A 144,179-nucleotide genomic window follows, 5' to 3' on the forward strand; every position below is an offset into this window, starting at 1 on the left:
GCAAGATGTCAGCGGGGAGCCCCAACATCCCCAGCCCCAGGAGACCCTGAGGGTTCTGATGAGTCCTGCAGGAAAGGAACCTTGGCAATCATCTAAGGTAGGTGTCCTGAACTTACATGACCATGTAACTCAAGCTGCTCGTGACATCTCTCTGAACATGGACCTTTGAGGAAAGCAGGATAGGACCTGTCTCTGTACAGTGCTATCTTGTTTTGCATTATTTGAAAAGCGCTTTGTCAGAGTGTGGAGGTGAGAACTCCTTGATCCATCTCTGAAAGTGTTGTAGGGGGGTCCTGCCAGTCTCTTCCTCCCTGGCCTGGGAACCACCCCCTGCCTCCTGCCGGCATCAGAGCTGCCCGTCCTTACCAGTCCCCACAGAGAAGAGGCACACAAGGGGAGTGACATGTTCTTTTATTGATGCAAGTACGTCCAGTCACACCAACAGCTGACATCCTGCATTATAGTACAGCTTTATCCTCAGAGTTCATCTTGAGGTACCAAAACGCCACAGTTAGGGTGTGTATCAAATTGGGAAGATAAAGTAGCAAATGTGGACACTGTGTCAGGTAGGGACTAGAACTGATGACCCAGCAAAGTGCACACTGATGGGAAAACTCCTGAACACGTGGACAGAAAAGGATCTAACATCGTATTCCAAATATATATTCTCAAGTTTTAAACCTTTCTTTATCTCAAATACATAAACAAAGCAGTATGTACTATCAATATACAATATGTACTATCTAGAACATCTGAAAAGTGCAAAAACACTGTGACAATACAGTGTAAAGAATATCCTTGCTCCACCCAGGGCCGAGGGTGACATCAGCAGCGATCACAAAGCCACCTCCCTCCTAAGGCTTCGCCTTCACGTCCCCAGCTCTCCTCGGAGGTTTGGGAATTAGCAACTTGCTGCCCCGGCCTCAGCCAGGACTCCCAGCTGGCAGAAGACGGGTGTGCGGAGAGAAACAAGGGTGAGTAATTCCAAATCTGTACGGAATGAGAGCCCTGCCACGAGGGGGAGCGCATCGCGTGGACTGCCCGCTTCTGGCCTCTTAGGGGCCAGGGCGTCAGAAAGAAAACGGAGTGTACCCCTCGCGTTTGGGTGTGGAAAAAACCTCCAAATGTTGGGCAGTGTTAGGTGAGAGGGCTCCAGCGGATACTGGCTAATGTTTCTGTCTCCGATTCTAGCAGGGGCGCTCCCCTGCGCAGAAGGAGGGAGGAGCCTGATTGGTGAGGTGCTTCTTTTCACTTTGAAGTGGGGACATTGAAAGCCAGCTTGAACCCCATCCTTAACTGTACTTTGTATTCGCCTTATTACAGCTAAGTCTCTTTCAGTCACAGCCTGGAAAACCGACAATTCCACGACTCCCCTCCTTACGTTATTTTAGATTTCCTCTTTTCCCAAAACGTAGTTGAAGAATAACTTGCCGGACGTAATTCCAACAGAAAATATGCTGCCAGGTATCCCCCTGCCCTCCCCCCTGACCCCCATAAATCCCTGATAAAGGAACATGAAAATGTAAACTTTGGAAAGCCCGCGTTCAAGGTTCGCTTCCAGAAGTACGCAAATGAGACCTCCTGGCCACCCTAGTCCTTCATGCCGGGACCTCACTGGCCTAGGCTTTGAGGGCAGGCGCCTTTGTGGCCCAGGGCAGAGCTGGCTGCAGGCCACGACAGAGCGGGAGACCGGCCCTCCAGGACCCTCTAAGGCACTAACCCCGACATCAGAGACACTGGCTGGAAGGTAGGCAGGGCTCACGTTGGTTTTGGTTGGGTTTTTTAAATATTTTTTTTTGTAAGATGTTAATAATCAAAAGTAGAAAATAAAAATCTACATTTCATTAGAATAAGATGTTATCATGGATGCCATCCCCCATGATACTCTTTCCCCACCCCTCCCCAAAGCAGGGCCCTGCCCTGTTATTTAAAATAAACCAAAAAAAAAACAAACAAAAACTTTTAAGTGCCAAAGGTTGATGCATGAAATAATTCCTTTTTTCTTTTTTTCATAAAAGGTATGTACAAAATGGACCCCAACCAGTGAGGCCTCCTCATCTCAACCCATATCGATCAGGATTAAAACTCGGTACATAGGTGTGCTTCATCCAGGTCTGCAGGCTGCATCCGTGCCTTCAGGCTCTGTTAAGGAGCGTGGTCCTAAAGGTGAGCAGGGAACGAGGAAATGGTCAGGGGGCTGGCAGGCCCTTCCCCTGAGCAAGCAGAGGGCAGGCCTGTGCTCTCAGGGGAGGGCCGGGCTGCCCAGAACTGGCCAGTGAGGGGAGGAATCAGGGACACTCAAATCCTAGGTTCTCACCCCGCCGCGGGGAGGCCTTCTAATGCCTGATCAGGGTGGGGGTGCCCTCGGCCACCGTTCAGAGGGGCAGACCCGTCAGGGGTGGGGCTGGTCTTGGGGGCTCACCGACTGCTCCTGGACTTCTCCTACCTGAGGGTCTTCCAGCTGTCCTTTTCCATGTGGTTCTCGGGACCTTCACTTTCAAAGGAGGCGATGAAGAGAGCTGAGGGACAGGAAGGCCTTCAGAACCCATGTCCACATGCAGCCAGTCTGCCCACCACACCAGTTATCCCTTCTTGCCCGGAAAGGAACTCCCGGACCAAGATGGCTATGATTTTCTTTTCTTTTCTTTCTTTTTTTTTTTTTTTTTTCCTTCACTTTTTAGGGCCGGACCCGCAGCATGTGGAAGTTCCCAGGCTAGGGATGGAATCGGAGCTATAGCTGCCGGCCTATGCCATAGCTACAACAACGGCAGATCTGAGCCAAGTCTATGACCTACACCACAGCTCACGGCAACGCCAGATCCCCAACCCACTGAGCGGGGCCAGCGATCAACCAGCATCCTCATGGACACACCCAGTTGGCTTTATTTCCACTGAGCCACAGTGGGAACTCCTAGGAGGGCTGTGACTTCTGCTGTGAGGGTTTCCTGGCCCCACAAAGCCTAGAGCTCCTGGCTGCCTGCCTGGGACGCTGAGAAGCTTCCTGGTTCTGCAGTGCTGGCTCTCAAGTGGCCTCAGGAGCCTTTTTTTTTGTCCTTATCCTTCCTGTGTCGTCCGCCCACAATCTGCCCTCAGGTGCTCACCCCTGGGAGTGAGCCTCTCCAGCGTAGCATGAGAATAACAACCCTGAGAGGGCAGCCTGGGGGGGGGGGCTCTGTGACCTTGCCAGTGTGGGAAGGTGACCCTCACCTTCCTCGCTGTAGATGGGAGCCGTCAGCAGGTAGCTTTGAATCTTCTTGTCCTTCTCGAAGGGACACTCTACCTGTGTCCATGTCATGAACTCATGGATCTGTCTGGAGATCTCCCAAAATTTCTGAAGGGATGGAAGACCAAATGGAATTCATTTCTTACCTTAAGCTTGAAAACCTTGGTTAGGGCAGGGGACTCAGGCTCTGGTTTCAGTCTGCTGCTCACCTCCCCAGTCCCAGTGAGCTGGGACACTGGCCCTAGAGAGGTGACTCTCATGGAAGCACTAGGTGCAACATCAGAGCCAGCAGGTGCCCCAAGGCCACTCCATCCTGCCCTGCGCCTGAGCCACCAGGCTGCAGCAGGGTCTGTACTCCCCCTGTGCAGGGACCCCAAGAGGGCCCCATCTGGGACTCCAGGCTGAGGCAGGCATCCCAGCCACACCCAGCACAGCACCACCAACTGGCACACGTCATGATCTCACTCTGGGGCCCTGTGGCTCCTAGTCCTGCAACCAGATCGTCCACCCAGAAGAACTGGGACCATCCTCAACACCTTGAGGTCAAATGGCACCCAGAACCCGCCCTGTAGCTTTCAGTCCTAACAGGCCCTTCTGCCACAGGGCCACAGCCCTGCACAGATGGATTCTGCCCCTCCTGTCCATCCCTGCGCTGGCACAGCCTGGCCCCCTCCCCTAGGACCACTAGGGGGCAGAGCTGACCTTGAAGTTAATGTGCCCATTGGGCAGGTGGTTGGTGTGGATTTTGTGCAGGAAGTAGATGTCCTTAACGAAGAGGTTGAACACAGGGATGACGATCTTCTCACGGCTGCTGTTGGCCATCTGGGACCTCTGCGTGGCCCCCTGCAGGGCTGTGCGGTAGTTGCAGAAGTTGCTGGATGGGTCCATGTGGTGCTGCAGGCAGATGGGAGGATATGGTGGGCAGGGCTCCCCTTGCACCTCTCAGACCTGCTCAGGACCCCCCTCTGCAGGAAACAGCTCTGGGCAGCCCCATACTGTGACCCCCAAGAGGCCTTCTCTCCAGGAGTGGGCACAGGGGAGGGAAGCCCAGAGGCACCTGGCTGAGCACGGGGCCAGGGCCTTCTGGGTTTGGGTCCAGGCGTCATCGGGAAAACTGGAGAGCAGTCTGGCAGTTCACACATGCCTCCTCCCTCCCCTGCTGAGTCTGGGCCTCACCTCCTTCCTTTGCCCATCTGCTCAGGCTGCCACCTCCCAAAGCTGACCAGCTCCACAAGACACACATTTGCTAAAAATGGGTTCTGTGATCAAATACACGTAGGCAAGGCTGCAAGTGGACCCACCTGTCGGCCCCTGGGCCGCCTAGCGGATCCAGGACCATGGGAAGCTGAGCCAGGAAAAGGCCCGGTTGCTTACTCGGCATTGCCCAACCTGCGGCTGGGGGCCTGCCCAGCTCTACGACCCACTCCCCAGAACGTTGCTTTAGGTGATGCCCATTCTGACTGAAGTCCCAAGGGCCAAGAAGAGCACGGGGTTCCTGCCTCCGGGGGGCAGCAAGTCCTCTGCAAGGGGGCAGAGCGGGATGGGCAGCCCACCTCTCCTAGGGCCGACGCAGGACAAGGCTGGGGTGCCTACCTCTAGGACGTCGAACTTGGCCGTCTTGACTTTGGACCACGTTTTCTTCAGCCTTGCCACAGGACTGAGGTTCATGCCAGCTGCAGGGGACGACAGGTAGGGTCAGAGCTGGGGGAGGGGGCCACGCTGAGCTGGATGGGGAGCCCCGGGGCCCCACCCACTCACAGATGATGGCCATCATGGAGTTGAAGTTCCCGATGTTGAAGCACTCTCGGGCCACATCGATGAAGAACTCCAGCATGCGGGTCCGGTGCTTCTTTTTCACCACCTGGAAGGCGGCCAGAGGGCTCAGCAGGGGCCCCTCCCAGGTCGTCCCCTCCAGCATCAGACCCTGAAGCAGGGCCTGGACTGGAGCTGCCCTGGGCTGCAGCAGAGCTGTCAGGCCTGGGGTTGGAGGGGTGCTCGCAGGCTGCAGGGGTAGGAAATGCAGCCATGGCATTTTCCATGCTGGGCAGAGGAGCTTCCGGGCAGGCTGAGAAGACCGAGAGAGCCCCAAAGGTGCTCACAGACTATGCTGAGCACAGGGTGCCCTCCGTGGATAGGTCCGTTGTAACTTGAGGCACCTCTGCTGGAAGTGGGGGCAGGGAGGGTTGGCACTTCCAAGGCCCTGGCAAGAAGCGCCTCCTGCCTCCACTTGGGAAGTTTCATCATCTGAGAGGTGCAGGAGTTGGAGCCTCAGGCAGCAACTGTGGGGTCAGCAGGAGACAGTGCCACCCCACCCCTGTCCCAGGCAGCACTTACCCGGCACACCTCAGTGGCCACTAGCATGCTGAGGCAGTTGAACCAGTTGTCATAGGCCTCCAGGCTGTAGGTCTTCGTCAGGTCTCCTCGGCACTAGGAGGACATGGTGGGTCACAGGGAGCCTGAGGACCCTGCCAGTGGGTGCTGCCCCGTCCCACCCCAGAACCAAGGAGCAGGAGCCGTGGCCAGAGGAGGAAACTGTGGAAGCAGTGGTGGGGTCCAGACCTTGGCAGGTCCAGGTCCAGGTCTCCCAGGTTGTGCGTCCCCCCGCCCCCCTGCCCACCAAGGCCTCCCAGCGTGCATCACCCTGCGTGGCCATCTGCCAGTGCCCTGGAGGAGGTGCTAGGAGGCCAGACCCATGCCTATCAGGTTGTGAGGTTTCCAGCCACCCAGGCGGAAGTGCCAGGCCGCCCCAGAGCACACCGCAGCCCCTCACCCTGTGCTTGTCCCGAGAGTCCATGTGGCTGACAATCTGCATCAGGTCCTCCGGGTGAATGCTGCTGACCCTCTCCTGGATAGAGGTGGGGAGAGAGCACAGGAGGGGTGACAAGTCTGCCCGAGGATGGCCCCACTCTTGGGGTGTGGGGGCGCTTTCAGAGCAGCAGTCAAGATCTCCCCTCAGGTGTGCCCCACAGCCACAGCCCCTCCTCCATCAGAACACCCAGCCCATGGGCAGGTGCTCTGGGTGTACCCTAGGGGTCTAGAAGGCCCTCCTCTGGGAGGAGATGGGGCAGGATGATGGGAGTGTGGCGGAAGCCTCAGGGCAGTGGCTGCAGGGTACCTGCCCAGCCAAAGGCACAGGCAGGATGTGGTGGTGGGTGGGGTGGGGATGGACCTGGCTCTTTCTCTTGAAGCCCTTCACCTCTTCTCTGCTGGTCCTCCATCCTGTGGCCACTGCAGTCCCCATCACCCCAGCCCTTCCCATTAACACAGGTCTGCCACGATCCTGGGGAGCCCACTGCTCATATGGGCACAGACCCACCAAAGACAGTGGACAGAGCTGGCAAGCGGGCATCACCTGACACCCCAGTCTGGCAGGCGGGGAGGCCCTGCAGCTCCAGGGGTCTAGTGGCTCTGGGTAAGCACCAGTGACCACGCCCAGCCCCGTCTTGGGAAGGGTACACTGCAGCACTGACCAGTTCGATGTGAGTCAGCTGCTGGGCCAGCACCAGGGGGTCACAGCACACGCCCAGGATGTCCTTCTGAGCAGCTGGCGGCTTGGCCTTGAGGACGGGCCCTTTGTCCATGGCCGGCGAACGGAGCTTCTCACGCAGTTCCTGAAGCTGGCTCCGGGCAGCCAGGGACAGCAGCAGGCTCTGTGTCATCTGGGCAATGGCCTTCTTCACTGTGCCGTTCTCCTGTGAGGGGCGGGGGCGCAGGAGGTGCTGGTGCGGGCTGGCAGCAAGACCAGCCCGCTCTCAGGGACCCATCTCACCTCCAGAGACATGCCTAGCTTGGAGCCTCCCTCCCTTCCCCAGACCTCCTGTGGCACTTGGGCCTCTGATGCCAGAGCTGGGTACAGAGTGGGGAACTGCTGGGGAGGGTGACTCGGCTGGCTGTCCTATGGGGAAGGGAGCTGATGGCCAGGGCTGGGCTTCTGGGTCTGAAAAGCATGGCTTTCCTGGGGTGGCAGCTGAGCTACTCCTTATGGGATTCCCACAGCAGGAGGGGCCCATAGTAGGGAGACGGGGATCCAGAAGGTCTTCCTCCAGGAACCAGGAGACTGCCTTCCCCTGGCCCCTCTCCAACTCTCCCTGGGCTGTGAGCCTTCCAGGAAGGCAGAAGGTGCTGAGCACACGGGGCACTTCTGCCCTGGAGGCCCGGTGCCCAGGCTCCCTCCGCATGGGCTGGGGTCAAGACTGCCACCCCTCAGGTCTCATCACAAGACCAAGAGTGAGCTGGGAGCAGGGAAGGCAGACAGGCTCTGACAACCTCTCCCAAGGCCCCCACTCCACCCGCGGGACAGAAGGTCATTCCCGTTCAGGCCTCAAGGTCTCCCACACCTAGAGAATGCTGAGGGCGCGTCTGGCCTGTTGCTGGCCAGCTGAGCTGTCACCATGGGGTGGGGGGAGGGACCAGGAGGAGTCCTCTGGGGAGAGTGACAGTGAAGGGGACCACATACAGAGCTGTCCCTGAAGACCCACCCCTCCCCAGACCAGAAGCTCTGCAGGGTCCAAGGAGGACCTCACCTCGTCACACTGCGTGACCCGGTGGGTGATGGCCTTCAGTTCGGCCATGGCCTTCTCGTCCTGGAAGTCATAGGGGAAGGCCTCCGTCCACTCCTTCAGCAGCTGCACGATCTTGGCTGAGAAGGACTTCAGCTTGGCCTGGGCGGGTGGGGGATAGAACAAAGACTGACCCTTCAGAATGAGCGACAAAATGTCAAGTTGTACCGGCACCCCCCTCATCCCCTAGTTTGGTGGCACCTTCCCACCATCCCCTGCAGGATTTGTGTTTCCCCTGATGGCGGGGAGCGGGGGTACTGCTGGGGAGGGAGGTCCCCCGCCCTGTCCACCTGCAGTCTTGTCATGCCTGCTTTGTTTCATATTCCCCTTAAGCCAGCTCTCTTTTTCACCTAAATTCATTTTCAAAAAGCCCATCCTATCGCTACCATGATGTACAAAGCTAGTTTAATTTGCTGTAATTAAAAGATAGCCATTAAAAAAAAAAAAAAAACAACAACAACAACGAAGAAAACCAAGCAAAATCATGAATGTTAAAGCAAGAGACTCTAGCCTGCCCCCTCTCAGTGAAAAGCAGGGCGAGGGCGGCAAGTACTGAGAAGGGGCACAAACACACCAGGCCTCCTCTTCCTGATTCCCTGTTGGCCCAGGTCCATGCGCACATGCAGCCCAAGGAGGGGGTGCGAATGCTCGGCGGCATCTCTTTGTGCCCAGCCCTGCACGGGCTCACCCCTCCTGTGCCCGTATTGGCTCCTGCCTGGCCCTGACCAGCCCCCTGTGCCCACCTGCCCAGCATGGACTGTTCCAGCCTCGTGCCCTCAGGGCCTGGCTCCTTCACAACCCAACTCCCCACCCCTGTATCTACTAGCCCACATCAGCCAGTCCACCCATGCACCTAGCCAGTCCCCGAGCGATGGCTTCCCTGAGCCTTACGAAGCCTCCCCCACTGGCCCTGCAGCCACTCCTGGCCAAAGTCCAGTGCACACGGCATCCCAGGAGGCCTTGCTGACACTTCCCCCAGATGCCCCGCTGCACCCCACGCTCAGCAGGGACTAGAACCCTGCATGGCTCCACAGACAAAGGCTGGCTGGCTCACCCCAGGCTCCTCTCAGGCTTCTGCTGTCCCCAGGCTGACCCTCAGCTTAGAATTTCACCTCCCACAAACTCTGTTCTGGTCTTTTTCCGCCCAGGCCTGATCCCCAGCATGTAGGGGGTGCCTGTCTGTGTCCCTGCCCAGCACACCCTGAGACCGGCCCCCCTCTGGAGAGGCGACTCTGACGAGGGCACAATGTGCACAGGCCTTTGCTGCAAACCTCCAGGAGCAGGAGGCCCAGCCTGGAGGGGACAGTCATCAGTGAACAGGAACGGGCCTTGCTCTGCCGAAACCCAGACTAGGCCCCTCCAGCACTTTGACAGTACGCCTGCCACCCCTTTGTCTGCACCAGCCCCTGGCCCTGGGGCCTCAGGGAGGAGCCATGGTTTCTGGACCACCCTGACTGCCCAAAGCCTGACTCAATCAGAAGAAATGACCATGGCAAACAGCCATACCTGAGGCACTAAAAACTCCAGCCTGAGGGTGCTGCCCCTGCCCCTCCTTAGCAGGGGGCAGGGACCCAGGCCTCACTGACTTTTCACCAGCTATAGCTGGACCCTTCGTTTTGGGGGTCCTGGCACTGACCAGGAGAGCTGGCAGAGCTGTCTACTGTGACCCTTCCCTTGGAGGGGGTGCGACCCCCCACCAATGGCAATCACATCCAGCATCCTGGGAGGTGGGCTCAGCTCTGCGTGTGTCCCTGTAGACCCCCGAGAGCCCCGCCCCAGGGACGCCAGAGACAAGCAGACCTGTCCCCCATGCAGAAGGCCTCAGCCAGACTGTGTTCTGCCCCCTTACTCCAAGCAGGCTTCTCTCTCAAGGCTGAGTGAGAGCGGAAGCCAGGGGGATGCAGACAGGCAGTGGCCCATGAGCACACCTTTACCTTCTCAGAGCCGGCCTCCAGCTGCTGCCGCTGCTCCAGGCAGATCTGCCCCACGCGGGCCAGCAGGTCATGAGGGGGGATGAAGACCCGGGAGCTCAAGAGAAACGTGAAGATGTACGTCCTCTGAGGAAGAGAGACAGAGAGAGGCTGAGGAGTGGGTCAGGCCTGGCGTGGTCCCCAGGTGTGGTCACCGCCTGCTCCTCCACCCGCTCCTGCCGCCTCCCAGGCCCAACCTCACCTTCTGCGGGGCCCCTCTCCCCTTGACTTTCCTTGTCTCTCACTGCAAAGCACAGGCAAACCCCAGCTCGCAGCCGCTCTCACAGCCCACCCCCCACAAGTTGGGCTCCCAGCCAGCTCACTCTGCCAGCATTCCCCCCAACCCACTGCTCCACCCCACACTGCAGCTAAACTGGGAATGGAACGTTGGAGGGACTCTGAAGGCCTGTGTGGGCCTGCTGCCCAGCCCACGGTGCTCCCCGGGCCAGGTGCCAAGCATACTTGGGTCCAGATCCTCACTGGCCAATGCGGCAGGGCCTGGTTGGTGGGGGGTAGGGTCTTCCCCATAGGGCGGGGCCTCCTTGGCACCAGGATCTCACCTCAGGGACAGCTGCAAGGCCCTGTGCGGTCAACTAACCAGCTGTGGGCCTTGTCCCCACCTGCCACACCAGGTCCCCCCATTTCCAAGTCCACACGTCCTCGTCACCGGGTTGTGGCGCAGGCTCTGAGGGCACTGAGGATCAGGACTGAAAAGTGGCAGGGAGCAGGGCCCAGGATTCTTGGAAGCTTTCTGTCTGATGGGGGTGGATGCCCGGGGGTCTGCATCCTGGCCCGGGCCTGCAGACTGGGTGGGATTGGGGGAGGGGGAGGCTGCTCAGGGCTCTCCCGGGTCCCAGTACTCCATCTGCACATGGCTGCCACGGGCTGGGGACCCAGGACCCTCCAACCCAACTCCAGGCCCAAAGGAGCAGGCCTTCCTTGTTCCACCCAAAGCAGGTTGGGCCGTGTTTGCTGGGAGTGTAGCTTCCTGGAACAAAACTCAGGCCCTCAGGCCCTCACTGCCGCCATGCAGCCTTTAGAGGTCACACGTGGGGGCTGCTCTCCCTGGAGCAGCATAGGATCCTCTTCCCCCAAAACGTCCCACATCCTGTCCTGGGCCGTGCAGCAGGGGTGCTTGGGGAGCCCAGCAGGTCAGATCTCAACAGGTCAGGGGATCCTCAGGGACCCCTTCCAAGCAGATGGCTCAGAGTGTGAAGGCACCCAGGTGTCACACCTTGGAGCTCTTAGCCAAGGGCAGAGCTGGGTGTCCATGGGGACTAATGAAGCAGTGTGTCCCCAGCGGCCCAGTTTGCAGGGCTGGGCAGTGAGGGAAGGGCGGGGGAACCCAGCTGCTCAGTGGAGGAGCTGATGCCTAGCTTGACCCTTGTTCTGTCCCCACCACCCCTGTGCTCTCTCTGGGGAGTGGGCTAGGCCCCCAGGGCACAGTGTTTTGGGGACAAGACCGAGTGAGCTGAGGAGGCCCCTCTGGGACAGGCTGAGAGGGGAGGCTCCTCCCCTGGCTACACAAGGCTACTGCCCCGCTGACCTGCACTGGGGTGGAGGTCCCAGCCCTGGGGGGCCGCAGCTGCTACGTCTGCACCACTCACACCAGCATCACCCAGGCTCTGAGAGGATTTACAGGCTGGATGGAAGGACAGACAATGGAGTGGACACAGTCCCAGGAGGGAGGGAGGAAGCCAAGAACCCCCAAAAGTGGTTAATTCCAGTGTCAGCTGGAAGCTGGGGGGCAGAGGCAGCAATCCCCTCCACCGCCCCCCACCGCCCCTTGCAGTCCTGTCTGTCAATCAGAGGCCAACAGGCAGGGCTCTGCCCTCAGGAGGAAGGGGGCACCGGGAGAGGCAGCTGGGCCCCCAAAGGGGAACACGCAACAACCCCACTGCTACTAAAAGATGCCACCTACTGGAGCGGAAGGGAAGCCACACGTGACAAGGTAACTCTCTCCCTCTTCCAAGAATGTGCCAGTGTCCCCTAGGTGGAGAGGCAGGATCTGGGTTGTTGGTGAAGGCCAGTCCTGCCTGCATAGGCATGTGCCCTGGGGTCTGCATGTCAGTGGGCATGGAGGAGCTGAGTCCTCTTATTTCTGGACCGTGGCAGTTCATGCACAAAACAAACATCCCGGCTCGGACAGAACATGTGCTGGGTAGACCCTCGCCAGGACCCTGAAGCACTGATCTTTGCCCTTCAGATTCCTCTTCTGCCCCCAAGGCCATCTCCCACCTGCCAGGGGATAGCAGGGAAGTCACTGCAGGTTCCCCTGCCCAGGCTGGGGGGTGGGGGGGAGGTGGTCGGAGCAGGTGGAGGAAAGCATGGAGGTGGGGCTGGGGCTCCCTGCTGTTGGTCCCTCCCCCGCTGCTCCATCCTGCTCTGACTGGTCCTCCCTCCCCAGCCCGAAGCAGCCTTCTCGGGAGCTGAGGTCACCCCCACCAGTCACTCACATCAGGGTAATAGTCCACTGTGGGGACCAGGTGCTCCATCAAGGCCTCCAGTGACCCGGAGATGAGGCGTCCTTCTTGGAAGATGAGGTCCCCGGAGCCACCGGCCCCACCTCCTCGCTCCCCCATGCCAGGCTGCCCCTGTCCACTACAGCTGGGCCCGAGTATGCTGGCAAAGACCACGGACGTCTGGGGCATAGTTTCCTGGGAAGAAAGAATGAGGCTGTGAGGCATCAAAGGCGCCTCCGCCAGGCCCTCCTCCCAGGCCGCCCACAGCTTGCATGCAGGTACACAGCAAAGGCCCCGGCAGGGCAGGGAGAGGAGTCATTAGACGTCGGCATGGGCAGAAGGGCAGGCTCCCCAGTGGCCCCGAAGCCGCTGATAAATGTGTCTGATAAATGTTTCTTCAGCACCTGCTCTGAGCATACCAAGCCTCATTCCAGGGACCTGCACACGGAGATCCCTGCCTCCTGGGGTTCCATCCCAGTGGGAAAGAGAAAAACACCACCGGGAAGAGGACACCAAGCATGTGGGGGTTGGTCAAGGCAGCTTCGGGGCAGTGGCACTGAGACAGATTGACAGTGTTAGCTTCGCAGCTTCCTGGGACAAAAGGGATGTTTTAGGCCAAAAGGACAGCAGGTGCCAAGGTCCTGAGGCCTGTGTATGGGAAGCAGATGAGTAGGAGAGTGGTCTGTGACAGGCCAGACCATGCACAGCTGGGGGCCCAGGCTGCAGCATATGAGACGGGAGTGACCTGACTCAGTATGAAGGTCACTGTGGCTGCCGTGGGGAGACCCAGCACAGGAAGGAGCTGCAAAACAGCTGGTGGGTTTTGCCCTAACAAAACCCCAAGAGAGGTTTCTCAGGCCAGAAGAGAAGGGGAGCAGGGTGGACTCTGGACGCTGTGAAGAATGATCTTCAGCCTGAGCGACGGACCAGCTTGGGGAAGGGCTCAGAGGGTGAGGTGTGGGGAGACGTGGATTGCTTCTGGACATGCCAGACTTGAAATACCTACTAGACGCAGATGTTGGGTGGCGGTCAGGGGGCTCCATGTGACAGGGGCTTAGGGTCCGTGCCTCACATTGCAGCAGGGCTCTGCTGGCAGCTCTCAGGAGGCCTGAAGAGGCTGCAGTCCTCTGGGCCTAGGTTTCCACTCTCAGAGGCAGCTGGCTGCACCTGGAGGGACTCTGGGGGGATGGGGTGACTCACGATCGCCACCTTGAGGCCTCAGAAGCTAGTGCCCCTGGGCGCTCCCTCCCTCCTGCTGGCCGGGTTGTGACCTACCCAGCTCGCGGCCCTATCTAGCTTGGAGGGCAGGAGTGGAAGAGCTGGCCCTTCCTGCCTAGGTTGGGACAGTGGCCAGGCTGCACACTCATTGGTCACTGGCAGGCAGGTGCCACCGCCCCACACCAAGCCCCTTGAACTATGCTGCCTGCCCTACTCAGGCTCCCACGGCCCTCAGGGCGGGCCTCGCCCGTGATGACTGATGACACTTCCTACTAGCCCCAGCCTGTTCTCTTACCCGAACCAGGGCTGACCTCAGAGCCGTTCTGGCCTCAGTTTCCCCACTGTGCAGAGCAAACAGTAGCCATGATTATTTTACTGCCACGAGGGGTCTCAGGCTTTACAAGTAGAGCCGGTTCCAACCCACAGCACATCAACTCAGCCTCATACCAGGGCCAAGGCCCCAAACTACGCTGGCCTCTCTGACAGACACCTGGAGGTCGCCTTAGAATTCTCAGAAAATCCTTTGCAGAGCAGGCAAGAGCTCAAGGGAAGTCCTGGGGACAAGGCCAGGATTGCAGTATCTGTGCTTCTCACTCCACGACGGGGGTTCAGACTCACAGAACACTTCCCTCAACATGTTAGAAAGCACGTTCTCAGGACCCCCTGCGTCAGAAACCTAGGGTGGGACCTCTGATGACGCTCAAGTCAAAGCACTGCTTGAGAAACACCTTCATTTTTCAGATGGTGAAACAGAAGCTCGGCAAGGAGCTCAACTGAGGAAATCCTAGGATTTCCAAGCCCAGCCTGGGTGTCACCCCCTCTAGGAAGTCTCCCTGGGTTTACCTGACCCACGAGGCCAGAAGTAGCTGATGACTTGCCTTTATGTCTTCCTGTCTAGCTGGAGTCTGGCCTGTGGCTGTGCTCAGTCAACCGCTTGTGAGAGCAGATAACAGAGGTGGGCTTCTGGCACCTCGGCACTGGCAGCTGCTCGACTGTGCTGTCACCGGCCCCCCAGGGGACCCGAAGCCCAGCATTTCAGCTGATGGCCATGTGTTGTGGGGCGACTTCCCCAAGAGCATACAGTGCTGGGTTCAAAAGGTGACCCAAGGGTGGTCACCTTCATCACCTGGACCTCCTGACTCCAAGCTTCTCGGTCACTAGAGTTGGCCTCTCCCACTGCGGGGGCGGCGGGCTGCTCTGTTAGGGAGGTGCCACAGGGGGAGCACACTCACACCCCACTAACTCACACAGTCCCTGCTGGATCCTCCACAGGGCAAGGCCACTGCAGGAACGCCTGCCCCAGGACTAGGGAGGCGGGGAGCCAGCCTGAGGACTCAGTCACCCAGCTCTGCTGCCCATGAGGGCACAGGCAAGCGGAGCAGACCAGGGGGCTGAGCTCTAGGCTGGGGAGCCGCTGTGTTCTCGGTCTCCATTGACAGGTGGGGACAGACACTCAGGATGGAGTCACCATCCCTGTGGAGCGGGGGTGGGGGCCCAGTCCGTGTGTCTTGGGCAGCCACTGGGAAGCACTTCCCATGGGCCCTGGTCAGCCCAGGACACGTCACACTGCTCCTCCCTCAAGCCTCCCCACCTATGTGGGGGCCTTGGTCCCACCAACACACTGCCCCCGCCCAGCCCAGGAGGCCACGGGAAGGAGCATCCAGGCGAGGCCCATCCCTTCAGCTTGGGACAGAGACCCCTCTTGCAGCAGCTGGGCCAGGGGCCCCACAGCTGGACTTCCCCTCTGCACAAAATCCCACATTGGTCACTTTAAAATGACATAACAGATGTGTCATGACATCTCGTAAATGCACAGAAAACATCTGGCCACCCATGGCCCCACTAACTGAAGGGTTTACTGTGAGGGAGCAGCAGGAGGGAGAAGATTTTTGTTTCCATTCTACACATTTGGCAACTATTTGGTAACTTTTCTAAATGGCACGGCTAGTTTATCCTTTTTTTTTTCTTTTTTCTTTTTAGGGCTGTACCTCAGGCATATGGAAGTTTCCAGGCAAGGGGTCAAATCAGAGCTGCAGCTGCCAGCCACAGCCATGCCATATCTGAGCCATGTCTGTGACCTACACCACAGCTCACGGCAACACCAGATCCTTAACCCACTGAACGAGGCCAGGGATCAAGCCCTCATCCTCATGGATACTAGTCAGGTTTGTAACCCGCTAAGCCACAACAGGAACTCCTAGTTTGTCATTTTTAAAATAAATTTTTTTTCTTTTTTTTTTTAGTGCACAGAAGCGGCATTTTGAAATCAGCACTTTTTATAAAGGCATGATTGGACAGGGTTGGGCCTGTGGACAGAAGCGTGGCCATCATCTAGCGGGTCACCTGTGAGGGTGCCATTTGAGACAGAGGCCCGGAATGCCCCTGAGAGGTAGGCAGAGCCCACAGGGCTGTGTGGGGGCCAGGCTCCCTGGCCGTGTATCTCCCCCTCCTCTGTACACTGAGCCCCATGGATCCTGGGTGCCCCCTAGAGTCCCTTCCTTACCCACCCAGTCCCTAGCAGAGCCCACCCCTACCATGAACACCTTCCTTGAGGAGGGTCTCCAGGCCTGGTGCCAAGTGGGAAAAGGCAGGTTTCCCAAGTGCATCCTCCTTGGCAGGAATTTAGAGCATCCTTGGGTTCGAATCTCAGCTCTGCAATGGGCCAGCTCCTTGTTCCTAGACAAGCCTAACCAGCCTTGATTTCCCCAGCTGCCAAATGGGGATGACAGCAGGACTGCTGCTGGGACCTCTGCTTGGCATCTCTGCCAGCCAACCCACCTGGCGCAGTGGTCCCTTCTGCTCTTCGTGTCCTCCTCTTCTGTCCAGCAAGGACAGGAACTGAGGCTCCTAGCCACACACCTGTGTGTCCATCACCCCAACTGGCCCCCAACTCAGGGACGAGCCGCTCAGAGCAGAGCACCCAGGAAATCTGGGCTCCTGACTTGGCAGGGAACACAAAGCAAGAGTAATCATAATCAGAACCACAATAGCTCAGACTCTGAGGACTTCGTGCCATCAGTGACATTAGTGCCAGAGCCGAATCTTGTCATTAATCCTCACAATAACCCCACAAGAGGAACCACTAGTCTCCGTATGCTGCAGAGGAGGACAAGGCACAGAGGGGCCAAGGGACTGACCCAAGTCATGCAGCAGATCGTCAGAGGAAGGAAAGCAATGAGGGCTTCAGAGCTGCCACTGACAAGTCTTATGATAAACCTTCAGTAGATGACAGTGATGAAGACAGGGAAATGGAAGAAGATACAGAAGAAAGTTCGAGATCGGGGAGATCGCTGCAGGGCCAGGATGGCATTAAAGGCAATCAGGCCTGAGGCTGAGCCTGGCTTAGCCACTTGTGGCTTTATCAGGATCCTCAAACGCTTGCTGCCTTAATTTCCTCATCTGTCAAATGGGCGCAGGGAGCACTCCTTCAGAGATTTGCTGGGAGGGCTGAATGAGCTCACCTGGGTAAAACCTTGCATGCTAGACATGGTATTACCTCCTGCCTGAGGAGCCGACTCCCACATACGTGCCTGCTGAGCCCCCACCCTTACACAGGCTATTCTAGAAACACAGGTCCCCAGGGAGCCAGGCTCTGCGTGGCTGCTCCAGAGCAAGTGTGGTGCTGGAGCACCGTGTCAGCATCACTAGGAACCTGTCGACAGTGGCAGTGCACCTCCCCCATCCCCACCCAATCAGAACTCACCCTTCTTTGGAGTTTCAAGATCCTCTCCTTTAGAAAGCTTTGCTGCTTCCAGTGGGGCCCAACAAGCAGCGCCACCACCTGGTCGATCCCTAAAAGTGCAGGACCTCGAGTCCCAGGCCAGGCCTGCTGGGTCACGCCCACACCTTCCTTGGACGTGCTGGTCCCTGGGAGAGTTTTGGCCTCCGGGTGAAGAGAGCAGCTTCACCTAGGTCAGTGCCTCTGGCTGTATCTGCACAACACAATCACCTGGGGAGTTTAAAAAATTCCTTTGCCCAGATCCCACTCCAATCATTCTGATCTAACTGGCAGGGGTACAGCCCGGGCACTGGCATTTTTTAAGAGTTTCCAGGTGAAAATGGGAGCAGGAAACACAGGGAACTTCTCTCCTATCTCTGCTGTTCCTGCTGCAGCCAGACCCACTTGGAGGCGGCAGACTGGGACGGACATATGGTAGAGAGTTCTGGAGGCCTCCGGAGGCCCGCCCCGAGGAGAAGGAGGATGGGGCTGGGCCGGGCCTTAGGATGGAAGGCCTGAGGACCTCCATCTCTGCCTCAAGTCAGCTGGTGCTGGTCTGGACAAGGCAAGAGCCTTTCTGGAGGGAGTGGGGGGCCGACCTGCCCCCAGTCTGCCTCCTCTGACTCCTTACAGCCCTTCCTCTGCTCAGGCAGGAAGGCAGGCACCTTCTAATTATAGATGCAATCGGTTCACAGCCGGGCAGGTGAGAGTGATTCAGCGGCTCCTAGAAGCCAGGCCCCGCCAGCTTCCCACCTCCCACGTGGGTCCAGGTGCCTGGGTGCCCAGGTGAGGGGGGTTAGGTGAGAAGTGGGCCCTCCTGCCAGCTCAGGAAAGAGCTGGCTCTGAGCTCAGAGGCAGTTGCCCTGTGACGGCCACTTGCCAGTCTCAGACTTGAGTCTACTTGGCTCTCTTGGGACCCCATGGAGGAAGACTGTCCTCCCTGTATCTGGGTCCAGAGTCTCAAAGGGTGCAGGGGTGCCAGGTGAGAAGGCCACACCCACTGCCCAGGTGGAGCAGCACTGCTGGGCCAGGGTGGGCTGGGAGCTGGTAGGGCAAACTGGCCACACAAAGGCTGAGCCGGAGGGGACATTTTGCTACCTGCCTGGATGAGCTGCGGCCAGCAGTGTCCAGGAGGCTGGCCATAGGGCAGGTGGGCCAGGTGGGCAAAAAGGAGGTGCAAGGGCTTCTTGTGGTGGCACTGTTGCCCTCTCCTCCCTCTTCCCACCCCTTTCTGGGGCTCCCTGCACCTCTCTCCTGGCCACAGGCTGCCCTGGCCCCAGGCTCAGCCGAGGTGCTCCACCTGGCGTGGCTCTTGCCCATGCCCAGAGCATGAGTGATGACGCTCTGGCTATCCCAGCTCACAGTATAGCCCAGCCCCCAGTCTCCTGAAAGTCCATTCCTTTCTTGCTCCCTCTGCACCCTCATCCATGACCCTTGAAAGCACATCTTGCAATCCTATGCAAAGCCAAATCCTTTCCTGTAGTTTCAGGTTCGTGTCTGGGACCTGCTGAGAGAGCCCAGCTTGGAGGGGAAACCTTTGAGCTGCTCCGTGCCTCCCTTTCCTCAGCTTGCAAATTGGGTGTAGAGTTTCTCACCCCTCCTCCCTCGCAAGGTTGTGTTGAGGGTTAGATGAGAAAATGTGACCCTGGGGGCCGTACCGGTGCCATTATGTGCCATGACATCTGTGCCTGGCCTCAATGGCACCCGAGTGGCCCAGTGTGGGCTGCCACCACTTCTAACCTATGACCTCACAGCCATCAGCAGGCCACAGGTCGTGGGTTCTCACTCAGGTGTGAGACCCTGTGGATCCATCGCAGCCCAGCCCATGCAACCCAGCAGGTGGGGCCAGGTAACACCTTGGGGCAAACTTGGACCAGTGGTGATCGGGAGCTAGAAGGTAGGTTCCCCTTCCTCACTGCAGATGCAAAAAGCTTCACGGAGCCGCAGAAGACATCCAGTAAGACTGACCTCCAAATCTATTAATTCTCCCTCCCTCCTGCTCCCCAGGGACCAGCAGCCTCAGGCTGCCACCTCTGAGGAAGCTGGGCTCAGAGAAGGGCAGCCACTCCTCTGCCTTCTACAGCCCCGCCCATGTCTAGACAGGCACAGCTGACAGCTCCCAAGTGCCCCGATGGCCAAGCCCCGGGCCCAGCCTCCCCTCTGCTGTTGGTCTGGATCAACTTACTCCATCTACATAAGCCCAGTCACATTTGTCAGACAGGACACTGCACCCCGAACCTCCCAGTGAGGTGTGAGGTACAGGAGGGAAGAAAGCATGGAGTGTAGCTTCAGCCCAGAACACGTGCTCACACACCAGGCTCGACACAGTTGAGAAAGTAAACCATCTCTGGGTTGTGCTGAGCCCGGCCAGGGACTGCGAGAACATGGTCCTCGATCCTGGGATCCTTTCCATGGGTGTGGCCCAGGGCTCTGCATCCACACAGCTTAGGGTGGAAGCCACTTTTAGGGACTCAGCCTAAAACTTTAGCTTCTGAGTATGTGTAGCTGCCCTACATGCCCAGGATGTGCGCGCGCGCGCGCGCACACACACACACACACACACACGTGCACACCTTCTAAGGAACACAGTGCACCAAAGCATCAAGGGCATGGAAGCAGCTGGACTGAGGGCCCAGGAGGAGAGGGAAGCACAGCAGGGAAGTAAGAGACCTCAGATGGCTGCAGTGCTGTGAGACAGGCTGGCAAAGGCAGGGAGTGGGGGTTTTTAGGACCTTTCCACAGAAGACTATGACATTCCCTCTTGTAGACTCTTCGAGAGACTTCACCTAGAGTCTGGCTGCTGCTCACCGCTACAGTGCTTTCCAATGTGGCCCCAGCAGAGGGGAGCCCACGCCCCTCCACCAGGAGGCAACATCGGGAGGAGGGGATCTGCTCCCGGCCACACGCAAGCAAAAGCCACACGCCCGCAGGGAGGGGCATCCGCGCACGCATGTACAGCATCTGTGCCGTGGGGCTCGGGCCCTCCACTCACAGACTCCAGCTGTTCCAAGCCAGCCTTCAGAGACCCTGCACCCCAGTCCCATTACCTAGGGGCCCTCTGGACCCCCAGGAGCTGCACCTGTGACAGAGGCGCAGAGCCTTCCGAGCCAGGGCTGCTCACACACTATGACGGTCAGCACTGGGTGTGTGCACCCAGGCGGGCCCCTTATTACGCCTTCACATGTCTTCACATCCTCCACTCCCACACTAATCCCAGCCTTTCCCAAGTGCCTTCCCTGCTTTCTGTACTGAGAGAACCAACAAGGCCTGGGGGAGGCCTGACACTGCCCAATGGCCTTGTAAGACTCACAGCTGAAGCTGTCACAGACAATTAAGCACACTTGCTTGGGTAAGAAATCAAGTGACATTGACCCTAGACAAACATCCCATTACTGCAGCATCGGTGTGCAATGTGACCTGTGCTCCCAACTGTCCAGGGAGGCCCTGCACACCTTCCTGGAGCTGCTCCCATGCCCGGAAGCTACTCCTGGGTCTCCTGCTTCCCAGCCCTTGAGAGCAAGGGTCCCTGCCCAGCAGTAAGGCCTGTGGGCCCTCAGCTTGATGCCTCAGCTCCTAACTGGAAGGGACTTGGGGTGGAAGGTGGGGCAAGGACCTCATCCTTCAGGAGCCATGTGGGAGGGATCCCACCTCTGGGCTCTCCAGGGGCCTCAGGCCTCCTGGCCTCTGATGCCCAGTGATCGGCTCCTACCTGCAGGGCACATCCTGGGAAAGGTGGGATAGCGCCCAAAGAGGATGCACTCCCCCCACCCTGGGGAGTCTGCCCCAGAGGGACTAAGAGAGGAGGCAGAAGGTGACACCAGGGATAACTGGCTGGCCTCAGACACAGCCAGTCTTGCCCCAGCTGACAATTAGGACAACAGCCCAGGGAAGGAACAGTCTCCTGCACAGCTGGACGGAACAGTGTCAGGCCTCTTTCGTCTATGAAGAAGAGCTGTCTGGAGCAGGTTCCCATGGCAAGGTCAGAATTCAGGAGCCCTTCCAGATCCTGGAGTCCAAAATTCTGGAAATTTCTAAGAAATGTAGAAGCAGGGAAGAGCGAGCTTTGACTACCTTTTGTACCTTAGATGTTTACCATCATGAGTTGGGTGCCTGGCCACATAATGGCCATTAAGTATCTCATCTCAGTGCAATGCCCCCAACCCACAAGGGGGTGGGGTAGGGGGGTGACACGGAGATGCCCATTTCTCAGATGAGGACCCCATTTCACAGGACTTGCACAAGGAGGTACAGGCAGGCAGCAGTAAGTAGGTCTTGCCCACGCCTGCCTGCCCCACTGCCCTGCCCCTTCTGAGGACTGTCATTTCTCCTTATCATGGTGCCAGGCCAGGGCATGACCCACTGAGCATCAGATGAAGGCTGGGGCCCTCACCTTAGATACATGGGTATGTGCACATTCCTGCAGCCCTCTACATTTGGTGCCAGGGATTGACAGGCTCCCAGAAGCTCATCCATGCTGCTGAGTTAAGTGTCCCAACTTCCTGGAAAACTGGGACAAAAATGGCCCTGAGGGCCCATCCTGCATGAGCCCCCAGGGATCTGCTGGGAGGTGAAGGAGGGGCACCAGTCAGCCCCCTGCCTCTGCCAGGCTTTGCAAGGGGTGCTTCTTTCGGAGGCAGCACATGGGCTTCTATTTTTCAACCTACTCAACAAAACGGAGACTATTTTTAGCTCAGCAAGCTGCAGGGCATCATAATTAGCAACTGAAAATTACACGTCTTGCCAGTCTCCCCTCTGTTGGCTGGAGGAGAGAGAGGGGGAAAGTGCTCCTGGGGGGAGCTGGGTGCCAGGCCTGTGGTGGGCCGCTTAAACCAAGAGGGCAGCCTTTGGCAGAAATTTCAGAACGAGTGCATTCGTGGGGCTGTCTCTGATTTTATTTGAGTCCCAGAAAAATCCGGCCTTGGTGGGAGCAGGGTAGGAGCCCCATCAACACTCACAGGCACAATTAGGGAGAGACTCGTGCTGGCTCTTCTGGACCAGGGCCGGCAACACTGAAGCCCAGCTCTGCTGGGGACCTTGGGGTAGCTGAGGTTGGGTCTCCTGCCCTGTCTGCAAAATGAACCCGCTCACCCTTCAGGACCAACTGCCTTGTTCTCTGCTATCATCTGCACCGGGGTGGGGCTGGAGGTGCTGTGTTCCACAGAGCCCTTACTCCTTTACTGACCCATGACCATTCATTCATTCATTCATTCCAAATGTTGCCAAGGACCTGCCTGCACACTGGAGATCTACCAATGAGAAAAACAGGGTCTCTGTCCCTACTGACCCCCCTGGAGGAGGCTGGAGCTGGCCTGCATGATGACCACACAGATAAGAATATGATATGATGGGTTAGATGGAGGTCAGTGCTCCAGAGGAGGAGGAGGAGGAGGAGGAGGAAGAGGAGGAGGAGGAGGAAGAGGAGGAGGAAGAGAGGGTCAGGAGAGCAGCTGCTGCCTGAACTCTGACACGCCTAAAGCAGAATGCTCCCCCCGGGGCTGTTCTTGCCCTCCCCAAACCCCAGCCTTCAGATCTTCCTAACTTGAGGCTAAAATGCTTCTCTCCTAAGCTCCAGAGAGCTCTAGTCCTCTCTGCTGGGGCCACACGCTAAAGATAGGCTCTGGCTGCAAACATGGGCTGGGGGGATCCAGCAGGCTGGGAGTGAGGCCTGGTCGCCCCATGAGCTAAGTCGGAAGCCTCCTCTGTAAAATGGCACTACCAGGTAGTAGTGAGCATAGCGTGAGGCCACCATGCTCAGGACATGCTTAATGCCTGCTGGGTTTGGCAGAGTCAGAACTGCAGGCCACTGGAAGGCACGTGGGACACCTGTTCACCAGGTGACCCACTGCTTTCCCAGACACAGATTATGGGGGCTGGTGCTGGCCCTCTCCTAGTCCCACCTCTGGGGCCCTCTTCCCTCCCCACACCCTAGACAGCCCTGGGCCCCTGCTACAGACAGGGAAAAAGTGCAGAGAAGCTGCCTCCTCCTTGCAGGCAGGCAGATTCACTGGCCTCCTGGCTGTACTGCCCTGACCTGGCACACGGGGCTCAGAGGGGGCTCTGTCTTAGGGGCAGCTGCTCGGCCCCTGCCCAGGGGAGGGAGGGAACGGCAGGGGTGACAAGTTTCTGTGGAGGGGCCTCTTTAGTCCTCACTCTTGTACCCCTGGTGGCCTGGCCAGCAGAGAAGTCCTTGGAAGGGCATGGCTGGCTCCATCCTTACAAGTGGAGCCATGGGACCACCCTTCAGCTCCCATCCTCCCAGCCCAGTAGGCACTGGGGGCTGGAGGGTGAGGGGTGACATTTTTCATATAAACCAAGCTTCAAGAAATCATATTCACAAATGCCAGAAGGAAGAGCCATCTTGACCTTCATATGCCCTCTGGGCCATCGGGGCGGTCCTGGGGCCTGGCAGGGGGTTGGTGGGGGCTGTAGGCCGGTCTCCAGCCAGGAGGCGGCTGCCATGGGAACCAGAGCCACACAGCACCTCGGGCGCCTTCTCCACAAAGGCTTGGCCTCCAAGAGAGGCTGACAATTAAAGCTTTGTTACAGATGCATGATTCATTTTTTTTTCTTCCCCTTCTGAATTCCTCCCTATTACCAAATCCTATTTGAATTGACTAAAGGAATCTCGCCATCTCCTCTTCACACTCCTAAGCACAGATTCTGCCGAGTCTGGGTTTTCTCCTCCTTCTTTTCTCCCTTTCTGTCCAGTCAGCTTCCTCTGGTGGCTGCTCAAGGGACAAAATGTCATTGTCCACCAATAACCATCCCATTATTGAGTCTTGAGAGGCCCAAGGAGGAGCAGGTAGGATTTTAGAAAATCCCTGCCCTTTCCCTGCAGGGGTGGGCTGCTGGCACTCTGGCTTCCCACACAGGGCCCTCAGGGCAGGGGATGGTGCCAGGGCCTCCCCTGGGCCCTGCTGTGCCTACCCTTTCCCGCCCTTCCCCTTTGGGTTCGGATTCCACAGGGATCATCGTACGTTCTTGCACGTGGGTGGGTGACTCTCAATTCCTGGAGGCTGCACTAGGCACAGCTTCAGACAGGCGAGAGTGTAAATTGAGATAAACTTGAAAGCCAATCTCATCACTTCTGGTAACCCTTCTGCAACATGCCACAGAGAAGGGTGGGCTCAGGGGGGAAGGGCAGGGGGCAGACCCCTACCTCAACTGGAACTGCGCCTCTGGGACCCCTTTCTGTACTGGGCATCCACTTAAGACCACTGCTGCTGAGTGTATGCAGCGGAATCGGGGGCAGTGGCCAGAGCTCTTGCCCATCAAGATCCCAGGTTCCAGAAGGAAGCATCTGACCCAGGTTCCCCCCGCACTGGCCACGAGCCAGGCAGGACCCCAAAGAGTGGCAGGGCATGGCAGTGGGTGAGCAGGACCACAAGGGACTGGGTCAGAGCTGAGCGTCCTTGGAAGGCTGGGAGGCTGGGCCCCTAAGGATGGAGTAGGGGGTGGGGGGTGGGTGGTACAAGCACACTTAGGCCTTTCCAGGAGTGAGAGGCAGCCTCTAGTCCGCCCCCCAGGCTGCCTGGGGTGCCAGGGTACAGGAAAAAGAATGTACAGTTCTTTTATTTTTAAATGACATCTAATTAGGCTGAGCAATGATTTTCCTTTGTGTTTAAAAACAAATAAAAATCAATTTCCTTCGCTTGAATTGTCATCTTCCTGGCAGATGCCCAGAGCTGCGCCCTTGGGATCCCGCTGCACGGTGGGAGCTGGAGGTTTCTGTGTGTCAACCCCTGGGTGGAGGGCAGCGGGCACCCAGCTCCCTGCTGGGCCCAGACAGCCACAGCCTTGTCCAGTGGCCACAGCCTCTCAGAAACAGGACCAAGGACACGTGTCTTGACCCTCCAACAAAAACATCTCCCGCTCCCTGTGCACACTGTCTTTGCACAAGCAGCTTTCCTGCTATGTGTGTTGTGTCCCCTGGCCCTGGGGACTGGTAATCAGGTGGTAGAACCTGGCCAGCCCCCAGGAGTACCAGCAACACTGCTGCCTCCAAGCCCACACTCCCATCCCCCGGGCCAGGCACTCACTTCCCCAGACCCCGCCCTGCACACGCTGCTGGCATGGCAGCTGTCATCCCATTTTCCAGAAAAGGTACAAAGGCCCAAGGGTCTAAGTTAGCAGCCCTAGGCCTTATAGCTGCAAAGTGGGGGAGCCAGAATTTGAACCCTGTTGAGTGTGACCGCCATGATCTGACATGAAACCCAGGACCATCAGCGCAGGCTCAGGAGAAGGCGGGCAAGTGCAAGGTGAAGGCAAGTGGAGCTGGCCAGGGCCCCTTGTGAGATGGACAAGGTGTGGCCCAGAAGGAGCCACCTGCCCACAGTGTGCAAGGTGGGGCCCATGGGTGCAGCACTGTGGGGGGGTCGGGGCAGGGTTGCAGGGCCAGCTGTGCATATGCTTCCAAGGGCCCTGGTTCTGGGCAGTCAGATCTGGGCCCTCCCTGCAAGAGCCCAGCAGTGTCACTGCCAATAGATGATAGTCACAGGAGGTTTCCACCTACTGGGCCATCCTATGTCCCCAGAGTGCCCTTCAAGACATTATTGTCCACTTCCAGATGCAATGTAGCTCAGAAGGCTAAGGACAGCCTGAGACCACACAGTCTGGTAGGGCAGAGCCAGGAACAACGTGGGCCCTGGTCTGCAGGCTGGTTCTTTCTGCTAAGAGTTGAAAGTGAAAAGCGCGCGCGCGTGTGCACACGCATGCGCGCGCACACACACACACACACGAAAAAAAATAAAAAGCAGTTCCTGTCGTGGCGCAGTGGAAACAAATCTGACCAGAAACTATGAGGTTGCAGGTTCAATCCCTGGCCTTGCTCAGTGGGTTAGAGATCCAGTGTTGCCATCAGCTGTAGTGTAGGTTGCAGACGCGGCTCAGATCCCGCGTTGCTGTGGCTGCAGTGTAGGCCGGCGGTTATAGCTTTGATTAGACTCCTAGCCTGGGAACCTCCATATGCTGTGGGTTTGGCCCTAGAAAAGATAAAAAAAAAAAAAAAAAAAAAAAAAAAAGCAAACCACCAAGAACATGCCTGCCCCACAGTGACCAGGAAATGGGTCTGGTGCCCCAGTGCAGGGAGCTCCTCTTCATGGACCAGAGACAGGCAGAAAAACTAGAACTTTCTATAATTCCTAACAAGTGGTTGAGACCCACAGAAAGGAGTGGGAGAAAGGAATGAAAATGTTGTAGTGCATTCTCTCGGAGACCGTGGAAATGGAAACCTAAAGAGAAACCTATGTGAAATACCATAAACTAAAACCAGCAAGGCCTATTCTCTCTGAGAGCACTCATCCATATTGTTCATACATCATATCAGCCACAAACCCCCAACAAGACCCCAAATGGAAATGTACAGGTGGCAGAATGATGTGCCTGGATATTAATAAACACATGATGAACCAAAAAAATTCACCCACTTGATAAAGAAAAACTTCCCTAAATCATGTCTGTGTCCAAGATGCAATCAAAACTCCAATTACAGACATTGCAGCAAAACAAGCCTTATAAGGAAACTTCTTGTGAAATTCAACACGGCCAAAGCTGTACCCAGAGAAAAATTCATAGACTTTAATATATTTTTAATAAGCAGAACACAAACACAAACTAAGCACTTGACTCAAAAAGCTAAAAAGAGCAGATGCAAAGCAAAGTAGAGGAAGGAATTACTAAAGCAAAGTGCAGAAAGGAATTACTAAAAGATAAATTAGTGGATATAAGGAAAGAAAGGCAGTAGAAGTTGCTGATAACATTCAAGAGCTGATTTTCTTTTAAAAAGAAAAATTTCAAAGACAAACCTCTGGCAATTCTAATCAACAAAAGGATGGAAGGAATGAAAGAAGCTGGCATAGAGGGAAAGGAGGAATGGAAGCAGGGAGGGAGGAAAGGAATGACGAGGAGGAGGGAGAAATGCAAAAAGAGAGCTGTTAGAAATGAAAAAGGGACTCTAAACACAGATGTAGAGAAGAAACTTTAAAAGAATAGAGAATACAAATCTGTGCTAAAAGGTCTGAAAGCACTTTGAATTGGGATATTATCTAGAAAAATATAAATAACCAAAATAGACTAAAAATGTTTAGAACCCAAAAAGACCAATAACTATAGTACAAATTAAGTAAGGTGACAGCCAACTAAACCTCAGGGAAAAATAAAAGCAAGCTGTGGCTGAGCTGGTTTCTAAAATGAATTATTTCAAGCCTTGGAGAGTAAGATAATTTTATATGATATTTAAACTATTTCAACTATACAATTCGTGTTGAAAAGCTTTCCTATTCATTTTATGAAGCTAACATAGCCATGATTTATAAATGTGACAAATACCTCCCCTAATAGAAAAGTATGTATAAATTCTTACCTATGAATATAGATGAAAATACCCCAAGCACCATATCAGCAGAATGAACCCAGCAGCATTTCAAACCACAATCGAGCCTGACCCAGTGGGATTTATTCCAGGAACAGGATGATTTAGCTCAGAAAAGCTAATAAGTCAACACATTAATAGGTCCAAGGAGGAAAGGAATTTGATGATGTTGCTAGATAAAGGAAAGCCTTGGGTGAAACTGAATATTCTTGGTGTATACTCTCAGCAATTAATGTAGGAATGGAGGGTCCTTCATGATGAAAAATGTCTATCTGAAATTTAGGGCCAATTTCAGACTTAACAGGAAGACATTGGAGTCCTCCTCATTAAAATGAAGATCAAGCCAAGGACAACTGCTATTATTTAAAGCTGCTTTATACCTTTTAGAAAACACAATAAGATAAGAAAATGTTTTAAAAAGACATTAGAAATGAATTAAATTCACTCGGGTTTTCCAGGGAGTCCAATTGAATATTTGTTCAAACCAATATGAGAGTTTAATTACCACTTCCCTAACAGACATTTTTATAAGATCAATAACTTACCTATCTATCTTCCCCGGGTATAGGTGTCCCCACCGCCAAAGACAGCCTGACTCAGTCCACCTGGAGTGCTGCCTTTACGCTCATTTGGTGGCGAAGGGGGGACGGGTGTGTGTGCGAGCAGGTGCCTGGGGCCTCTCAGTTCTGTAGGTCTCCTAGCCACTGTTCAGGGACACGCTGTCCCCCGTAAGGCTGCCCTGCCACCCAGGTCAGCCACGTGGCCCACAACCTCCTTTCCTGGCCACACACCCACGACATCACACCATTCTGCCCTCTGGGTTGGGCAGGCACCTCTAGGAACCTCCCATCCTTCTTCTAAGGATGTTGCCCAGGGCCCTGGTGCTTGCGGTCGGCCAGCCCCAGAATGAAGGTCGGCTCCTCCTGCTCTGCTCGGGGTGCTGCTTTAGACCTCAGCGTCTCAGCTTCCACTTGTGTCACTGGAACAGTGACTGCATGAGGGTTAAAGAAGACCCAGGTCCTCTGACTCACTCTCACCACGGGCAGGTGGCGGCTCATGTGACAGCCACACTGACCTTTGGGAAATGCCGTGGGCTGGACCCCAGGCAGGCAGGCGGTGTGAGTGGGACAGTGAGGGTGGGGTTATTCCACTGGAGGCTGAGACGCAGGGCACTGGGTTTGCCAGAGAAACCCCACTGGTCGGCCAGTGACCGTGAGGCTACAGCCAGAGCCCTTGGGGGCTGCAGAGCTCCAGAGAGGAGAGAAGTGAAGAGACAAGGTGGAGGCCCCAGGCTGCTTTCCTCCGGAAACCCCAGGCCATTGTCCACATGCTCTCATCTGGCCAATCACCTGTCACCTCCAATCTGTCTGCCTCTGGGATCCCTTAGTTCTGGAACCCACAGGGTTCCAGGCAGCCCAGAACCTAGCATAGCAGAGGTATCCTGCTCTGACCCCTGACGCACTGGCTGAACTTCAGCAAACCACAGCCCCAGTGGGCCTCACTTTCCCCAGGTGTAAAATAAGAAAACAGAACCAGGTAGTCTCCATAGGCCATTCCAGCCCTCATGTCTGTTTCTTCCTTCTCTCACTTATTCAGTCAACAAACATCCCTGAGGTCTTGCTGACCTGTGCGGCACACTTGGAAACAGGAGAACCTGTGGACAGCAACGTCTGCCAGTAGAGGCAGAAGTAACATCACAGTGCAGTGTGAGAAACTCAGTATTAGGGGTCTATGCTGGGTGCTGAGGGGGCAGGAGGGTAGGGGAACTAACTGTAGGGAGAAGTCAGAGAGGGCATCCTGGAAGAGGTGATTCTAAGATGGGCTTTCAAGGATGAGCTGGAGTTTTCCAACAGATTAGGAGATGAAAGAGCAGGGAGATAAAACAGGTCTCCTGGCTGAAACCACAGTCCCATCAGACCCAGTTCTCTTTTGGTCACTGACCAGCAGCTCCCTAAAGGGCAAGGCCCAAGGAGCCTAGAGGTGTAGAGGTTGCAGGCAGCTTCCACGGGTAGCTCAACTCCATCTCTCAGGTCAAACCCTACCCATCCCAAAGCCAATGTGTGACTCTCTCCCCTAAATAGCTCTCCCAGACAGCCCAGCCCTAGAATCCCTTGCACCACTGTAGTCCCTGTACTTGGTGGGTATGAGACCCACAGGTGGTACTGTCCCCAGTGCTCCTGAACCTCAGACAGTAGCCAGGCCAACACACAATGCTGTGGCTCCCTCAACTCACCTTGCCTCCCCTGGTGGAGCTCACACGAAGCTCCCCCTGACCCCAGCAGCAGGGGGACCCAGCAAGATGGAGGCGTGGGGCCTGGGGCAGCCTCTCCTGAGCCAGCAGGTACAGGTGTAGGTTGTGTGACCAGGAGGTGGCAGGGGCCCGCAGGAGGGAGAAAGCTGGGGCTCCAAATTAGCACCCCTAGCCAGACCTTCCCCAAACTCCATATTGCCCACCCACTATCAGGTGATGTCACCTCAGTTCTGGCAAACCCTGCCTCCTGCCCACCCCCTCCTGCTCCAGCTGCATTTTTCCTGCCTCTCCTTCCTGGAATCGGCCTGCCTCCTCTCCATCACTGGCACCCCATCTCCACCATGGTGAGGCCTCTTGGTTTACCTTCAGAGTGGGTCCAATCAGCCCTTCTCTCCTCCCCCACTGCTCCCTCCCTGGTCTGAGCCCCTGGGCTATTGTGCTAGCCAGACTGTCCTCTTACCCTCACCAGCTCTGCTCTTGACACCAGCCTCCAGGTTGGTCTCTGAACACATAGGCGGCTGCCTTTTCAAAGCCCTGCGTGACCTTTTCCAGCTGTGCCCCTCCATTCCCACTGCCACTAATCTTCCTCTCTCTCCTCCATCAGATGAGGGAGGCTGAGGCCTTCCCCGACCGCCCTACCCGAGGTACAAACAGCAGCCCCACACTGGTAGTCATAATGCTTGGCACCATACAAGCTGGACCCCCACTTGCCAGGCTGAGCAGAATTGTCATCACTGGTCCTAGTGAGAGTGAGTGGAGCCATGTGACTCATCTAGCTCAAGAGCAGTGAGTATAAGCGACGCCTGGCACTCGGAACTGGAGCATTAAAATGTGAGTGCAGGAGTTCCCATCAAGGTGCAGTGGTTAACGAATCCGACCAGGAACCATGAGGTTGCGGGTTCGATCTCTGGCCTTGCTCAGTGGGTTAAAGATCTGGCGTTGCCGTGAGCTGTGGTATAGGTTGCAGACGCGGCTTGGATCCCGCGTTGCTGTGACTCTGGCGTAGGCCAGCAGCTACAGCTCCGATTAGACCCCTAGCCTGGGAACCTCCATATGCTGCGGGAGCGGCCCAAGAAATGGCAAAAAGACAAAAAAAAAAAAAAAAAAAAAAAAAAATGTGAGTGCAGGCGTTCCCACCATGACTCAGTACGTGAGAACCTGACATAGTGTCCCTGAGGATGCCAGTTCAATCCCTGGCCTTGCTCAGTGGGTTAAGGATTGGGCATTGCTGCAAGCTGAGGCATAGGGTGCAGATGGGGCTTGGATCTGGTGTTGCTGCACCTGTGGTGTTGGCCAGCAGCTGCAGCTCCGATTCAACCCCTAGCCGGGAACTTCCATATGCTGTGGTTGCAGCCGTTTAAAAAAAAAAAGAAAGTAAGTATATATACATACACATGCTTATATGTATATATATATGATTGAGTCACTGATGTACAGTAAAAATTGACAGAACACTGTAAATCAACTATAATGGGAAAAATCATTAAAAATTTTTTAAAAAGAAAAAAAAAATGTGAGTGGAAGAGCCTCTCTCCCTCTCTGCCATGGGACCTGTCAGCCCAGGTCCCTGAGTGAGAAAGGCTTGGATCAGGGCCCTGCCAGCTCATGATGGACATGCAGATAAGTGAAAATTACACCATGCTGTTCTAAGCCCTTGGCTTTGGGGGTTGTTTGGTTACTGCTGATAACCTAAACGATCCCACCTGATGCACCTTTGATACATTCTACTCCTCTTTCCTGCTTTACTTTTTCTCTTTAGCACTTACCACCATGTAACATCCCACATTTCACTTACTGATTGTGATTTTTCCCTCCCGGTCTCTCTTGCTAGAAAGTAAGTTCCAGGAGGACAGAGACTGTGGTGTATCTACAATGCCAGCACACAGCAGGTGCTCAATAAATGTGCGCTGAATAAGTGAATGAACAAGAAACAAATGAGTCCTGCTTCTTGGGCACAGCCTGGTGGCCCCCATCTACACTGAACCTGAGGTCCCAAGTCCCTGCTGAGACAGCTTAGAGCCTCAACACCTGAATTAAACTGCCCGCTTGTTTCAAAGGGAGGGTTATAATAAACAGCTGTGGAAATGCAACACTGCCTCGTACTCAGGATTAATTCCAGGATGGGTTCTCAGCTTCTCCTGTAGAAAGCAAGCTGCCCCTCGCCTTGGGGTCTCTACCCCTCAAAGCCCCAACCTAGAGCTCACGCTCCTTAAATATACAGACATCTATCTGTGGGCTCACACAGGCACAGCCCTGCCCCCTATATGCCTATGCTTTTCCCTCTCCCTCACACACACCATATATAAACATGCCCACATTTTCACATACTCTCACTCTCGCCCACACATCATACATACACACCTCCCACCTGCCCACAGACCTCCTCTCCCCGCACCTCCTCCAGGGCAAACAGGTGTCCTCAAGTCCAGAAAAGGATCCACTGTCTTCTTGGCTCTTACAAGCGTGACTGTGCCAGTCCCAGGGCAGCCACCCACCTGCCCACCCTGCTGCTGGAGCTGCTGTCTTTTGCTGTTCACCCCACACTGTCCCTCCCAGATTTGCAGGTGCCCGTTCAGCCATAGAGGATCGTTGGCGTCAGCAGGCCACTCCAGGAAAGACAGTGGCAGCCTGAGCTGCCCATCCATTCTGAGCCCTGGGCACAGCCCACCTGGCAGCAGGTGCCCCGGTGGGAACACACAGAGGGAGTGGCCTGACAGAAGATGTTCTGGTCGGGATGGCCGGGAGGTCAGCACCCTTTCCAGAGCTCGGCGGCGCAAGAACGCTTTGCCCCGCGGTTCTACCGACACCAAAGGGTTGCCCTGCGAGCTCGTCCACGTCACCGTCTCCACGACGCGCCGCCCCTCACCTGCCACGAGAGACAGCCCTACCTGGGGCTCCAGAAACATCCTGGCTGCCTCCTCCCCGCGCTGTCCCCCGGCGCCCAGGGCGACCCGCGTGCCGTTGCTCCTCTCCCCGCGCGCCAAGGCAGCTTCAACTCCCGGGCCCAGCCCGCGGACTTCCCCACGCCCGCCTCCACCCGCTTGCAGCCTCCCGCGGGGCGGGGCGGGGCCAGGGCGGGGCCGAGGAGAGGCGGGTCCAGGGAGAGGGAACACTAGGGGTCTGGGTGGGGCGTGGCACAGGGGGCGGAGAAAGTGCGGAGGGGAGGGCGGGGAAAGGATGGGGGCGGGGTGCTGCTTGGAGGGTCCCGGGGAATAAGGGGTTTGGGTGCGGGAAGGGGCGCAGCGCGGGCAGGGCGCTCAGATCTAACGCTGGGCTTGGGGGCGCCAAGAGTACAGGGGACGCGGACCGTAGAGTCAGTTGGGACGCCTTGACACAGTGTCGGTGCTGGGTGCGCCACTAGACGAAGGGGCGCCTTAAGGGTCGGTGCTTAGCGCGGGATGGCCGCGGTCGTATTGGTGAGAGCCAGCTCACCCTGCGATACGAGCCCCCTGAGACCATATCCTCCCTCGAGCCTCTCTTCCCCCTCCCCGACCTCACCTCAAAGTAGGTGTCCACTATAGAGCTATGGCAGGTGCTTAGCCAGCATATGCCTCCACTTACCGGGCTCTCGCTCCACACAGCTCTGGCCTCGAACGTCCCACGGAACTCTCTGTCCGTCCATTCTCTTGAGTGAAGGGACACAGCAGCTGCTTTTGTGGGAGGACTAATCTAAGACATGGCGTGGGGCGGGCCTGGCCCATGACACTAAGGCTGTCATTTCGCCCCCAAGAGCCCCAAGGCACAGAAAGAATCCTATCAGGTGACTGATGTTCCTCTCCACTGGGTTCCTGCGTTGCCCGAAATCGGGCTCTGAGAATTTGAATGGAAAGGGTGGACTGAGGGAAGAGCGCCCTCTCGAGGAGATCTAGAACCAGAGAGCCCAGAGGCTGCGTTGGGAGAGGGAGCAGGGCAGGATTCTAGGCGAGCTTGAGAGCAAGCCCTGGGGTTGGGATGGAGAGAGGTGACATATCAGTGTCCAGACAGATCGCAGGATGCCTCTGACAACCACCCCACCCTACCTCCAGCAGCCTTGACAGGGCCATCTCTTCTCCCAGTGACTCTCCTTTGCCAGTTCTCTCACCAGTAGCAAGATTGGGCCCTCAGACTGAGTCTTGATTGACAGCTGTTTCTGTCTTGAGGAATTATAGGCTGTGCTAAGTGCATTCACCAGCCTCCCCCAAAGATGATGCAGGAGTTTGGAGACAGGTGTCCTTCTCTTGGAGGTCTGCCCCCCATCCACTTTCTCTACATGGACTAGAACCCAGGTGTCATTGCTTCAGCACTGCACAGACTTGTACAGCTCCTATGGGCAGGCTGGGGTCGGGGGTAGGTGGGTTTATCATCAGCAGAAATGGCCAGGACTGCAGGCTGCTGGCACATTAGCAACCCCCCCACCTTTGTCCCAGGCTTTCACATTGTCCTTCTCCCCCCACTGCTTCTGCATCTCATTTTAGGCCAGAGGATCAAAGCTCATACAGCATCTGCAGGGGATTTATGGCACCAGGACCAGCCTGAGCCCTTGGGACCTGCACCTGCTAGGCCACCCTACCCCTTCAAACAGCTCCAGAGTGCCAAGAGGGGAAGGCCTGCAGTTTTTCCCTGAGGAAGTCTGCCAGGCACCTACCTCTGCAGTCCTCAGTCCTACCCCAGAGTCTGCAGGACATCTGGACCCTGAGGTGACCACAGCATTGTCTCATGAAGTCCATGTGGGAAGTTAAACCCCTCCTGCCACCTACCCCTAGAGCAAGCCCTCCCCTCTGCCTCTCTAGATGCTACAGCCCAGAGGAGGTGACTGAGCCAATGTGCAGCCCCAGGATGCCTTCCTGTCTCTGCTTACTCACAGATTTCACCAGTATCCCCAAAGACCTTGATCAGGAAGGTGCTTCCCCAGGAGGAAGGGGGACCCTCTACCTATTGTCTCTGCAGTAGGAATGTCCTTGCAGGCACAGATTGTGCTCTCTCTGCTTTGCTCACAGGTGTGACCTCAGCATACCTGTGTGTCCCCGGGACTACATCTACATCCTTCCTGGTGCCCAAGGAGGCAGGGAGATGGGTGTGCCAGGGCTGACCCCTGCTTGCTGCTGCGTGCAGAGGACAAGGTGCTGTGGGGAGAGCTTGTGGGGCCCAACACAGGAACCCCATTCCCCTGCCAGCACTGGCTTTAGAAAGTAGAGAAAGAACCAGGTGTGGGATGGCCAGTGGACAAGTGCTGGGGGATTCTGGAAAGAAGAAGCTCCCAGATGACGAGAGCTAGACATGAGGCCAGGAACAGTACACCCATCCCATGACCATGAGAGGATGCTCTGAGCAAAGAACAAAGAAGCCTGATTCTGGGTGACAGTGACCCTGGACATCCTCACAAGTACAGACACCTGGGACAGACAGGAAACTGGGACAGAAGGCTGGACCTACTGCTACAGGCTTCTAATTAGTGTCCCTGCTTCCACCCGTTCTGCCTCAACACAGCAGCTGGACTGTCCCTGTAACAGCAGCTGGATTGTCCCTGTTAAAACCTGGGTGGGGTCCCATCCCTCCTCTGCCCAGAACGCTCAGTGAAATGAAAGCCAGCATCCTGGTGGCCCTGCAGGCCCTGTTGGCCTGCCCCTATTTGAAACCTGTTCCACTGTTCCACTCACCCCTCACTCACCCTCTGCTAGCCTCCCCCACCCACACCCAGCCCTGTGTGCAGCATCTCTCTGGTGTCTGCAAGGCTCTCCCCCTTGTGTCTTTACTGACACGTCTCGTGCTCAGTGACGTATTTATAGTGTTAACCTCCACGACCACACTTCCTGTCCCACGGAACTTTTCTTCCCATGACTACTTCAGTCTGCCGTATCCTTTCCACTTGCTATTTGTTAGTCTCTTCGAGGGAGAATTTGAGCTCCGTGAATGCAATACATTTGTCCGCTTGTTCACTGCTGTACCCCACAGGCTGTGACATGTTTGCATATGGGGGGGCACTTGGCTCCTATCTGTTGAATGAATGTGTGTGTATGTATTTCTATGCATACATGTGAAGATAGAATATCCAGAATATATAAAGAACTCATACAAATAAAAAAACTTAGAAGATCTAACTTTAAAAAAAAATAGGCAGAGAGCTCCTGTCGTGGCTCAGCAATAACAAAATCGACTAGTTTTTGAGGACACGGGTTTGATCCCTGGCCTCACACAGTGGGTTAAGGATCCGGCATTGCCAGGAGCTGTGGTGTAGGTCAGACTCGGCTTAGATCCCGTGTTGCTGTGGCTGTGGTGTAGGCTGGCAGCTACACTCCGATTAGATCCCTAGCCTGAGAACTTCCATATGTTGCGGGTGCGCCCCCCCAAAAAAAAGGGCAAAAATAAATAGGCACAAGATTTGAAGAGGTACTTTATCAAAAAGGTGGTATCCAAAAGGGTTTTAAACATAAGAAAAAAGTGTTTCAACTTCATTTCCATCAGGAGAAGGAAAATTAATGCCACAGTTGACACTGCTGTACACCCACCAGAATGGCTGAAATGAAAAGGCAGAAAATTCCAAGTGCTGACATGGATGTGGCACAAGAGAAACTCCCAGCTGCTTGAGAGGGGAGCTGAACCGGTAAGGCCTCGTGGGAAGACGGTTCAATAGTGCCTATGAAAGCTGAGCACATGCAGGCCCAGAAATCCCTCCCAAGGTGTAGACCAGCAGCAGTGCTTACCTACTCACACTAAAAGGCCCATTCATGAGTGTTCACAGCAGCACTATTCATGATGACTCCAAACTGGGAACCACCCTGCTGCCCTCCACGGCGAGGAGGGGTAGCCACTCAATGGCACACCCCACAGTAATGAGAATGCATGAAGACAACCGCACACAAGGAGCAGACTCACCACCACCCCATAGAGCAAAAAAACCCAAGTGCCAAAGAACATCAGAATCCGAGGGGGCTGCTGGGTCCTGGGCACTCAGGCATTCGCCCCATGAAAATTCACTGAGTGACAACTTTTATGATTCAAGCACTTTTCTGTATGTACATTACACTTCAAAACATTTTGTTTTTCACAAAGTTGGGAGAAAAAAAGAAAAGAAAGGAATAGCATTCCAGGTGGGGTGGGCAAGCTGTCTGAGCCCCAAGGTCCTTCCAGCTCTGCTGTGGGTCATAACTCAGAGAAGCCAAATTGGGGGAAGGAGCATTTTAGGAACACTGGGTGCAGGAGTCTCAGCCTCCCTCTCCTCCTTCCCCCTCAAGACCAAAGGCCCCTCTAGTAAAAATGCCTGCTCCTTCTTTTAAAAAGGTGCAACCTGGGAGTTGCCATTGTGGCGTAGCAGAAATGAATCTGACTAGCAACCATGAGGTTGCAACCAGGTTCAATCCCTGGCCTTGCTCAGTGGGTTAAGAATCCAGCACTGCCGTGAACTGTGGTGTAGGTTGAAGACACAGCTTGGATCCTGCTTTGCTGTGGCTGTGGCATAGACTGGCAGCTGTAGCTCTGATTTGACCCCTAGCCTGGGAACCGATGTACACCGCAGGTGCGGCCCTAAAAAGCTAAATAAATAAATAAATAGGTACAACCTGTAAGGTTTTCGTTTTGGAGGGTAGAAGGTGACCTATTGCAAGGTACTGATTTTACAGAACAGAGGAAGCAGGAACCAAGTGCCCACACTGGGGACCTTGACCGGCATCACGACAAAGATACTGTAGAAGCTAAGACCTCAGAAGCTAGGGTTCCAGTGTGAGGGGACAGGCACAGGTGAAAGTCTGAGGGTGTCCGTGGTGTCCTCAGTGCAGGAGTAAGCACCAAAGGCGAGGGAGCACACTGCCCAGCTGGGACCACCCCCCCATCCCACCAGCCACTTAGCACCCGGGGAAGCCATGCAGGCGGAGCTTTGGCCTCCAGCCCTGAATGTGATAGACAAGGCAGGAGCCTCTCTGAATTCTACGTCCCAGGCATAAAGCAGGGTTCACGACACTCAACTCACAGGGTGGCTGGCAAAACACGAAGCAAAACGAATCGAGCGCTTGGTGAGCCCTAGACACATCTCAGATTCTAGTTCTGAGGGCTTCAGCTGTCCAGGGGCTCTATGCCTGCCCTGGGAGACAGCCCGGGTGCCTACACTCAGCAAGCGTCTACTGAGACCCCCTCCAGTCTCCTCCACGCCCCCGCTAAGAGGACTTAGCAGGAACCTGCTAGGATGCGGTATGGCCCAAGGGCCAGTCAGCACTCTGAGTGGTCACTGGTCACTCTGCGGCGCTCACCCCAACGCAAATCGGTGAGCTTCATGGCCTGATGCCCTGGAGGGGTGTGGGAAGTGCTGATTCTCCTGGGATGACCCTGTCCCCAGGGAACCTGGACCTTGAGCACAAGTTGATGTCCACTGGGAAACCCTTCAGGTCTCTGCGTTTCCCTCACACTGTCCCATTAACACTCCCTTTTGGAGAATAACGTTGGAAGCAATTGAATCACTATGGTTTTAGGCACTGCTGGAGCAAATGTGTGAGGGAGGGAAAATGGGGGCCAGCTGACCATTATGAGGTCCCCTCATATCACAGAGGTTACTTCTCTGCCTAAATAAATCGCTCCCAGCAGGGCAGGATCCTACACAAGACTTTTCCCACAGCTTCTGCTTGCCCTTGACAGTGGCCCTCCCGACAAAACAGATCAGGGCAGAGTTGCCTGCCGGCCCTGGTGTGTAACTAGCCACATGTATGTAACCAAGTGTGTAACTAATTGTGCCTAACAGCACAGACCGCTTGGGCCAATGGCCTCTCATTGCCCCTGGGCCCTGTCATCACTGTCCCATCAACAGACTGGGAAGGGAGCAGGTAGACAAGGAACTTGAGCTGACCACAGGGTTGTCATGGTACCTGCAGCCCTGCTCCACACCCCTGGCCCAACCCTCACACGGCCCCCACTAGGCATGGGGACCAGTGGGTGGCAGGAGTACCAAGGGACCAGGTGGGCTGGGTGGGGACTGTTCCCAGGGGTCTGACCAGACCCAGAGGATCCTGGGGGCTGGGAAAGAGTGCTAATGGACCGCCTTCTGCTTCTGCAGAGGGAGGAAATGCAGAGGGGCCTCCATCATCCAGGTGAGGTCCCTCAGTCGGGGAGAGGGGCCTGGGCGTGAGCACATCTGGGTCCTGTCCTCCCAATGAAGGGGGATCCCGGAAGCGCCCTTCCCTGGCCATGCTCCCCTGCATCCTCTGCCCCTTCACACTGAGTGTCCACCAATCCAGTCTAGCTGTGGGAGGCAAAGCATGGACCAGAGCCCACTGCACGGAGATCACCAGGCAGAGGTGGAGTCACCTGCCCAGGGCGGCCTGCAGGAGCCTCTGGGATGATGCCCTGGAACCTACTGGGGGGTGCGTCAGGATAAGAAGGGGCGAACAAGTACCACCAGTGCTGCCTGATGCCACACTCTGGCCCCTTCCACAGTCCCACACAAAGGCTTCAGAGTGGCCACACTCAGGTTCCTGCTAAGAAGTAAGTTAATTCCTCACAGGCAAGGCTTCCCTTCGGGCAATACTCCCTCGCCGGGCCAGCTTCTGGAGTGAGGCTGTTTTCTCATCTGTGTGTGGGACCAGCAGCCAGAATTCAGTGCCTGGAAACAGAGGAGGGGAGGGAGTCCTCCCCCAGGGGAAGTGGAAACCCCTTCCCTTGAAGAAGCCCAGATGTGCCTCCCTGGCCATTGCCAGCGGCAGGCACTCCATAGCAAACAGATGGCTCACGGTCAGAGTCCCCCTGGGTCAGAGTGGCAAGACCCCACCTGCTGCTGTACCCCAGAAATTTCCTTTCCTCTAACTTGGACATTTGGCTGATGGGCACCCATGGCATTGAAGGGCCTGGTCCATCTCAGTGTCGCTTGTCTTCAGAGAACCTTCCTCTTACCAAGAAAACATGACCTACCCGTTTGGAGGCCCTTCCGTGGGGAACCTGACCTAAAGGGGTCACACAAAGGTCAGGGCTGAGGTGAGCCTTCTGGGTCCTGCAGGGTCTCAAGCTGGGAGGACAAAGATCCCAAGCCTGGGCCCTCCAGAAGGCCTGTGACATCAGGGTGGGCAGCCCTGTGGCCTTGGGACGCCACAGGCCACTCTGTCCAGGAGGGTGGTTGGTCTTTGGGCAGTGGTGAAGTAGGAAGTGCACAGGACTCAGTGATGTCATGAGCCGTGATGCCACCAGCAGACAGCCCTCAGCCAAGTCACAGCTTCTGTGGGCCTCAGTCCTCCACCCCAAAACGGGACTCATGATGTTGTTTCTCTCAAGATGGTGCTGAGAACCGAATATGATCTGGGTAGATGCTGGTTCTCGCACAGTTTCGAGGCAGAGAGGACTGTAAGCATGCCCCCAGGGGAATGGGGAGGGCTGAGGCAGGTACACAGGACGTGTAGGCCACGCAGAAAGTACACAGGATGTGTAGGCAGCACAAGCGGCCCTGGTGGAGAGAGAGAGGTGGGCGTCTGATAATCACCAACTCAGGGACAATGTCGGGGAGGCATGAGGGCAGAGGGAGGGACCCCTGGTCTAGCGCTTCCCCTTCCCCCATTGTACAGGGAAGGAGACTGAGGCTCAGAGATGTGCCTTGTTCCCAGGTGCACAGCCATCCAGGAGCATTAGCACCCAAGGGCCAGAAGAAGGGTGAGTGTAGAGAATGGCCCAGACCACTGTCCTTCCACTCCCATCACAGGGAGTCACTTGGCCCACCTCATCTCTGCCCTCAGCCCAGCTTACTTGCCTCCGCACCTGCCCCATCCTTGTTGGTCACCATGACAACAAACACTGAGCTGATGCCCCACAGCGGAGCTGCTGACTGGGTTTGCACCAACCCATAAACCAAGGGCAGGCTGTCCACGGCCTCCACGTTTCATAAGCAAGGGGACAGAGGCTCAGAGTGGAACTTGGACTTGCTCCAGGCTGCAAAGCAAGGCATTGTAAACACAGGGCTGGCCTGTCGCCTGGTATCGTGTGGCCTCAGGCCAGTGCTTGCCAAGGAAGCCCTAGTCCCCAGGGCTTCAAGAGAGCAGAGTTCTGGGATCCACGCTGGGTGGGCACTGGGCTCTCTACCCCGGGAAGGGCCAGGTGTGCTGGTCCTTATAATGCCTTTGTGAGAATTAGGGAAAAGCACCCCTCACCCTGCATGGCATGACAGACAGCGACCTGGCTGGCAAGCAGACAGCGACCTGGCTCTCTGCTGGTAAGTAGCAGCTCTGCTCCAGAGGGACCACCAGACTGGGCATTTCTCAAAGATATTTTGCCACAGAGCTGCCTTCTTCCAAGGGTTCCAGGAGACCCTGGGGCAGTTGAGGGAAGCCCTTCTAATGTCTCCCCATGCTGGCTGGCCCCCTGGTCCATCTGCTGGCTGTCCTGGTCTAGCTGTGGGTCTGCAGCTCTTGCCCTGATCGTATGTTTGCTGCACCCAAGCCCGGCCTCCTGGGTCAGGGTTTTCCTAGGGGAGGCTCCCACCAGGCAGGAAGCCAGAGCAGAGGCAGCCTTGCTTCCAGGCACAAACACATCATCAGATGGTACAGATGGTACATGTGCGTCTCTTCTCTATAATCCGAGAATTAGAATCTCCATCTGCAGGAAGGTGCTCCTTTGGAAGGTGCGTTAGGGCCCCAGACAATTGGTAATGTCTTTTCACAAGAGGCTTCCTTCTAGGAATCCATCTGTCCACTTCTGCCTCCTGAAACCTAGAGGATAGGCATGTCTCCTGCAGTTCTTCCTGGAATCATGTCCTGGGTGCGCTCAGGTGCTGACTCTGCAGGTCAGATGGTCATGGCTCACCGTCCCCACCTAGACTCAACAGCACCATGGAGCTGTCACAGATGCAGGGGTGGGAAAAAGGGCAAGAACTCTGGGCTGGGAGGCTTCCAGATTCCCCTAGAACTTGCTAAAAGGGCAACAGCCAGGACCCATCCTCAGAGATCCTGCCTCCACTGGTACATGTGGATTCCCCACTCTGGGAGGTGACATCACAATTCTGCTTGGAAAGCAGGGCCACGGGACTGAGGGGCAGCCCATACAAATGCACAGAGAGGAGAGGGCGGTTCAGGGAGAGAAAGGACATGGGGCAGGGCAGGGGCAGGCCCAGGGCAGTAGGACCCAGTGAGGCTCGAGGCAGCTGTGGGGGCCAGAGGATGGAGCCAGATATGGGGAGGTCAGGGAGGAGGCTGCCAGGGCACCAGGCAGACAGGGACCAGGGTAGGTGACTTCCCTGAGATGAGGTGGACCACCATGTAAACCAGGCACCCACAAAGAGCCTAATGGAAGTATCTGTGGGGGCAGCAAAGGCAGGAGGTGTAAAGAGAAAGACCCCTTCCCACATGAAGCTCCCCCCTAAGTGGAAGACTGCCTGGGGAACAGGCCAGCGAGTGGGACAAGGATGAGGTGTGAAGGTCCTTGTGACACCCCACTGAGCCTCCACCTCAGAGCCCGGGGTGTGCAAATGAAGAAGCAGGAAAGGCCCATCAACAAGGAGCAAATTGCTTGGTGGCAACAAAAACCCCAAGTCATCAGTTTTCACCTGTGCCATCTGCAAAAATAACTTGAGAGGTAACACAGGCTGTCAGTGTGAGTGTCAGGGTCACTGGTAGGGAAAGGAGAGACAGAAGACAGAGACGGGTTTCCATAAGGCACCCCACAGGAGCACAGCTCCTCCTTGGCAGCTGATCTGGCAGAAAACATGACACAATGTGATTGTGTGCAAGTGCAAAAAATGCATCTCTGTGTATTTGCACGTGTGCTTTGTGCTCAAGTGTGCATGTGTGTCTTGTGAGCTGGTGCCTGTGTGTGTGCATGTGCCTATAAAACAGACCGGCAAAACTGAAATGTTAATCGGGGTGCCTGCCTCCCTTGGCCTATTCTCTCATGTCCTCTTTTGTCTTCTCCATTTATCCTTGTCAAATGCCACTCAAGTTTTCTCCAAAGAACATGAAGGACTCTGTCATCGGTATAATGCACTGTGTGTTCTTTTGCTAAAACCAGGACAAGAGGCTGTGGTGCCCCTCCCAAGAATTCCTGGGGGGAGGCAAGGCTGGCTGGGCAACAGCCCACCTGGAGATGCTGGCCTCTGAGCACCCTCACCAGCTCCCAGACAAGGTACACCAGTTCCTGCCAGCCAGAGTATGACCAAGGGCAGATGGGTGGTGTGGAGGGTCAGAGAAGCCTGAGGACCCTGCTGGCTGGAGGTCAGGAAAGGCTGCATCAGGCAGCACAGCTGCATGGCGGCAGCCTCCTCCAGACACCTGGGTCCTTGAAGGTTCTGTCTCTCTATGCTCTGCCATAAAGAACCAACTACCAGAGGCCAGGCCCAGCATCTGCCTCCTCCGGTGGTCAGGGGATCCCTTGCAGTGGAGGGCTGATTTTGCAGATCAAGGTTTTCGCTTCTAATTTTAAAGGGGGAAGACGGCTGAGGCCATTATGTGGGCTATGAATTGGGGTTGGGAAGTCTGGCTTCTCTCCATCTCAGAATCCACAGCCACCCTGGGAAGCTTGGGAATACGCATTCCATCTTTCTCTCGGAATCAAGGGACCCAGTGTCACCCCTCACTCCCAGGAAGATGTCCCAAGACTACCTAGACTGCCCATCTCTCTCCTCTGGGCCCAAGCAAGGGCCTGCCTGTCCCCCAGGCCCTTCCCTGGGCCCATAGGTGCTGGCCTCTGCACTGCTGGCATTTTCTTCTTGGGCAGAGTCCAAATACCTACAGTATGATTTGGGAAATGCGAGCAACGGCTTGTGTGGACTTTGGTTATCTCAATATTTCAAAAACACCTTTTCAAGAAGAATAAACAGATGCCAGAATCCATAAATAGTTCCCCTGGAACCAGATGAAAGGAGGCAGGGCCAGCCCAGCGACTGTGGAACAGGCCCCAGCCTGGGCCACTTCCTGGCACAGGCATCCATGTGCTGGTGGTAGACTGGCCCCTCGCTGGGCTGGGGCAGAAGGTTTGTTGTTGGGCCCTGGGCAAGCTGTGTTGCTCTGTGTGTCTCAGTTTCCCCATCTGGACTCACAATCTCTAAGGGTCCTACCTCTGATCCTGGCACCTCCAATCCTGCAAAGTCCAGAGACTGCTGGGCAGAGAAGTAGAGCTGGGAGCACGGCAGGTCGCATGAGCCTGGCAAGAGTGGCTGAGATGCTTGGGGGCCGGCCCGGCCCCCTCCACCTCGCCCTGCTCTCTGCACCAGAGTTCAGCCTGCTCCCTGTGTGCTTGTGGTCCCCATGTAAGAAAGACCCAGATGCTGCCACCCCACCCACCACCCGTCCCATACCCACCGACTATGTGACCTGAGTGTGGGTAGAAAGAAAACTTCCAGGCCCACATGTGCAGGTGGGGCCCGGCTTCCTGCACCTCTGCATCCCCTGCCTCTGGCTCCAAGGGGGCAGCGCTCAAGAAGGAATCCCAGGCTGAATCCTTCTCCTGCCTGCGGGTATCACAGTTCTGGTGTCCCCTGCTGCTCCTACTGTTAGTCGGCTGGTCTGGGCCCTGCAAGGGAAGGTGACAGTGCTACACTCACCCCTCTGTCCTTGGTTTACCAGCCTGGGGCAGGGGCCAGGCCAGGTGGAAGCTGAGGTCACCTGCCTCTGAGGACTCACAGGTCAGCCAGGAAGGACACAGGGGCCACCAGGGGCTTTAGCCCTGGAGAGGCCAGAGTTGCCGTGGGACCATGGGTTCCACCCCGTCCTGCTCTGTGGGGGAGGGCCCGGGAAGTTGGAATGCAGCTGGACAACTGCTTTCAGTTGGACAACAAAGTGCTGTGCACCATTACAAACCTGTCTAGGTGGGGCTTCTCATTTGGCTGTTTTAGGGACAGGGAAGACTCAGGGGGACCTGTGACCTCCTAGAGATGATGCTAGAGAAGGTGGTGGGGCTGGGTCAGGGACAACCACCCACAAGGTCATCTGGCTCCATTTCTCAGAGGAGACTCTGGCAGAGAACTCACATCTGAGACCCCCTGGGGTGTGTGTTTTTGTGTGTGTGTGTGTGTGTGTGTGTTGGAAGGTGGAAATGGATGCATAGGACCAGCTAGTAGGAGTGGGGATGGGAGCAGAGAGTCAGTACCAGCCTAGCTTGGTGGAGTGTAGGGTGGAGAGCGGGATTTGGAGCTGCCAGCAAATGAGGGGAGGGTCCTCCATCTTACTAGGTTCCCCGTATCCTAGGCCAGCTCCCAAACTCCTCCCAACCACCTTCATACTTCTGGAGCTCCTCCTGGCCCTCTCACCAGTCCCTGGGGGTTCCCTGTCTGCTCTCTCCCCTTTGGACAGAGCCCCAGCCATCAAGAGGTCCCTCCTTGGAGCCCCCCGGCGATGGCGTTCTCTGCTCCCTCCCACCCCCTCCACCCCTCCAGCCTCTTCCTCTCCCTCTCAGCTCTGCCAATTCTCCAGAACCGCAGTCTTCCTGACCCTCCCACCCCTGTTCACTGCCTTCCACTCTTTTCTTTCAATCACATTTCTTTCCTTTTGTGTGTGTGTGTCTTTTTGGGCGGGGGGCATATCTGCAGCATATGGAGGTTCCCAGGCTAGGCGCTGAATCGGAGCTGTAGCCACCAGCCTACTCCAGAGCCACAGCAACGTGGGATCCGAGCTACGTCTGCGACCTACACCACAGCTCATGGCAACGCCAGATCCTTAACCCACTGAGCAAGGCCAGGGATCGAACCCACAACCTCATGGTTCCTAGTCAAATTCGTTTCTGCTGAGCCACAACAGGAACTCCTCATCCACATTTCTAGAAAGAGCAGGCTGCATCTGCCACTTTTACTTTGCCTGGTCCCATGCACACTCCCCAGCCCAGGCCTCTTCCTCTTTCTCAACCTTTGGAACAATCTTCTCCCCATTTCCCACACTGTTGCTGCCTGACCCATCCTGGAGCACCTGGCTAACCCAGGCCCTGATTTCGACACTATGTAACTGCTCACAGCCAAGCCTCCGCCTGGGGCCAAGCCCAGGCACCCAATCCCAGGGAGGTCCGCAGGGGCTCCAGCCAGGATGCCCAGGCACCCGCTCATCCGCACAAGCCACCAAGACACAGGTCCCAGGACTGCCAAGTCTCCCTCTGCATGGAGGAAAGTGAAGGCTTGTCCTTCCATCTCCTAGGCACAGGCACCAGGACACCCACTGCTCTCACCTCTTGGGCAGGGACCCAGGCCAGTGAGGCAGATGGAGGTGTGGGGGGCCAGGAGCCACTGGAGGTGTGCCAGGGCCTGATGCAGGTACGTCTGAATTCCACCTTCGGGAAAAGGTTTTAACGGGAGCAGAACATATGGCCTCCTACGCTTGAGCGTCTCTATTTACTTGGCTGACTTCAATGTTTTGGAGAGTTACGTTATGCTTTCTGACAGTTTACTTATATTTTATTCTAGGCTTGAGGGAGAATTTGGGTTCCTCCTCTGATTTCCTTGATTACTGTCCCATCCTCATGCCCACATGAGTCCTGCAGAGATCCTGCAACCCTGAAAAGGCATTCTTGTGAGGGTTCCCGGGCTCTCCCCTGCCCTTGCTCCTTTGGCCGGAAGAGGCCTCTGTGACAATAGACAGGGGGGTGTCTGAGCAGGGGAGGGGTGCTGGGTGACTGCCTGCCTGTCGGTGCAACCACAGCCTGAGCCAGAGAGAACGATGCTCCAGGCTGGTGGGTGGGGACCTGATGCCAAACAGGAGGTGACCTGTATGTGCCTCTGTGCACATGCCTGTCCCTAGAGCAGACACAAATGCTCCTGGGTGGGATCTCTCATGGTTGTTCCCAGAGTCAGGGCTCTTGAAAGATGCTGCCACCATACCCCCTCCTCTCACCCCAGACAGCAGCCCCCTGGCCAGCACCTCCAGGTCCTGGCCCTCACTATCTGAGGCTGTCCTGAGGACACCCATTAAAGTCACAAAGCTGGGAGTAGAGTGCATGTCCTTTGCCCTCCGGGGTTCCAATCCTGTCCCTGGGGACCCTGAAGAGGGAGAGTGGTGGGCACAGCCTGCTGAGAAGGGTTCTTCATTCTCCCAGCCAGAACCAGGGCCTCGGGGGAGGGGAGGAGACCAGAGCTGACCTGCGCAAGGCCTTCCGTATATTCACACGTTTGTGGGCCTAGTTTGCTTGTTTATGTTACCTGTTTTAAAATTGGAAGCATAATATGCTCATCAGAAAACAATCAGCAGTACAGAAGATTATGCGAGGAAAAGTAAATGTCCTCCCACCCAGGCCCCAGCCCCTCCCCAAAGACACCCACAATAAAGCTCCTTATGTACCACCAGTCAGAATCTTCTGTGTTTAATGAAATGATTTACATGTGTATGCAGGGTTCTTTTTCCAAACTGAAGGGCTTACACTTCACACATTGTTTTCCTTGCTTTTCTTTTCTTTTCTTTTTTTAACAATTAAGGAGTTCCTGTATAGGGAACTAGTGGGGATACTAGCTCCTGACTCGTATCCATGAGGATGTGGCTTCAATCTCTGGCCTTGCTCAGTGGGTTAAGGATCCACATTGCCAGGAGCTGTGGTATAGGTCGCAAGCACGGCTCGGATCTGGCATTGCTGTGGCTGTGGTGTAGGCTGGTATCTGCAGCTCCAATTAGACCTCCTCTAGCTTGGAAAATTCCATATGCAGCAGGTGTGGCCCTAAAAAGACAAAAAACGAGATAAAACAAAAAACCCACAAAAAACAAAACCCCAAAACAAAAAACAGTTTGAAAAAAATTTTTTTGGCCATGCCCATAGCATGTGGAATTTCCCAGGCTAGGGACTGCATTCACACCATAGCAGTGACTACTGCTGATCCTTAACTGCTAGGCTACTCTGTACACAGTTTTCAACTCGTTTTTTTCTCTAGGCAACTTCTCTTGTTCTATAATAGATGAAGGACAATCTGCTGGGTGGCTGGGCTGTCCCCTAGAACAAGGCACTCAGGTATGGCATGATGTGATGACCCCAAACATTCCTCAGTGACATCTTGACCAAGATACTCAAATGTATGACCATGCTCAAAGAATAATCTCCTAAAATTAGATGTGTTGGGTCAATGATTATGTGCATTATAAGATTAAAAAGACATCACAGAAGTGCTCTCAAAAGAGGACAGACAGGGAGTTCCTATCATGCTCAGCAATAATGAACCCAACTAGTATCCATGAGGATGCAGGTTCGATCCCTGGCCTCGCTCAGTGGGTTGAGGATTCCGTGTTGCAGTGAGCTGGGGTGTAGGTCTCAGAAGTGGCTCGAATCAAGTGTTGCTATGGCTGTGGTGTAGGCTGGCAGCTGTAGCTCCAAGTCACTCCTTAGCCTGAGAACTTCTATATGCCACCAGTTCGACCTTAAAAGAGAAAGAAAAAAAAAAGAGGACGGACAGATGTCAGCAAAATGGTAGAGTGAGGACCTCTGTAAACCTCTCTTCACAGAAGCAACAAGAAAACTCACAAAAATGATTAGAATCAACTTTTTTAGAACTTTGGAAATTAATTAGTGATGTGGAGCAAATCAGGGAGCATTTATTAACATACATACATACACAAAACAGCTGAATATCAGTAAAAATTGCAAGCTTCGTGATATTTTATCTTGCCTTAGTCCCATCCCCTGCTCATGAGCTTCCAGTGTCTTAAAGAAACAAAACCCCACACTGACAATAAAAACCAGTAGTCTGAAAACCAGTAGGGGAGAGAAGAACAGGGCTAAAACTTTCAAGGTCTTCTTTCCAGAAAATTGTCATTATTTGACTTGTCTGCCAGTTCCCTGAAAGGCTCGTTGGCAAGGATGTCTGTTTTTGACAAGACTCAGGGCTAACCCTATACAAAAAGCCTATTCCTGGAGTTCCCTTTATGGCTCAGTGGTTAACAAACCCAACTAGGATCCATGAGGATTTGGGTTCGATCCCTGGCCTTCCTCAGTGGGTTAAGGATCTGGCGTTGCCATAAGATGTGGTGTAGGTTGAAAATGTGGCTCAGATCCTGTGTTGCTATGGCTGTGGTGCAGGCCAGCAGCTGCAGCTCCAATTCCACCCCTAGCCTGGAAATTTCCATATGCTATGGGTGCAGCTCTAAAAAGAAAAAAAAAAAAAAAAAGCCTATTCCTGAATAGGAAACAATTATAGGTATTTACTTCCCAGCTATCGAGGCAGTGAATAACAGTTGGATTAAACAATTGACTAACCAAAAACGACAAAATTCAGTAATGAGATGGCCATAGGGGCTTTAAAAAGTTGCAGTGTATTTCTGGGTATCCAGAAGGCCACAAGTATGCCAAGGCATGTGCACATGCTTAGGTAAGCCTTGAGAAGGGCCTCAGCTCTCCTTCTGGCTGACTTTGAGGCTCTGTGCAAACAGGAAGTGAAGGCTAGGGCTGAGTTGTCCACTGCCTTGCTGAGAGTTGAAGATGAAGCCCAACATGCACCCAGAGCCCCTGGGCAGAGACTGGGAGACTGGTTCCCAGTTTTTTGTTTGTTTGTTTGTTTGTTTGTTTGTTTTGTCTTTTTGGGGCCATACCCACGGCACATGGAGGTTCCCAGGCTAGGAGTCCAATTGGAGCTGTAGCTGCTGGCCTATGCCATAGCCACAAAAATGCTCGATCCAAGCCATGTCTGGGACTTACACCACAGCTCACAGCAACGCCGGATCCTTAACCCACTGAGCAAGGCCAGGGATCGAATCCGCCACCTCATGGTTCCTAGTTGGATTCATTTCTGCTGCGCCGTGATGGGAATTCCTGGTTCCAGGTATTTAAGGAAATCTCTGTCCAATCATTACGTGACAACTAAGATAATCAAACAGAAACAATGGCTATACACAATAAAAGAACAGACTTTGCAGAATTAATTCAGAAAAGTCACTAAACAACCAAACCACAATGACTTCAACAAACAGCAATAGCAACAAACCCTGAAGAGGAGTGAGATTCTGATTTCCAGAGTTGTCCTGTTAAATTATTCAAAATGTCCATCTAGTTTTCAACAAAAAATTATAATACATGCAGAAAAACAAACAAAAAAAATATGTCCCACAAGGAAAGAAGTAATCACTACCAACTGTCCCTGAGGAAATCTAGACATCTGACTTTATTTTAAACAAAAACTTTAAATTAGCTATTTTAAATATATTCAATAAATTAAGGAAGGCAACTTATAGAATAGGTGAAAATATTTGCAAAGCACACATCTGATAAGGGGTTGCTATCCAAAATATATAAGGAACTCATGTAACTCAGTAGCAAAAAAACCCAAACATGCAATTTTTTAAAATGAGCAAGGGATATAAATAGACATTTTTCCAAAGAAGATATTCAAATGGCCAAAAGGTACATGAAAAGGTGCTCAACATTATTAATCATTAGGGAAATGCAAATCAAATCCACAATGAGGTATACTATTAGAATTACTATCTTCAAAAAGACAACAGAAAACAAATATGGAGAAGATATGGAGATATGGAGAAAGACATGCAAAGATATGGAGGAAAGGTGGAAATATAAACTGGTACAGCCACAGAAAATAGTATGGAGATTCTTCAAAAAATTAAAAAACAGAACTACCATATGATCCAGCAATTCCACTTCTGGGTGTATATTCAAAAAACAAACAAAAAAAAAACCCTCACAAAATCACTATCCTGAAGAAATATCTGCACCCCATATTCACTGCAGCATTATTTAAAATAGCCAAGACATGGAGATATCTTAAATGTTCATCATTGGATGAATGATGGACACACACACACACACACACACACATACACACACACGAATACTATTCAGCCATGAAAAAAGAAGGAAACCCTGACATTTATGATAACATGGATGGTTCTTGAGGGTGTTATGCTAGGTGAAATAGCTAGGTGAAATAAGTCGGGCAAAAAAAATCCTATAGGATATCACTTATATGCGGAATCTGAAAAAACAAAATTCATAGAAACAGAGATCAGATGTGGGGTTGCCAGAGGTGGGAGGCGGGGGATGAGGGAATTAGGCAAAAGTGGTCAAAACATAAAAACTCCCAGTATGATAAATAAATTCTGAGGATGCAATATAAAACACGATGACTACAGTTAATAATACTGTATAGTATATTTAAAAGTGGCTAAGAGAGTAAATCTTAAAAGCTATAATTATAAGGAAAATAAATATATAACTGTGGGGTGATGGAGGTTAAACTTACTGTGCTAATCATTTTGCAAAAGATACATATATCAAATCATTAGGTTGTACACCTTAAAATTATACAATGTTATATGTCAATTATATCTCTAAAGCTGGAAAAAAGAAATTACAGAAACTATGCAATAATGTGGAAACAATGCTTCACTAAATAAAGAATATCAACAAAGGGGCACAAATTATTTTTAAAAACAGAAATTCCAGTGTTGAAAACTACAATAACTGAAATGAAAATTTAACTAGAGGGGCTTAAGAACAGATTTTTATAGGCAGAAAAAAGAATCAGTGAACTTGAAAAGAGGTCAATTAATGTCATCAAGTCTAAGAAACAAAAACTAAAAGAATGAAGGAAAATAAACAGAACCTCAGATACCATCATGTATACCAATAAATGTATAACGTAAGTCCCAGAAAGAGAAGAAAGGAGCAGCAAGAATATATGAAGCATTAATTAATGAAATGTCCCAAATTTGATGAAAAACATTAATATACACATCCAAAACAACTCAACAAACTCCAGATTGTGTCAGAAACCAGAAAGGCAGGGCAGAATGCAGTGGAATAACATATACAAAGTACCAGGAGAAAAGAGATATCTATCAACAATTCTTTATGCATCAAAACCATCCTTTAGAAAATAAAAACAGAACTCTTCATTAGGAGACCTAACTTACCTTACCTTAGTCCACTAAAGAGAGCCCTTCAGACTGAAATTAAAGGACACTAGCCTGGAACTCAAATACCGATGAAAACATCAAAAGCAGCAGTAAAAGTAACTACATAGGTAAATATAAAAGACAATATATAAGTATCTTAAGCTTGCAACTCTTTTTTTCCTCCAGTATGAATTAAAAGACAACTGCATAAAGCAATAATTATAAGTATGTGCTGATGACAATACAATGTATAAAAATGTAAATTTTATGATAATAAGAGCACAAAGGAGAAAAGAGGTAATAGAACTACAGAAAAACAAAGTTTTGTATGCTACCGGAATTAAGTTGGTATTAATTTGAACTATATTGTTATAAGTTAAGATGTTAATATTAATGTACCAAGCAACAACAAAAGAAATAACTCAAGAAGCTCCCATTGTGGCTCAATGGGTTAAAAACCCAATGTAGTGTCTGTGAGGGATGTGGGTTCGATCCCTGGCCTCATCCAGCAGCTTAGATCCAGTGTTTCTGTGGTTGTGCCACAGCTCCAATTTGACCCCTAGCCTGAGAACTTCCATATGCTATTGTCATAAAACAAAGAAATAACTCGAAAATATATAGCAAAACAATAACAAGAAAATTAAAATGGTACTACAAAATATTTATTCAATGCAAGAGAAGGCAATAATGGGGGAATAGAACAGAAATGAAAAACATGAAAATCAAAGAGCAAACCCTATCATACTGGTAAGTGCATTAAATGTAAATGGATTAAATACTTCATTTAAAAGTCAGAGATTAGCAAAATGAATTTAACCATGATCCAACTATATGCTTTTTACAAGAGACACACTTTAGATTCAAAGACAAACAAGATGAAAGTGAGAGAATGGAAAAGATACCCCATATAAACAGTAACCAAAAAAGAGTAGGAATGGCTAGATCAGCCAAAATAGACTTTAATACTAGACAACTAGACTTTATCAGACAAAATAGACTTTAAGAAAAAAATGTTACTAGAGACAAAGAAGGACATTTTATAATGATAAAAGAATCAGTCCATTAAGAGGATATAACAATTATAAATATATGCACCTAACAACAGAGTCACCAAATTTAAGAGCAAAAACTGATGGAATTGAGGGAACTAGACAATTCAACAAAAACAGTTTGAGATTTCAACACCCATTTTCAATAATGGATAAAGTAACTAGACAGTAGATCATTAATGAAATATGAAATAAAATACTTAAACACTATAATAAATTAACTAGATCTAACAGATGAGTAAAGAAAATTTAATAATAGCAGAATACATATTCTCTGCTGGTGCACAAGAAACATTCTCCAAGACACATATGTTAGACCACAAAACACATTTTAACAAATTTAAAAGAACTAAAATCATAGAGAATATGTTCTGTGGCCACAAAGCAATAGCAGAAATCGGTAACAGAAAGAAACCTGGGAAATTCACAACTATGTGGAAATTACACGGCACACTCCTGAATTACCACAGGGAAAAGAAGAAATCACATAGGGAATTTTTAAATGACTTTAGATAAGTGGAAATAAAAACACAATATACCAAACCTTATGGAATTCAGCTAAAACAGAGCTTAGAATGAAATTTATAGCTGTAAACATATGTTATTATTATTATTTTTTTTTTGTCTTTTTGCCATTTCTTGGGCTGCTCCCACAGCATATGGAGGTTCCTAGGCTAGGGGTTGAATTGGAGCTGTAGCTGCCAGCCTACACCAGAGCCATAGCAACACAGGATCCAAGCCGCATCTGCAACCTACAACACAGCTCACAGCAACGCTGGATCCTTAACCCACTGAGTAAGGCCAGGGATCAACCTGCAACCTCATGATTCCTAGTCATATTCGTTAACCACTGAGCCACGACAGGAACTCCTAAACATCTGTATTTTAAAAGAACAAAGATCTCAACTTCTATTCGGTATTGTACTGGAGGTTCTAACCAGAGCAATTAGGAAAGATATGACATAAAAGACATCTCTACAAGAAGGAAGAAGTAAAACAATCTCTGTTTGCAGATATGATCTTGTATGTAGAAAATCCTAAAACACACACACATACTCACACACTTAGAACTAATAAATAAGTTCAGCAAGGTTCCAGGATACAAGATCAATATACAGAAATCAGTTGTAATTCTGTACACCTGTAATGAACAATATGAAAATAAAATAAGAAAACAATTCCAGGAGTTCCCATCATGGCTCAGTGGAAATGAATCTGACTGGTATGCACGAGGACACAGGTTCAATCCCTGGCCTCACTCAGTGGGTTAAAGATCCAGTGTTGCCGTGAACTGTGGAATAGGTCGCAGACGTGGCTCAGATATGGCTTTGCTGTGGCTGTGACATAGGCCAGCAGCTGTAGCTCCGATTCACCCCCTAGCCTGGGAACCTCCATATGCCTCAGGTGGGGTCCTAAAAAGACAAAAAAAAAAAAAAATTCCATTCACAACAGCATCAAAAGAATAACATACTTAGTAATAAATTTAACAAGAGAAGTGCAAGACATGTATACTGGAAACCACACAACATAGCTGGAAGAAATTTAGTCTTAAATAAATGGAAGGAGACATGTTCATGGGTTAGAAGACAATATTGTTAAGATGGCAATACTCCCCAAATTGATCTTCAGATTCAATGTAATCCCTACCAAAACTCTAGCTGCTTTAAAAAAAATTTTTTTTGCAGAAATTGATATCATCCCTAAAAATTCACACGGAAATGTAAGAGACCTAGAACAAAATATTGCGAAAGCAATCTTTAAAAAGAACCAAGAGAGTTCCTGCTGTAGCTCAGGGGAAACAAACTCGACTTGTATCCATGAGGATGTAGGTTTGATCCCTGGCCTTGCTCAGTGGGTTAAGGATTTGGCATTGTTATGAGCTGTGGTGTAGGTCACGAACACAGTTTGGATCCTGTGTTGCTGTGGCTGTGGTGTAGGCTAGCAGCTATAGCTCCAATTTGACCTCTAGCTTGGGAACTTCCATATGCTACAGGTGCAGCCCTAAACAGCAAAAAAACAAAACAAAAAACAAAACAACAACAAAAAAAACAAGTTTAAAAGTTTATTCTTCTCTGTTTCAAAACCTATTACAAAGCTACAGTAATCAGGTCTGTATAATACTGGCACAAGGATGAAAATATAGACCAAGGGAATAGGATTTGAGATTCCAGAGATAAAGTCATACATCTATGATCAACTGAATTTCAACCAAGGTGGTAAGGCAATTCACTGAGAGAAAGAATAGTCTTTTCAGCAAATGATATGGAGACAACTAATAGTCATATGCCAAAGAATGAAGCTGAATCCCTACCTCACACCATGTGCAAATATTACCTCCAAAGGGACCTACAACCTAAAGAGAAGAGCTAGAACCATAAAACTCCAAGGAGGGGGAAAAAACAGGTGTAAATCTTTGTGACCTTGGATTAGGCAATGCTTTTTAGATATCACACCAAAACCACAAGCAACCAAATGAAAAGGAGATGAATTAGACTTCATCACAATTTATGACTTTTGTGCTTGTGCTTCAAAGGATACTGTAAAGATACTCAAAACACAACCTCCAGAATCAAAAAAATTTGTATACCATATGCTGTAGTGTCCCCTTATCAATGGCTTCACTTTTAAAATGGGCAAAGAATCTGAATAGACATTTCTCTAAAGACACACACAAATTATAAGTAAACACAAAAAAGTTGCTCAACATCATTAGTTATTAGGAAATGCAAATCAAAACCACAATACCACTTCATATTCACTAGGATAGCTATAATAAAAAGATGGATAATAATAAGTGTTATTGAAACTGGAGGAATTAGAACTCTAGTACAATACTGGTGACAATGTAAAATTGTGTAGTCACTTTGGAAAAGTCTGTCAGTTCTTCAAGATTTTAACCATAGAGTTACCAACATTTACAACCCTAGGTATATAATCAAGATTATCTGGAAACTTATGCTCACATAAAGAACTGTCATAGGGGGAGTTCCCGTCGTGGCGCAGTGGTTAACGAATCCGACTAGGAACCATGAGGTTGCGGGTTCGGTCCCTGCCCTTGCTCAGTGGGTTGACGATCCGGCGTTGCCGTGAGCTGTGGTGTAGGTCCCAGACGCGGCTCGGATCTTGCGTTGCTATGGCTCTGGCGTAGACCGGCGGCTTCAACCCCTAGCCTGGGAACCTCCATATGCCGCAGAAGCGGCCCAAAGAAATAGCAAAAAGACAAAAAGACAAAAAAAAAAAAAAAAAAAAAAGAACTGTCATAGAAGTTCCTGCTGTGGCAAAACAGGATTGGCAGCATCTCTCCAGTGTAGGGATGCAGGTTTGATCCCCAGCCCAGCACAGTGGGTTAAAGTATCCGGTGTTGTAGCAGCTGCAGCATGGGTTGCAACTGCAGCTCAGATCTGATCCCTGGCCTGAGAACTCCCCATGCCTAGGGGCAGCCAAAAAATAAAAATAAAGAATTGTGCATAAATGTTTATAGCAGCATTATTCATTTTAGCCATAAAGTGGAAATGCCCCAATATCCATCAACCAATGAATGCCTAAACAAAATGTGGCTATCCATATAATGGAATATTACACGGAATGAAAAAGGAATGAAATAGATGCTACAACATGGGTGAACCTTGAGAACATCATGCTAAGTAAAAGACACCAGAGACAAAAGGTTGCATATTGGTTTTTGGGTTTTTTTTTTTTTTTTTTTTTTTTTAGGGCTGCACCTGTGGTATATGGAGGTTCCCAGGCTAGAGGTCAAATCAGAGTTACAGTTGCTGGCCTACACCACAGCCACAGCAACACAGGATCTGAGCCACGTCTGCAACCTACACCACAGCTCAGGGCAGCACCAAATCCTAACCCACTGAGCGAGGCCAGGGATCAAACCCACAACCTCGTAGTTCCTAGTCAGATTTGTTTCTGCTGCACCATGATGGGAACTCCCAAAAAGGTTGCATATTTTATGACTCCATTTTCATGAAATGTCCAGAATAGGCAACTCCAAAGAGTTAAAAAATAGACAGTGGTTACCAAGGCTGGCAAAGCAGCTGTTAACAGGTATGGGGGATTCTTTTGGGGGTAAAGAAAATGTACTGGAATTAGATAGCAATGATGCCTCTACAATCCCATGAATATACTAAAAACCACTGAATTACTCATTGTGAAAGAGTAGATTGGAGTTACCTGGTGGCTAAGCAGATTAAGGATCCAGCATTGTCACTGCTGTGGCTCAGGTCACTGCTGTGGTGCAGATTTGATCTCTGGCCTGGGAACTTCTGCATGCCATGGGTATGGTTTAAAAAAAAAGTGGATTTTATGCTATATGAATTATATATTTCAGTCTTTTTTTATTTTATCACAGCTCCATGGCATACAGAGTTCCCAGGCCAGGGATCAGATCTGAGACACAGGTGCAACCTACGCTGGGGCTATGGCAATGCCAGATCCTTAACCCACTATGCCAGGCAGGGGATCAAACCTGTGTCTCAGCACTGCAGAGCTGCCACCAATCCTGTTGCACCACAGGGGGAACCCCTCAATTTTTAAAAAAAGAAAAAAAGGGAGTTCCCTAGTAGCTCAGTGGGTTAAGGACCTGGCATTCTCACTGCTGTGGCTATGGTTTGGGTTTGATCCTGGCCCAGGAATTTCTGCATATTGTGAGAGTTGCCAAAAGAAAAAAAAAAGAAGACGGCCCTAGTTGTACTCCCAGGTTTACACCCAATCCCCCTCGCATTCACTACAACCTAATAGGTGAGCGTGGTCTCACTGCAGTCTTAATTTGTATTTATTTTTTTGTGTCTTTTTATTTATTTTTATTTTTTAATTTTTTTTTTTTGTCTTTTTGCCTTTTCCAGGGCTGCTCCTGCAGCATATGGAGGTTCCCAGGCTAGGGGTCGAATCAGAGCTGTAGCCGCTGGCCTACGCCACAGCCACAACAACTCAGGATCTGAGCCTCGTCTGTGACCTACACCACAGCTCACGGCAACACCAGATCCTTAACCCACTGAGCAAGGCCAGGGATCAAACCCTCAACCTCATGGTTCCTAGTCAGGTTCGTTAACCACTGAGCCACGATGGGAACGCCTGTTTGTTTCTTTTTTAAGCCTCACTGGCGGCACCAACATCAAATGCTTTCACTGACATGTGGAATCTGAAAAAAGGACAGACTGAACTTCTTTGCAGAACAGATGCTGACTCACAGACATTGAAAAACTTACGGTCTCCGGAGGAGACAGTTTGGGGGATGGGGGATGTGCTTGGGTTACGGGATGGAAATCCTGTGAAATTGGATTGTTATGATCATTATACAACTACAGATGTGATAAATTCATTTGAGTAATTAAAAAAATTAAAAAAAATAAATAAATAAGCACGAGGCCTATGGTACAGAAAAAAATTTTTAAATTAAAAAATAAATAAATAAAGCCTTACTGGCAGCATGTGGAAGTTTTCAGGCTAGGTGTCAAATTGGAGCTGCAGCTGCAGGCCTATGCCACAGCCACAGCAACACCAGATCCTCAACCCACTGAGCAAGGCCAGGGATCAAATCCACATCTCCACAGAGACAATGTCAGATCTTTAACCTGCTGAGACACAATAGGAACTCCCTGTATTTCTTTAATTATATGTGACATAATTAAATGTCTTTTACCATAAGACATTTATGGTAGAAGACTTTTATTTTTCTTGAATTGTCTGCTTTGGGGTTTTCTCCTTTATTCAACTGGCTTGTGGATTTTTCTTATTCATTCATTCAATGATTACATGCTGTGCATGTGACCTGCATTGTTCTAGCCACTAGTAATAAAATCATGAATACAATCAACAAAGTCCAGGCCCCCATGGGGCTTATGTGGGAAGATACAAATACTAAACAAGTAAATATACCTAGCTGGCAGAAAGTGCCCTGGAGAGAACTAGAACAAGTGGACCAGGAATGGATGGGGAGGCAGGGCCTTTGTGATTTAAATCAGGCTGTAAGGGAAGGCCCTTCTGATGAGGTGACTTCATAAGACCTAGATGAAGCAATCCATGGGGATTGGAAGGAACAGCAAGTGCAAAGGCCCTGGGGCAGAGGCCCACGTGGCCTTTGTTCTTTGCTCAAGGCCAATATGGCTGGGGTGAAGTCAGGGTGGAAAGAGGTGAGAACAGATCTTGCTGGGTCTTGTGGGCCAGGATAAGAGCTTGTATTTGTTTCCTAGGGTTGCTATACAAATGGGTGGCTTAAAACAACAGAAATGTGTTCTCTCACCACTTGGAAAGGTGGAAGTCTGGAGTAAAGGTGTCAGCAGGGCCATGCTCCCTCTGAGGTCCTGGGAAAGAGTCTTTCCTTGCCACTCTCTAGCTTCTGGCTTACAGGTACATTGCTTTAGTGTCTGCCTTTGTGGTCACATGATCTTCCTCCCTCAGTGCCTCTATACTCCCTCTTCTTTTTTTTTTCTTTTTGCCTTTTCTAGGGCCGCATCCGTGGCATACGGAGGTTCCCAGGCTAGGGGTCTAATCAGAGCCGTAGCCACTGGCCTACGCCAGAGCCACAGCAATGCAGGATCCGAGCCGAGTCTCCAATCTGCATCACAGCTCACGGCAACGCCGAATCCTTAACCCACTGAGCAGTGCCAGGGATTAAACCCGCAACCTCATGGTTCCTAGTCGGATTCATTAACCACTATGGCATGACGGGAAGTCCTATACTCCCTCTCCTTATAAGGACACGAGTCACTGGCTTTAAGGGCAACCCTAATCCAGCATGGCCTCATTTGTTCACTTGATTATATCTACAAAGACCCTATTTCCAAATAAAGTCACATAGGTTCCAAGCGGACATAAATTTGGGACGGGACACCATTTACCCCAGTACAGGGCTCCTCTTCAGACCCTCACTCTACGTCTGTGGGTGGTGGTCCCTGCCTCTTTCATCCATCCACAGGTTCTCTTTCCTCCCCACCAGAGGGTTTAGAGTGGAATCTGAAACAATCAAATTTAAACCATTCTGGCTGATTTCTGGAGCTGAGACCCCAGGGGACAAGGTGGAAGCAGGGGGCCAGTCAGAAGCTCCTACGAAAATCTATGTGCTCTGTGTGCAGGGGGTGGGAAGTGGTAGCTTCTGGGCTTGATGGCAGAGACATAGGATCTTCTCATGGATCAGATGTGGGGTTTGTGAGAAAGAGAAATCAAGGCTGCCACTGCAGCTTTAGGCCTGAAAAAACGGGAACAAAATCTGGATTTGTGAGAGCACTCTTATGTAGGAAGAAATCCTTCTGACTTCGAGTTCAAGATCATGATGAACTGAGCACATGCTTGTGCTTTACACCCTTTGCAACTTGCATGAAACAAAAGAGAAGCGAGGAACGGTGGTGGAAGAGGGTGGGTTGCTGGTGGGTAAGAGTGACTCATGCTTCTGGAAAACGGAAGGCAGATGGGGCGGGTGGACGGAAGAAGCCACAGAGGAGCCCAAGCAGGAAACCCCACCTTTTAAGGGAGAGGTGGGCACACAAAGACCAAGCGGAAGGCTCTCCAGGGTGACACTCCCCCACCCTCCAGACACAGGATGTAAACAGGTCATTACCGGGCTGGAGGGGAGGGCAGACGCCCCCATGCAGAGCTGTCTTCTTCTTCTTCTTCTTCTTCTTCTTTTTTTTTGTCTTTTTAGGGCCGCACTTGCGGCATCTGGAGGTTCCCAGGCTAGGGGCCAAATCGGAGCCATAGCCACCAGCCTACGCCACAGCCACCAGCCTACGCCACAGCCACAGCAACGCAGGATCCAAGCCGCATCTGTGACCTACACCACAGCTCATGGCAACGCCGGATCCTTAACCCACTGAGTGAGGCCAGGGATCGAACCCTTAACCTCATGGTTGCTAGTCAGGTTACACTGAGCCACGATGGACACTCTCAGAAGCTTCTGAATAGGCTTCCAGGGTTCAGCCAGGTGCCCAGCAGGCATCAGCAGGCCCTGAGGGGAACAGCAGCTGCCAGCCAGCCCCCTGCACCCAAACCTGCCTAATAGTAAAGTGCTAACACATCACACTTCACCCCACTGTGTCCACCTGGGAACTCCATGTGGGGAAAGACGCTAAGGGCTACAGTCGGATCCTGACATGGCAGAGGGAGTGCCCAGCCGGCCCCCAGACCTCCTTCTTAAAAGGGACAGATGGCCTCAAGTTCAGGAGTCATGAGAGAAGAATGGAAGGCAGGAAAGCAAAAGACCAAATGGGAAGAACCGACCCCAGAGAAAACAGATACTTTAAGCAATCCCAGAAATCTTAAAAGAAGAAGCAATTGTATCCTACTGTACAGCGCAGGGAACTCTATCCAATCTCTTGGGACAGAACATGATGGAAGATAAAATGAGAAAAAGAATGAGTGGGTCACTTTGCTGTATAGCAGAAATTGGCACAACTCTGGAAATCAACTATAGTTTCTAAAAATGAAAAAAGATGTAATTGTAAAAGAGAGAGACTTGAGAAGCTGTATCTCTATAGTGAGAAGGACACTACAGCGAGGACCAAGAGGAGCTGCCAAGCCCCATCCCTGGCCTCCGCCCCACAGCCCATCCATCACCCCAACCCATCAGTTTGCCTGCTTTGTATTTCACACATCTGACCACATCTGTCTGTCCATCCCCACTGGCACCCTAGTCCAAGCAGGCAGTCCCTCTCCCCCAGGGAATGGCACTGACCCAGTGAATGGCCTTTTCACTACTGCCGCCCCCCCCCCCACCCCTCACCCTTCCCATCGGCTAATCACTCTACAGATGGTCTCTGCCCGCCCCAACTTAAAACAGTTTAATGACTTCAAAGAGGACAATATCTGGTGACTTGGATGACTGGGCCCAGCCTGCCCTGGACCCCCTACCCATCACTGTCAGGTGGTTCAGCTCACGCACCCCCACAAGAGCCCGCACAGGCTGTTCCCTCTGCTCAGAATGTTCTTCAGGCCAGGCCTCCCCCGGCCTGGCCACCTGCCCTGCCAGGGATCCAGAGCCTTCTCTCTACGACTCTTTCCAAATCCCAGCTACACTGTACAGGCTCATCCTATGACTGTCTCCCTTTGTAAACTCTCAGCTGCCCTCCCCACCTCCTTTCAAACAGAGCCAATTCCCTTTGATCTATTTTGCATTATCTTGGGTTTCTTTCACTTCAGTGCTACAGAAAGTTTGAAAACGTCTGCCACACACCATATTGCCTCCAATTAGGAAGAGGCACTTGGAGGGATGGGCTGAGCCTGTAAGGAGGCCCTGGCCACCCTGTGCTGTGCCCTTTGCAGTCCGGCCTGAGTCCCACCTCCGTGTCTCTCTGTCTTGCTCAGCAAGACTCAGGACCTGAGAACAGCTTACAGAGGTGGATGGAATGCTGCCTTCTAGGCTATCAGGCTCTCAGTGTGGACATTCACAGAATTCTCAAAGGAACCTTCTTTAGAATGAGATAGAAGGCACATTAATAATTCACTCTCAAAGAATGTGTATATATATATATGTGTGTGTGTGTGTGTGTGTGTGTGTGTGTGAGAGAGAGAGAGAGACTGAGTTACTTTGCTGTACAGCAGAAATTGGCACAACATTGCAAATCAACTATACTTTAATAGAAAAAAATTTTAGGAGTTCCTGTCATGGCTCAGTGGTTAACGAACCCAAGTAGCATCCATGAGGATGCGGGTTCGATCCCTGGCCTCGCTCAGTGGGTTAAGGATCTGGCATTGCCGTGAGCTGGTGTAGAATGCAGACGTGGCTCAGATCTGGCATTGCTGTGGCTGTGGTGTAGGCCAGCAGCTACGGCTCCTATTTGACCCCTAGCCTGGGAACCTCCATATGCCACCAGTACAGCCCTAAAAGACAAAAAAAAAATTGATTGAAAAAAACAATTCTATCCCCAGAAATGAGGGGAGGGCTCAGTGAGCCCCCCTGCCCCAAGGGACTGAGGGCTAAGGTCTTGAGGTGGGCGGGTGTCAGGATGGAGGGGGCCTTGTCTGAGTCAGGTGGTGCTAACTGTGGCATTTGCTCCAGGCTCTGACAGTTTCTTAATCAGAGAAAATGCTCCTGCAGATGTTTCATTTCACATGTTTATACAGTTTCTTTTTTAAATTATAGTTGATTTACAATGTTCCTGTGTATTTCTGCTATACAGTAAAGTGACTCAGTTATACATTTATATACATTCTTTTTCTCACATTATCCTCCATCATGTTCCATTACGAATGATTAGATATAGTTCCTTGTGCTATACAGCAGGGTCTCATTGCTTATCCACTCCAAATGCAATAGTTTGCATCTACTAACCTCAAATTCCCAATCCATCCCACTTCCTCCCTATCCCCCTTGGCAACCGTAAGTCTGTTCTTCAAGTCCATAAGTTTGTTTCTTTTCTGTAGATATGTTCACGTGTGCCATATATTAGATTCCAGATGTAAGTGATATCATATGGTAACAATGAAATACTAGAAAAGGAATATAAAAACCAATACCTTTTAAAATTGCACCCCCCAAAATTAAATACCTAGGAATAAACCTGATGAAGGAGTTCTTACATGCTAAGAACTATAAAACATTAATCAAGGAAATTAAAGAGGATGCAAAGAAATGGAAAGATAGTCCATGCTCCTTGATTAGAGGGATTGATATTGTTAAAATGTCCCTACTACCCAAAGCAATCTACAGATCCAATGCAATCCCTATCAAATTACCCATGATATTTTTCGCAGAACTAGAACAAACAATCCAAAAAATTATATGGAACCATGAAAGACCCAGAAGTGCCACAGCACTCCTGAGGAACAAAAACCAAGCAGGAGGCACAACTCTCCCAAACCTCAAGCAATATTACAAAGCCACAGTGATCAAGACAGTGTGGTACTAGTACAAAAACAGACATATAGACCAATGGAACAGAATAGAGAACCCAGAAATAAACCCAGACACCTATGGTCAGCTAATCTTCAGCAAAGGAGGCAAGTATATAAAATGGGGGAAAAACAGTCTCTTCAGCAAGTGGTGCTGGGAAAACTGGATGGCCACATGTAAATCAATGAACACACCCTCATACCACACACAAAAAATAAACTCAGAATGCCTTCAAGACTTAAGCATAAGAAAAGACACCATCAAACTCCTAGAAGAGAACGTAGGCCAAACATTCTCTGACATCAACCACACAAATGTTTTCTTAGGTCAGTCTCCCAAGGCAGCAGAAACAGAAACAAAAATAAACCAATGGGACCTAATCAAACTTACAAGCTTTTGCAGAGCAAAAGAAACTATAAAAAAAAAAAAAAGAACCTACAGAATGGGAGAAAATAGTTTCAAATGATGCAACTGACAAGGGCTTAATCTCCAAAATAGACAGATAACTCATTCAACTCAAGAGCAAAAAAACCAACAACCTAAAGGAAAAATGGACAGAAGACCTGAATAAACATTTCTCCAAAGAAGACATACAGACGGCCAACAGGCACATGAAAAAATGTTCAACATCACTAATAACTAGAGAAATGCAAATCAAAACTGCAATGAGGTACCACCTCACGCTGGTCAGAATGACCATCAAATTACAAATTACAAATGCTGGAGAGGGTATGGAGAAAAGGGAACCCTCCTGCACTGTTGGTGGGAATGTAAATTGGTACAACCACTATGGAAAACAGTATTGAGGCACTTCAGAAAACTAAATATGGAACTACCACATGACCCAGCAATCCTGCTCCTGGGCATATATACAGACAAAATTTTCCTTGAAAAAGATTCATGCACCCATATGCTCATTGCAGCACTATTCACAATAGCCAAGACATGGAAAAAACCTAGATGTCCATCGACAGATGAATGGATTAAGAAGAGGTGGTATAGGAGTTCCCATTGTGGCGCAGTGGTTAACGAATCCAACTAGGAACCATGAGGTTGCAGGTTCGATCCCTGGCCTTGCCCAGTGGGTTAAGGATCCGGCGTTGCTGTGAATTGTGGTGTGGGTTGCAGACACGGCTCGGAACTGGTGTTGCTGTGGCTCTGGTGTAGGCTGGCAGCTACAGCTCTGATTAAACCCTTAGCCTGGGAACCTCCATATGCTGCAGGAGCAGCTCAAGAAAAGGCGAAACAAACAAACAAACAAACAAAAGAGGTGGAATACTCAACCATAAAAAAGAATGAAATAATGCCATTTGAAGCAACATGGATGGAACTGTAGACTCTCATACAAAGTGAAGTAAGTCAGAAAGATAAAGTTTCTTTTTAAAACAAGATTATTCAAGGACCCGGTCAGGTAAAGCCCCTCGAGGGAGGCAGCACAGTACATGCTACGGGGCCAGCAGCCTGATGGGGCCTCAGCTCTGCATCTCTGAGGAGGTTGGCACAAGCCTTACATCTCTCTGAACTTCAGTTTCCACTTCCAGAAGATACAGCACGTGACATACACCCAGGAAGGTAGATGCCACTCACCTCCTCCCAGCACTGCACGCCCACGGATGTCGCTGAGGTCGCAGGCCTGTGAAAGGTGACCCTGGAGGGAGGGCAGAAGAGAGTCCCCACCACAGGGTGCGCCAAGGAGCTCTGATTCCTGGGTGGCGAGAAGGGATACAGAGACCAACTGCCAGTTCAGAGAGCATCTGTCACTAACCACAAGGAGACAATTGTCCCAGTGGATGGAGGACAGTCCAGTTTATGCCTATTATCTGGCATAATTCACTCTCAGAAAGTGCACGCCATCTCCACCCAACAAGACTGCTAAAAATAGATTCCTGGGCTCCACCCCCAGACCAATTAAACCAGAATCTCTGGAGATGTGGCTCAGGAATTATCCACCTCCCCCCAGCTTGATGGGGCTTCTACTGTGCAGTCAGGTTTGAGAACCCCTGGGTGTGGGGTGTGCATGCCATAGAGGAAGGTGAGTCAGGTACCCCAGGAGGGTCCCCTAGCCCCCTTATCAGCTCCTTGTTTACATCTGCCCCTCACTCAGCCCCAAGGTCTGGCCAAAAAATGTCAAAGGCACCTGAGAGGCATCATGGCTCAGTTGTTTCCTCACCTGCCACGTGGCTGAGGGCAGCTTCCCACAGGGCAAGGGAAAGAGAGGCCCAGAGGCTGGTGCTGGGCAGTTTTCGAGGGACAAACCTCCACCAACTGGGAGGAGGTGGGGAGGGCAGGGATACTTGTGGGCAGGACTTGTCCCGGGCCAGGCAGAGGCTAAGGCCAGGCAGCCTGCTGAGCATCTGGAAGGACCCGCGTGAGCAGAGGCCTCTGCCCCAAAGAGCAGAGGAAGAGTCATCGGGGCCTGGGCATTGCACAGGGCAGTGCCAACTATACTGCAAACCCAGACATTCTGGGGGCACCTCCACAGCTGCAAGCATGGAAGGCTTTGGTTGTCACTCTGATGGATGCCAGCCAGGAGGGAAAGCCTGGGGAGGGAAATCCAACAGGAGGGCCTGTGGGAAGAGCAGCTCTGGGGTGGGAGCCTGGCTCCACCTGCTCTGTGACCCCATTTATGAGACTCAGTTTCCCTCCCCACCCCCACCCCCAGTCCCTGTGTGAGGTATGGATCAGCCAGTTGCAGACAGCTGGAGCCCTCGGGAGAGCCAGCAGATCCCCTTGCCTGTCCGGGGTGGGCCGAAGCCACATGCAGCCACATGCTGCGCCTCACTGTCCTGTGACTTGGGGCTTTATCGGGCTCTCCCCATAAAGCGAGCAGGTTTGGGCTGGAGCAGGAACACACACACACACACACACACACACACACACACGTATCGAGAAGAAAAAGCCACACATGTTGAGTTGCTGTTCCTCATTTGCGGCAGAGCAGGAGGCGCTGGTATGAGTGATGGACACAGGCAGCTGTGAAAACTGAGATGTCAGTCCAGAGCCCCCAGCTATGCCATGTCACCTCCAGACGTGGCCGGGGGACACACAGCACAGTCCTGTTAACTGTGAGAACCCTGAGCAGACTGTGACACGCGCTGGGTGTGGCGGCTGTAGAGCCTCGGTCCCATCAGGACTGTCAGAAATCTGGGTCGCTGCCTCTGCACTCCCGCTCAGTCCCCGGCCACAGCCTGCTCCTCCAGGCCTGGACTCTGACGGTGGACAGGGCGCTGCCCAACAAGGACAGAAGCCATGTCAGGCCCACCACTGCCCCATGTGGGGTGGCCTCGGGGGTGGCCTGTACCAGTCCCCCAACCCCTATGAGGATCAGTTTCCTCTTGTTCTCATCAGGTTCAGAGAGGGATGGGCCCCCAGAGTCACCACGACAGCCTGATCACTGATAATGCAAGAAGGGGGGGTCCCTGGCTGGGTGGTAGCAGCATCCCTGAGGACACACAGCAGTGGCATCAAGCTCCCGCCTGGCCCTGGCCATGAAGTGTGGTGTCAGAGGTCTGGGCGAGGACACATGGGAGGCACCTGTCCCCAGTGATGCTGGAAGGACCCAGGACAGAGACTTGCCCAGGTCGGGCCCCTTCGGGCAGACGAAGCTTAGAGCCCCTGGTGGGAGGACGGGGTGTCCCTCCCATATGTATTTGGTGTCTCAACCAAACACACACACACTTCACATCAGGGGGACATGCCTCCAGGTCAAAAGGTATCAGCAGGTAGAGCAGAGACCAGACTTGGTAAAGGCAGAAGAATTGGACCCAGGAGCCTTGAACTGAGGCTTTGACAGTGGGAGAAGGTGGAGGAGGGTAGGAAGCCGACCTTCTCAAGACAGGTTGGGGCTCCATGAGCCCTTTCTAGGCGGGAAGGTAGGGAGAGGTAGGGTAAGCCATGTCTAGAGGGCCACCAAGGAGGGATACTGGGCTAGACAGAACATCCATGTGGGGGTGGCATGGGACAGCCTGTGCAAAGGGACGGGGGACAGATGTACAGATGGATGACTGGAGGGAGGGAGGCCTCTGTCAGAACCACTGAGAGGGTTTCAAAGCCCGAGTCAGGTACAGTGGCTTAACCTGGGCATATCACTGAATTCAGTATCCACCCAGCACACAGCACTGTCCACAGGGCTCTGTTCTCCCCTCTCCTGCGCCAAACTTTGGAACTTTCAGCAGCACCAGAGGAGGTGTGCTCTGGCCTTGGGCTGCAAGGACCGCCTGAATGGAGCAGATGGCTGGGCAAGCACCTGTGCAGTGGCTTGCAGACTCAGACTAGCTGCACACAAGCCCGGAGACCTCCTGCAGGCGGGGCTGGTCCTGATGCCTGAGGCTGAAACTGCCCTTCCTGCCCTGTGGCAGGCATGGCCAGTTGGGGCTCTCTGGCTGCTGGCATCCTGACAGCAGGCCTGGGGACCCGCCCCGCCCTCATCACAGGCTCCCTGCTCCCTGACACCTTGTCTTCTGAACCCCACCAGAACCTCCATGATGTGCCCCTCCCCAAACCCTCCTCACAGAGGGCATACCTGCCTCCTTCCCTCAGGACCACCTGAGTTCACAGGGAATAGTATCATGGGCGTGACCACCAGGTCCCCTCTGGTGTCCATCCCCCAACAGAGGGCCTGCAGCCCCACTCTGGAAAGACCCACTGGGGTGAATGGTTCCTCCCACACATTCCCACAGTGCACAGTGCTGAGGAGTGGCACCCCCCCATCCAGAGAGGCTGTCTTTAGGGGAGTCCCAACCAGGCCTGCCCTGGGCTTGTGACTGCCTTAGGCCCTCAAACAGAGGCCTCCTGGATGCCCCAGAGAAGGGACCAGGCTCTCAACAGGGGGTATGGTCCCCAAAGATGCCCAAATCCTGATCCCCATGACTGTGAATGTGACAAAAACACTTGGCAAAAAGACTACACCACAGAGTTCCCATCATGGCTCAGCGCAAAATGAATCTGACTAGCATCTGTGAGGATGCAGGTTCAATCCCTGGCCTCAATCAGTGGGTTGAGGATCCAGTGTTGCTGTGAGCTGTGGTCTAGGTCGCAAATGCAGCTTGGATCTAGCATTGCTGTGGCTATGGTGTAGGCCAGCAGCTGCAGTTCCAATTTGACCCCTAGTGTGGGAACTTCCATATGCCCTGAGTGCAGCCCTAAAAGAAAAGTTAAAAAAAAAAAAAGAAAGAAAAAAGACCACCACAAAAGGGACTTTGCAGATGTGATTAAGTTAACAGACTTTTGAGATGACAGGATTATCTTGGATCCTTCAGGTGAGCCTAATCTAATCACATAAAATTGGGGAGGCTTCCTGGCTGTGGTCAGAGAAAGAGAGGTGATGACAAGGTAGGGTTGGAGAGAAGGCCCTGAGGTGTAGGAAGCCATGTGTGAAGCCTGGGGGTGAGTGCCCCAGGGATTGGGGACCTTAGTCCCACAGCAACGTGAAACAAACACTGGGATGGGCAGGGAAAGACCCTTCCCCAGAGCCTGCAGAAAGGAAGGCTGGCCAGCACCTTGGCCTTGGCCCACTGAACCCATGCCAGCCTTGGACCCACAACCCTAAGATAATAAGTATGTTATGGACAAGTTTGTAGCAGTTAGGCCAGCAACCTCATGGACATCCCTGGGGCCACGGAAACCAACTCTGCTTCAGAGCACCAGGGACTGGCTGCAGTGGCACCTGGAAAGGGGTCTCACACACCATCTGAACTCCATGGCACAAGCCATCTGGATGCAGGCTCTGGAGGCTACCCACCACCTGCGACCACACATGCAGAGCTGATGGCCCACCTGTCTGCCCCTAATGTGCTCAGGAGCAGGACCTGGGTCTGGCACCACCTTCCCCACCCTGCAGGGCTGCCGTGAGGATGGAGTGGGACCAGACCCCAGCATGTGTCAGTACCCTGGGAATCTGCATCCCTCCAGAAATGCCTCCCATGATTCCAGCTGTCCAAGGAGGAAGTGAGCTGGACAAAAATCCATGGTAGGAAGCCCAGAAGTCAGAGGGGATGTAGAGACGGAGGGGGTACAGAGTGGGGTTGCCCTCAGGGCTCTTGGGTACCAAGACAGCTGTGAGGGGCCATCGACCACCCCTACCCCTGGCCTCTCAATGCTAATGGCCCAGCCTCTCTGCATCTGCATCTGCTGTGGTGCCCCCTGAGACCACACTTCCTGGGCTGCTTCCCTGGCAGGGTGCTGAGGCCATCCCCACCCCCAAACCACTCCTGCTCAGGGCAGGCCTCTGTAAAGGCCATCTTTGTATAACCACTATAAGAAAACAATCTCAAGGTGCCTCAGAAAACTGAATATAGAACTACCATATGGTCAGCAATCCCACTCCTGGGCATATATCTGGACAAAACTACAATTCATAAAGATACACGTACCCCTATGTTCTCTGCAGCACTATCTACAATAGCCAAGACATGGAAACAACCTAAATGTCTATCAGCAGATGAATGGATTAAAAAGATGTGGTACCTATACACAATGGAATACTATTAAGCCATAAAAAAGAACAAAAATGCCATTTGCGGTAACATGGATGGAACTAGAGATTCTCATACTAAGTGAAGTAAGTAGAAAGAGAAAGACAAATATCATATGGTATCACCTATACGTGGAATCTAAAATATGGCACACATGAACTTATCTACAGAATGGAAACAGACTCACAGACATAGAGGACAGACTTATGGTTGTCAAGGGGGAAGAGGGAGGGACTGGGATGGACTGGGAGTTTGGGGTTGGTAGATGCAAACTACTCCATTTAGAATGGATAAGCAAGAAGGTCCTGCTGTATAGCACGGGGAACTATATCCAGTCTCTTGTAATAAAACATGATGGAAGATAACATGAGAAAAAGAATGTATACATATGTATGACTGGGTCCCTTTGTTGTACAGCAGAAATTGAAAAAACCCTGTAAATCAACTATACTTTAATTTTTAAAAAATTAAAAATAGAAAATAAAGGTCACCTTTCTTGCAGGCTCCATCCCCAACCCAGACCAGGCTGCGGGCTGCGATCTGCTATTCTTCCTGCCTGGTCCTTCCAGTCCTAATCTTTCCATTCGGAGCTCAACGAGGCACCACCAGCCTGCCCTCCCGAGCTCCCTCCTTTTCTTGTACTTCCAGTCTAGTCCCATCACTGTCTGTCTCTCAGAGGAGGACATGGAACTGACACCTGTGACACCAGGTCTCTTGAGCCCTGTGCTGCAGGAAGGGGTGGGGGATGGTGGGCACCCCGCTCAGCAGTTGCTCCAGCGGTGCGCCTCCCTGAGGCTGTGTTTCCTGAGCAGTGTCTATTGCTAAAGCAAGTCTGGAACCAGGGCTATAGCTCAAGGTCACTGTGGGGTGAGCTTCAAGCAGGGGTTCTCCCTGGAGTCCCCAAAACTGGCTAAAGGGAAGGAGCAAAGGAGGCAGCCTCTTCATGGCACATAAAAAATGTCATGAGTGACACGTGGTGTGTCTCCACCAGGATCTGACCACCTGGGCACCCCTGGTATGGCTGGAAGCCACACCCATTGGTGGCTCCTGGGCCCCACAGCCCTGGCCAGAGTACACAGCAGGGAAAGTTGGGGACTTTCCTCCTGGGCAGAGGCCACAGCATTCCCAGGCATTTGGCGAGGAAACCAGGCAGCACTGAGATTCCTAGCACCTCCTGGGAAGTCCCCTCAGCTACCGCCTGGTCACTGCCCGGCAGAGTCGAGCCCCGCCCAGCCCAGCCCAGCCCAGGCCCTCTGGTTGGCTGAGGGGGAAACGCCATATGAGGAGGCAGGAAAACCCTCCCAATGTCACTGTCCTGCCACAGCCCCTCCCAGAAGCCCTCCCCACCCCTGGCCTTGGCTGACTGTGCCATCTTCACTCTCCCACTGGCCACCTGCTCAATGTCACTCTTTCCTGCCTCACCCACTGCCAACACCCCTGCCTTGCTCACCCCTCTGAGCCGGGACCCATCCAGGGATGGTCATGTGGGCTGGGTGTGAGGAACTGGCCCCAGTCCTGATCCAGCCTCAGGGCTGCACCTTCATCCAGTTTGTCAGAAGGCCCTGAACAGCCTGCCACCTTCATCTTCTCTCAGACTGTCCACTCCTCATGGAGCCTCCTGTGCCCCACAGCCCCACTTGTAGGTGCTCAGGGTGCCCTTGAGGACTGAATGGCCCTAGGATTTAAATATCACAGCTTTGTCATTTACTCCTCACAGTGACTCCTATGAAGAGCACTACCGGCCCATTTTACAGGAGTACAAACTGAGGTCAGAGATGCCAAGCAGTCTGTCCAAGGACACAGGACATGGGTCAGGGTCAAAGTCAAAACCAAAGCCCAGACTCCACATCAGGGGCACCCCGGAGGCTGGTGCTAGAGGCGAGGGAGAAACCCAGGCTTGGGTCCACCAGGTGGTAGGCATGTGGCCATCCCTGGGAGTCCCATCACCCTCAGCTCCTCTGGGAAGACAGCCCTGGAGGGAGAGCTTGAGGCCACCAGGGGCTTGGTTCCCAGCTCTATGCCCACTGACACCCCACTCACTGAGGAAGGCTAGCCCAGCGAGGGGCTGGGGCATCCGTGCAGAATGTGCTCTTCTTGGACACCCTCCTTGCTCCTCTGGTTGCCAAGCAACACCAAAAGCTAGGCATGCATGTAAATTAGAGAGGCCCTTCCTGATTCCCTCTCTGTCCCCTCCCTCACTCCCCTGCTACCTCTGTCAGACTGTTTACAGCAGAGGCTGTGCACCGTGTCCCCTGCCTGGGGGAAGCATGTGCCAGAGGAGGCCCCCGAGGTGACCCAGAGCAGACCTGACTACAGGGAGCCTGCGCGTGCTGACATCCTGGCCACATTGAGCCGTGCTGGCTGTGCAGCCTCCCCTGCACTCAGCCAAATGGGCCCGGCTCACCCACTCCTGGACCTGAACCCTGAGAGATGGAGCTGGGTGGCCCATGTGCCTTTGGGGCCGTGAGCACTGGGGGCCCCCTGCCAGGTTGGAGATCCAGGGAGGGAATAGGCCAGAGAGGACCCAGGCCCCCAGCCGTGTGCAGCCACCTCACCCTGGTGCACAGTTTACAAATCACCTCCTTTTGCAGGGGAGGCCTCTGAAACCCAGAGGGGGGCAGCTGCGGTGCCAGGTGGGAGGTGCCAAAGCTGTCCCCTGGCCTGTGTGCCTCCTAGGCTCTCGCTGTAGGGGATCATGTGGGAAAGCATCCTCACCCCCTGCCCCGCACTTTGGATGTGAGGGAGAAGGAGGAGGCCTGGGCCTGAGCACACACTCAGTGCTGGGGAGTCAGGGTCTAGGGGTGCAGACATCTGGGGGGGACACGAAGCAGGGACCAGAGCCCGGCCCAGCAGTCCCCAAGCCAGACACTTCAGGGCATCTCTGACCAGCGCCTCCACCTGACATCCCTGGCACCTTCCCCAACTCCCCCAAGTCACCAAAGACCCACAGGGTCCCTTGTCATTAAGCAGTGACAGGCTAAGGGACTCGGGCTTTGCAAGGGATGATGGATGCCACTTAGCCTCACCTAAGAAGCACAGCAAAGACAGTCGGCCCATCAACCCTCCTAGAGGATTCAGGGGGACAGTCTCGGGGGACTTGTGGATTGGTCAGCTGGGCAATGTGCACTGACTCTGGGGGGAATGGGGGCAGCCGCAGTCTGGCTGTCTACCTCACAGATGGGGAAACTGAGGCTGAGATGCCACACTGCTTGTCCTGGGCCCAGCCAGATGGCAGGCCTTGGCTCTGGGCTGAACCCCTGGTGGCCAGAGAGTGGCTCCCACTGCATGTGGAAACAGGAAGAAGGAAGGAGGGTCTGGCCACTTTACCTGCCCGGCAAAGGCAGCCAGAGGAATGGCCTGGGATGCTGCTTCCTGGGCAAACTCAGAAGCCAGACCTGCCAGGGGCGTGGTTGTGGGGCCTTTGAGCCACAGCAGGGCACCCAGAGATCCTGGGCCTTTGCCAGTGCTACCCCCGCTACATCCCTCTCTCCTCCACGGTCAAGAGCGCAGGCTGGAGCCTCCTGTACCTTAACCTTTAATCTGAGAGTCTCCTCACCTGTCAGATAAAGATGGAAATGGCCCTGTCAGGACTAGATGAGCTACCGCATGTGAGATGTTCACAAAGCGCCATACATCTTGTGTCAGCCCAGGTATTGTCATCATAATGTCCTCTGCCGCACCTGCAGGGGAGCCTGCCAGGGGTCTGCTCCACTGAGCCCCCTCAACCTCTGCGCCCACAGCCCACATCTGCACCCCTGCACCTCCAGAGGAAGAGGAGAGAGCCTTGTCCCCAGGCCATAGGCAGGGCTGAGGGAGGGAGGAGGGCTTCAGGGGCCCTGCAGACAGATGCTTCCTTTCCGCAGAAAAGGCTCCAGAGGTGTCTGGTCTGGGCTTGTGCTTCCTCCGACTTCAGCTCTGGGGCATTCTGTTCCCCCTACAGCAGGGGTGGGGGAGGGGTGGGGGCTCAGCATGGGGAGGGAGGTGGAAGGCAGAAGGGGTGCAGTCCAGGGTGAGGTAAGTGGCGGGAAGTGGGGGCCTGGCTGGGCACGGCTGCAAGGTGTGGGGGCAGGAAGTGCAGGGACAGAGGCTGCACCCCAGCCAGTGGCAGGACAGCCCCAGGAGGGGGTCCAGCCTGATCCCCGGCTCATTAAGACTCAGGCTCCAGACCCAGGGCCTGAAGTAGCCCAGAGCAACAGGCTCCCAGGAATCAGGCCTGGGGAGTGGCACAGAGGGCAGGGTGAGGCTGAGGCCCAAGAGCAGGGCTTGGATGATGGTCTCTTTGGGGGCAGGGAGGGGAGGCATCCGCCTGGCCACCACTCAGTGAGTAAGCAAAGGCCCGGAGGGGGAGGCTGAGGATGGGCAGGGCAGGGGGCGGGTGGCAAAATGGAAACTACTGGAAGGGGCACTGTGGGTGACAGGAGGGAAGTGTGAAGAGGAAATTACTGGCGGGCAGGAAGCTGGGGGCTTCCTAGATAGCGAGCACCGCCCAGGCAGTGAATGACTGAATGACGTGTGGTCCCACATCATACGCACCTCCCCCCGCCCAAGGCCAGCCCCCCCACCTGAGCTTGTCCCTGGGCTAAGTCTCTGCCCACATCTGCCCAGGACCCAGGAGGATGAGAGGTTGGAGGCTCAGCCAGGCAGGTGAGATCCAGCCCTGAGTTCTCAGTGTACGCCTGTACTCGGGACATTTCTTCTGCTCAATGCCCTTGCACTTAATGGACAGGCCCCTTGCTGCGCCCTAAGCCTGGAGGGAGAGGGGCAGGAGCCACACCCTGGGCCCCAAGGGTGGACAGAGGTTCTGGATGGGCAGTCTCCCAGTGACTTTTCTGGACCTTCTAGGGTGCTGTCTACTCCTGACACAGACCCCGACCCACCCACCAGGTCTGACGCAGCCTTGGCCCGCCACCCAGTGGAAGGAGGGCATCCAGGCTCTGGTCTCCATGGCCACACCATGGAACCTGCCTTTCCCACCAAGGCACAGCCAGCACCATGTGCTGCTGGCCAGCAGTCAGTGCAGGAGAACCTGCTGGGGGTAGCATTCCGGCCTCTCTGACGAGGCTCACGGGGCCCCGACCCACAGCTGCCTCTGCGGCTGCCCAGCCCAGCCTCCCCTCGCACAGGGTTGGGGGACACCAGTCCCTCCTCCCCAGAGGCTGTGGAGACTGTTCACTCTGTTGCTGCTCCTGAAGCTTCAGAAACCAAATAAACACATTTCGGTTCGAGCAAATCCCATGATAAAGACATCAATTTAACTTGTTATTTAATGACTGATTATTTCTCCCTGTATTTTCAGGGGAAGGGAGGGAGAGAAAGCCCCAGGTTGTACACTTGGTCCTAGAGTCTGAGGCTTATGTTTTGCCTGATAGGAAAGTCTGGTGCTCTGGGGACAGTCAGACAAGGTCTGAGTCCCGATGCTGACCCTTACTGCTGTGTGACTTTTACTGGGTTTCCCAGCCTCTCTGAGCCTACTTCGGGCTTCTGTAGAACTGGAGATGGCTGCTGTCCTAAGGGATCTGTGGCACCGAAAAAATCTCACATGAAAGCGTCCCCATCCCTCTCATTCTGCCACTTCCCTTACCCAAAGTCAGAGATTCTTTATCAACTGATCCATTTAGAGATGGTCTCTGCCAGATAAAATCTCCCACTAACGCAGTGGCTCCTTGACCCAGATGTTGTTTTGCCTCAGGCAGAGAGGGGGATGCCACAAGAGACATCAGGCCCCGGAGTGTCCTGGAAACCCTTCTAAGCTCCTGAGTGCCAATTACGGGAAGTCTGATTCATCTGTGCTCTGAGTAACTGGGGCCAGTGACACCCGAGTGATTGAGCTGAGTGTGTGTGGGGGTGACAAGCAGGGTTGGCCTGGGAAGTGAGCTCCCCCACGTCCTGGCCCTGAGCCAGCCACTAACCTCTCCCAGAGGCAATGGCACAAACTGCAGCCCCTGAGGTCCATCCCCAGGGTTTGGTCGACCCCATCTGCCCCATGATTCTGAGACCAAGGTTGAGAGCTGGCCCAACGCCCCGGGCAGCTCCCCAGAAACCAAAGCAAATAGGATGAGAGGAAAGTTTCCCATTTTCCATTGAACTCAAAGGTCCCTGCGCTGTGGCCTCCAGGGAGCCAAGTCCTGCCATGACTTGCCATTCCGGGCTGGCCCTGGTGGGACAGCATCTGGAAGCAGGCTTGGCACTCAGTAGGGTTCAGTGGGCTCAGAACTGCGGGTTGTGGTCTGGGAAGATTCCAGAACCAAGAGGAAGTCATTCTTGTCCAGGCCTGAACCCCTAGGCTGGTCGATCTGCTCTTGAGAAGTGGTTCTTCAGAAGGCGTCAAAATCCCTTGGAGGGCTTATGAAAACACACAGTGCAGCCCCCTCCCCTAAAGTATCTGATTCAGGAGGTGGGGGGAGGGGCCTGAGAATCTGCATTTCTTTCCTTTCTCGCTCTCTCTTTTTTTTTTTTTTTGGTCTTTTTAGGGCTGCACTTGCAACCAGGCTAGGGGTGAAATTGGAGCCTTAGCCACCAACCTACACCACAGCCACATCAGATCCGAGCTGTGTCTGTGAACTACACCGCAGCTTACAGCAACACCAGATACATAACCCACTGAACAAGGCCAGGGATCAAACCTGAGCCACAGCAATGACAACCAAATCCTTAACCACTAGGCCACCAGGGAGCTCCCAAGAATCTGCATTTCTAACATGGTCCCAAGGGATGCTGAGGCTTCTGGGATCCCTCTTTAAGGACTGCTGATCTAAAACCATAGTTGGGAGAGGGCCTGGGAAGCAGAAGGAAGGAGGCATTCCGTTCAGAGCCCAGTGCCCCACCTGACTGGAGGTAGCCTTGGGGTCACCTGAAGCCCAGGCTGGGCTGGGCAGCTCCATGAAGCATGTGGCTAGAGATGAAGCCACACCGTGTGGGAAGAACACCCCAGCCTGCAAGGAAGGCAGGCCTGGAGCTGCTGCACCCTTGCCTGGCACTGCCACCTACACTGGACAGGTGGTCCTGGGAGCTTCAAGAAACCCACTTCCTCCCACTGTGCTTCCTCCTGCCTCTCAGCCCTTGTCCTCTGCCCACCAGTCTCTCAGCACCTCACCTCAGGGGTCACTGCCGACCCCCAACCAAGCAGAGCCTTGTTCTTTATCACACACCTCTGGACGCCCCAGCACAGTGTAGACTAAGCTGCACAGCTGGCCAGATGGCTCACCGCTGTGCTGCCCTTGTGGCCCCAGCGATGCATCAGGGAGGCAGTTTCTGCCTGTTTGTTCATTCAACAGACACCCGCAGCTGAGTGCCCGGGGTGGGAGGGGAGGGAAGAGAAGGCGGCCTGAACATTCAGAAGCCTTCATTCAGGTACCATTAAACCCTCCCTGTCGGTGCCTCTACTCTGAGCCAGGCATGCGCTGGAGCAAGTCTGGACTGCGAGAGGCCTCCTGGCAAGAAAGAGGCAAGAGGGTGCCCAGGTGTGGATTCTGCTCCTGGTGGGTTCTTTTGGCCAGTAAGAGGGTCCCCTGCTTATCGCCCATGATCCACACCAAGATCACCCACCTTAGCAGACCCTAGGCATCACAGGAACTCAAATCCCCAAAAGTCAGCATGGAGGGAACAGGATCATGAGCTGGGGTCTGGAGCCCCTGACTTACTTGCTGGCCCCACCCCCACAGGCCCTGCCTTCCCATGAGCCCCAGGTCTGTGTCTCCAGGGGGCCCTTCTTTACCACATGACCCCACCTCCTTGGGCCCTTCACTGGGAATGCCCAGCTTCTGTACTGTCTATGTACCTGCATCCCCAGAACACCAGCATCTCCTCCCAGCTGGGAACCCTGCCATGTCATGAGCCTGCCACTCTCTGACGTTCCCGAATGTTCTCAACCATGCAAAGGCCCCTCTTGGGTTTCAGTAGACGGTGAGCCTGTCAAAGACTTCAGCTTCCCCTCACACCCTCTTGCCTAATGCACAGATGGCTCAAATCCACGGACAGAGAGGAGACAAAACAGCCAGGATGCACTTCTCCCAGGCAGGCCTCACTCCACGCATCCTTGTCACCAGCCTCCCAAATGTGCAAACATTTCTGCTCAAACAAGATCTAGCATTCGGGAGGGAAAAAGCCTCACCTGCTATAAGGCTGCCCCTCAACATATCAGGACTAATGGGAAAACCAGGCTGAGCAGACCACTCCCGTGGGCGTGACATCACAACCAGGAAACAGTCCGTCACAGGGACAGTACAGTGAGCACCAGCACAGGTCACAAGGCTCAGTCCTACCAGATAAAGGAACACTGCAGTGAATATAGGTCTGTACCTTAAAAAAATGGTAAAAGCAACTTGATGAAGAGCAGTGTGGTCGGGCGAGGTGGCTGAGTTATGGACACAAACACAAATTGAAAGATCAGAGGAACCACGCGTTGGCAAAGGCAATAATTTAGCACTTAATCCTTTTTTTTTTTTATGTGAAATGACTTCAGGGCACCCAAGTAGCTCTGGTTGATGAGGGTTCTTTTTTTTTATTTTCTTTTTTGGCCATCCTGCAGCATTTGGAGTTCCCGAGTCAGGGATGAGATCTGAGTCACAGTTGCAACCTATGCCACAGCAGCAGCAATGCTGGATCTTAACCCTCTGTGCCAGGCCAGGGATCAAACCTGTGTCCCAGCACTCCAGAGATGCTGCTGATCCCACTGTGCCACAGTGGGAACTCTAGGTTCTTCTTTTTTATAGAAGAATTCCACAAATGCCTTTGGAACAATTAGAAACAATTACCCTGGATGCCATACATGACTCAGATAGTGCTCGTCAATGGTCAAAATGGTTAGAAGGATGGACAAATGGATGCTAGGGCATGAGGGTCTATCTCCCCCACGTTCATGCCCACTGCAACCAGACCTGCTATGTGACTCCTCCCACAACGCTATGCAAAGGGCAGCACCATGAAGCATTCTTGCCCAGATAACAGGAATTCCCACAAAATGAAGTTATTTGAGCTAAATTCCAGGTTAGAGGAAGTAGGAGGAATGAAGGAACTAGTTAAATGACACCAAGAGGAAACAAACAAGACAAGTGTTGAAAACAGAACATTCTACGGACAGCTCACTGAGATTCTGCAACGCGCCAATGGCTTTTTCACAAGGTGGGGGAAAGAGGGACTGCTTTAGATACAGAGGCTTTATGAACAAGCCAAACCAAATGCCACATGCGGATTTAATTTGGTTACCAATTTTACAAACTAACTGCAAAAAAGCATTTTTAAGACAATTAAGGAAAACTGCATGTGTCCTGGGTGTTAGATGACAGCAGGGAATTGCTATTAATTTTGTAAAGTGTTCAATGACCATGTGGTTTTGTTTGGAAATGGCCTTGTTTGTTTTAGAGATTCATACTGGCGGATATAGAGACAAATTATGGAGGTCAGTCAGAGATTTGATTTAAATACTCAGTCAAAAGGAAAAAGAATAACAGAAGAGGAAAAGAAAAGAAAGAGGGAAGGAAGAAGAAAGAAAAGTGAAGCATAGTGGTAAAAAAAATCTTTCTTTCTTTCTTTTTTTTTTTTTTTTTTTTTGTCCTGGCTTCCCCATGGCATATGGAGTTCCTAGGCCAAGAATCAGATCTGAGCCACAGTTTCAACCTGTGCCACAGCTGTGGCAACACCAGATTCTTTAACCCACTGGGCTGGGCTGGGGATCGAACCTGTGCCCTGGTGCTGCAGAGACACCACCAATCCCATTGCACCACAGCGGCAACAAGCTGGTAAAATCTTAACTGCTGAGTCTGGGTAATGAGAATGTGGTGGTTCATGATTCTATTCTCTTTACCTTTCAATGCATTTGAAAATTTTCATACTAACTGTTGAATTTAAAATATGGTATCAGTACATGAATATACAGTCAGAGCAACGAAAGCAATGAAGCCAACAAGAAAGTCTAGGAAAAAACCCAAACACATATGGCAGCTCAGTATATCATAAAGGTGATATTTTAAATCAGCGAGGAAAAGGTAATTATAAACGCTGTTGGAAAAATGGGTGGCCATCTGGAAAAAATTAAGTGGATCAAATGGATGGAGATAAATCAAATATTCAAATATTCACATTTGAAAAAAATGAAACTATAGTCTATGAGAAAAACACATGAGAATTTATAGTTTCACAGAAGAGAAGGCCTCTCTATTAGTTTGAATCCCATGAAAGTATTGGTAGGCAAGCAATTTCATATAATTTCATGTATATTTCCAAACAATTTTTTTGGTGGTACCCATGGCACGCAAAAGTACTGGGGCCAGGGATCAAACCCACACCTCAACAGTGACCCAAGCCACAGCAATGATGATGCTGGACCCTTAACCTGCTGAGCAACCAGGCATTCCACAAAACCATTTTTTAAAATGATAGTTCTGACTACACAAATTTTTTAAATTTTGCATGACAAAGATCATAACAATAAAACAATTTTTTTAAATCATAACAACCAAAATGAAAACACAATAAATTGGGGGAAAGATTTGCAACTCATACTGCAAAGTATCCCTTTCCTCGATAGATAACTTCTATGAATCAATAAGAAAAATGCCATCAACCTAACAGAAATGCTACGTTAAATCATTCAAACACCCATTCACCAAAAAGAGAATACAGGTGGATCCTGTACATTTGAAAACATGCTCTATCTCACTCATAGTAAGAGAAATGCTATAAAAATTGCAAGGAGATACCATTTCTCAGCTGCCGGATTGGCAAAGAGAAGGGGGTGGAAAAACAGGTGCTCATAACCAATGAGGTGCAAATCAGTACAGTTGTGGAGGACAGTTTGGCAAAATCTATCAAAATTACACACGCACCTCCATTCCACTCTGCTAGTCTGTTCTGAGGGATTCATCCTACAAAAATGCTCACACTCGAGCGAAAGGATACACATACAAGGATATTCACTGCGGCACTGCTTATAATAGGAGAGCAGACACAGTCGGAACAGCCGCTTTTCAGTGCCCGGATGAATTATTGCACATCCACTGTGGAAAGACCACACAGGTGTGAAAACCAGCAAGGCCGCCCTGCACACACTGAGTTCGGAGCTCCAAGATGCACCGTGAAGAGAAGCCAAGCCAGGCCACCATGGCCCGTCACGGCCACGTGCACCACAAGGACTGACTGCCTGATGTAGAGACCAGACGTATGGGTGGATACTCAGGAAACAGACCAGGGCCTCAGCTGGGAGGAGCCAAGAGCTGGCCAGGGATGGGAGGGTCCGCAGGGACCCTGTATACTCTTTGGATGCTATTAAAATAAACACCACACCAGGATTTGTAAACTGGGGAGGGGGAAGGGAATCCTAGGACAAGGAAGAGATGAGGAGAGTCCCCACCTACATAGCCATGCCTTAGACTCAATGCAAGTCCATTGGTCTCAGCCTGTCCCCGCAGAAAGACGCTCCTCCCCCACCAGGATCTCTCCTGGGGGAGGCCCAAGGCTGTCCATACTGGGGCTGGGACATAGCTGGTGTGGCAAGCCATCCGCTCCTGTGTCCCTCACCCACATGAGTGAGCCATGGAGGCTGCATGAGACCCCAGTCAAGACCCCTGGCTCACCCCAGGGTGACATGTCATCAGTGGCCCACAGTCACTGTCTGCCCCAGCCTATGTCCTCCTGAGACTACTTGTCTCCTCTGCAGGGCACCCCCTGCTTCCAGATGATGGCATGGCTTCCTTCCCCCCTCCCTTCAGGACCTTCCCAGTGAGGCTGCCCTAGTCACTCTATTCTGAACAGAAGCCTCTGGCACTTCCTCCTCCTTCCCCCAATCTCCTTCTGATGATCCACTGTGTCCTTATCTATTTTCAGATTTTGTCTGCATTCCCTGAGCATCTCCCCAGGTTCTTCTGGTTTTTCAATGGCTTTGCCTGAATCCACTTCAAGGAGGCTCAGGGTGGGCAGCATCTCGGAGTGTGCGTCTCATGGCCCCAGTGGTCACGGTAATGAGGTGAGGAGGACAGGCCAGGGTCCATGCTCTGAGCTGGCACTGCTTGGCTGTCCAGCCTCAGGCAGGGTTCTTAGCCCCTCAAGACGTGCCACCACGTGTCCACATCCGCCTCACCCCCTGGACATCTGGGCCCCACACTCCTCTGTGCCCCAGTCCCCACCTCTGTCTTATTTGCCCTGCAGACCTATCCAGCCCCAGTGTTCTATGAAGCAGCATCCTTCTCTTTTTTTTTTCTTTCTTTCTTTTTTTTTTTTTTTGTCTTTTCTAGGGCTGCATTTGCGGCATGTGGAGGTTCCCAGGCCAGGGGTTGAATCGGAGCCAGCCTATGCTACATCCACAGCCACAGCGACTCGGGATCCAAGCCACATCTGCGACCTACACCACAGCTCATGGCAATGCTGGATCTTTAACCCACTGAGCGAGGCCAGGGATCGAACCTGCAACCTCATGGTTCCTAGTCGGATTCGTTTCTGCTGAGCCACGATGGGAACTCCAGAAGCAGCATCTTTCCGCCCAGGCCTCCCCATCTCCCTTGCCCAGGCCACACACAGAGCCCTGGGCAATGTCACGTCCAGAGTCCAGGCTCCCCTCTCATTCTGAAGCAGGCCTGGGATGGACCCATTATCATTCTCAAATGCCAGCCCTGGGCTGTGGTCATAATTTTTATCCTTGCAGTAAAATGTCTGACTGAATCTGGGTTCCTCCTCGCTGGGTTCCCACAGGGGACATGTGGGCCTTGCTTGGCTGTCCCCCTCAGGGCTGACAGACTCACAGGGCCACAGCTGTCCTCCTCGCACTGTCCAGGCCTGGCAGACCAAGTCGTCAGTGCTTCCAGCCGAGGCACACGGCTGCAGCCTGGAGGGAAGTGGGGGGTAGGGGGCAGCAGGGAGGGGTGGGTGGCAGGCTGGGGCCGGGACCTGAGGGCCCCCAACGTCAGAGCTGTGGGGGCTCAGAGGACTTCAGCGGTCATCGGTGGGAGAACATTTATGAGCTTTGGTGAAAGCCACTCACCATAGATGAGCTCAGGTTGCGGGGGTGTGCAGTGGGTAGGCGGGAGGGCGTGCCTGGGGCCACAGGGACCCAATCTCTGGAAACCCTGCTCTAGTCGACCAGCTACCGAAAGAGGGAGAACAGACAAGCAGTTGAATTCAGTTCAACTCAGAATCACCTGAGGAGACAGGTGTTGGGGTGTCTGACCTTAAGGAGGGGCACTCAGGGGAGGAGGTGCCCACTGCTGGCGCAGCCAAACCAGCCTGCCCTGTCAGGAGGCCCCAGGGGAAGGGCAGGGGCAGATAAAGAGCCCCTCCTGCTGGGACTGTGTGAGAGCTTAGGTCTGGTTCTGTCAAGGCTCTCTCATCCTGCCCTCATACTCATGGCCATGGTGGACTGTTGCAGGGGGAGGGACAGCCCTCAGGGGGACAGCCAGAAAGCCACCTGCCATAACACACCTGATGCTATCAGTGCACAGTGCATTTTCTGGGGGTGAGGCTGTGGCCACACCAGATTCAGGGGGCAGGTTGCAGGGAGGGGCCTGAGCTGAGCTGAGGCTGGAGAAGGTGGCCAGGGGGCAGGCAGTGAGGATAGGGTCAGGACAGGCAGGTTTGGGCACACAAGCCACCGCTTCCCTGCAGCCCCACTCTGCCTCCATGTTATGAAGTCACAGATGTCCCAGTAGGGAGGGGGCTCCGATGCCCCGCCCGCCCTTGATCTCATTATGTGATGGGTTTGAGAGGCGGAGTATTGGACCTGGGCATCCGGCAGGCCTGAGCTCCGAAGCTTACTCTGCAACCTCTTAGCCATGCGACCTTTAGAAAAAGAAGAAGTGGCCCTTTCTGTCACTGTCTCTTTCCTCCTGGCCTATCTCCTGCCCTCCTAGTTCTCCCAGCATCTAGAACCTCAGGGTCTGGGGTGGCATCACGTGCACTGGAAACTTCCGTGGAAGACGCTGCTGAGGCTGCCAATCTGAAAACTGGGTGACCCTTCCCAGCATCATGGGGAAGAGCTTCAGAGCCTACTTAGCCCACCCATGTCCACTCACCACCAGGTTGTGCTCAGCCAGGCCCCTCCAGCCACAATGACAGGCACCCTGACCCCTGGACTGGGTGTCTGGGTGCTGCCAGAAGGGCCTTCTGCCTGATGCTGCTCCAGAGGCCAGGTGCCAAGGCACTATTTACTTATCTATCTATCTATCTATCTATCTATCTATCTATCTATCTATCTATCTATCTATCTATCGAGCCACAGTATCTGGAAGTTCCCAAGCAAGGGGTCAAATCGGAGCTGCAGCTGCCGACCCATAGCCACAGCAACGCGGGATTTTGAGCTGCATCTGCGACCTACACCACAGCTTGCAGCAATGGTGGGCCCTTAACTCACTGAGCGAGGCCAGGAATCAAACGTGCATCCTCATGGATACTAGTCAGGTTCTTAACCCACTAAACCCCAGTGGGAACCTCTAAGCCGTGTCTTTCGAAGGCGCGTGTGAGGTAAGCAGATGCAGGCAGAGCCCTTAGAAGAGGACCTGGCCCAAGGAGCTGATTACCACCCGACAAGTCCCTGGTGTTACAGCCCAGAGGAAGGGGCATCTCAAAGGCCCCAGGAGGTGGATAAGCTCCTGCCAGGAGCCTTGTCCTTACTGAGACCTGAGGTGTGAATGTGAGTTCAGGGAAGCACAGGGCATAAGAGGAGGTCACGGTCAGAGTCAGAAAAGGGAGAGAGGGCCAGCTCAGAGCCTGGACGCAGGGAGACAGCAGCAGGAGAGGCACAGATACACAAAGGGAGGCACCAAAGAAGAACATCACCTCCTCTTCAAAGTGTTCCTTGGCACAGAGGAAAGACCTGAGTTCAAATTTTGCCTTTGCCTCTCTCTCCAGACACAAGAAGCTCATGAGCAGAACTGGTATAATGATGCCAGCATTGAAAAAAAAGAAAAAGAAGAGTTCCCATTGTGGCGCAGCAGAAACGAATCCACCACATTGCAGGTTCAATCCCTGGCCTCCCTCAGTGGGTTAAGGATCTGGCGTTGCCATGAGCTGTGGTGTAGGTCACAGATGCAGCCTGGATCCTTCGTTGCTGTGGCTGTAGTGTAGGTCAGCTGCTACAACTCCCTAGCCTGGGAACCTCCATATGCCATGGGAGTGCGGCCATAAGAGCAAAAAAAAAAAAAAAAAAAAAAAAAAGCTTACAGGGAGTCCCCTGGTGGCCTAGTGGGTTAAGGATCTGGCATTGTCACTGCTGTGGCTCAGGTCACTACTGTGACATGGGTTCAATCCCTAGCCAGGGAACTTCTGCATGCCTCAGGTGCACCCAAAAAAAAGTTTGCAGCATAAATTAAGTCAGGTATTAGTGAAACACACAGCAGAGTCCACATACATGTACAGCATGCCAGGATCCTGAACACAGACAGGGTGGTCTGTGTGGGACTTCAAGGCCTCTCCAAGGAGAGAAACTCAAAGAGCCTCTGGCCAGGATAAAAATTATCGTACCCTTATCATTGTCCCTTCTGTCCCACTGCAATTGTTACAGAGTTCTCAAGCTTTGCCAGCACAACCTGGCCTACTCTTTCCTCCCTCTACTAGGAAAGGTATGTAGCTCACTCCTCACTCCACCCCCAACCAACCAGCAAGTGTGTCAGTAGACTGTTCCTCTCTCTCCTTTGGGCTATAAAAACAGATACCACCATGCCCTCAGGTCAGCTCTCCCTGATCAGCAGGAAGGTGGCCCACTGTGTTCGCAGCATTTCTGGTCTCAATAAACTTGTCTTTTCTTCACCCCACCCTCTGAGTCTGGGAATTCTTTTTCCAACCCAAGCACAGACCACAACAGTCCAGGACTCTGGCCTCCACCACAATGCCCGCTGTTCTGTCCTCCCTCCACTCTGCAAGCTTGGGCCTTTCTTCACACTGCTCCCTCCTCTCCTTCCCGACAGTGCCCCAGTCACCTCGCAAAACAACAGCTCTTCAAAGCCTCAGCCCAACCTCAGACACACCTAGCATCCTCCCCCTCCAGGGCTGTGAGTGGCTATGACCAGAAGCCATACCCTGGTGGCCTAGCCACCAGATAATGTACTTTAAAACCCCTTGTCGCAGAGTTCCTATTGTGGCTCAGTGGGTTATGACCCCAACTAGTATCCACAAAGACATGGGTTCAATCCCTGGCCTCGCTCAATGGGTTACAGATCTGGTGTTGCCGCAAGCTGCAGTGTAGGTCACAGATGTAGCTCAAATCTGGCATGGCTGTGGCGGTGGTGTAGGCTGGCGGCTGCAGCTCCAATTCGACCCCTGGCCTGGGACCTTCCATATGCCATGGGTATGGCCATAAAAAGAAAAGAAAACCCCTCAGCTCCCCCAGACTCAGCCTGGCCTGACTGCAAGGAGAATCAAGGGGATCTTGCATGTCCTTCAGGCACCCCCACGGTCATGAGAGGTCCAGTCACTGCTCCCTGCTTCTAACCCCTTTGCAAGGTGTCCACTGCCTGGCGCCTTTCCCATCAGCTGGGGCCAAGGAGGAGGCACCTAGACATGGATGTCTCAGAGAGTGTGGGCTCTCCAGACAAGGTCAGCTGGTGACACATCTGCAGTACTACTCTGACTGTATCCCCCAAGTGTCCCCCATTATGTTTGTATTATTTAATTCCATTATCATCTCATTTCTACTATTTCTTCTTAGATTCACCAAGTATTTATACATGTGCTTTAAATTTTCCAAATATTAGACTTTTTTGGCATTATGTCTTGTTATTAAATTCTATCGTAACTGCATGGTAGGCAGAAAACAGGGTCTGAATCACAGTGTTTCTTTGGTATTCCTTGAGGCATCTGGATGGCCAGTTTGCAGGCAATTTTCATGAATGTTCCAATCATTAACTGCATGGTTCCAGGAGTGCGATGGAGCTCATCAGCCCTGCATTGCTGGGGGCGGTCTGGGTGGTGATAACATGGTCTGGGAGGCTCCACTCCAGGCTCTGCCCCTATCAAATGCCCACTCCTGAGAGTGATTTCACTGCCTTGGCCTTTCTAGGGGAACAGGTTGGACCCTGGCCATCCCTGGTCACTGTCAAGTCTCTCTCTGAAATCTTCGACAGCCCTCACTTTGCTGACCCAGCAGTGAGGGCCCAGGACCCACAAGCTCACAGGCCACCACAGCAGCGAGCATCTCAGAGACCAGCAGACCCACTCCCTTGGTCGGGTGGGCTGGGCTGCAGGAGGGAGGGGCACAGGGTATGGAGGACTCTTCAATGGTGGGGTCAAGGGGGAAGGGCTCTGGCCTGCCATGGGCAGTGTGGACAGGCTCTTCCAAGGGCAGCCTTGATATTCTCCTGCTTCTGGCCTGGTCTGGCCAGTAGGAGCTACCCACTGCTAATAATCACAATAAAATGAATAATGCACACAGCCTCCTGCCAGCTCTGACGATTAACTCATGAAAGCTGTAGAGGCTCCCCTAGGAACTCCACAAAATCTTTCTACATGAGCCTCCAATCCCAGCCAACCCTAATCCATCCAACCTAATCCCCGAGCTGGTCCACGTGGCCAACTCTCACCCTCCTTCTCTATCCCTCAGCTCTGAGGACCGAGACCTGGATTCCAGGGCCAACTGCCCCAGTCAGCATGGCCAGGGCTGCCAAGCTCTGGGCTCTCACCCAGTGCCACCTGTCGTGACCTCATTTAATTGGGCCGTAACCTCAGAGGAGGAATGGAAACCCAGTAGGGCTTGCTCAGAGTCTCCAACCTGAAGGTGCTTGGGCACAGAACTTGTCTTCAGGGAAGTCCTAGATAAGAAAAGTCTGGGCCTCTGAGCCTGGCTTTCTTCAGGGACAAAATGGGCCTCCTCACCCTGGGAAGTACCCGGTACCACAGTGGGGCACATCCCCCACACCCCAACTCAGAGGCCTCCCTGGGCCTGCCCAGCGATTCAGTGTGGCTGGGATCCAGGCCACATCCAGATGGAGTCAAGCCTTCATGACATTCACATTGGGAGGGTGTGGGTACCAGAGGCCCAGGGAGCCCCCTAGACAGAGGGGTCCATGTGATTTGGGCAGCCTTGGTGGGGGCGGGAAAACAGGCTCTGCTAATAAGCCCATCAGAACACACACCCTCTCCCAGCCCCCTCAGTTTCTGGGTGAGCCAGCCTCCTCCACGGAAGCTACTCTTTGTTAACAGTGTTACCATGACAACCAGATCCAGGGAGAACTCTCTCTTCAAGGTAGAGTCTGAGGGTGACACTTGGGGAAACAGAAGTGGTGGTGACAACAGGCAAGGGCCTGGCCTCCCAGCCCCATCTCTACTACTCCTTCCTGAATGAGTCTGGATCCCACAGACGCCCCCCACCCCATCTTGCCTGTCCCAGAGCTCATGGGTCTGCCCCCTTTTCCTCTCCCTGAAAGGCAACAGCATCACGGCCCAGGCCAGGCCCCTCTCCCCAGCCACCGCCCCCACATTCCCAGACACAGATTTGTGCCTCTCTGCCCAGCCACACACAGCAGCTCATAGCCCATGACTTTCACACACACATCCCCCTCCAGCACAGCCACCGTGTCAGAGCTGGTGGTCCGACAGGCCAGGTATGGACTTGACTTCAAGGGATCTCAGACAGGGAATGACACAGTATGCCCGGGGCACCCCTCACAGCACACCTGTGCAGGAAGGCTCCCCTATGAAGGCCTACCAGGTGGGGAGAGGGAGGCGTCTCACAAAGAGAAGGTAAAAGGGGTCACCTGGCTGAGCTGTGGGAAAGGCATTGCAGAGGCATTGCAGGGCCACAGCAGTTGTCCAGGCCAGGGGAGGTGGCAGGGTCAAGGGGAGGAGGACTGGGTAGAAGAGAGGCCAGGGTCAGGGCTGAAGACTCAACCCGTGAGAGGGCTGACCTGGCTGTGTCCCACCTGCTCACCTGGGAGGCTGAGCAGAGGATGCTCAGGAGTGGACAGGCTGCCTGTGGTCACCTGGGAGGGAGCCAGCAGCCCTGGGCTCAAAGGCTACTGGGCCAAGCTTGGATGCAATCAGCACCAGGCAGGGAACAGGGACTGGTTGTGGAGGAGAGGGTATCGGCTCAGGTCCCGAGGAGCAGAACACGGACTGCCCGGGAGAGGCAGGGAGCCTCGGAAAGGTCTGTAGGGAGGCTGGAGGATGTGGAGGCCCTAGAGCTGGGTCTGCAGAGCCATGGGGACAACAGCCTGGGAGCAGGGCCCTGAAGACCGTTTCCCTGGAGTGGGGCGGGAGGGGGCGGTGCACAGATGGGAGTGGGCTGGGGTGAGTGGGAAGTGAGGCTGTGCCTTGAGTAAGCAGAGAACACCCTTCAAAGTCAGCCAGTGCAGGGGAGGAGAGCAGAGTGCAAAATAGCTGGAGGGGGAGTGAGCTGAGGAAGGTATGTGGCTGTGTTGAAGCAGGGAGGAGCTGACGCTTCACCTCTGAGGCCATCACCTACCTACGAGGTCAGCAACACCACACCTGCAAGGAGGCAGCGCCCCTGAGTTTCCAAAGCTGCACCCCAGGGGCTGGCTCCCTGCCAGTGGAGGGGGGGTGGTGCGCTGACCATGTGTGTCCCGCGGTGCTCTCCTCTGAAAAGCTGGGACCCTCATGAAGGCCCAGGCCTCTCCTGCTTGTTTGGATACTCATCCACTGCTCCCCCAATTCACCCTGCACCAGAGAGACCCTCATAGCCAGCTCAGCAGGGATGCAGCAGACCCAAGCTCCTGCCACCACCCTGGGCCACAGCACCCGTGGCCTTCCCCGCCCCTTCCCACCCAGGAGAGGTGCTTGTGGTGGCTGGGAGGACAAGACGCTCTTTCCTCCTGTGCTCTGACCATGTCCTGGCACCAGTGCACTAACCTGGAGGGGCTTTTCTGTCAAATAAGTGCGATGGGGAGAAGCTTCCGGGGCAGGACCACTGGGCACTGCCCTGAATCATACTCAAAGGCACCCCATCTGGCTTTTAGGAAATGCTTTTGCAAACCAGAGCATCAGACACCTGAGGCCAGGTCAGCAACAGGCAGCCTGACCTGTCCCTCCCTGGACCTGACAGGCATCAGTGTGGACCCCAACGCTTTCATGCTCTTTTTTTTTTTTTTTTTAAAGCTGAACCTGTAACATGTGGAAGTTCCCAGTCCAGGGATCGAACCAAAACTGTGGCAATGCCAGGTCTTCAACTGGCTTCACCACACAGAATCTTCCAACACTTTTTTTTTTTGTCTTTCTGTCTTTTCTAGGGCCCCACCTGTGGTATGTGGAGGTTCCCAGGCTAGGGGTCCAATCAGAGCTGTAGCCACCGGCCTATGCCACAGCCATAGCAAGGCCAGATCGGAGCTGCATCTGCCACCTAATCACAGCTCAAGGCAACGCCAGAGCCTTAACCCACCAAGCAAGGCCAGGGATCAAACCCGCAACCTCATGATTCCTAGTCAGATTCGTTAACCACTGAGCCATGACAGGAACTCCTCCAACACTTTCATACTCTTGACCAGACACCTCTCATGAGCCTCTTTACAGGGCCTGAGGCCTGTCCCAGGAGGCGAATCCCCTAGGCCCTCCCTGCCCCAGGGTGATCCCCACTCCTCCACACCCGACCCCTCTCGCTCCCACACTCCACGCAGGCCAGGACATGGTGAGACTTTCGACTTTCCCGTCTGTGGTTCCTACCATGCCACTGCCAGGCGGACATCAGCTGACCTTCCCAAACCCTGTGCAGGGTCGTTAGACTGGGACTTTCTGCTGTCCCCAGTGCAGGAACATTCTGAATGGGTCTACAGTGGTCAGCTCACTCTGTGCCAGCTCAGGGAATCCTAGTGTTCACTCTCTCTCTCACATGCGCGCGCACACACACACACACACACACACACACACACAGCCGCAGGCTCTATGCCAAGAAAGAGACGAGAGGGTCACGTAATCTCAAAAGAGGGCAGTCTGTCCAACCCAAGACCCCAGCAGGTCAGGGGCCCTGCCATGTGGCCAGTGGGTGTCAAAGGCCTGCCTTGCCTCCCATGGCCACTGGCCTGGCAGCTTCCCCACTCATGCCACTTCGACACCAGGGCCTCCCTGCCTGCCTCCCTCCTCATATTCTGCCTGGCTAAGTAAACACTCATCTGCAGGAGGGAGGTGGGCCGGCGAGGGCAAAAGAATGAGAGGCAGCCTGGAGTGGGTGGGAGTTAGAGGAGGCAGATTTCTGCTCAGCATTTGGAAGCTCTGAGAGAAAAATCAGCCAGAGCGGACCAGGGCTGAAGCAGATGGCCTCAGGAGGGAAGTGGGAGGGCGGGGGAGTGCCAGCAGGGGGCAGTAGGAGGGCTGGGCTGGAACTGGGGGCCACACTGAGGCGGGACCAACTGGACAGGCCCTGGCCTGCACCTCTGTCCCTCTCCCCCATCATGGGCCTGGCACCCACCCCCAGGGGGTCCTGTGGGGAGGCCCGGGAGACCCTCTTCCGGGTAGGGTCCTGCAGAGATGTGCACAGGGTATCAGCCCACCCTAGCCCCATCTCCAGTCCTGCGGGCAGTGGTCAGACCTCAAAGCCCAGGTTCCTGGCCTCGCACCTTCACTTGGCATATTTGACAAATTTGGCTTTGAAACATGTGGCTTGAGAACAGGATTCTTGGTTAGAAATGAAATATCAACCAAAGCTATTCCAGTCCTACCCATTCAGCCCATTACTGACAGATGCAGGGACAGGCAGGCTCAGGGGCTCTCAGGCTACACCTGAGCATCCTAGCCTCCAACTGCTCTCCTCCGGAGGCCCCTGGAGATGGACAGGTGGGTCTGTTCCTCACCTGGCCAGGTGGAGGGGGGCCACTTGTGCAAGTGACACCTTTTCCCCTCAGCCTGAGCCCATCAGCCACTGGCCTCACTTGGGCCGACCCAGCACAAATTCTGGTTAGTGCTGGTATTTTCTCCCCCCACCCCACCCCTCCGCCGCCTCCTCCTCCTCCCTAGCCTGCGGTTGCTAAGTTACACCAAAAAACCCCTCTGCTCTGTGTGAACTGTTCCATTTCCACGATTTGCCAGGTGGAAGGGAGCCATCAGGCTGGCAGCTCGAGGATGCCTCCCAGAGAAAAACAAACTTGTTGGCTGGCTCTCCAGCCCCCATGGCTTACCTGGGGACACCTGCTTTTGCTCCCAAACCCAGGAGCCATGTGCTAAAGCACACAGTTGCCCTTGGGGTGGTGTCAGCATGTGGGTCCACATGTTCAGATTCCGCTGCCACCCCCACCCAGGCCCATAAGCCCAGAGGGCTGCTGGTCACTATGACACATGTCCCTAAGAACAAAGAAAGGCTGGAGAGGCAGAAAAACCTAATCCTGCACCCTGAGTTGTGGCCTTCCCCTCCTTCCACTCTGGGTCCCCTGCTCCTATTCTGGGCCATGGTCCTGAGGTTCCAATACAAAGTGTCCCCGGATGTTATGGGGGAACTGCCCTCAGAAGTCATTAAAACCATGGTGTCATTCCAAAGATACGGAAGGAGCCTGCAGCCTGCCCACAGCTCAGAAGTCAAGACCTGCACCTCCTGACTCCCTAGTTTTCTGCTCACTGCAGGAGCTGCCACTTTGCTTTCTGTGTCTCCTGTGGGGCAGGGAAAGGCCTGGATTCAGGCTAGGCTGGGCTGGGCAAGACCGTGTCCAAAGGAAAGTGGGAGACTCCTGAGGGGCAAAACAATCTGACTCCACACAGCTGGGGTCCCAGGGCAGGTAGCCATCCAAGAGGGTGGGAGAAGCATGACAGTGGTGGGGTGAACCAGATAGGGCTCCCAGGTCTAAGCAGGAAACAAGGGTACCCAGTCACCACCACATCTCAGTCCCAGGCAGCTCCCAAGAGGCAGGCAGCCTCCTGGTAAATATCCCACCAATGCTGAGAAGCAGCTAGAGATGCAGGGGGCAAGAGGCCTGCTGAGCATCTCTCCTGAGAGCAGAGCTCTCTCCCTCCTCCCTGCAGACCAGAACAAGCTGCACCTGCCCCAGGATCTGTTTCCAGCAAGGAGCGCCTGGGGCAAAGAAAGGAGGTCCTTCAAATGACCCTTGCTCACGGTGTGGAGAGGGGCATCTCTCCCTGGCTCTTGCCGGCTCCCCTCAAATGCTGAGCTCACGCCCCAATTCTTCACCAAACAGCAAGGGCGTGAGATGCCACCGCGGGGTTCTGAATGCAGACAAGCAAATGGAAACTTCCAATTGCGCAGCCCCAGCTCTTGAGAATTCCCAGCCCCCTCCTCCACGAGAGGCCCGGGGCAGAGGACCCTCCGGCGGGTGCTCATACCAGCCCACCGAGTGCGCTCCCGCCACGCCCAGGCTGAGACCGCCCGGTGCCCCGCGGGGCCTGGGGACTAGGGGGGGTCCTGGTGCTGCCCAGCCCGGGGCGGAGTTCTAGGCAACTCAGCGCTGGGCTCCCGCAAGCCCTCCTCCACTCGCGTCCCCCGACCCGCGCCGGGAGCCCGCGCCCCGGCCCCACGACGGCGGAGCCGGGCGGGACCCTGGACCCGCGCACGCCCCGCCCTGCCAGCGCCGGCGACCGGAGGGGACGGCCCGCAGGAGAGAGGGAGGGACCGAGGGACTGAGGATCGGCGGCCGCTGCCTACCTCGGTCCGGGCCAGCGTAGCTCCCGCGCAGCCCTCGCGCAGCAGTCGGGCCCCGAGCAGCGCGCGGCCGGCGGCGGCGGCGGCTCATGCTCGGCACCCGGGCCCGCGGCACCCGCCCACCCGCGGCCGCCCCCGCGCTGCGCCAGCTGCGGGCAGAGCGGCTCCCTCCGCAGCCGGCGCCGGGGAGCGCGAGCGAGCGCGGAGCGAGCACGGATCGGGCACGAAGCGGGCACGGAGCGGGCGAGCGCGAGAGCGCGGGGAGCGGGTGGAGCGGGTGGCGCGGGGCGAGGGTGCGGGGCGGGCGCCAGGAGCGCGAGGGCGCGGTGAGAGTGTGTTGGGCGAAGGCGCGGGGTGAGCTAGGGCGCAGGGCGGGCGCGTGGAGAGGGAAAGCGCGCGACGAAGGTGCAAGGAGGGGTGGTAGAACGGGTGGCCAGCGCGCAGGGCGCGGGGCGAGGAGAGCCCGGGCCAACCCTTAAAAAAAAAAAAAAAAAAAAAAAAAAGATAAGGTTAAAAACAACCCAAAAGGTGGTGTGACCACCTCATGTAAAAGACCCTTGGGGGGGTTCTCCCCGAGAGCTGCCAAAATTTTTATCATCGGCCTCTGACAGTGAAAGTGCTTCGGTGGGCCAATCTGGTCTCCTTGGTTATTCCCTTCAACCGTCACAACCACCCTGTATGTTGGTTTTGTTGCCATCGGGAAGATGAATAAACATATGGTCAGGGAAGTGCGGTGACCCTGCGGGATCTCAGAGCTGATCAGTAGCAGAGCAAGGGTCCAAAACCATCTTGAGAGACTCCATAGTCCCCCTTTTTCCAAAACCACGAAGAGGAGGATCCAGATCTTCTGGCTCCCATTGGCGCCTCCTGTCTTTCTGAAGGGATATCCCTGTTTTCTGGCGACTACGAGGAAAGGGGGGTGGGGGAGGTCAGGGAGGGGAAGGGCAGGAATAACTCAGACTCAGGTGACTATGGAACAGGTCTGGAGCTAGGAAGGGGGGGGGGAGGGGCCCGGGTGGAAGAATAGGGAGGTGCCCTATGATTCCTCTTGGTGAAGCTGAGGACCTTTTTTATTCATGCAGTCTTTACATGTTTATTGAGCACCTACGGTATGCAGAGGGCCATTCCAGGTGCAGGGGTGAATGTCCCTGTCTTGAAGTTTGCATTTTTGAGGGAAGCAGGCAGTAAATAAAAACACAAGTGAATATTTCCTATGTCAGATGATGCAGATGCACTGGAGAAAAGCATGGCAGTGAGGGGGCACGGGAGTGCAATTTGTGGAGTCATGTTTATTTGGGGTGCTCAGGGAAGTCTTCACTGAAAGGGTAACATCTGAACAAAGACCTGACTGAGGCAAGTGGTGCTGAATCTGAAGAATGCAATTTGACCCAAAGGGAACAGGACGAGCAAAGGTCCAGAAATGGGAGGTATGTCGTGGAGGTGTGCAGGCAATAACAAGGAGGCCAGAGTGGTATGAAAATGATTGAGTGAGAGTGTGGTAGAGTGAGATTCCAGGGGGTGACAGGGTGCCTGTATCAGGAAGAGCCCGGTTGGCCATCAACCCATTGTGGCTTTGACTCAGAGGGAGCTGCAAAGCTGGTGGAGGTTTTGTTCTTTTTTTTTTTTTTTTTTTTTTTTTTGTCTTTTTTTGTTGTTGTTGTTGTTGTTGTTGCTATTTCTTGGGCCACTCCCGCGGCATATGGAGGTTCCCAGGCTAGGGGTCGAATCGGAGCTGTAGCCACTGGCCTACGCCAGAGCCACAGCAACGCGGGATCCGAGCCACGTCTGCAACCTACACCACAGCTCACGGCAACGCCGGATCGTTAACCCACTGAGCAAGGGCAGGGACCGAACCCACAACCTCATGGTTCCTAGTCGGATTCATTAACCACTGTGCCACGACGGGAACTCCTGGTAGAGGTTTTGTACAGAAATGTTATGGTCTGACTTTTTTTTTTTTTTTTAAACAAAAACACTTTATTTTGGAAAATTGCAAACATTTACAAAAGTAGGACCTGGAGTTCCCATCGTGGCTCAGTGCTCAACGAATCTGACTAGGAACCATGAGGTTGCGGGTTGGATCCCTAGCCTTGCTCAGTGGGTTAAGGATCCAGTGTTGCCGTGAGCTGTGGTGTAGGTCAAAGTCGAGGCTCGGATCCCATGTTGCTGTGGCTCTGGAGTAGGCTGGTGCCTACAGCTCCGATTCGACCCCTAGCCTGGGAACCTCCATATGCCGCAGAAGTGGCCCAAGAAAATGGCAAAAAGACACACACACACACACACACACACACACACACACACACACACACACACACAAGTAGGATCTAAGAAGGTATAATAAGCCCAATGGCCCAACTTAAACAATTATCAATACCCGGCCAACTTTCTTTCATCTGTACTTCCACCCACCATTCCCTATATTATTTAAACAACATCGACAACTTTTTATTATACATAGAAGATAGTACACGAATCATAAATTTTGTGCTTGACAAATTTTTCAATAAGATTATTCCACCTTCACCTTGGTTTTTATTGTGGGAAGGTTTTAAATTATAGATTCATATTCTTTAGTAGATATGGGACCATGCAGATTTTCTGCTTCTTCCTGTGTCAGTTGACCTATGTCAATAGGTAAATTGCATTTTTGAAATACTTTTTCCATTTTGTCTAAATCGTCAGATTTACTAAGTTATTCATAACATCCTCATGTTATCTTCAGATATCTGTAGAATCTGTAGTGATGCCCCACTTTTCATTCTGATATTGGGGAATCTTTGTGTTTTTTCTTTCTTTCCTTGATCAGTCTTGCCAGAGTTTTCTCAATTTTATAATTTTTTTCAAAGAAGCAAATTTTAGCTTTGTTTTTTCTATTGTGCCTTCTATTTCACTGATCTCTGCCCTTGGTTTTTTTATGTCTCTGTTTCTACTTTGCGAGGAGTATTTTTGTTCTTTGCATTTGTTTGTTTCTTAAGTTGGAAGCATTGTTTTTCAACCCCCTTTTCTACTATATGCATTTAAAACTACAAATTTCGGAGTTCCCGTTGTGGCTCAGTGGTTAACGAATCTGACTAGGAACCGTGAGGTTGTGGGTTCGATCCCTGGCCTCACTCAGTGGGTTAAGGATCCGGTGTTGCTGTGAGCTGTGGTGTAGGTCACAGACGAGGCTTGGATCCTGCGTTGCTGTGGCTCTGGCATAGGCCGGAAGCAACAGCTCCGATTAGACCCCTAGCCTGGGAACCTCCATATGCCACAGGTGCAGCCCTAGAAAAAAAAAATAAATAATAAAAAATAAATAAATAAATAAACTATAAATTTCTTTATAAGCACTGCCTTACTATCTCTCACAAGTTTAAAATGTTTTTTCATTATCATTTAGCTCAAGATTTTTTTTTTCTTTTTAGGGCTGTGCCTGTGACATATGGAAGTTCCCAGGCTAGAGATAGAATCAGAGCTACAGCTGCTGGCCTACACCACAGCCACAGCAACATCGGATCCAAGCCACATCTGTGACCTACACTGCAGCTCACGGCAACACTGGATCTCTCACCCACTGATCGGGGCCAGGGATCAAACACCCGCCCTCATGGATACTAGTTGGGGTTGTTACTGCTGAGCCACAATGGGAACTCCTAGCTTAAGATATTTTTTAAATTTCCATTTTGATTTCTCTTTCAGTCCATGAGTTCATTGAAAGATGTTGCTTAGTTTCCAAATATTAGGGAGTTTTCTAGTTATCTTTCTATCATTGAGTTCCAATGTAATTATACAAAAGGCAAAGGATGTACTCTGAATCATTTCAATTAAATGAAATCTGCTTATACATTCTTTATGACCCAGAATATGTTCTATTTTGGTGAATGTCCCACATGCCCTTGAAAAGAATGAATATTCTGTATGTATCAGTTAGGTCAATTTGGTTAATGAAATCCAAATCTATATTGCTACTGAATTATATCTGGTAGTCTATCAGTTCCTGAAACAAACTGGAAACAACCCAAAAGTCCTTCAGTGAATGAAAGAATAAACAAACTGTGATACATTCATATAGTGGAATACTACTTAGCAAAAACCTGAATGATTCTCAAAAACATTAAGTGAAAGAATCCAAACACAAAAGGATCCGAACGGTATGATTCCATGTATATGACATTTTTATGGCATTCTAGAAAAGGCAAAACTGTGGAAATGGACAACAGCTCAGTGGGATGAAGGAAAGTAGGGTGACTATAGCAGGGGGACAATTTTAGGGGCCATGAAGTATATCATCTTTATTTGTGATGGTGATCATGTGGTTATGCATTCATTAAGACTTAAAGTAACTATATACCAAAAAGAGTGAATTTTATTATATGTGGGTTTTAAAATACTTAAAAATTTTTTTAATAAAAATTTTTTTGGCCATGCCTGCAGCCTGTGGGAGTTTCTGGGCCAGAGAATGAACCCATGCCACAGCTGTAATCAGAGCCACAGCAGTGACAACGCCAGGTCCTTAACCTGCTGAGCCACAAGGGAACTCCTAAAATAATATTTTTAACTTCCGCTTTTTACTTTATTGATGCACCTGCAGCATGTGGAAGTTTCTGATTTTCCCCTCCTTTTTGCTGTATCCCTTACTATGGGAAGAATCCAGATGATCCATTAGTGCCAATGAACACAGCACTGCCCCTGTTGCTACAAAGATGAAGTCTGATGGATGCCCAGGGGAAGTGGAAGGAGCGGTTTAAAGGCTGTGACAGTAGTTAGATGATAGATGGTGGTGACAGACCGGGATAGTCTCTAATGGTGCTAATATATTAGCGTGAATGGTGATAAGCGTTTGCAACTGGACATGTATGGTAGATGGAGACCAAAGTACCTGAGTCAGAGAAAAGGGAGGAGCCCCAAATCCTCTTGCCCCAGTCACTGCTGCACCCGTGCTGGGGGGGCACATCCCAATGTGCATCTGCATAGTGGGACACTGGTAGTACTTCAAAGGTTGCACTTTTTTCTTTTTGGCTGCGCCTAGGGCATATGGAAGTTCCTGGGCCAAGGATTGAACCTGCACCACAGCTGCGACTCAAGCCACAGCTGTGACAATGCTGGATCCTTAACCTGCTGTGCCACCAGGGAACTCCAAATGTTGTATTATTTGGGCTGGCTTTAGGGCTGAGGGATTTCTGCAGATTGTGGGAACTAAAAAATATATGTCCATGACAATTCAGCCACTCTTTTTTTTTTTTTTTTTCTTTTTGCCTTTTCTACGGCCGCTCCCGTGGCATATGGAGGTTCCCAGGCTAGGGGTCTAATCAGAACTGTAGCCGCCGGCCTATGCCAGAGCCACAGCAATGTAGGATCCGAGCCGCGTCTGCAACCTACACCACAGCTCACGGCAACGCCGGATCCTTAACCCACTGAGCAAGGCCAGGGATCGAACCCACAACCTCATGGTTCCTAGTCGGATTCATTAAACACTGAGCCATGATGGGAACTCCATTTCAGCCACTCTTGCACCTAGATGTTGTCTCACCTCAAATATAGCCCCGTTTAAGACCTCCCATCACAACGATTGCAATGGCTTTCCTCTTTGTACTTCAATGGAGACCAGTTGATTGACTGCACTGGTCTTTGATATCTCTGATTCCTGGCCCAAACCAGGTCTTCCCAGATTTCAGCTTCTTCCTCTTGACTTCGCTTGCCTGCCCTCTTAGCCTTGTTTCCATAGAACAAGTCTGCGATTGTTCCCTTGCTGATATGCTAGAGTTCCTTGCTGGTTTTACCTTCCTGTCTCCCACCTGGCAAAACTCCAGTGACAGATGAATCCAAGTCTGTCTACTCCAGATGTACCCTCGGGTAGCTAAGTGCTGCTAGGGGCAATCATACAGCCCTGCTATCACTCTCAATTCACAATAAATTTATCAATGGAATGGAGGACTTAACACTACTCACTCATCCTCCTGTGGCTTTTTCTTTCCTTTTCTTAAACTGTATGTATGTCATATATATGTATGAAATGCATATGTACAGCATATGTACAGCTTCAAGAATAATCACAATGAGAACACCGTGGAATCAGGACTTAGGCAAAGAAACAGGCATTGCCAGTACATGAGAGGGTCCCTTTGTGTCCCCCACAATTGTTTGTCCATCACCCCCTCTCCCTACCACCTCCCTTCCAGAGGTAACCATTATCCTGATATTTATTCCTATGCCTCTGTTTAAACTTTTACCCCTAGATATGTACGCCTGTCTTTGAACTTTTATAAATGGGATCATACTCTATATTTTCTACTGTTACTTGTTGGTATTATCAATATTAGACTTGTGAGATTCACCCATGTTGATGAATCACCCATGTTGATGTACTTTATTTATATTTATTTGGTATTCTGTTATGATATATTTATTTGGTCTGCTATTAGTAGACATCTGGGACCTGACATTTTTCCTCTTATTCATTCATTCATTGGACAAATATTTCCTGAGCACCTACTATGTGCCAGGCACTACTTTAGGCATTGGGATAGAACAGCTGTCAAAACTGATAAAATTTGGAGTTCCCTGGTGGCTCAGCAGGTTAAGAGATCCAGTGTTGTCACTACTGTGGTTCTGATTACAGCGGGTTTAACCCCTGGCCCAGGAACTTCTGCATGCCACAGGTGTGGCCAAAAACCAAAAACCAAACCAAAACAAAACATAGATAAAATCCCTTTGCACATGCGTATTCTAGTGGTGGGAGACTACAATAAACAGGAGAAAAACTAGATCAGTTATATTGTGTGTTAAAAGATAAGAAGTCCTAATTAGGAGCAAAAGCAGGGAAAGAGATGGAAAATACCAGGATGGGAGGTTGTGATGGGAGGTCCTATGGTATTTCACACTGGGTTGACATCTAAGCCAAAACACAGGGCCATCTGAGGTAAAATGTTCCAGCAGAGGCAGGACCAGTACCAAAGGGTCTGTGCAGTGCACTTCCATTGCTAACTGCCCAGAATTAGGCCAAGTTAAGGGCACAATCCCCACAAAACTGCCCTCACTTCAGACACTAGCCCCAAGCTCAGGGGTCCCCCAAACACCCAAGCTTCTGACCAACTGCTTACACATTTGCAGGTTTCCCTTACTCCCTCAAGTTCAAGAATTCACTGAAGGAGTTCTCCTGTGACTCAGTGGGTTAAGGATCTGGTGGTGTTACTGCTGTGACTCTGGTTATGCTTGTGGCTCAAGTTCAGTCCTTGGACCAGGAACTTCCACATGCCTCAGGCATGACCCCAAAAAAATGAAAAAAAAAAAAAAAAAAAGAATTCACTAAACTCACAGAACTTAGGCAAGCAGTGTACTTATAACTCCAGTCTTACTATAACAGAAGGGATTCAAATCAAGAAAAAGAATTTCCTAAGGCAAGATCTAGGAGGGTCCTAAACTCAAAGCTTTCACATCTCTTCTGCATGGATTCAGGATGCATCTTCTTCCTGGCACAAAGTACTGTTAACCAGGGAAGTTCACCTGAGCTTTTGTGTCGAGAGATTTATTTCTGTGTCTAAGGTTCCATTATATAGGCATGATTAAATCATCCATGGCCCATGTAGTTCATTCTCCAGCCCCTTCCCCTTATCCCAGAAGTTGGACTCATGCCATATGCCTCAAAGCTCCAACCCTCTTACGACATGGTCAGTCTTTCTGGCATGATCAGCCCCCATCCTGAAGCCCCAAGTTAGCATAAACTCAGCTGTGGTCTGAGGACCCACCGTGAATAACAAAAATGCTTCTATCACTCAAGAAATTCCAAGGACTTAGGATCCCCCTCCCAGAAACAAGGGGACAAAGGCCAGCCAAATTCTTCATCATACACCACCCTGTGTGTCTGGAGAAAAGTAAGCATGGCCAAAAATAAAAGGAGATAGGATCAGAAACATACTAGATCCCTCTGGATCCACCTAATCAAAGGACTGGTTCCTTCTGATTTTTCTAGTGCCTGTTTCCTAGAGCCTGGTTGGAAAAGTTCTCTCAGGTTTGGGCTAGAAGAGGCATTTCTGAGTCATAGGGGAGGCACATGCTCAACTCTGTTGGGAAATACCCAGTTGTTTTCTAAAGTAGTAATATATGTTCCTACCAGCGAGGTATGGAGTTCCCATTGTGGTGGCTGGACTAACAGTCGTCCCACAAGTCCATGTCCTGATCCCTAGAATTTGTTAATATGTTTCCTTTCTTTACATTATTTGAAAAAAAAAAATTGCAGATGTAATCAGTTAAGATCCTGGGGAGATTGGAAGGGGTGGGTGTGGCCAGTGTAATCACAAGGGAGGCCTGAGGGTCAAAGTCACAGAAGGGGGTATGAGGTCAGAGGGAGTGAGGGAGAGATTAGAAGGTGCTACATTGCTGGTGGAAGATGGAGGAAGGGACCACAAGCCAAGGAAAGCAGACTGCCTGGGAAATAGATTCTCTCCTACAGCCTCCAGAAGGAACTAGCCCTGAGAACATCTTGAATGTATCCCAGTGAGACTGGCCTCCAGAAGTGTAGATGGTAAATTTGTGTTAAGATTGTGGTAGTTTATTTCAGCAGAAACTAATACAAAATCCTTGCCAATACTTTCTAAGTGTTGATTTCTCAATTTTTGCCAAACTCTGTATGGTACAGTATTGTCTCATTGTGGATTTAATTTGTTTTCCTGATGATAAATAGCAGCAAACATCTTTTATTGACAGAACATTGTAAATCAACTATAATAAAAAATTTAAAAAACATATCAAATATCTTTTAATATGCCTACTAATCATTTGAATTTACTCTTTCTTAAAATGTCTGTTCAAGGATTTTTGCTCAGTTTCCTATTGATTATTCTTTTTCTTATTAATTTAGTAGCTTTCTATATATTCTAGGTATGGGTGCAATGAGTTAAATGTGTTACAATGGGTTAAATGTGTTACAAATTGATGTGTCCAATTGTTTGGACAGTCATCTCCCCATTCAGGGTTTATATTATCACTCCCTTTGTGTTGTTATCTTTTGATGGAGATAATGTCTTAACTTGTATAATAGACCCCCATAATTTGAGTTTTTCACTCTACTCCTCTCTAAATTCTCCAGACATTCGCAACAATTACAAATCCCCCAGGCCTTTACAAAACGCTGGGCTGCTGCTTCCTTCCCTGTCAGATGGTGACTCTCCCTCTTTTAGTTCATACAGAAATTCAAAACTGTCCTTAGGAACTGTCTCAACTCTTACCCTAAATTGATACATTTGTCTTCATGCTTCCCTCGTTCCTTCTTGTCATAATGGAGGACACAGTGCCTTTTCTCTTACAGGTCTTCCTCTAATCCTCTGCCCTGGATGCCTTTCCATATACCTCCTCTTTAATACTGTGCATTTAAATATTCCCTCTCTCATCTCTCTCTTTAATGTCCTTCATTTGTTTATTTAGTTCCATATTTAGTCTTTTTAGGGCTGCGCCCATGGTATATGGAAGTTCCCAGGCTAGGAGTCGAATCGGAGCTGTAGCTGTCAGCTCACACCACAGTCACAGCAATATCAGATCCGAGCTGTGTTTGCAACCTACACCAGAGCTCACGGCAATGCTCTATCCTTAACCCACTGAGCAAGGCCAGGGACTGAACCCGCATCTTCATGGATACTAGTCAGATTTGTTTCTGCTGAGCCTCGACAGGAGCTCCATGTCTTCTATTTAAATGTCCCACCCTTCTCATTTTCTTTTTCTCTTTTTTTCTTTTGAGGGCCATACCTGTGGCATACGGAAGTTCCCAGGCTAGGGGTCAAATCGGAGCTGCACCTGCAGGCCTATGCCACAACCATGGCAACACCAGATAGAGCTGCTTCTGCCACCTACACCACAGCTTGTGGCAATGTGGGACCCTTAACCTACTGAGCAAAGCCAGGGACAAACAAGCATCCTCACGGATACTCTGTCAGGTTCTTAACCCACCGAGTCATAGCAGGAACTCCCACTCATTTTCAAAAAATACCTGGAATGCCCATGCCTTGTAGATTCCATCCTGTTTTGTTTCCCATTCGGAGCCAGCCAAGAGAATTAATAATCTCCCTTCAACCTACTTGAGCCTCTGTGACATAAGAAATTCTTTGGTTTTTGTCCCCAGGTCATGACATGGAGTTCCTAAATGCCTTGGAATTTCCTGAGTGGGAAGAATGTCTTTTCTTTTTGTAAGATGATTCCTGGCAGATGCCTACGTACCTTCAGGATGGGGGCTGGTCACCAGAAAGACCAAGACTTGATTAGAATCTTGGAACTTTCCACCCCATATCCAGCTTCCAGGAGGTAGAGGGGATGAAGATTGCATTAATAATAGATCATGCCTACATGGATTTTTTTTTTTTTCTTTTTATGGCCCCAACCCAAGCATGTGGAGGTTCCCAGGCTAAGGGTTGAATCAGAGCTGCAGCTGCTGGCTTACACCACAGCCACAGCAATGCCAGATGCAAGCCACATCTTGGATCACCACAGCTAACAGCAATGCCAGATCTTTAACCCACTGAGAAAGCCCAGGTATTGAACCTGTGTCCTCATGGATACTTGTCAGATTTGTTTCCACTAAACCATAGTGGGAACTCCAGATCATGCCTACATGATTAAACCTCCATTAAAAAACAAACAAACAAATAAAAACTCTAAACAATATAATGATGAGAGTTTCCATGTTGGTGAATACACTGAGGTGTGAGGAGGGTGGTTAGCCTGGAGAAGTCAGGCCCTCCTTTTGCATCTTGCCTCGAGTCTTTTTCATTTGGGTATTTCTGAGCTGTATCATTTATAATGAACCAGTAACTAAACTGTTTTCTTGAGTGCTGTGAACTGTTCCAGCAAATTATTGAAACTCAGGGAGTATCATGAGAATCCAAGTTGGACAGTAGTGTGGGTAACCCAGGGACCTGATATTTGTGACTGGTGTCTGAGATGAGAGCAGTCTTATGGGACTGAGTCTTTAAACTGGTGGAGTCTAATGCTAACTCAGGACGTCAGATATGAATTGAATGGATTTGTAGGATAACCATTTGATGTCTGAAAAATCAGATAATTGGTTGGTGTGAGGGGAAAAAAAATTTGATATCAGAAGTGTAAATAAAAAGAGCTCAACCCCAAACACTAGATTAAAACCATTCCAGGAGTTCCCTGGTGGTGCAGAAGGTTAAGATCTGACATTGTCACTGCTGTGGTGCAGGTTCAATTCCTTGCGCCATAGCAGTGACAACTTCCACATACCACAGGCGCAGCCAAGAAATTTTTTTAAATTAAGAGTTCCCATCATGGCTCAGTAGAAACGAATCTGACTAGTATCCATGAGGATGCAGGTTCAATCTCTGGCCTCGCTCAGTGGGTTAAGGATCCAGTGTTGCTGTGAGCTGTGGTGTAGGCTGACAGCTACAGATCTGATTTGACCCCTAGCCTGGGATCCTCCATATGTTGTACGTGTAGCCCTAAAATATTTTTTAAAGAAGAATTATTGCTGAAGTTGCCTAAGACCTATTTTGCCTGGTACAGCCACAGTGATCTTTCAAACACTCAAACCTGACTATGTCTCTCTCATCCTTGAAAGGTAATGCTCATTTTCTACCACTTTTAGGATGAAGCAAAAGTTCCATGAATGTCAACAGTTTAGAACACCTGCTCTTTTGTCAAACAAAAACGTGTGACATCAGAAATTCCAATCACTCCTTTTAGTAATTTGCATGGAGTCACCAGCACACCTCTCTGTGGTACGGAGGACTTTCATGGTCATTCTCCACCTCCCCCAGAGCACATTAAGATTCACTGGTATTCTAGTCCACCATGTAGGGAATTTAGAAGGGGCCACTCTGTGCTAACAAGCAAAAAACTAAACAAACTGAAAATTCAAGAACTCTTCTTGGCGTTTTCAGAGAAGTGAAGCTGTAGAACAAGCTACTATCCCCCAAATTGGAGAGCTAGACAGGCAGATTCAGAGAATCACAAGTTAATGGAGCAGAACCCTCCACGGGAATCAGTGCCAAAGCAACCTAAACTGTAACTGATGAATTTCTAGGAGCCTAACATGGACATGGAACATAGCATAACAAATATGCTAAACAAGGAGAGAAAATGGAATCATAAGAAATGCTCAATTAAAACTACAGAAGACAGGAGTTCCCATTGTGGCTCAGTGGCTAACAAACCCGACTAGTAGCCATGAGGACACGGGTTCGATCCCCCTGGCCTTGCTCAGTGGGTTAAAATCCAGCATTACTGTGAATTCTGGTGTAGGTCACAGATGCAGCTCAGATTTCACGTTGCTGTGGCTGTGGTGTAGGCCGGCAGCTACAGCTCCAATTCGACCTCTAGCCTGGGACCTCCATATGCCATGGACGCAGCCCTAAAAAGACAAAACAAACAAACAAACAAAGAACTACAAAAGACAGAGTTCTCTTTGTGGTTCAAGGGGTTAAGGATCTGATGTTATCACTGCAGCAGCTTTGCTGCTATGGCGTAGGTTCAGTCCCTGGCCTGGGGACTTCAGCATGTCACAGGCACATCCAAAAAAAAAAAAAACAAAACTACAGAAGGCAGAAAAAGTGTAAAAAGACAAAAAAAAGGAACAAACAATAAGGGTGACCAATAAAAAACAATAACAAATATGGCAGATATTAATCCAATTATATTAATAATCACTTTAAATGTCAATTACTTAAATATGCCAATTTAAAGATAGAGATTGTCAGTATGGATCAAAAAACAAACCCCAACTATATGTTATCTACATAAACCCACTGTTTTTTTGGCCACACCTCTGACATGTGAAAGTTCCTGGGCCAGAGATCAAACTCATGCCACATCTGTCACCCAAGCTGCAGCAGTGACAATGCTAGATGCTAAATGTCTGAGCCACCAGGGAACTCCAATGTAAACACACTTTAAATAGAGACATATATAGGAGTTCCCGTCATGGCACAGGGAAACGAATCTGACTAGTGTCCATGAAGATGCAGGTTCAATCCCTGGCCTTGCTCAGTGGGTTAAGGATCGGGCATTGCTGTGAGCTGTGGAGTAGCTCGCAGACACGGCTCTAATCTGGTGTTGCTGTGGCTGTGGCCTAGGCTGGCATCAGCGGTAGCTCCAATTAGACCCCTGGCCTGCTAAAGTCCACATGCCATGGGGGCAGCCCTAAAAAGCAAATAAATAAATAAACATATATAGATTAAAAGTAATAGGATGGAGGAAGATATGCTGTGTTAACACTTGTCAGAAGAAAGCAAGGGTAGCTATATTAATTTCAGACAGAACAGACTTGAGGGCAAGGAAGGTTATCAGTGATAAAGAGCAGGATTACATGATGATAAAGGGGTCAGTTCTCCAAGAAGACATAATAACCCTTAACATGTATGGACCTAAAAACAGAGCATCAGAGTATGTGAGGCAAAAATTGAGGAAACTAGGAGAAATAGATGAATCCACTCTTATAGTTGAAGACATACACTCTGTCAGAAATATACAAACTCTGCAGGCAGAAAATCAATAAGGATATAGTGAATTCAATAGCACCATCAATCAACTGGCTATAATTGACATCTATCAACTGCTCCATTCAACAACGGCAAAATACACATTCCTCACAACCTCACATGGAACATTTACCAAGATAGACCACATTCTGGATCATAAAACACATCTTAACAAGTTTAAAAAAATATAAATTACAATGTCTACTCTCAGACTACAATGGAGTTAAACTAGAAATAAATAAGAAAAAGATAGCTAGGAAATCCTAAAATACTTGGAGATTAAACAACACAACTTCTAAGTGAGACATGGTTCAAAGAAATCTCAAAATGAATTAAAAAGTATTTTTGGAGTTCCTGTCGTGGCACAGTGGTTAACGAATCCGACTAGGAACGATGAGGTTGTGGGTTCAATCTCTGGTCTTGCTCAGTGGGTTAAGTATCTGGTGTTGCCGTGAGCTGTGGTGTAGGTTGCAGACGCAGAGCTGGCATAGGCCGGCAGCTACAGCTTGGATTAGAACCCTAGCCTGGGAACCTCCATATGCTGTGGGAGCGGGCCTAGAAAAAGGCAAAAAGACCAAAAAAAAAAAAAAAAAGTATTTTGAACTGAATGAAATGAAAAGACAACTTATCAAAATTTGTGTATGCAACAAAAGCAATACTTAATGGGAATTTTATACCATTGAATGCATATATTTGAAAAGAAGGAGTTCCTATCGTGGCTCAGCAGAAACAAATCTGACTAGTATCCGTGGGGACTCGGCCTCAATCCCTGGCCTCATTCAGTGGGTTAAGGATCCGGCATTGCTGTGAGCTGTGGTGTAGGTCGCAGACATGGCTTGGATCTGGCATGACTGTGACTGTGGTCTAGGCCAGCAGCTACAGCTCCAATTGACCCGTAGCCTGGGAACTTCCATATGCCATGGGTTCTACACTAAAAAGACAAAAAAAAAAAAAAAAAAAATAAGAAGCAGAAAGACCTAATATTAATCATCTAAGCTTCCCCCTTTGGGAAACTAGAAAAGAAGAGCAAATTAAATCCAATGTAAGCAGAAGAAAGATAATAAAAAATTAGAATAAAAAGCAATGAAATTGAAAAGAGCAAACCACAAGAGAAAATGAATGAAACCAAAAGCTAGTTCTTTGGAAATACCAATAAACTGACAAGTCTCTAGCCAGGCTAAGAAAAGACACAAATTGCTAATATCAGAAATGAAAGAAGTTCTCTAGTGGCACAATGAGTTAAGGATCCACCAAGTTAAGGATCCAGTATCGTCACTGCAGTGGCTTGGGTCACTGCCATGGCACAGGTTTGATCCCTGGCCCAGGAACTTCCACATGCCAAGGGCATTGCCCCCCACCCCTCAAAAAAAGAAAGAGGGACATCACTACAGATCTCAAGGATATTAAAATAATAATAAAGGAATATTATGAATAATTTTGTATACACAATTTGATAACCTAGATGAAAGGAGCCAATTCTTTGAAAGACACAATCTGCCAAAAGTCACAAAAGAAGAAAGAGAAAAACTGAATAGGCCCATGTCTATTAAAGAAATTGAATCGATAATTTATAACCTTAAAAAACAGAAAACACCAGGCCCAGATATGTTCACCAATGAATTCTACCAAACATTTAAGAAAGTATCCCAATTTTCTACTATCTCTTCCAGAAGATAGAAGCAGAGGGATGGCTTCCTAAGACATTCTGTGAGGCCCGCAATAACCTAAGACCAGAACCAAGCAAAGATAGTGCAGGCAATGATTCAACTACTTAAGAAAATATAATCTGGATTTCCTATTGTGGCTCAGCAGGTTAAGAACCTGACACAGTGTCCATGAAGATGCAGGTTCGATCCCTGGCCTTTCTCAATGGGTTAAAGATCTGGTGTTGCCACAAGCTGTGGCATAGGTCCCAGATGCCACTCAGATTTGGCTGTGGTGTAGGCCTGCAGCTGCAGCTATGATTCGACCCCTAGCCCAGCACCTTCTTTATGTCACAATCCTATGGCTCTAAAAAAAGAAAAAGAAAAGAAAAATATAATATACATGTTTTTGTAGCTGGGTCCATGGAAACTGCAATATGTGCAAAATTCTGAAAGCAGGAAACGAGGAAAAAAAAAGAAAGAAAGAAAGAAATCAGTTAAAGGAGTTCCCTTCGTGGCTCAATGGTTAACGAATCCGACTAGGAACCATGAGTTTGCAGGTTCAATCCCTGGCCTCGCTCAGTGGGTTAAGGATCCAGCATTGCTGTGAGCTGTGGTGTAGGTTGCAAACAAGGCTCGGATCTGGCGTTGCTGTGGCTGTGGTGTAGTCTGGCAGCTGTAGCTCTGATTAGACCCCTAGCCTGAGAACTTCCATATGCTGTGGGTGCAGCCCTAGAAAATACAAAAAAAAAAAAAAAAAAGCAGGAAACGTGTGAAGGGGACCATAGTCCACCTTCTGCAGTGGGAGTTCCTGCTCTGCTCTAGCATGTTACCTTTACCAGACATGAACAAAACCCACCTGACATTTGGTCAAGGCAGGTGCCAGAGTCAGCCTGCATATTAGCTATTAGTAAGGCTAGACTAAGCTGTTTTATTTTTATTTTTATTGGCCACACCCATGGCATGTGGAAGTTCCCAGGCCAAGGAATCAAACCTACACCACAAAAGTGGCCCAAACCGCTGCAGTGACAGTACTAGATCCTTAACCGATTATACCACAAGAGACCTCGTGGACTTCCCTATTTTAAATAAATAGCTCTAAATGGATCATATTGCTCACCTGACACTAGACCCAACTGCTATATTTAGTAAGTAATATTTACCTACTAGGTCCCATCCCTGTGCTGAGTCTATTATGTGGATTATCGTATTTAATTGATAAACCTCATTGATAGAAGATAAACCTCATTGATAGAAGAAGTTGAAGTTCAGAGATAACCAAGTAACTTTCCCAAGGTCACTCAGCTATTGAGAATTAGATGAAAATCCAGATACATCTGACTCTAATCAGAGACACCGCTTTAACCATATTCGTAATGGCAACCACAGTTGGGGCAGTATCTCCATTCTTTGCTTAGTGCAGTCACCCTTTTTATTGAACGCAAATCAAGTGCAAACTTATGCTACCCTTTTGCTATGACCCAAAGCTCTAGTCCCTTTTCAGGGGGAGGATGAAATCCATGGGCATCCCCAGCTGCCCTTGCCTCTAATTCCTGGATATCCACAGGGGATGTTCATGGTGCTTTCTTAGGGGTTACATTGGTCTTTTTTTCTATCTGGTCTTGTCCCATTTTTTTTTCTGGAGGAATATCTTGAATATCTGAATGTATGATTTGGCAATCCCACACTTCTCCACCTTCTAGCATTTACGTATGCTTTTCCTATTTCTATATTCTCTTGTTGAATATTTCAATGGAAATTTGGAAAGAAGTTAGAGTTGTGTACAAATGTAGCCACTTTATCTGGAAGTCTATTGCATTAAGTACAAGTTAAATATTTTTCTTGCCTCTAGAGTATGGTTATAGGCAAATTCTCTGAACTGAGACATTTTTCTTTCTTTCTCTTATCTGGGCTAAGAGCTCATACCTTAAGGTATTCCACAGTATGTACTTTATCAAATTAGCAGGGCCAGGAGAAGCTGGAAGGTAGAGAAAGGCTGAACTTTTCTGCTCACCCTACCTGGACCCATTCAAAGGCCACTCTTTACAAGGCTATTTTTTTATATATATATTTTTAGGGGCACTCTTGTGGAACATAGAAGTTCCCAGGCTAGGGGTTGAATTAGAGCTTCAGCTGCTGTCCTATGCCACAGACACAGCAATGAGAGATCATTAACCCATTGAGCGAGGCCAGGGATTGAATGCACATCCTCATGGATACTAGCCAAGTTTATAGACCACTGAGCCACCACAGGAACTCCCTCCCTCAAGGTTCTTTTTAGGGTCATTGTTTTCAGTGTGAATTCTCTGTGTCCCTAGGGAGTGGGAAGGAGGCTGAGGGTGAGACTGCAGAGCTCCCCCATTCCCACTTCATCCAAGCATCTCTGTGTGTATCTAGGCCAGGAACATGGCCTGAGTCCTCATCAGACCTTTATAGATGCTGCAAGTTGAGACAGGGGTATCCTCATGAGAGGAGCATGGGGGCTTCTGAGGTTCAGTCCTAATCCTGAGCCAGCAAGTCCTATGGCAGAGCCAGAAGGCCCCTGCCCCAGGCAGTAGTAGGGAGTCCAGTCCCATCTGTACCCAAGGCTGGGATTCAATTTTTCCCCTTAAAGGTATTCAATTTCTGGAGTTCTTACTGTGGTGCAGTGGTAATGACTCTGACTAGTCACAGACATGGCTCTGATCCTATGTTGCTGTGGCTGTGGCCTAGGCTGGCAGTTGCAGCTCTGATATGACCCCTAGCCCTTCCCTATGCCACAGGTGCAGCCTGAAAAAGCAAACAAACATAAAAAAGGGTATCCAATTTCTCCTATTTCACAAAAGAATAGGGACTTTTTTTTTTTTTGAAATACATGGAAAAGGAGAGAGTATAACGTCATATCAACACATATTTAGGATAATGGCCAAAAGTGATATCCCTCTGTCCTGGAAAGTTTCTGCCTCAAATGGGGGAGTGTGTCCACTACAGCTGCTTCTGCTCTAGATCCTGTGACCTGCTGGTCCCTGCTCTACAAGCAGCAGGCTGTGTACTGTGCTATACCCAAAGCCAAAAGAGCTTCAGCACCTTTTGACTCTGAGGACAGGCAGGAGGCATCAGGCTTCAGGTAGCATGAAGGTTTAGGAATGTGCAACTCTGCAGTCAAATGCAGATTTATACAAACATTTTACAGCCCACTCTCTGTCCTTGGCAGTTGGCCATAGGAGAGGCGATGCTGGTCAGCACCAAGGACAGCGTTTGGGACCTTGCTTAATAGAATTCCCAGATGTCAGGTCTCCAGAAAGAAGTCTCCTAAGGACACCAGAAAGGGTCAGACTAAGGGTAAGGGTGTGCCCAAGTGCCCTGAAAATACCACAATCACTTCATATCCTCTTTCACAACCAGAGTTCTCTAGCTGCATCCTCTAAAGTATGGGGCACTGACTCACTTAGGGGCTGAGAGGCCAAACATTTGGTGCAAATGGATGTTCTGAGAAGACTGGGGACTAGACAGCCTCCCTGAAGAGACCTATGTGATGTGTTTACCAAACTGCCAGCTCTGCCTGACTAACACATACTGGCCTCATGTCTCTGCCTTCTGGCCCAGAACACATTTTCTCTCCAGTTCCTGCACTCATGCTGTTAAGCTGGGATGCTGAGCTCTCCAAAGGCCCTCATCATGGGAAAGGAAGTGCCTTTATAGGTCCACCTTTTTATGAAGAATACTGGGAGCAATAGAAGCTACTGCAAAAGGGAGAAAGTTTCAATGGGATGAGGCTGCCCCACGCTCCTGCTGCCGGTTCCAACATAGCTGCTGGATTGGGGGCAGAACTCCATTTGAATAGAAGCTCTCTGTTCCCAGATCACTAAGTGTGCAACACTGTTCCTTCTTTCCATTCTGCATGGCTACCCTCTACCACCACTTCTTATGTCTGCAAACAATCATCTCTTTACCTGTGTCCTCTCTTCTGATCATCACAGCAACCCTGGGGGTGGGTACTGCTGCTGCTCTCATTTTGCAGACAAGAAACTGAGACTCAGAGAGGCTAAATTACTGCTGGTAACTGTAGCCAGAAACTGTCACTCAGATATGCCTCCCACAAATGTCTCTATTCTATACTGTATGACTCCAAGTGCAGAGCTTCCTGGGGAGAGAATCCTGCAGTAAAGGACGAACCACAGCCAAACCCCATAACCATCTTCCTCTAGATAGTCAAGAGGCCATTTAGCTTTGGAGGTCAGGAACAAATGCTGTTACACAGTGCTGGGCTTACAAGGTTTCTGCAGCTGAAGCAAGAGTCCAATGGGAAGGCCAGAACTAATGCACAGATGGTCATACAGTGTTAACCTCCAAGCCTCCCCCATTTGCCTGTTCAATGAGAGACACGACAATTATGTCTCTCTCATGCACTGCCCAGGAAGAAATTCCACTATAAGGTGTCTGGCCCAAGGGTACATGCTCAATAGACATGACCTCCTTCTCAGCTGCATGTTGGAGACCTGAGAACTGAGACTGTTCCTGCTGGATGCTGAGTCTCCAGCAGCAGGTCTCCAGCCAGGGGCTGTGAAGTGTAGCTTCTGCACAGTAGCATCATGGTAGATCTACTATCCTGGGGGTGGAGGGTGGGATCTTCCCCATGGCCACTTCTCATTCCTTCACTCCCATGCTGCTACTGCAGGTCAGTAGGGGGGCCTCCCTGGTCACACAATTCTCTTCTTTGGAAGCCCAAGGTGCCTCTGTGTAAGAAGACTGCTGGATCCCACAGAGCATAGGAGTTTGGAGGGAAGGCCTCTGTCCCAAACTGAGAGGTGAGATAAGCCACTAGGTGCACCTGCACTAGAGGTGAAGAGAGCTACAGCCCCAGAGGGCTGGGGATGGTCATAGCTGATGTCTGTCCCAGATCTGCCACTTACTGGCTGTTTGGACTTGAGCAAATCCCTATGTCCTGCAAGCAGTAGTTTCCACATCAGCAAAATGAGTAAACTGAAGCTCCATCTTCAGATAAAGTAGGAAGTGACGTGTGGAGGACACAGGGAAAATTCCCCACAGTAGCAGTGATCAATAGAGGTTGACAGCATGTGCACACGCATGTGCACACTCACACACACACACCCCTCCCAAAATATGCTTAACTAGTCATCAGGGCAAGATCTCCAAGACTGGGTTTTGAATAATGAAAATACTTTGAGAGCCTGTGGAGGCTATCAGCATTTCTCAGGAAGCATAGTTGGTGTCCTGCCTCCCATAGGGTGTGCTGAGCCTCCCTGGGAGAGGGGATGGCTGGTCCTTGAAGAGGAAGGACGTGGAGTCTGATGCCCACACCCCTGTTCCTTCTCTTACCTCCCAGGCTCCTGGCCTGGTACCAGTTGGGACACTGATGGGCTGTGGATGCTCCCTCCCTCTTTCCTCTTCTCCCTCCCCCACCCACACGGAGGGAGAGTCACACACAGGGAGGAAGCTGAGTTCTGCTAATTGAGGGAGAAAGAGAGTTGAGTACTCTTGTCTTTCTGAAGGTTAATGTGTTTGTCAAAATCCAACTTCTGCCCCTCCTCACAGATAAAATGACTCATTTCTCGTTTGGATAAAAAACCCTAATGTAGATAAAAAGCTCTTACATGGGTGCTTCTGGTAACAATATTTGTCTTTACTCTAAACAGATCATACCTGGTTAGAAAGTTTTCTCCATCCTTTTGATTTATCTGCTCTGAAATGTCAGGTTCAAGGAAGCAAACAATGGGCTCTGAGCAAAAGGCTCCCAGAGAAGCCAGGAGGGAGTTGTGTGAAACAGGAGACTAGAGGGTTTTCAAAGGGCCAGGGCTGGATCATGTTGCTTCAGCCCCAATGTACAGTGCCATGACTAGCATGTGGCAGGCAGAATGAATGAAAGAATGGAGAAAATAGGCAGAGAAGTTGAAAGTGCAAGGAATATGTTATGTTTGTTTAGCTGGGCAAGATGGCCACTCAGGTCCTGTAACACTCACATTCCCCAGGAAAAACAGGCAGCTGTCTTACAGAGGAGGAGACAGAGCCAAGGGGTTGGAGCTCCAAGCCAATGGCAGGGATTGGGCAGAGCCCAGATGCCCCAGCAACAAGCCTGACCCCATCCATCATGAGGCTGCTTACCTGAGCTTGAGTTCATAGCAGGATGCCTGCCATTCTTCCAGGTTAAAGCAGCAGTGCTTCCTCTGGTGACCCTGGGGATGGAACCACAGCTATCCCTGTAGGGGGTGGCCTGTGAAGATGATGCCCAGGAGACAAGCAATGGGTGATGATGTCTCCCAGGATGTGCCCTGGATCTCATCCCAGGGCAGCAGTGTCTGCACTCTGTGAGTTACTGTGATGGGTCTCTGGCCCTGATTTTCATGCACCATGACCAGCCCTCCTTGGTCAGGGCAGTGGGGCAGCTTCAGGCTTGCCTCTTGTGCTCTGGGTCATTGTGACTGGTATTGAATTGACCTTCCCTGATCTGCCTGCAGCACAGCTGATGGCTGGTGGGGGAAAAAAAGAACTCAGAAAACCAAAACTGAGTCTGAGCAAACGGAAAAGGAGACAGAGAGATGGAGGATGAGAAGTTTCCTTGAGAAAGTGGGAAAAGATAAAGAATCAGCAGATAAAAGTATAGGGAAAGAAAGAACGAAACTGATTTCTGAAGAGAACAGTGTATGCTTCCGTGTGTGCACATGTGAGTGCGTGTGTAGAGTCGGCATGTCTGTGCCAGTGCCCACACATGAGCCGGGTGTAGGAGGCATGTGTGCGAACAGTGCATATTCCCTGAGCCTTGCCAGCTGAGGGTGAGCATCAGTCAGATGGCCACCACCTTGGCCTGGGCAGCCATCACGTAGCACTGTGAGCAAAGGCAGTGAAGTTTGTTGAAATTTGTAAATCTCAGGGGGTGGGGAGATGGTGGGACAGTGCTTGGCTTTTCACAGTCCCATGAATTCCCATAGACTCCACTCTGAGAGCCACAGATAAACCAGTGACGTGCAGGCACTTTCCAAACTTGCTTGCAGGGAGCAATGAGGGAGGTCTTGGAATGCCTCTTAATGCACAGGTGCTGTCTGAACTTTGCCCCATGTTGACATTTTGAGATAGGAATAGGATACTCATTTTACAGATGAGGGGATGAAACCTTCCAGCCCCTTGTGGCCACAAATTATGGAATAAAAAACAAAACAAAACAGCAGGAGATGGGATTAAGATGGCAGAATAGAAGGCCTGGAGCTGAACTTCTCTCCTAAAAACAACAAAATTTACAACTAAATGCTGACCAATCTTCAATCAAATGCACCAGAAACTTTCAAAAAGATATCTTACTCCAGAAGACAAAGAGAAGGCCACATCAAGAGGTAGGAGGGGTGATTATGCAATACAAGCAACCCCATACCTCCCAGGTGGGAAGCCCCACATATTGGAAAGTAAGTCGTTCACAGAGACTGACCTACAGGAGTGAGAGTTCTGAGCCGCACATCAAATTCCCATGTGTGGGGATCTGGCACTGGGAGAAAGAGCCCCCCGGGGGAATCTGGCATTGAAGCCCAGTGGGGCTTGTGCGCAGGAGCTCCACGGGACTAGGGGAAATGGAGACCCCATTCTGAAAAGGCGCACTGCGTCCCAGGGTAAAGCAAATTCTCCATAGGAATCTGGGTCAGACCTGACTGCAGTTCTTGGAGGACTTCCTGGGAAAACAGGGGGTGAATGTGACTTGTTGTGGGGGAAGAGCATTGGAAGCAAAGCTTTTGGGAATATTCAGCAGTGTGCCTTTCTCTGGCGGTGGACATTTTGGGAAAATCTGGCCCCTACCATCAGCGCAGAGAAGCCAAAGGGCAAACAACAATCCAGGTGGGCTCACAGCCCAACCTATCAGTAAACAGGCTGCTTAAAGACTCCCCAGGCACACAGCCCCCCTCTAATCTCATCCAGAGACAAAGCCCCACCAACTAGAGGGATAGGAATCAGTTCCACCTACCAGTGGGCAGGCATCAGTCCCTCCCATCAGGAAGCCTACAGCAAGCCCCCATACCAACTTCAGCCACAAGGGGGACAGATACCAGAAGTAAGAGAGGCTACAACTCCATTATCTGTGAAATGGTCACCACACTAAAAACCTATAAAAATTAAAAGACGGAGAACTCAGATAAAGGAGAAAGAAAAAAAAAAACCAGAAAATCAGCTAAGTGATCAGGATATTCTCAGCCTCTAGGAAAGACTTCAGACTGTTGACGCTGAAGATGATGCAAGACATTGGAAATAAACTGGAGGCAAAGATGGATAACTTACAGGAAACACTGAGCAAAGAGATACAAGATATAAAACTTAGGATTTCCCATCATGGCTCAGTGGTTAATGAATCCGACTAGGAACCATGAGGTTGTGGGTTCGATCCCTGGTCTTGTTTGGTGGGTTAAGGATCCGGCGTTGCCGTGAGCTGTGGTGTAGGTCACAGATGCAGCGTGGATCCCACATTGCTGTGGCTCTGGTGTAGGCCAGTGGCTACAGCTTTGATTAGACCCCCAGCCTGGGAACCTCCATACGCCACAGGAGCAGCCCAAGAAATGGCAAAAAGACAAAAAAAAAAAAAACTTAAAACAATCTCATGTATATATAGACTCTTACATCAAAACTTCAGAATAACTTCAAACCAAAAACTACAACTGGTACACAAACAAACAAAAAAAAATCCAAATCAAGTACAACACTAAAGATAGTCATCAAACCAGAAGAGGAGAGGACAAGAGAAGAAGGGAAGAAAAAAAAAGCAATGAAAACAAATCCAAAGAAATTAATGAAATGGCAATAAGAACATACATATCAATAACTACCTTAAATGTTAATGAACTAAACGCCCCAACCAAAAGACAAAGACTGGCTGAATGGATACAAAAACAAGATCCATATATATATGCTGTCTTTGAGAGACCCACTTCACCTATAGGGACACATACAAATTCAAAGTGAGAGGATGGAAGAAAATATTCCATGTGAACAGGAATCAAAAGAAAGCTGGAGTAGCAATACTCATAACAGACAAAATAGACTTTAAAATGAAGAATATTTTAAGGGACAAGGAAGGTCAGTACATAATGATCAAAGGATCAATCCAAGAGAAAGATATAACAGTTTTAAATATCTACGCACCCAACGTAGGTTCACCACAATATATAAGGCAACTGCTAACAACCTTAAAATCAACAATAACACAATAATAGTGGGGGACTTTAACACCCCACTTACAGCAATGGACAGATCATTCAGACAGAAAATCAATAAGGAAACACAGGCCCTGAATGAAGCATTAAACCAGATGGACTTAATAGATATTTATAGGACATTCCATCCAAAAGCAACAGAATACACATTCTTCTCAAGTGCACATGGAACATTCTCTAAGATTGATCACATCCTGGGCTACACATCAAACCTCTATAACTTGAAGAAAATTGAAATCATATCAAGCATCTTTTCCAACCACAACACTATACAACTGGAAATCAAAAAGAAAAAATCTGCAAAAAACACAAATACATGGAGACTAAACAACATGCTACTAAACAACAAATGGATCACTGAAGAAATCAAAGAGGAAATTTAAAAAATATCTAGAACCAAATGACAACAAAGATATGACACTCTAAAACCTATGGGATGCAGTAAAAGCCGTCTAAGAGGAAAGTTTATAGCAATACAAGCCCACCTCAGGAAACAAGAAAAAGCTCAAATAAACAAGCTAACTTTACATCTAAATCAGCTTGAGAGAGAAGAACAGACAAGACCTAAAGTGAGTAGAAGGAAAGAAATCATAAAGATCAGAGCAGAAATCAATGAAATAGAAACAAAAAAAAAAACCATAGAAAAGATCAATGAAACAAAAAGCTGGTTCTCTGAAAAGATCAACAAAATTGATAAACCCCTAGCCAGACTTATCAAGCAAAAAAGAGAGAGGACTCAAATCAATAAAATTAGAAATGAAAAAGGAGAAGTAACAACGGACATCACAGAAATACAAAGGATCATAAGAGACTACTATATGCAACTATACACCAATAAAGAGGAAAACCTAGAAGAAATGGACAAATTCTTAGAAAGGTATAATCTTCCAAGACTAAACCAAGATGAAATAGAAAATATGAATGGACCCATCACAAGAACTGAAATTGAAACTGTGATTTAAAAATTTCCAACAAAAGTCCAGGACCAGATGGCTTCACAGGTGAATTCTACCAAACATTTAGAGAAGAGCTATACCTATCCTTCTGAAAATATTCCCAAAAACTGCAGAGGAAGAGATACTCCCAAATTCATTCCATGAGGCCACCATCACTCTGATACCAAAACCAGACAAAGATATCACAAAAAAAGAAAACAACATGCCAATTTCACTGATGAACATGCAAAAATCCTCAACAAAATACTAGCAAACTGCATCCAAGAGTACATGAAAAGGATTGTACATCATGATCAAGTGGGATTTATCCCAGGAATGCAAGAGTTCTTCAATATCTGCAAATCTGTCAGTGTGATACACCACATTAACAAACGGAAGAATAAAAACCATATGATCATCTCAACAGACGCAGAAAAAGCCTTTGACAAAATCCAACACCCATTTCTGATAAAAACCCTTCAGAGAGTGGATATAGAGGGAACCTACCTCAACATAATAAAGCCATATATGACAAACACACAGATAATAGCATTCTCAATGGTGAAAAGCCAAAAGAATTCCTGCTGAGATCAGGAACAAGACAAGGATGTCCGCTCTCGCCACTACTCTTCAATATAGTTTTGGAAGTCCTAGCCACAGCAATCAGAGAAGTAAAAGAAATAAAAGGAATCCAAATTGGAAAGGAAGAAGTAAAACTATCACTATTTGTAGATGACATGATACTATACCTAGAGAATCCTAAAGACTCTACCAGAAAACTGTTAGAGCTCATCCATGAATTTGGCAAAGTCACAGGATACAAAATTAATACACAGAAATCAATGGCATTTCTATACACTAACAAAGAAAGATCAGAAAGAGAAATTAGGGAAGCAATCCCGTTTACCATCGCATCCAAAAGAATAAAACACCTAGGAGTAAACCTACCTAAAGAGACAAAATATCTGTACTCTGAAAACTATAAGATACTGATGAAAGAAATCAAAGATGACACAAATAGATGGAAAGACATACCATGGTCTTGGATTGGAAGAGTTAATATTATCAAAATGACTATACTTACTACCCAAGGAAATCTACAGATTCAAAGCAATCCCTATCAAATTACCAAGGATGTTTTTCACAGATCTCGAACAAAATATTTTAAAGTTTGTTTGGAAGCACAAAAGACCCAGAATAGCCAAAGACATTCTGAAAAAGAAAAATGGACCTGGAGGAATCAGCCTCCCAGACTTCAGACTATACTACAAAGCAACAATCATCAAAACTGTATGGTACTGGCACAAAGACAGAAATATAGATCAGTGGAACAGGATAGAAAGCCCAGAATTCAACCCATGCACCTACAGCCAACTCATCTATGACAATGGAGGCAAGAATATATAATGGAGAATGGACAGCTTGTTCAATAAATGGTGCTGGGAAAACTGGACAGCCACATAGAAAAGAATGAAATTAGAACACTTCCTAACACCATACACAAAAATAAACTCCAAATGGATTAAAGACCTAGATATAAGACAAGACACTATAAAACTCTTAGAGGAAAACAGAGGCCAAACACTCTGCAACATAAATGACAGCAACATCTTCTCAGATCCACCTATCAGAGTATTGACAATAAAAAGAAAAATAAACAAATGGGACCTAATCAAAGTTCAAATTTTCTGCACAGCAGAGGAAACCCTAAACAAAATGAAAAGACAACCCACAGAATGGGAGAAAATCTTTGCAAGTGAATCAACTGACAAGGGATTAATCTCCAAAATTTATAAACATCTTCTACAGCTCTATACCAAAAAAACAAATAACCCCATCAAAAAATGGTCAGAAGATCTAAACAGACAATTCTCCAAAGAAGACATACATATGGCTGAGAAACACATGAAAAGATGTTCAACATCACTCATTATTAGAGAAATGCAAATCAAAACCACTATGAGGTACCACCTTACACCAGCCAGAATGGCCATCATCCAAAAATCTACAAACAATAAGTGCTGGAGAGGGTGTGGAGAAAAAGGAACCCTATGACACTGTTGGTGGGATTGTAAATTGGTGAAACCACTGTGAAAAACAGTATGGAGATTCCTCAGAAAACTAAACATAGAACTACCATTTGATCCAGCAATCCCACTCCTGGGCATCTATCCAGAGAAAACCATGACTCACAAAGATGTTCATTGCAGCACTCTTTGCAATAGCCAAGACATGTAAACAACCTGAATGGCCATTGACTAGAGGAATGGATCAAGAAGATGTGGCACATACACACAATGGAATATTACTCAGCCATTAAAAGTAACGAAATACTGGCATTTTTAGCAACATGGAAGGACCTAGAAATTATCATACTAAGTGAAGTCAGCCATACAATTAGACACCAACATCAAATGCTTTCACTGACATGTGGAATGTGAAAAAAGGACAATGAACTTCTTTGCAGAACAGATACTGACTAACAGACTTTGAAAAACTTATTTATGGTTTCCAAAGGAGACAGTTTGGGGGGTGGGGGGATGTGCTGGGACGGAAATCCTATAAAATTGTATTGTGATGATTATTGTACCACTATAAATGTAATAAATTCATTGAGTAATAAAAAAGAAAGAAAGAAAAGAGAACCACAGCAGGAGTTCCCACTGTGTCGCAACGGGACCAGCAGTGTCTTGGGAGTGCTGGGACGTAGGTTCAATCTCCAGCCCAGCACAGTGGGTTAAGGATCCCAAGTTGCTGCAGTTGTGGCTTAGGTCATGACTGAGGCTCAGATCTGACTCCTGTCCTGGGAACTCCATGTGTGAAAGGTGGGCTGTGCTGGAGGCTCTGAGAAGAAGGAGACACAGAGCAGCGGGGTCTAGGCTATTGAGAGGTAAAGATTTGGGATTCTGGGGCAGCAAAATGAGGGGGTAGTGGTTAGGCCTTCTGTCTTCCTTCACTTGCTCCAGGACAGGGACAGTAGGTATGGGCACTTGGTCTGCAGGAGACAGACAGAGCCTGGGGCAGCTCCCAGGAAGCCAAGTAGACCCTGTCTAGAAACCTCCATGACTGGGCTCATGACTGACTGAAAGGCTTGCCCCTGCCCCTCGTGTTCCTTGGACAGGAGGCTGAGGAAGAAAGAGAACATTCATGAGGGGTAAACAGGAAACCGAAAAAGCAATAATGAGCACACAGTCACATGTTCCTGTGATTTAACACACACCAATGGGAAACAAACACCACTGAAGAAGAAACTACCACATCCAGTGGATGATATTCAAGGACCTAGAGTTAATTAAACAAACAGAAAAGACTTTAGAATAAGTATAATTTATATCCTTAGAGAGATGCAGCTGAATAGGAAGCAAGAAAAATGTTCAATTACAAGGCATCCAGATTGGAAAGGAAGAAGTAAAACTATTTCTATTTGCAGATAACACACTCTAGTATGCAGAAAATTTTAAGGAATACACACTCAAAGACACACACACACACACACAAAACTATTAAAGCTTATAAACAAGTCCCATAAAGTTACAGGGTATAAGACCGGTATACAATTCGTTGTGTTTTCATATATCAGCGATGAAAAAATCTGAAAATAAAATTAAGAGTTCTGTGTTAGTTTGCTAGAGCTGCCATAACAGCAGGCCACAAACTAGGTGTCTTAAATGGAAATTCTTTGCCTCATGGTTCTGGAGGATGGAAATCTAAGATGAAAGTGTTGGCAGATTTGGTTTCTTCTGAGGGCTGTCGAGGGAAGGATCTCCTCCAAGTCTCTCTCCTAGCTTAGTAGTTCCTTGGCTTGTCACATCATAGTTCCAGTCTTCACATGGCGTTCTTGCCATGTGCATGTCTATGTTCAAATTTCCCCTTCTTATACATACCCAGTCCTACTGGATTAGGGGCCCACCCTAACAACCTGATTTTAGCTTGATTACCTCTGTGCACCATTTCTCCAAATAAGGTAACATTCTGAGGTATGGGAGACTTAGGATTTCAAAATATGTATTTTGGGGAGATGTAATTCAACCCATAACAAATTCCATTACAATCACATCAAAAATAGTAAAGTATTTATGAATAAATTTAATCAAAAAGTGTGAGACATATGTTGGAAATTATAAACATACATGGAAGAAAATTAAAGATGATTTAAATAAATGGAAAGACATCCCATGTTCTTGATGGGAAGACGGAATATATTATTAAGATGGTAATACTCCCCAAATTAATCTATAGATTCAAATCAATCTTTATCAAAATCCCAGGTATGTTCTTTGAAGAAATTGACAAGCTGATCCAAAAATTCATAAGAAAATTCAAGGAAACCAGAATAGCTAAAACAAACAAAAACCTTGAAGAAGAAAAGCAAAGTTGGAGGACTTACACTTTCTGGTTTCAAAACTTACTACAAAGCTACAATAATCAAGTCTGTGTCCCTAGCACAAGAATATAGAGAGAGATCAATGAAATAGAATTGAGAGTCCAAAAATAAACTCTCACATTTTTCAACAATTGATTCTGAAAATGTTGCCAAGATGATTCAATGGAGGGAAGAATATTCATTTCAACAAATGGTGCTATTCACATATGAGAGAAAGGAGTTAGACCCTACCTCACACCATATGTCAAAATTAACTTAAAATAGATCTAAAATTTCAGTGTAAGAGCTACATTTATATCACTCGTAGAAGCAGCCAGGTGCAAATCATGACTTTGGATTAAACAATTGTTTCTTAGCTATGACACCCAAAGCACAAACAACCAAAGGTGAATAAATTAGACTTCATCAAAATTAAAAATTTTTGGAGTTCTTGCCATGGTACAGTGAGTTAAGAATCCAGCTGCAGCAGCTCAGGTTATAGATGCATGCTCAGATTCAATCCCTGGCCTGGGAACTTCCACATGCAGAGGGTGCAGCCATTAAAAAAAAAAAAATTAAAAACTTTTATTCTTCAAAAGACATGATTAAGAAAAGTCAAAGTCAAAGGGCTCCCTTGTGGCCTAGCATTGTCACTTTTGTGGCTCAGGTTCAATCCCGGGCCTGGGAACATTCATGCGCCATGGGTGCAGTCAAAAAAAAAAAAAAAAATTAAGTCAAACCAGACAATGGGAAAAAATATTTGTAAATTACATATCTGCTAAAAGACTTGTATACAGAATACATAAAAATCTCTTTCAAATTAGCAAAAAAGATTTTAAACCAAATTTTTAAATAGGCAAAGGATTTGAAGAGATACCAAGGAATACGTAGGAATTGCTAATAAGCAAACAAAAAGATGTTCAACATCATTAGTCATTTAGGGATATGCAAATCAAAACCACATGAGATATCATTTGCCAAAACCACAAGGAGATATCATTTGGTATATCATAGCTATAATAATAAAAAAAAAGACTGTCCATACCAGCTTTTGGTGAGAATGTGGGAAAACTGGAACACTCATAAATTGCTAATGAAATGTAAATGATGCAAATACTTTGGAAAAACGCTTTGGTACTTTCTTAAAAAGTAAACATAAATTTGCTATATGATCCAAGAATTCCACTCTTTGTAACCTAACCAAGGTAAATGAAAGCCTGTTTCCTCACAAAGATGTGTATGCAAATACTTATAGCAACATTATTCATAGTAGCCAAAAGGCCTATCAACTCATGAATTGATTAGTGTATCCATATAACAGAATGTCATTTCTCAAAAAAGTAATGAAGTACAGATACACACTACAACAAAGATGAACTTTGAAAACAGTATGCTAAGTGAAAGAAACCAGAAGAAAATGACCACACATTATATGGCTCAGTTTTTATTAAATGTCCAGAAAAGATAGAAAATTGATTCATCATTGGCTAGGGCTGGGAGTAGGGATAGAGATTTACTGCAGACGGACATAAAGGATTTTGGAGGGTGATGGAAATGTTCAGAATTGCATTGTGGTAATGGTTATTCTACTCTGTATATGTACTTTAAATAATCATTGAATTGTACACATAAAATGAGTCAATTTTATGGTACATAAATGATAACTCAATAAAGCTCTTAACCATATACTCACACACAAACATATCTAGTTATAGGTAGGTGAAATCTCAGACTTCCAAGAATAAAGAGAGATACCTAAAACTTCCAGAAATTTAAAATAAAAGGAGTTTCCTTGTGGTTAAGAATCCAGCTTTGTCACTACAGCAGCTTGAGTCACTGCTGTGGCATGGGTTGGATCCCTAGCCCAGTAACTTCCAGATGCTGCAGGTGTGGCCAAAAAAAATTAAGTAAGTAAGTAAGAGATTTCATCCAAATGAACAGAAAAGAAAGTATCTCCTTCTCCACATAAAACACAACTTATATGGAACAGTACCTATAAAATTCTGAGTAAGAATAAGTTAAAATACAGACTTCTGTTCACATCTTTTTGCCATTTCTTGGGTCGCTCCTGCGGCATATGGAGGTTCTCAGGCTAGGGGTCTAATCGGAGCTGTGGCTACCGGCCTACGCCAGAGCCACAGCAACGTGGGATCCGAGCCAAATCTGCAACCTACACCACAGCTCATGGCAACGCTGGATCCTTAACCCACTGAGCAAGGCCAGGGATCGAACCCGCAACCTTACAGTTCCTAGTTGGATTCATTAACCACTGAGCCATGACAGAACTCCCACAGAGAAATGTTTAAAGAATTTTTTAAAGTTTTCAGATATAAAGTGCTTATAACTTTCATTACCCATAAACCGTGAGACTGAATTACAAAAAGGTATAATCTAGCAGAGCACAAAACAGATACAAGAGGAAGAAAAATAATACTAGCAGCTACAGTGAGAAAAGAACCAATAATGTTGGGAGTACCAGTTCTGGCTCAGCAGTAATGAATCTATTATCCATGAGGACTCAGGTTTGATCCCCGGCCTTGCTCAGTGGATTAAGGATCTGGTGTTGCCATAAGCTGTGGTGTAGGTCGCAGATGTGGCTTGGATCCTGCATTGCTATAGCTGTGGCTGTGGCTGGCAGCTATAGCTCCAACTTAACCCCTAGCCTGGGAACTTTCATATGCTGCGGGTATGGTCCTAAAAAGACCAAAAAAAGAAAAATGTTAACTTGAAATAGGTGCAGATTTTATATATATATAGATATAACATATATATGTATACACATATATACATCACTAAATACATAATACTAAATATAATAACAATCTAGAAAAATACTAGCTCATAATTTTATGAGAAATGATAGAAGGGACTGAGGCAAAAAAATGCTGTGTGAGAATTTTGTTTGGGAAAAGAATAGAAGTAGAAATCAATGCGAGGCATCAATAGAAAAGAGTTAAGCAATATGTCAAAAATTTAAGGTTTACACCAGGAGATTGAGATTTAAGGATTAACTATTCTCTCGTGACTTAAAATATTCATTAGTGAATAAAATAAACAGAGTAGGTATAACAAAAGGCAAGGAGAAGAAAATGTACAACCAACAAAATTGTGTGGGAATTGAAAGTACAAAATGAACCAGAAAGAATCAAGCCAAGCCCATCTGCATTCACAATACATGCCTGGGGTACATTCTCCCAATAAAACAATAAACAGGAGTTCTCATCGTGGTTCAGTGGTTAACAAATCCGACTAGTATCCATGAGGACAAAGGTTTGATCCCTGGCCCTGCTCAGTGGGTTAAGGATCTGGTGTTGCCATGAGCTGTGGTATAGGTTGCTGATGCACCCCTAAAAAGACCAAAAAGAAAAAAAGAAAAAAAGAAATCTCAGACTGGATAAAATAAAGGACCCAGTGATATTCTATTGACATGAGATACAGTTAAAAGAAAATAGCAAAAATTCTCAACAAAATTTTAGCCAACCAAATCCAACAACATATAAAAAAGGTCATACACCACAACCAAGTGGGATTCACCCCAGGTTTACAAGGATGGTTCAACATATGCAAATCAATCAATGTCATACACCACATTAACAAAAGGAAAGTCAAAAACCACATGATCATCTCAATAGATGCAGAAAAAGCATTTGACAAAGTCCAACATCCATTCATGATCAAAACTCTTACCAAAATGGGTATAGAGGGAACATACCTTAATATAATAAAATCATTTAAGACAAACCCACAGCAAATATAATACTGAATGGAAAAAAACCGAAAGCCTTCCCACTAAAATCTGAAACAAGACAAGGATGCTGACTCTCACCATTTTTATTCAACATAGTATTGGAAGTCCTAGCCACAGCATTCAGACAAACATAATAAATAAAAGATATCCAAATTGGAAGAGAAGAGCAAAAACTGTCAACTTATGCAGATGACATGATACTATATATAGAAAACTGTAAGGACTTAACCCCAAAACTACTAGAAATGATCAACAAACTCAGCAAAGTAGCAGGATATAAGATTAACATTCAGAAATCAGTCCCATTTCTGTATACTAACAATGAAATATTAGAAAAGGAATACAAAAATACAATACATTTTAAAATTGCACCACAAAAAAAAATCAAATATCTGGGAATAAACCTGAGCAAGGAGGTAAAACACTTATATGCTGAGAACTATAAAACATTCATCAAGGAAATTAAAGAAGATGCAAAGAAATGTAAAGATATTCCATGCTCCTGGACTGGAAAAAAATAATATTGTAAAAATGTTCATACTACCCAAAGCAATCTACAGATTCAGTGCAATCCCTATCAAATTACCCATGACATTTTTCACAAAACTACAAGCAAACAATCAAGAAATTTTTATGGAACCACAAAAGATCCAGAATTGCCAAAGCACTCCTGAGGAACAAAAACCAAGTAGGAGGCATAACTCTCCCAGACTTCATGCAATGTTACAAAGCCACAGTCATCAAGACAGTGTGGTAGTGGTACCAAAGCAGACATATAACCCAATGGAACAGAATTGAGAACCCAGAAATAAACCCAGACACCTACAGTCAGTTAGTCTTCAACAGAGGAGGCAAGAATATAAAATGGGAAAAAGACAAGTCTTTTCAGCAAGTGGGGCTGGGAAAACTGGACAGCTGCCTGTAAATCAATAAAACTGGAACACACCCTCACACCATGCACAAAAAATAAACCAAAATGGCTTAAAGACTTTAACATAAGACAAGACACCATCAAACTCCTAGCAGAGAACATAGACAAAACATTCTCTGATAACAACCTTACAAATGTTTTCTCAGGTCAGTCTCCCAAAGCAACAGAAATAAAAGTAAAAATAAATCAATGGGACCTAATCAAACTGACAAACTTTTTAACAGCAAAGGAAACCACAGAAAAACAAAAAGATGATTTACAGAATGGAAGAAAATAGATACAACTGATAAGGGCTTAATCTCTAAAATATACAAACAACTTATACAACTCAACAGCAAAAGCCATCAACCCAACTGAAAAATGGGAGAAAGACCTGAATAGTCATTTCTCCAAAGAAGATATACAGATGGCCAACAAGCACATGGAAAAATGCTCAACTTCACTGATTATTAGAGAAATGCAAATCAAAACCACTATGAGGTACCACCTCACACCAGTCAGAATGGTCATCATTAATAAGTCCACAAATAGCACATGCTGGAGAGGCTGTGGAGAAAAGGGAACCTTCCTACACTGTTGGTGGGAATGTAAATTGGTACAACCACTATGGAAAACAGTATGGAGGTACCTCAGAAAACTAAATATAGAACTACTATAGGAGTTCCCATCGTGGCTCAGTGGCTAATGAATCCGACTAAGAACCATGAGGTTGTGGGTTTGATCCCTGGCCTTTCTCAGTGGGTTAAGGATCCGGCGTTTCCATGAGCTGTGGTGTAGTTTGCAGACACGGCTCGGATCCCGCGTTGCTGTGGCTGTGGCTTAGGCCAGTAGCTATAGCTCCGATTAGACCCCTAGCCTGGGAACCTCTATATGCTGTGGGTGCAGCCCTAGAAAAAGGCAAAAAAAAAAAAAAAAAAAAAAAAAGAACTACTCTATGACCCAGCAATCCCACTCCTGGGCATATATCTGGACAAAACTTCTTGAAAAAGACACATGCACCCGCATGTTCATTGCTGCACTATTCACAATAGCCAAGACATGGAAACAACCAAATGTCCATCGACAGATGACTGGATTAGGAAGATGTGGTATATATACACAATGGAATACTACTCAGCCATAAAAAAGAACAAAATAATGCCATTTGCAGCAACAGAGATCTAACTAGAGACTCTCATACTGAGTGAAGTAAGTCAGAAAGAGAAAGACAAATACCATATGGTTTCACTTATATCTGGAATCTAATATATGGCACAAATGAACCTTTCCACAGAAAAGAAAATCATGGACATGGAGAACAGACATGTGGTTGCCAAGAGGGAGGGGGAAGGAGTGGAAGGGACTGGGAATTTGGGGTTAATAGATGCAAACTATTGCCTTTGGAATGGATAAATAATGGGATCTTGCTGTATAGCACTGGAAACTATGTCTGGTCACTTGTAATGGAGCATGATAATGGGAGAAAAAAGAATGCATATAAGTATGTGTGACCGGGTCACCTTGCTGTGCCGCAGAAAATTGACAGAACACTGCAAATTAGCTATAATGGAAAAAATAAAAATCATTATTAAAAAAAAGGAAATAACATGCATACATGAGCACATTTGATGAAATTCAACACCCTTTCATAATAAAAGCACCAAGAAAAATAGGAATAAAAGAAACTACTTCAACATAGTGAAGGTCATATGTGAAAAACCCCTAGTTAATGTCATTGTCAATGGTGAAAGACTGAAAGCTTTCCTTGTAAGATCAGAAACAAGGCAAGGATGTCCATTTTTATCACTTTTATTCATCACAGCACTGGAAGTTCTAGCCAGAGCAATCATGAATGAAAAAGAAGTAATAGGCATCCAAACTGGAAGGGGAAAAGCAAAAGTATCTCCATCCACAAATTTTATATGTTGAAAACCCAAAGGAAAAGATACACATATGCACACACAAATTGTTAGTTAATAAATGATTCAGCAAAGACGTAGGTATAAAATCAGAAAACAAAAATCAGTTGTATTTCTATATATTCACAATAAGCAAACCAAAAGAAAAAATTCAATTGATTTACAATAGCATCAAAAAGAGTAAAATTCTTAGGATTAATTTAAACTAATGAGCTTAAACATTTTTACACAGAAAACTGCAAAATGGTGCTGAAAGCAATTAAATGACATAAATAAATGAAAAGATATCTCAAGCTCATCAACTGGAAGACTTAATATTATTATCATTTTTTTCTTTTCAGGGCTGCAGCCAAGGCATATGGAAGTTCCCAGGCTTGGGGTCTAATCGTATCTGCAGCTGCCGGCCTATACCACAGTCATAGCAATGCCAATCTGAGCTGTGTCTGAGACTTACACTGCACCTCATGGCAACAGAAGATCATTAACCCACTGGGCAGGGCCAAGGATTGAACCCACATCCTCATGGATACTGGTCAGATTTGTTACTGCCGAGCCACAATGGGAATTCTGGCTTAATATTATTAAAATGAAATAATATCCAAAATTAGGAGTTCCCATCATGGCTCAGTGGTAATGAACCAGACCAGTATCCGTGAGGACATGGGTTTGATCCCTGGCTTCACTCAATTGGTTAAGGATCCAGCATTGCTATGAGCTGTGGTGTAGGTCACAGACATGGGTTGGATCCCGAGTTGCTGTGGCATAGGTTGGCAGCTGTAGCCATGATTTGACCCTTAGCCTGGGAACTTCCATGTGCTTCCGGTGAGGCCCTAAAAAGACAAAAAACAAATTATCTACAGATTTAGTACAATCTCTATCAAGATCTCAATAGTAATTTTTACAGAAATAAAAAAACATTGGAGGAGTTCCCTTCGTGCCTCAGCAGTTAATGAACCTGACTAGTATCCATGAGGATGTGGGTTCAGTCCCTGGCCTCACTCAGTGGGTTAAGGATCCGGTGTTGCTGTGAGCTATGGTGTAGGTTGCAGACATGGCTCGGATCCAGAGTTGCTGTGGCTGTGGTGTAGGCGAGCAGATGTAGCTCTGATTCAATCCCTGGCCTGGGAACGTCCATATGGCATGGACGTGGCCCTAAAAACAAACAAACAAACAAAAAGACTCAAAAATAAGAGCTGAAACTATAAAACTCTTAGAAGAAAATTTAAAGGAAATCTTCTTTACCTTAGATTTGGCAATTATTTTTGTCTTTGTTTTTGTTTTTTTTTTCTTGGCCATGCCCGTGGTATGCAGAAGTTTCCAGCCAGGGCCTGAACCCGAGACACAGCAGTGACACTAGACCCTTAACCCCTAGGCCACCAGGGAACTCCAGGCAATTATTTTTTGGATTAAACACCAAAAGCACAGACATTGAAACTCTCATAGACGGCTGGTGGGAATGTTAAAATGGGGCAGCTACTATGGAAAACAGTTTGGCAGTTCCTCTAAAAGCTAAACATGGAATCACTATGACTCAACACATCTGCTCCTAGTTACATACCCCAATGGAAATGAAAAGCAGGGACTGGAACAGATATTTGTATCCCACTGTTCAAAGCATTATTCGAATTAGCCAAAAGGTGAAAATAACCCAAGTTATCTGTCAATAAATGAATAGAAAAACAAAATGTATTATATACATACATGAAACATTATTTCTACAAAGGAATGAAGTTCTGATACATACTGCAACGTAGATGAGCCTTGAAAATCAGCTTAAATAAACCAGACACAAAAGCACAAATAATGGATAATTTCACTACATGAGGTGCCCAGGATAAGAAAATTCACATAGCTGTAAGCGGAGTAAAGATCAGAAGACTGGGAAAAGATGGGAATTTTTGTTTAATGGATACCTACTTTCTGTTTGGAATGATGAAAAAGTCTTGGGAACAGATAGCAGTGAAGGTTGTACAGCATTGTAAATGTAATTAATGCCACTGAATTGTATACTTTAAAATAGTTAAAATGGCAATTTTTTGTTTGTTTGTTTGTTTTTAGGACCGCACCTGCGGCATATGGAATTTCCCAGGCTAGGGCTCCATTGGAGCTACAGCTGCCGGCCTACGCCAGAGCCACAGCAGCACCAGATCTGAGCCGCATCTGTGACCTATACCACAGCTCACGGCAATGCCAGATCCTTGACTCACCGAGCGAGGCCAGGGATCAAACCTGCAACACTTTATGGTTCCTAGTTGGATTTGTTTCCACTGCACCACGACGGGAACTCCTAAAATGGTAATTTCTGTGTTATATATTTTTACTACAGTTTTTAAAAATTAATAACGTAATATATCAAAAAAATGTAATTGTACACTTTAAATGCGTGAATTCTTTTTGTTTTGTTTTGTTTTTGTTTTTTAGGGCCGCATCTGCAGCATAGGTGCAACTACAGGCTAGGTGTCTAATCGAAGGTACAGCTGCCAGCCTACACCACAGCCACAGCAACTCAGGATCCAAGCCACGTCTGCGACCACACCTCATGGCAGCACTAGATCCTTAACCCACTGAGTGAGGCCAGGGATTGAATCCTCAACTTCATGTTTCCTAGTCGGATTCGTTTCCGTTGTGCCACAGCAGGAACTCCAAAACTTTTTTATTTTTATTTTTGTCTTCTTTTTTTAAGGGAGAATTATATCTTAATAAAGCTATTTTTTAAAAAACTGATGAAAGCATCAGAAGATATTAATATATATGTAGGATATATTTATATATATAATTTAAAATAATAAATTTGAATTATTCCATTAAAATGCTCTACCAATAATAGAATTAATCTTTGAAAAGTCATAAAGATTTCCTGAGATGTAAACTCCTAAGTATTTTTATTTTTATTTTTTTATTTTTGGCTGTGCCCACAGCATGTGGAAGTTTCTGGGCTAGAGATCAAACCTGCACCACAGCAGCAACCCAAGCCACAGCAGGAACAACACCAGATCCTTAACCCATTGAGCCCCCAGGAAACTCCCAACTCCTAAGTATTTTTAAACTAAGTCCAAAAAGTATAATTCATATGGCCATATTCACTAGCTTAAAAGTAATAAAGTTAGAAATTAGTGATTCTCCCAAATTACATAACATGCTTAAAATTAACCCTTGGATTTAAAAGAACACCACAACAGAAATTACCAACATCGCAACAGAAATTACCAACAACTGAAAAATGGATGAGAGAATACACATTTCTTAAATTTGTGAAAAGTTTTCAAGCTATTATCCAGAGAAAAATTAAAACTATATATATTTTTAATTTTTTTAATTAAAACTATAAATGAAAAGGAAGATTAGGAGTTCCCGTCATGGCACGGTGGTTAACGAATCCGACTAGGAATCATGAGGTTGTGGGTTCGATCCCTGGCCTTGCTCAGTGGGTTAAGGATCCAGCGTCGCCATGAGCCGTGGCGTAGGTTGCAGACGTGGCTCGGATCCCGAGTTGCTGTGGCTTTGGCGTAGGCCGGTGGCTACAGCTCCAATTAGACCCCTAGCCTGGGAATCTCCATATGCCGTGGAAGCGGCCCTAGAAAGGGCAAAAAGACCAAAAAAAAAAAAAAAAAAAGGAAGGTTAGAAATAAATAAACTGCATTTCTGTAATAATTAGTGATGTTGAGAATTTTTTTCATGTGCTTCTTGGCCATCTGTATATCTTCTTTGGAGAAATGACTATTCAGGTCTTTTGCCCATTTTTCAACTAGGTTGTTAGTTTTTTTGCTGTTGAGTTGTACAAGTTGTATATTTTAAAGATAAAGCTCTTGTCAGGTGTATCATTTGAAACTATTTTCTCCCATTCTGTAGGTTGCCTTTTTGGTCTTTCTATGGTTTCCTTTGCTGCGCTTGTCAGTTTAACTAGGTCCCATTGGTTTATTTTTACTTTTATTTCTGTTGCCTTGGGAGACTGACCTAAGAACACAATTGTACAGTTGATGTCAGAGAATATTTTGTCTATGTTCTCTGCTAGGAGTTTGATGGTGTCTTGTCTTACGTTTAAGACTTTAAACTTTTTGAGTTTATTTTTTGTGTGTGGTGTGAAGATGTGTTCCAGTTTCATTGATTTACAGGCAGCTGTCCAGTTTTCCCAGCCCCACTTGCTGAAAAGACTTGTCTTTTTCCCATTTTTTATTCTTGCCTCCTTTGTTGAAGATTAACTGCCTGTAGGTGTCTGGGTTTATTTCTGGGTTCTCAATTCTGTTCCATTGGGTTATATGTCTGCTTTGGTACCACTACCACACTGTCTTGATGACTGTGGCTTTGTAATATTGCATGAAGTCTGGGAGAGTTATGCCTCCTACTTGGTTTTTGTTCCTCAGGAGTGCTTTGGCAATTCTGGGTCTTTCACAGTTCCATACAAATTTTTGGATTGTTTGTTCCAGTTCTTTGAAAAATATCAACACCTATCAGAATGGCCATCATTAACAAGTCCAACAAATGCTGGAGAGGGTGTGGAAAAAAGGGAACCCTCCTATACTGTTGGTGGGAATGTAAATTGGTACAACCACTATGGAAAACAGTACAGAGGTACCTCAGAAAACTAAATATAGAACTACCATATGACCCAGTAATCCCACTCCTGGGCATATATCCGGACAAAACTTCTTGAAAAAGACACATGCACCCGCATGTTCATTGCTGCACTATTCACAATAGCCAAGACATGGAAACAACCTAAATGTTCATCGACAGATGACTGGATTAGGAAGATGTGGTATATATACACAATGGAATACTACTCAGCCATAAAAAAGAACAAAATAATGCCATTTGCAGCAACATGGATAGAACTAGAGGCTCTCATACTAAGTGAAGTAAGTCAGAGAAAGCCAAATACCATATGATATCACATATCTGGAATCTAATATACAAATGAAATTTTCCACAGAAAATAAATGCATGGACTTGGAGAAGAGACTTGCGGTTGCCAAGGGTGAGGGGGATGGAGTGGAATGGACTGGGAGTCTGGGGTTAATAGATGCAAACTATTGTACTTGGAGTGGATAAACAATGAGATCCTGCTATACAGAACAGGGAACCATGTCTAGTCACTTGTGATGCAACATGATGGAGAATACTGTGAGAAAAAGAATGTATATATATGTGTGTGTGTGTGAGAGAGAGAGAGAGAGACTGGGTCACTTTGCTGTACTAGAAAATTGACAGAACACTGTAAACCAACTATAGTGGAAAAAATAAAAATCATTATTAAAAAATAAATAAATGAACTACTGTCTTAGTTCAAAAGCAAGAATGCCAACCCTGAAATAAACCTGAGAGAGTTGAATAAAGAGTAAATAATCACTATTCAGCAGTTTAGAAATGCAATCATCTTATTTTTTTTTTTTAAGGGAACTGGTTTTATTTTTGTTATGGCCATACCCACAGCATGTTGAAGTTCCTGGGCCAGGGATCAAACCTGCACCACAGCAGTGACCAGAGCCACAGCAGTGAAAACCAGATCCTTAAACTGCTGAGCCACAGGGAGCTCCATCCTATATATGGGAATATGGAAACTTCTTTCAAGATTTCTTGTTAAGTGGAGACGGTGTATTGCAAAAACATGAATATATAGAATATTGTTTACGTTAGCCATTTGTGTTAACTCACTGATGAAACCCAATTTATGCAAAAGCAAATTAAGCAAAAAAACCATCAGGAGGGGAGTTCCTGCTGTGGCACAGTGGGTTAAGAATCTAACTGCAGGAGTTCCCATCATGGCTCAGTGGTTAACAAACCCAACTAGTATCCATGAGGATGTGGGTTTGATCCCTGGCCTCACTCAGTGGGTTAAAGATCTGGCATTGCCATGAGCTGTGGTGTAGATAGAAGACGAGGTTCGGATCCTGCATTGCTGTGGCTGTGGTGTAGACTGACAGCTGTACCTCCAATTGGACCCCTAGCCTGGGAACCTCCATATGCCACGGGTGTGGCCCTAAAAAAAAAAAAGAAAAAGAAAAAGAAAAGAAAAAAAGAATCTGACTGCAGTGGCTCAGGTTGCTTAGAGGCAAGTTTTCAATTTCCAGCTTGGTACAGTGAGCTAAAGGATCCAGTGTTGCCACAGCTGCAGCTCGGATTCAGTCCCTGGCCCAGAAACCTCCATATGCTGTGAGTGGGGCCATTTAGAAAGAAAGAAAGAAAGGAAGGAGGGAGGGAGGGAAGGAAGGAAGGAAGGAAGGAAGGAAGGAAGGAAGGAAGGAAGGAAGGAAGGAAGGAAGAAAAAGAAAGAAACGATCAGGAGGGATACTTGATGTCATCTTTGGGGAGGGCCTTGAGCTTGGTGGCAGGGAGCAGGCAGCTCTGTGGGAGGACTTGTGCATTTGACCTTATCTGGGAGCTCTGGAAGCTCTAAGTCCAGGGAATATCTGTGATTAAAAGACTTTGGCCAAAGATTGCTGAGTTCAATTTCTGAGCACCGAGTATTATGGGGTTGTTTGTTTCTTTGGTATTAAGCTGCAGAAGGTGTTTATAAATTTTGGAGATGAATCCCTTGTCAGTCAATTCATTTGCAAATATTTTTTCCCATTCTGTGGATCATCTTTTTGTTTTGTTTAGGGTTTCCTTTGCTGTGCAGAAACTTTTAAGTTTAATTAAGTCCCATGTGTTTATTTTTGTTTTTATTGTCATTACACTAGGGGGTGGATCTGAGAAGATATTGCTGTGGTTTATGCCGGAGAGTGTTTGGCCTGTGTTTTCCTCTAAGAGTTTTATAGTATCTGGTCTTATATTTAGGTCTTTAATCCATTGTGAGTCTGAGTGCCCAGTATCATGGAGGGAGAAACTAGGAATGGGAAAAGCAAGGTCCTGGTCAGCCAGCACCATCAGGTAGGTGCTCCCTTAATTTTGGAGAAAGAATCAGAAGGGAAATGCAGGTGGGATTCTTCAGAGCTGAAGGGGTTGTTCCCAGCAGGGTGAGGCTGCTCTACCTGTGGGTCATCCCAGTCCCCTCCTGTCAGCACCCCATTCCCACCAGTGGACCTTCCCACCCACCTCCTAGGAGCAACCCTACTCCTCCCAACCAGTCTGACTGGACTCCATATCTCACCTGCCTGTGTCTCCCTAAACATTGTGTGTTCCTCTGACCACCATGGTTAGAACTGGATTCCCTACACAACCCCCCAAACTGGTGCTGGAACACAGCACCCGGGGCTCACTACAGGGACATTCCCTGGTTCCAGAGCCTCCATAATTTAAAAACTTTTTTTTTCTTTTTAGGGCTGCACTCTCAGCATATGGAGGTTCCCAGGCTAGGGATCGAATCAGCCTACACCACAGCCACAACAACATGGGATTCGAGCCACATCTGCAACCTACACCACAGCTCACAGCAATGCTGGATCCCCAACCCACTGAGCAAGGCCAGGGATCGAACCGCATCCTCATGGATACTAGTTGGATTCGTCTCTGCTGTGCCACCACAGGAACTCTAAAACAAATTTTTTTTTTTTTTTTTTTTTTGGCTGTGCCCAGAGCATGTGGAAATTCCCAGTCCAGGGATGGAACCCAGGCCACGGCAGCAACCCAAGCCACTACAATGACACCACCAGATGCTTAACCCCCTGAGCCACACAGGAACACCCTCTTCTTTTTTTTGAGTTAATTTTTGTACACAGAGTGAGGCAGGAATCCACCTTCATTCTTTTACTGATGTCTATTCAGTTGTAAAACAAGTCACTTCTATTCTCTTCACAAGGTTCCTTGGAGGACCCTAAAGGGTTAGCATTAGAGAAGAACCAGCTCAGGAAGCAGCTCTGTTGTGGACTGTATGTATTTTTTTCCTAAGTGTCTGTTGTCCCTCCTACCACCCCTCTCTATTAAGATCATGCTTCCAACCCACTGACAGCAGGCTTGGCAATTGACTTGTTTTGGCCAAAGAAATTTGAGTGGAAGTACCATGTGCCTCTTCCAAGTGGAACATAAGGAGCCATCGTGTTGCTCTCCCATTGCTCTTTTCCCTCTTCTGGGAGACTGGCAGGTCCCCCGAACTGACTGCTTCTGAATCCTGAGGTCCTGAGCAGAGGCCAGCTTGCAATGGACTTTGGATGTGGACAGGAAATAATCCTTTGCTCTCATGCAGCATCAGGATTTGGGATCATTTGTGTCAGCAACACCTCTTAGCCCACCCTAACCACCATAGGCACAGAGGCCGGTGGAACACATTGGTTCCTTACCATCTCCCCTTTAAGGATGAGGCATAGTGAATCAGGAAGAACAGAGCTCCAAGATTCAGGGGCATAGCAGGGAGCCAAGGGCAGGGGCTGCCAGTGGCACTGCTGGGAGCGATGTAGTTAGGGAAGGGGGTGGTCAGGTGGAGGCTCCTGGATGTCAGGCTGGAAGTTGGGATTTTATCCGGTAGGCTCGGGTCCTGGCAGAAGGAATGAGTTCATCAATACAGGTGAAGGTGCTTAGGTTATGGGTTGAAGATCCAGAGGGACCAGGTGATGTTTCAGTGTAAAAATAGCATCATCACCTATCTTCCAAGGTTTTCAGTAACAAGGAAATTCTGTGAGTGCCTTATTTGGAAAGGTATGTCACATATCCCATTTTAGATGTGTGAGAAGAGGCCAAGTCAGGTATGCCAGGGAGTCAGCACAGGGGGAAGGTCCCTGGGGCCATGGGGTAGAGGTGCAATGACAAGGGCCCAGGAGCTCAGAGGCTGGAGGCAGAGCACAGGTGCGCCGGCTGAGGTGCACAGGGTGGGGAGGATATAGGGCAGAGCCATATGTAGACAACCCCTGCCCTTGTCCCCAGCCCAGGCTTCTCCACAGGAGGGAGACTGTCACATGGTCAGAGATTGTCAGGCCTGGGACCACTGCCAATGCATGCATTCTGTTTGTCTAGCATTAATGAGAATATTATCTCCAAGAAGGGACGCTCTCCTTGGAGGCACAGGATGGTCGTGGGAGACGTTTATCTCAGTAAACGTAAAGCCCAGCCACAGAGATCTGTGGAAGGAACACAGATTTCTGCTCCTTGTTAATTTCATGGTTGACTTAACTGTTCTTAAGTGATTATAGCACTGACGATAATGTGCTTGAAATGCTTTTACTTTTTTTTCCCAGCCAGTTCTTCTCTTTCTTTGTCCCACAAGATTCAGACTTTCAATTGGAAGTGCAAGTTCATTGTCTTAAGATTTCCTGGGCATCATCAGTTTGTGGAAACATATTCATTTTTCCTGTCATAGGAGGAAGAGCATTGAAGAGAAGAGGAGGAGGAGGATGGAGAGGATGGTTACCTGCATTCCCAAGCAGTCCTTATGGCCAGGCAGGGCTGAGTCTGTTCCATGCATTGTTACTTTGAATTTTCTCAACAGCTCATGAGGCAGCCACTGGAGTATGAGCTCCATGACACTTATTTTACCACTGCATCCAATCATCTAATGCATTAATTACAATCTCACAGGCTTTTCTCTATGAAATTGACTGACAGACACTTATGTTCAAAAGAGAAAATGGGGAGTTCCCGTCATGGCTCAGTGGTTAATGAATCTGACTAGGAACCATGAGGTTGTGCATTCGATCCCTGGCCTTGCTCAGTGGGTTAAGCATCTGGCATTCCTGTGGCTGTGGCATAGGCCGACAGTTGTATCTCTGATTCAACCCCTAGCCTGGGAACCTCCATATGCCATGGGAGTGGCCCTAGAAAAGGCAAAAATACAAAAAAAAAAAAAAAAGAGAGAGAGAGAGAGAAATGTGCAGGAGTTCCCCCGTGGCTCAGTGGGTTAAGGATCCAGGACTGTCACCACTTCAGTGGTATGCATCGCTGCCGAGGTGTGAGTTTGATCCCTGGTCTGGAAACTTCTGCATGTTGCCAGTACAGCCAAAAAAAAAAATCACAATGAGATTCCATATCAAGCCTACTATGACAACTATTTTCTTTAAAGGAAAATAACAAGTGTGGTGAGAATGTGGAGAAATCAGAATCCTGTGCATTGCTGGCAGGAATGTAAATGGTATAGTTGCTGGGAAAAGCAGTTTGGTCGTTCCTCAAAAAGCTAAATATAGAATTATCATATGCAATTCTACTAGTTATCTATCCAAAAGCACTGAAAATAGAGACCCAGGGAGCTCCTTTTCTGGTTCAATGGGGTAATGATAAACTGACTAGTATCCATGAGGATGCAGGTTCAATTCCTGGCCCCACTCAGTGGGTTAAGGATCTGGCATTACCATGAGCTCTGGTGTAGGTCTCGGACATGGCTCAGATGTATATGGCATTGCTGTGGCTGTGCCAGCAGCTGCAGCTCTAATTTGACCCCTAGCCTGGGAACTTCCATATGCTGCAGGTGTGGCCCTAAATGAAAAAAAGGAAAGAGAGAAGAAAGGAAAGAAAGGAAAGGAAAGGAAGGAAGGAAGGAAGGAAGGAAGGAAGGAAGGAAGGAAGGAAGGGGAAAGAAAGAAAGAAAGAAAGAAAGAAGGGAAGAAAGAGAGAAAGGGAGAGAGAAAGAGAGAAAAAAGAGGAAGGAAAGAAAAAAGAAAGTAGAGACCAAAACAGACAAGCCAGAGTTCACTGCAGCATTATTCATAATAGCCAAAAGATAGAAATACTCATGTCCATAAACAGATGAATAGAAAAAAATGTGTATGTACAGACAATGGAATGTTATTAAGCCATACCAAGCCATGAAGTTCTGAAACATACCACAACACAGTTGAACCTTGAAAATATTATGCTAAGTGAAATAATTTGGACACAAAAGGACAAATACTACATGATTCCCCTAATATGAAAGATCTAGAATAGGCAAATTCATGGAGACAGAAAATAGATTAGGGATTACCAAGGACTGGAGGTAGAGAGAAATAGGAATTTGTTGCTTAGTGGGTGAAGTTTCTGCTTGAGATATGAAATTTTTTTGGAAACAGGGTTGAAGGAGGCAGACAGGATCAATCTGCAAAGACTGACAGAGGTATTTTTCTGCCCTCCTTTTGTTTTGTTTGTGTTTTTAGCTCTTGTCATTCAAGGTAATCTCTGTTAAAACATTAGCTGAACACGAGCTAAGGAAGAGGGACTTCTGTTTCAACCCACTACAGTGAATGTACTCTTTGCAGTAATATTTTAGGAAAGTCACTACACAAGCAGATTACTAAAAGCATGAAGATCTAGGGAAGGGAGAGACTTTTATTTCCAGTTACCATGTTATCCAAATGTCCAGTTTTCAACAAAAAATCGCAAGGCATAACAAAGCTAAAAACAAAAAACTAGGAAGGTAAGGCCCACCCAAAGGAACAAAATCAATTGACAGAAACCATCCCTTAGGAAGTCAAGACATTAGACACATTAGTCAAAGACTTTAAAAAGCTGTCTTAAATATGCTCAAAGAACCAAAGGAAATCAGGCAAATTAAGTATAAAAGAATGATAATAAAGAGTTTGAAAATATTAAAAGGAACCAAACAGCAATTCTGGAGCGAAAAGTACAGTAAGGGAAATTAAAAATTCACTAGAGGAGCTCAACAATTGATTTGAGCAGACAGAATACAGAACTGATGAACTGAATGTAAGACAATTGAAATTATCACATCTGAGGAGAAAGAAAAAAAGAAAAAAAGAATGAAGAAAAGTGAACAGAGCCTGTATGACCTCTGGTACATTACCAAATGTAATATGCATATGATTATGGGGTCCTAGATGAAGAAGATAAAGGGTCAGAAAGAATAACTGGAAGCAATGGTCCAGGCTAGCTGGGAATCCTAAGGGCTCCAAGGACAAGGCCTGTGTTCATCAGGAATTTCAGACCTTCTGCACTTAGAGGTCACCAGGAACTGATGCTGTCACACCTGCTCAGAGGGATGTGAGAGGGTGTGTGTGTGTATCGGCATGTATGTATAGTGTGGGTGGAGTGAGCAGTGCAGTTCTAGCACTTAGCCCCAGCTGATGCTAACCACTGGCCCAGCTGGAGGGCTCAGAGTCCCTTCCCTGAACTTCAGTCTTGCTCCAACTTCCTTCCATCACTCCCTCTGTCAACTGAGGCACCTTATAAGAGACACAGCATTTTGCAGGCAATGCTGGGGGAAGGTCTGCCCCTTGGGCCCCTGGCTGTGCTCCTGCTCAGGACTCCTGAGTGTGGGCATACCTCAGGCTCACCCTCACAGTATGACTGCCCAAGTCCTGCCCTTGGTTTGCTCTCTAGGCAGAGGAAGCTGCCTCTCTCAGCTTGTGAAGGTGATTCTGCACCAGTCCACCTGCACACTGTGAGGACACAGCCTTATCTCCTGGGCGGGACTGGAGGGCCTTCCGCATGCACAGCCTTCCTGCCCAATAGCTCCTGGGAGGGATGGGGAGGGGTGACTAGAAGTGGGGGTGAGGGGTTGGGGGAGGGGGGTGGGTGGTACAGCAAGCAGGCTGCTTTGTTGGTGTAGATTTTTCTTTCTTTTTTTTTTAGGGCCGCACCTGTGGCATATGGAATTTCCCAGGCTAGGGGTCCAATCAGAGCTGCAGCTACCAGCCCACACCACTGCCACAGGGGATCTGGGCCACATCTGTAACCTATGCCATGGCTTGTGGCAACACCAGATCCTTAACCCACTGAGCAAGGCCAGGGATCGAACCTGCATCCTCGTGGACACTATGTCAGGTTCTTAACCTGCTGAGCCACAATGGGAACTCATTTGTTGGCTTTTGACTCAGTGCACTACCTACTTTGGATGTTGTCCCCGCTTCTCAACAGGCAGGGAAGGGAACTGGAAGGAATCCAGGTCTAGCATTTAGAGCCCAAGCCTGGTTCTCAGCATGCAGGCAGCCTGCGCCTGCCACTATGGGGCAGTGACAATTTATGCCAAACCAAGACACTCTGGTGTGGGAAAGGAAGTGCTAGCAACACTGAGCAAGTGTGAGTTAACTAACTTGTGACAGGCATGGTTATGTCACCTGGGCCCCACTGCTGTTGCTAACACCGTGGCACGTGGTGTTCATTACCATCTTCTCCCACCACCTGCCCTGGCACAGGGCAGGTTGGTCCTCACCCTCTCAGCTTTGGCTGACACCCTGATGAAGAGACCATGAGCCCAATGCTCAGGAAAGGTTGGGGGAGGGCCACCTTCGGGATCTACCTCTGTGAGGGCAGCTTCCCAGGCCTCGGGAGAATTCCACAGATCCTGGGCATCCAGCGCCCTGGGCCACACTTGCCCTGAACCTCCTTTGGTGCCTCCCAGAGGGACATCGGGGTGATGGCTGGCACTGCTAGGCTTGGGGAGGCTTTCCCCGTGGCTGTCAGATGCTGCACCAACTGCTACAGAGGCCAGGAGCCATAGGCCAATGGACATTTGCAATGTGGATGTGGCTGGTCCAAACTGAAACATGCTATGAGTGCAAAATCACATTTGGATGACTTGAAGGAAAAAGAGGATGTAAAATGTCTTATTGACCATTATTAAATTGATTACATGTCAGAGTGATCATATGTAGGATATATTAGGCTAAAGAAAATACACTATTTAAATGAATTGCACCAGCTTTTTTTTCCAATGCAGCCACTAGAATATGTACATGAGGACAGCATGCTGCTCCTACAGGACGGTGTTGCCCAGCCTGTCCCAGCCCCTGGGCGCTCTGGGGCCAGAGTAGGAGGCTCCCATCAGAGACTGCTGCCCCCAGTCCTGGGGGCTGAGGGCACCCTACCTGGGAGGGCACTGCGTGTCTTCTGCCAAGGGCCTTACATGGTGCCTTCCATCCTCCCCACCTGCACACAAGTGTCATTACCCCAGTTTATGGAAATGAAGGGGAAGAGGCTCTGAAAGGCTCAGCAAGTGGTGGGGAAGCAGGTGCAGACCACAGACCCTCACCCCTCAGCATACCTATGCCTGACCTGCTTATGGACTGAGGTGTCTACCCCTCCCTCCAACACAGATTCACCCATTTCAGGTGTAAGTTCAATGATTTTTAGTTAATTTATAGAGTTGAATAACTATCACCATAATCCAGTTTTAGAATAGTTCCACCATGCCATTCACAGTCCTTCCATCCCCAGGCAACCGTGAATTCCTTTGTCCCAGCACCATTTGCTGAAATGACTATCCTTTCCCTCCACTGAACCGCCTTGACATTTTTGTTGAAAGTCAATTAGCCGTAAATGTAAGGGCTTATTTCTAGATTCTCAAGTCTGTTCCACTGATATATATGTCTACCCATATGCCAGTACCACAGTGATTTTTGTGTGTTTGTTTTTACTGAAGCTTTATGGCAAGTCTTAAAGTCAGGAAATACAAGTCCTCCAACTTTGTTCTTTTTCAAAATTCTTTTGGCTATTTTTGTCCTCTGGGATAAGCTTGGCAATTTCTGCAAAAAGCCTCTGGGATTTTGGAAAAGATTGCATCGTCTCTATAGACACTTTGGAGAGAACTGCCATCACAGCACGATGAAATACCCCGTTATGATGTCCCTGAAGAGCAGAGGGAAATTTTTAAAAAACCTAACTCTAGTAAATGGGGACTTCCCAACACAGCAATCAACTCAGCTAAACCCACTGGTGTTAGGAAACAGCAGCAGGTTGGTGGTTCTGTGGTCAAGAGAACCGGTTCCAAACAATGCTAAACCCCGCTCGCCCTCTCGTGGCGACATCTGGCACTACCACGGCCCAGAGGACCCATCCGGGAGCCCCCTGT

At 49.4% G+C, this 144,179-nt stretch overlaps 1 protein-coding gene across 10 annotated transcripts; it reads right to left on the reverse strand.

The window, feature by feature from the left end:
• Positions 1-394: 394 nt before the first annotated feature.
• Positions 395-93,594, reverse strand: RASGEF1A (RasGEF domain family member 1A). Of its 10 annotated transcripts, none has more exons than XM_084997002.1 (15): positions 32,659-32,787; positions 17,136-17,364; positions 13,221-13,392; positions 12,209-12,409; positions 9,717-9,839; positions 7,747-7,884; positions 6,694-6,915; positions 5,994-6,068; positions 5,558-5,650; positions 4,982-5,084; positions 4,817-4,896; positions 3,926-4,117; positions 3,208-3,331; positions 2,447-2,519; positions 395-2,160 (listed from the first exon to the last, which is right to left on the reverse strand). In XM_084997002.1, the coding sequence occupies exons 4-15, from the start codon at positions 12,401-12,403 to the stop codon at positions 2,136-2,138; spliced, it is 1,443 nt and encodes a 480-aa protein (XP_084853128.1). In that variant the 5' UTR covers positions 12,404-12,409; positions 13,221-13,392; positions 17,136-17,364; positions 32,659-32,787; the 3' UTR covers positions 395-2,135. The 10 variants fall into 10 exon arrangements, with proteins under 10 accessions (XP_084853128.1, XP_020928435.2, XP_020928437.2 ...); XM_021072776.2 differs by having other exon boundaries at positions 17,136-17,381; XM_021072778.2 differs by lacking the exon at positions 17,136-17,364.
• Between the last annotated feature and the right edge of the window lie 50,585 nt (positions 93,595-144,179).

This window comes from Sus scrofa, chromosome 14, assembly GCF_054392235.1.
Source record: "Sus scrofa isolate SSC_HxYL_T2T_F1_AM1 chromosome 14, Sscrofa_HxYL_maternal_Yorkshire_Landrace_v2.0, whole genome shotgun sequence".
NCBI classification, from domain to species: domain Eukaryota; kingdom Metazoa; phylum Chordata; class Mammalia; order Artiodactyla; family Suidae; genus Sus; species Sus scrofa.

Excerpts from the sequence above, each read along its gene's own strand:
- RASGEF1A (XM_001926447.6), bottom strand. Across the intron at positions 9,840-12,208 it reads CAGTGGACTATTACCCTGAT|AGGACGTACATCTTCACGTT; the intron begins GTGAGTGACTGG and ends TCTCTTCCTCAG. Across the intron at positions 4,118-4,816 it reads CCAAGTTCGACGTCCTAGAG|CACCACATGGACCCATCCAG; the intron begins GTAGGCACCCCA and ends ATCTGCCTGCAG.